General features: G+C 39.8%; 1 protein-coding gene across 1 annotated transcript; it reads left to right on the top strand.

The window, feature by feature from the left end:
- The first annotated feature begins 52,781 nt into the window (after nt 1-52,781).
- On the top strand, nt 52,782-140,607 carry TRPM1 (transient receptor potential cation channel subfamily M member 1). The gene is made up of 28 exons (XM_075714180.1): nt 52,782-52,904; nt 94,606-94,685; nt 95,515-95,710; nt 97,460-97,673; nt 99,411-99,535; nt 100,236-100,407; nt 102,928-103,102; nt 105,304-105,427; nt 108,672-108,744; nt 109,597-109,697; nt 112,479-112,652; nt 113,699-113,833; nt 114,952-115,002; nt 115,853-115,888; nt 116,582-116,722; nt 117,988-118,017; nt 120,349-120,641; nt 121,192-121,420; nt 122,934-123,056; nt 123,372-123,503; nt 125,557-125,685; nt 126,974-127,225; nt 127,913-128,105; nt 131,326-131,346; nt 133,073-133,217; nt 135,957-136,156; nt 137,333-137,465; nt 139,329-140,607. Exons 1-28 carry the CDS (start codon nt 52,782-52,784, stop codon nt 140,605-140,607), a joined length of 5,079 nt encoding a protein of 1,692 aa, XP_075570295.1.
- The last annotated feature ends 3,572 nt before the right edge of the window (nt 140,608-144,179 follow it).

Raw genomic sequence — 144,179 nt, 5'->3', positions numbered from 1 at the left:
TGCATAATACTCAGGTGGAAGTGAGTTCCTAGGACACTCTTTTGTTATGTTTGCTGTTTATTTCCGGTTGGGAATTTCAAACAGAAATGTTCTGAGGCACTGTCACACATTTGCTGTAAGTCCAGTGTTTCTACAAATTACCACATGTGGTTCATGGATCATTCATCTATATATAGCAGATTGGATCCTTTCAGGATGCCTCACACCTACATGTTCCCTTCCCAAGGAAGGCGATTTTTCCAAGATTATTCACCAAATTCAAAGTGAAAAGACAAACTGAGCCCAACCCTTGAAAAAGAATCAGGGCAAAGAGAGATTTTCTTGATTTCTGGCCCTCTCCGCTCCCCTCAAGCCAACACCATGTATCATCCAGCATAACGTCCTAATGGTAAAGGATGCTAACTAGTAGAAGACTTGGTGGTTTTCTCTGAGAAAACATTTAAAAATTCCATGATTTTCATCAGAGTTTTTCAAATTGATTCCAGCTGCCATCCATTTTGGGCCACACGCTTGTGTCTACCAGGCTCATGAACCGAAATATTAGAATAAGCAGTTATTGCTGCTTGGCTCTGATGAGATCATACCCGTATTTTGAGACTCATTGGGTTGGACTAACCTTCTAATTCAACTGCCTAAATATCAGAGTGTAAAATGGGCAGTGATCACTTGGTGACTGTAAATAAATATAGTCTGCACAAGAAGCTCTTTGGTTAGTGTGGAGGTAGCAACTGTAATGGAGAGTACGCTAAACTAACCTGCTTCTTGAAAGAAGCCCGCAAGGTTGGATGCAGCTTCATTCATGAAGGGGGCTAGGAACCAGCCGCATAGTAATTCAGCCTCTTGCATGTATATGTCCTAGTACTTGACACAAACAGGGGCATGAGGAGGAGGACCATCTCTTTCAGTAGGTTTTCTCCTCTCCTTCCTTGCCCAAAATGTCCAAAAAGTTACTCCTTTGCTGGGGGACAAGTAAGTTATGCTGTCCTTAACGTCCACATCAGCCAAGATCATGGCTAAACTTGCAGAGCCAAACTTGCAATACACATAGTAGAAAGTTTTTGAGAGAGTGCATATTTTGTTTTGCCAGTAGCCAGACTTTTTGGAGGGGTGGAGGGTAATGGGGTGGAAATGGTTACTAGACTTTTGAACTGCCAGCTTTATGTAGCTATAAGTAAGTTACTTAAAATACCAGCTAGACCTTCAGGTGACTTTTAGACTTTTTATTTCAGTAGTCAGAGACTAGTGCTGTGGGAGGAAGACACCAGCTGCAGTAACACTTGTTTTTCAGTTCTTGTGGTTACTCTTCAGGGTTAGGCAATGTTTATTTCCCAGCATAACTGCTCAACAGCCTTCCCTTCAGAAGTGTCAACACATGCAAATATGTGTTTGAGGAATTGCTGCTACAGTACCTAATGATTACACTTTTCTTTAAGTTCAGTCACTTGTATGTTGTAGGTTAGAGACCCTGAAGAATTTCACTGCAAGATGTATGCAAACTCAGCTATGTAGTTAGTCTTGCTGTTCTTTGTGTCTAAGCATGCACTGTACTACCTTAGCCCTTAAGCAGTTTGCTGCAGTGTTGCTTTGAGACTAAAGATTTGTAAATGAATAACTTTGTAGTTTCAAACCCAGTGAGGCTTCCTCCAGCCTTGTTTTTCCTTAAAAACACAAGAGCGGGGGAGGTTCATATCCCTGCAGAATAAAAGCATATGTTGTTCTAATGCTTTCATTTAAAAGCTATCAGACTTACTTGCGTAAAGGCAGACTTGAAGCCTGTGTCTTTCAAGGGCCACTGCACTCTGCGCTCCACATAAACAGTGAAATGTTTGTGATTGTCACTGTCTCCCACTACACTGGCTTTTCATTCACTTGACGATCAAATCCAGGTTTGATCTCTCTGGATGAAGTACTGCCTCAGTAAAAGGCCACTGGCAAAACCCACACTGACTTAAATGAGGCAAAGGATTTCAACTTCTGTTTTTTTTTTCAAAGCCCTCCACGGGCTTATTGCAGCCTGTCTGAGAGACCTCTTCCTGTATCTTTGCCTCCTGGATTCCTCATCTATTTTTAAGTCTCATGCTCTTTCCTGTGCCTATTTTAACTCTGTTACTGTACTGTTTAACCCCTGTGGGATATGGAGTTTGTGGGAAAGAAGCGGCATATTACAAAAAAAGTAGTTTGTTAATCTGCATACTCCTCCAAGGGTTTCATGGCACAGGACACTCAGAAACCCTAATTAGGATCACATCTAGGTATTATGCATTTGTTTGTGAGCAGCTGTAATATGAGCTGATTCAGTAAGGGTGTCGTATTGTGTCTGTCTGATCTCTCTACCTGTGCTAATGCCTAGGCAAAATACATAACTTGAGTTAATGCCTATGATTCAGGGTTTGCCCACAACTCTGAAGTGTTTTCTTCACAGGACATGTACTGGTTTGGGCTTGTTATGGGAATTCTTTTCCCTCAGTAGTATCAGTCTGTGCAATGTCCCTGTGCAGTGCAAAAGTAAATGGTTTTCAGGCCTTGGATGTCTTAGCTACAGATCCCCCAGGGATTCCTGTGAACTAAACTGCTTGAACTCATCATGTTACCTTGCATTTCACCTTGATTCACTTTGTTCCAAATTCCAAACAAGGCTGGAGAGGTATTTAGTAAGACTTAAGTCAGACTTTTGAGGTACAAGACTAGAAACAAAAAGTTGCAAGTGAAACAATCCAATTCTATTTTAAATTTAGCAACTAGATAGCTCTCTAGTGGCTTAACCTCTGCTATGCAGAATCCTAACAACACATCTCATCTGTGGGAGCTGGGAATTAGCATTCATGGCAAAAATGTCTTCCAAATGTTTTCAATAGGTCCAAGTGACATTTTACTTTTCTTTGGGATTAAGTTTTGGGGCGCAAGTATTCATTATGTTGATGTGTGGCTTCCTGTGTTGCAAACAGTGATTTCTTCCTCGCCCATACCTATTTAGCGAGGCAGTGTGTTAATACAGTGGGAGGTTTGTTTGTAAGTTGCTCTGCCCAGATACTTCCATGAGGATTAAGTCTTCTGATTCCAGCTGGTAGTTGCTGGAGGTTTGGTTGTGCACATCCTCGCTGCAGGCTCTATCAGCAGCCTGTCTGCAGTATTGTTTGCTTGCTGTTCTGGGGTAGTTCAGGAAAAAGTGGCCAACCCTCCTGCATGGGGTGAAAGCTGCGACAGTACTGTCAAAACAGTAATGAAATTGCAGTTTTGGTTTTGGATGTTCAATTTCCATTTTAAATGACCTTAACATTGGAAGACTAACAGACTGCTTTGGTCCAAAACCGCAGAAGTTAAAAGCTGTGAAACTCTTGCATTCAGCAACATGTCCTTATGGTGCCTCATGGATAATGTTTTCAGAATGGTGAAAATTTCCTTATTAAGAAACATTTTTAGAAGCATGTAAGTTTAAAATATTATTTCCATTCATCTGTTTGCTTATAGACATATCTTGTCCATTATGTTACTTGAATCTAGGAAATGTGCCATTGAAACAATGAAGTCCCACTGAAGATTATACCTGCCATATGTGCTTTTCTGAGCAAGGTGGTAGTAAATCCAGTAGGTGCCAAATCTCCTGTGTGGCCTTTGGCAAGTCATTAATCTCAACTATTTTAAAACTTTCCATTTATTTTTGACTTTCTAGTTTGGGTGCCCAATTGGAGGCTGCTAAATCAAGTGCAAGACTTTCACAGCTTCTAGCTGGACCTGAGGTGGTCTGTATATCCAGTGTTTAACATTCTCAAAATTGCAAAATCTAAACCTAAAGAGCATTCTGGTAAACGTTGGGTTTTTCATCCCTACCCCCACAGTCTCACCTACAACAGGATGTTACCATCACCATTTCTAAGTGTGTTGCCACGTAATGCCATGCCATATTGAGCACTGTTCCTTGTTAGGCAGAGACATATTTAAATTTGGTGTTAATTGCAGTACAGACTACTATGTATAGATATCAAAAACCTGGAGAACAAAGAATGTTGTGCACATTCTTTAATACTCTAAGGAATTACATTCTCTTCCTAGATTTTAGTTCAGTGTCAGCCATTTCTTATCAATTTGACAGGCTCCAAACAGCTCATGTAGCTCATTTTATTTATTTTATTTATATATATGTACACACACCTCTCTTGTCTTTTTTTCTCACTAAACTGCCTTGGCTTTTTTAGTTCTTTTTTTTTTTTTTTTTTTTTTTTCCCCCCCTGTTGACCTCCCATTCAAAGTTGTCTTCCACTGTTCCTATTACCTTTGTCATGGTCTCTTTGTTCAAAAAGATTCTTGCAGAAATGCTGAATGCTTCTTGCCAATCGTAACACCCACTCTCCTATCCTGCCATTTGGTGAAGTTCATCTTGAAGAATACTGTCTTTCTCTTAGTTACATTTTTGCCCATGTTACCTCCCTCTTACAAGCATGGAACTTGCTCTGTTCAGTCTGCTTCATCTTTGAGAATGTATTTGTATGTAACTAGCGTAACTTGTGCGCTCCTTTTTATACTCTCACTCAAATCTGTGGAAGTTGTGTATTGAGAAAGACTCAAAGCCCCACCATAAATCGTGCTGCGTAAGAGCCTTTTTTTCTTTTTTGACTGCTTTTATTTAACCCCTTGCTGTTTGCAATTAATTGCTGAGTATGTTACTGTATGTTTTAGTGAAATTGTCAGAACAGCCACACAAAGACGAATTTTGATTTTCAGTAAGCGTGACTGAACTAAGATTCCTTCTTTAGGACTTAAGCTATGGTTTTGTATCTCGCTTGTCAACTTGTGAGTTTCACTTTTGGCATGTTTTAGAAAATGTCACACAGTTAAATAGATTGCAGACTGTTACCTTAGACACCTGTTGATGGTGTTGGTCTTGGAAGGGACTCCCCATGGACAAGAAAAGCATGGTATGTTGACTTTCTCCATATGCAAATCCATGAACTTAAGAAGTGAAAATAACTCTTGCAATAGAGTAGTGTGTGTCTTTTGCGTGTCCCAAGTCTCACAAGAACAAAATGGTGTGAGACTTGCTTAGATCCAGAGAGTACAATCCTGCCTTCCTCAAATATGTGAAATGCACAGAGATTTGGATGTATGTATCATATGGAATCAAAATGTCACCAGTAATAACAGCTGTAGTTGAGCTAGAGGAAAGGATGGAAGATCCTAAAAGTGTAACGCTTTCTGTCTTGCAAAAGTATAGTGAGGGAGGTTCAGTGCTCTAAAGCTCCCCCTCTGTCTCTCCAACATTTGCATTGATATCCAGGTGAAGAGAAGGAAGACTGCTCATTTTTCTTAGGCATATGTTCTGGCTTTTGTCTTTTCAATCCCATCGTTTTTCATGGTTTAGTCATGGTCAGTGAGTAGATGCTCCTTGGAATAACTTGGCACTACAACAGATGGATTGCCGGGTTGTACAGGTAATCAGGTGAATAAATGCATGCTCCATGGTTCATATGGTCTGCATATACAGTTTCCCATAGGAGTCCCCAAGGCTTCTTTAACAATCTAGCTAAGAATGTCATCTGTATAGGCCAGGGAGGAGGGTGTTCAAGGCTTAGTTTCCTTGCTCTGTATAGGCTAACTGCTGTTGTTGACAGGAGGAGCAGCTGTTTCCAGAAGTACATGGGTTTGCTAGAGTTGTCTGGATCCTAAAGCAAAATGTATGTTACCTCCCAAAGTATCCCAGACCTCAGGTCTGGTCTGGACCTTATCCAGAGATACAGACAATACCTCTGCTTTCCTGAGGCTTGGCTAGAATGATGATCGTGGTGATGCCAGGCACAACCACCAATTTCTGAATGGGACAACAATGAGTATGTATCAACTTCCATGTAAAGAATGAATCCTTCCCACTGTTCAGCATAAAGACTGACTCAGCTTCCTTGTACACAGCCTTGTAATGGTCCAGGTAGCACTGTAATCTGAACAGTTCACATCAGACCCAGACACCTGAGAAGTCTAGTGGTGTGTGGTGGCAACTGGTGATCAGCAGCCATGTAAAAGGACAGGCCCTGGTGTCACCTGTCTTGGTACTGTCCCAATCCTCCTTTGGTCCCACTCCATCTCATGATCTATGAGAATTTAACCCTTTTCTCTTCTGTTTCCTTCCCTTTTAAGGACTCTTCCCCTCTTTTTCTGTTGCCATTACCCATTCATACACACATGACTAAATAAGTTTACTAATCAAAATATCATGTTATCGCAAAGTAGGGACGTTAGTTTATCTCTGAATTTGTTTGGGTTAAGTAACTTCTTTTGGTTTTTTACTTGCTTTAGACTTCCTGTCTCAGTAGTCTGTCTATTCACTGCTGTGTTCACCATGAATACATCATTAATTTGCATGTAACTTTTCACACTGTGAACTTGGGTGCATTATTTTCAGCATGCATGCTGGAGATTAAACTTTGGTGATGCATCTGAAAAGTATGTACATAATTTAAAAAATGGAAGAATCCTATTAATTTAATTAGATGTTCCTCTTGAAACATCTTCATGAAAACAAGGGTGGTCTGTGGCTGGAAAGAATAACAGCATAACCTTTATGGCATATGTTTACATGCTTCGCACAAGACTATGTTTTGATGAAACATTGTTCATAACTTGATGAAGACCTCTTAATGAATGTTGGCCAGAACAAGCTGCTATTTACAAGAAATTCTATGAAATACAACAGTTTTGGATACTTTCAAATTAAATGTGTATGGTTCCAGACAGACCCCATTAACTCTCTTTTTCATAGAATCATAGAATGCTTTGGGTTGGAAGGGACCTTTAGAGGTCATCTAGCCCAACCCCCCTGCAGTGAGCAGGGACAGCTTTAACTAGATCAGGTTGCTCAGAGCCCCGTCCAACCTGACCTGGAATGTTTCTAGCGATGGGGCCTCCACTACCTCTCTGGGCAACCTGTTCCAGTGCCTCACCACCCTCATTGTAAAAAATGTCTTCCTTATATGCAGTCTAAATCTACCCTCCTTTAGTTTAAAACCATTACTCCTTGTCCTGTCACAACAGGCCTTGCTAAAAAGATTCTCCCCATCTTTCCTGTAGGCCCCCTTTAAGTACTGAAAGGCTGCAATAAGGTCTCCCCACAGCCTTCTCTTCTCCAGGCTGAACAACCCCAACTCTCTCAGCCTGTCCTCGTCGGAGAGGTTTTTGTCTGTAGAGGCCTATATAGACTGGCTGCTGTATTTCCACTGGCCTGGCCCCTTGGGGTTTCACTCCATGTTGGTGCAAAGGTACACATTCATTCAAAAACTGGAAATAGAGCATTCCAGCTCAGGTGTATATGGCTGTATGGCATAGAAAAGTGGAAAATCAAAGGTATTGGTTCCAGGTGTTGCTGACTAGATGTTCCATACCTTGTCAGAAAATCACCTGCAGTAAATAGGCTTACCAAAATGTATTGTCTGCCATCAGGGTGTTCTGGGGAGTGTGGGGGGTAGAACATCATGTTTGCTTCTGTAACTTCAAAGTGTGCTTTAACTCTCATTGACTAAAGAGTTTGATCTGTAGAAAGGGGGATTTGGTGTGTGAAGTCAACTAGAACAGGGAAGACAGCATCCGTGGACATAGTGGAAAGAGGTTACAATGTATTAGATGCTGTGAAGGGCAATATCCAATGAGGAATCAATGACTTTTAGTCCAACTATGGTAAAAAAAAGAAAATAAAACAAAAAATTCATGGTATTGGTAAATCTCATATGATTGTGCCACCATGCAGTATAGCTAGTCAGCTAAACACTTAAAAGCCTGTGGAGATAGCAATAATTACAGTAGCAGTTGTAGACTTGTGTGTCTGTGTATACTTACTGTAAGCGCATGGTGAGGTCGTACAATAAAACATAGAAACACAAAGGCTAGCATGACTTAAACGTACACATGAATGTTTGTTTTCTTCCTTCATACTAAATTTCAATGTGTGAAATAATCCCAAGCCCATAAAAAGTGAGGATATATACCTCTGGGGGGCCAAAGAGGTGCAGATATAGAAAAAGAGCTGTTGATCTAGAATTGGGTCTACTCCCTTCAGCTGGGTCAAAAAGGCATGTTTAGATTTCAGTCTGTGAGAAGCATGGTGATACTAGCAAGAAAATGGAGCAAAAGGTAGCATAATTAATATAGACAAATTAGGATATTTGAGGTGAGAGGGCAGGAGGTTTTACTGCTGTTGTGCTTAAGTTAATTTCTCCAAAAATTAATGATAATCCTGCTAGGTATAAGATAGCGAAGCACTCCTGATGCAAGAGCAAGATTTCCAGCTGGTGGGCACGTTGAGTTCATTCTGTTCTGATTTTGGCTTCTACACATGATTGGGCTAGAGTAAGTAGGAAGAAGGGTAGTAGTCAGCAGCTTGTGTCAAAATGCTGTGTCCAGGCCACTAAGCAAGGACTTACAGAAACACAAATATTGCTGACTACATTACAAATTTAGTCATCTGGCAAAGTTCAAGGTTGACTTAATTCAGTTAGGCTGAGGGCAAAGCCAATAATTTCTGCTTAAGCCTTAAAGACTGAATATAGCGTACCAAGTTTTCGTGGCTTGTTGAGAGTGAGGGGGAGGTGGAAATGCGCAGTTGATGTAGGTTCCTGGTAAGCTAGGTGCATAGCTAAGTATGACTCTGTAGTCCTTTTCACAGAATATGGATTCCTCCTCTTAGTGACCCTCTGGTGAAATTCATGCTGAACTGCAAACTGAAAGATGTACATTAAAGGTGTACTGGATCCTTCCTGTTGTACAGATAGTGGCTGATAAGATGGAAGCCCTTCTGTCTGGTACGGTTTTACCTTAGTCAAAGCATGTGTTTTGCACTCAGAAGATACAGGGTACTGTCCTTCTGGTCTTAGCAGAAACTAAGAGACCAGAACACTTACTTAGGGCTTTGAAGGCCTTTGTTTGTGTCATCCCAACCTTCTAAATTACAGTGAGGATTCCATGAGAGAGGAGCAAGCTGTCCTCTTCAGCCACTTTCCTCCTGACAAAATCCACACACACCCAGTCAAGTGGAAATTTCCGCTGCTGATGCACACACCTCACCGCAGGTGGTATTCTATCAGTCAGGCCTAACTCCACGCAAGTTTTTGCAGAAGTAGTGGTATAGAAAAGATCAAACCACAGAAACTTTTGCTTCTTGGTCTTCAGATGCATTTCTCGCTGCTAGACATGAGGGAGTATGTGAAATGTGGGCACTTCTGATATCTGTTTCCAGTGTATCTTTGTTTACTAGGCTCAATCTCAACAGATTGCCTGGAATATATTTAATGCTAATGCATCTAAAGCACGAGGACCCAAAGGAGGAGCAGTGAGAGCCCACGCTCTCGGGCCGGGGGGGACGCGCGGGAGGAAACCCCAGCCAGCAGCAGAGCCAGCGAGGCTCCGGCCGGGCGGGAGCTCGCGGCAGCGAGGCGGCCTCCGCGGCCTGAGGAGAGCGCGGTGGGCCCCACCGCCGCAACGAGAGGGGCCGGCAGTCGGCGTGCGCCTCGGGTGAAGCCCGAAGCGGGCTCGGGCGGCGCCGCGGCCGGCGGGGACTGGCGAGCGGGGGCAGGCGCGAAGGGGAGGCCCGGGGCGGCGAGGGCGCCGTTGCCCCTTTAAGCGGGCGCCGCTGCTGTCCTCGGGTGCCCCGCGCGCGCCTCGCCCGCAGCCGCCACCGCGCTATTAATAGCGGGACGGGGGCGGGGCGCCCTTTGACACGCGATGGGCGCTCCTCGCGCGGGCCGCCCCCCTCCCTCAGCCGGGGCCGCCGGCCTCTCTCGGCGAGAGACTGTGGGGAGGAGCAGGGGAAGAGGGAAGAGCCCGTGTGTCGGGCCGGAGCCTGGGGCCAGGCCTGCGTGCGCCTCGGCCACCTGCGCGCCGCGCGGGTAGCGGGCGTGGGGGCGAGCCCTTCCCCCAGACGGGGAGGGAGAAACGGTCCCTCCTTCCCCGCTGCAGAGCCACGAACGCTTGTGCAGCTCCCGCTGGCGAGGGAAGGGGAGAGGAAACGGTACTGTTCTGCCCTGCAGGCAAGTGAGGCTTTTGTCCTGTCCCCTCTGTCTTGAGGGGAGAACAGTGTCTTCCTCCCTTCCTCCGTGTTTCTCCTCCCACGGGTTTAGGGATGGGCACTGAAATCTCCACCTGCTCTAACTGCAAAGGCAAGATTTTTCCCTTCGTTCTGGTAAATGGGAAACATGCAAGAAAACCGCCGACGTGTGTTCTCTCGGCAGTCCACCCACGCTCTGATCTGGGGAGAAAGGAATGGAATGCTTTCCTTCCACAGAAGGGTATCATTTACTACACAAAACCCGTACTTTGTAAAAGCAGTGAAGAGCCTTTGTCTCACTGTAAAGGCTGCATAACAGTGTAACGTATTTGTATGTCCCCTGTAATCAAAGAGAAAAAGAGGCTGTGCTGCATGAGAAATAGGAATTGCCCTACTGGATGAGAGCCATCTGCTTCAGTATCCTGTGTGAACCTAGCCAGAAGAAGACGTTGCGGAGGAAGGGAATGCTCTTTTCCTTCATTTCCTTCAAATACTGCAGCATGTTACTGCATATTGCAGATGTTACTTCAGTAATTAGCCTGTGCCTTGGAACTTTAATTTCTCTATGCTTTTTATTTCAATACAATGAGAAATTGTATTGAAAATCCAATTTCTGGATTTATCAATCCTGTTAGCCGTAAAAAAAGGACATTCTTTATTTCAGTCCAAGTCCATTGGAGTGTGGCAATAATTCCCCCTCCCCTGAGTTATTTACATATTGTCAGTCCTTTTTAACAAAGGATGAATCTAATAAGCAATGTCCCATCTCTGTCATTAGTAGAGGAGATGGGGAGAGCGGGCGTCCACATCTGATGCTTTCAATTTTGCATCTCTCCTACGGTCTTCATCTGAAAAGAAGCAGGTGGTTTCTACTTTGTAGAACAGCTTCCCTCCTCCTTTACTGTGGAGCACAATTGCATGCACTCTGCCACCCTACCTCTTTTGGCACTAGTGGTATCTCTCTGATCAGCAACTGCCCAAGCGTGACATATGTTGAAAATAAGGCCAGTTGCTTTAATGCCTCTGCCAGCAAAGCTGTGTTGCAGCAAATGAGCATGAGTCACTGAGTTTGAGTGAGTTGGGAGTGTCTTTGAGACATTAATTTTATAGCTTTCTTGGGTATTAGGGGATTTGCTTGCTTTTCAGGACAAATGCTGTGTTCATCCCCATACCCTTTGCTACCAGGTCCTTTGATATATAACAAATCAGCCAGTGGCAGAGAGAGTTTACCTTGGGGGTGTCTGGGGTGAAGAGAGCAAAAGTAATCTCTTAAGTGCAGGAACGCCCTCAGCACTTTAAACCACAGCATTAGAACAGGAGTCTCAAGTGTGCATTAGTAATGCTTTTGCCCTTTGCTCTTTGGAGGGGTGATTTGCTCTACCAATACTTTATGAACCTCTTGAGACTGGGGCCCCATGTTAATCTTCAGAAGTGTCTGCTAGTAAATTCCCACTGCATTACAGCATGGGCTTCTGTCACAACATGTTAAATAATCATAGCCAAATGGTAGCTTGTGACAGGATTTTTTCTGATAAATACAAGTCTCTAGAAACATACACACAAAAAAGGTTGCATAATTCTGACACTAAATAAAAAGATCAACATTGTTGGAAAATGGTGAGAGGGTTGAGTGCCCCATCCATTCTTAAATGAACAGACAAAATGGGGAAGTCATTCAAGGGTAGCCTTGTTTGTATATGCATGTTCTGGATTGTCATCTTTTCTTTGAATAGTTGACAAATTGAACACAGCTGAGCCAAGTAAATTGAAGGCTACGTATCCACAGACCTTTATTTTGCTATGCAGTATCAGTCACTGTACTGAGACTAGTCATCTCCATATGTTGCCAGAGGCGATTTATTTGCTGAAGCTTGTGTTGAAGCATGGGGAATTTTGGTCCGGAGTTTATGGTCTGTCTGTCGTAAAGCTGAAACACAAAATTGTATTTCTGCATGTAAAAAGAGCTTAACTACTTAGTTCAGTGTCATGTGACAATAAGAATACCTGTGCTGCAGGCCTGATTGATCTCCCAGGCTTCAGCTCTTTGCATACCCACATTCTGCCTTTGGTTTGAGCAGAATAACAGTAACTTTATCTTTCACTTAGCCTCCCTAAAAATCATGCCATTGGAGGCTACTAAAGATGACAAATCTTCTGTTTTGCCCTGGCTTTTGCTTACTATTTGCAGCATGTTCTTTTTTTGGGCTTATCCTAGGTATCTGTTGGTGCCTCACTGTAAGGGAAATTTGTAGTATTTTTTGCTCAGGCAGAACGTTTTGGCTGATAGACAAGAATTTTGGCCTTTGTTAGACTTGATTGCTGACTCTTCATGGTGTCAAAGCCTGTTGTGGAGACTGACCTGTTAGTGTGGGCAACTCTGTGTGGATCATCTTGTGGACAGACTTGATGTCATCCTGCCATCACATCAAAACACTGAAGTGCTCAGTGAACTAACAGAACACAGTAAACCCAATTGTAACTTTTCAAAGGACAGCAGTTTTCTGGTACTTTTAGAACTCTTTTTCAGAAGCTTACACTCTCACTTTGTATTCTTTGCTTTTGGACTGTTTGATTGATTATTATTTTGCAGACTATGAAAAGTACTTTAGATGTCACTTACCTAAGTTCCGCACCTCATATAACGGGCGATATAAAGACATCATCGCTCAAACTTTTCTGTGTTGTAGTGGCCCTTATTTAATCAAGCGGTCCCACTGAATTTGATGGGAGTGCACATGTAAGTTCATTTGTGTTGATCAAACTTTTAAGTGAATATTTCACTGCAAATATTTGCTCTTCATAATGTATTGTATTTGAAGTTTACAATCTAGAAGCTTTAGGGACTGCAAAAGTTCCTCGGAGTCATGGCTGAAAATATCCAATGAAAAAACAACATAAAGAGAAGATTATAGCTGGGAGAAAATAAAAGGTTGAAATTTTACAGCTGATGGTTAAATGGGCCATATGTCCTTTCACTTTTAATCCCACTCCGGAGATAGCTGAAGATCTGTCTTAGACCTGTTTTCAGACATGTTTAGTACCACACAAGGAAGGGATACAGTTTAACAATACCTGTCAGAATTTAACCTGTTTTACATAGACAAGAGAGGTATGGTAAAGAATAAATTTTCTCATTAGTTTTTTTTTTTTAAAGATAGTTATACAAGTTTGGAAAGGTTGGCTTCATACTGTGGGTTGTTTTTGGTTTTAGTATATCTGAGACAGTAATTAGATTTGGACAGTTTTCTGAACAAGTGGTTTTGCACCCGTATAATCTTACCTTGACTAGAGGTGTGCTGTTTCATTTGCAGGTTCTCGGTGCTGCTGTAATTAAATAAAGTGGATGTTGCATTCATTTACATATTAGTGAGAGAGTAACAGAATGTGTAAGGTTATCAGTTACATTGGCTTTAAAAAAAACCATAGCAGATGTGCCTGGCATTTATCAGTGTATTGAACAATGCAGCTGTAAGACGTGATGATAATAGGTATAGCTGTGAGTGTAGTTAAAGCTCCTTTTTGTGTTTGGCAAAATTTAGTTCTTAATTTAGGTCTGATTGTAGTCTGTAACTCTTCCTTCAATTTTGCCAATGTAAGTCAGGACTGATTTTGTTTTTTGACTGAGGTCTTACATTGTTGCATGGGTCTGACTAAGGTAACTGTTTTCGGTGGGCAAGAACATGTAGTCATGGGATGAGAAAGTGAAGAATCAAGCTTGCAAGTTGTGACAAAAAGGATTTTTCCAAGGATGAGCTTTAACAATTTAAGGTTCCCATGAAGTCATTAAATAAATGGCTTTTTAAATACCAGATTTGTTCAAGAAAAATGTAAGCAGTTTTATTGAGACCCTTAAGAAAAATAAATAACTGATGAAAGTGAATATGTGGGCTACAAAATATTTGCCCACGTGCACTTCAAATTACCTGTCAAATACGCTTAGTTTTCTGCTCTTGAAGATATAATAATGTTTAGTTCACTCCGGCCACTTGCATGTTCAAAATTCTACAGATAACAAATAGTCTTTGAAAAATACATTGCAGGAAATTATGGTATAAACTATTGCCTCATTTAACAAGGAAATTATGATGGAGAAGTAAAATGATTTTACCCAGGTTTAAAATAATTTAGTAGCAGTACTGGCTTTGTAAGTGGGCATGTCTTGGACAACTGACTGTATGGTCTTTTTGATACTTAAAGCTTATCCTCTTCCTGACTTTTTTTTTTAAGGTCTGGATGGAAACACAGCCAAACAGAACTTGAATTTTGTGAATGCAGAAGGCTCATCAGTCCACTGTGTCTTCCAGTGAAGCAAGTTGCTTTTCTCTATGCTGTGTTGAGGAAGCACAGGCTGCCCCAGTAACTGAGGTCAGAACTGTTAAATATTAACTTTCCAAATAAATGGGTAGGCCTGTTTGTGTTTGGGAGCATAGACTTGGGGACTGTTCTCTGGAATTGACTCAGGCAATGTTCTGTTGGCATTAGGCAGTATTAGATCCAGGGAATCCTATATTTTCCTAGGCTGACTGGAGTTTGGCTTGCAGAAAATAATTTACTCCGATTTCTGTATTCAGAGAGTGAGAGCAGATATGCTCAGAATTTTGAGAATTTTCTTTTCCTGATCTTTCCGCACAGTATAGCAGTTTAACAATACCTGTGCAGAGGATAGATCATTTTTAGAGTAGACTTCTAAATTAGGGAGACGTAATGCAATCTTACTGTTTATCTGTCTACTGTGGATTCCCCTGGCTAATTTTGGCTAGGTTTAACAGCAAAGCAGTGTCTGAAACTAGGCTAAATGGGCTAATAGGATGGAAGAGACCAAGTGATTGTGTGAGAGGGAGACTGTATCATGAGCTCATGTAGTATGCAGCAGTGAGGCCATAAGACAGAAATCCATAGAAGACTGACTTCATTAGTGTCTGTGCTCATGGGATTCATTGATGGGTTTAGATGTTATCTGGTGGCACTCATCTGGAGCACGGTGCTTTCTCGATGCGCTCAGTGCTGCAAGAACTAGGAAGCTCTACTGCCATGGAAAATAGAGATTTTCTTGTGGAGTTTGAAGTGTACTTGAACTACTCGTAGAAAAGCAACATTTTGCATGTACAAGTTAAAATTTAAACTTGACTCTTGGCCTAATTGCCCTCAGTAAGTCCAACAGAAACTGCAGTTGGTGACTAACGACTCATTCCACTTAGTGATAAGGCACATGGGCAGGACTCTGTGTTGCCAGCCCTTGCTGACTGGACAGTACTTGTAGTCTCTGGAAAGTTCCCATACAGGGGGAGTCTCGTTTGGCACTGTGGGGCTTCCAGGAACGTAATTTTTGACAGATTCTGTTTGTTATGTATAGCCTGGCTCTGTGCTGTGATCTATTATATTCCTCTCGCATATGGGAGTTACATTCTAGCATCTGAGTTTTAACACTAATTTATAGCATGGCATGTGCAACCTTAAAGAGTGTTATCAGGATGAGATTCCCTGCTTGTTATATCACAAGGCCTCAGTATACCTTAGCTCCCAGTGGAGCTGGTAAAATCCTCTGGCCCCAACGCAGGGTGAATTTTATGTATGAATGCATTTCTTCTAAGCTATTGAAGCTTGTAGAAATACAGATAATATTTAGCAGGATTTTCAAAGTTGCAAATCTCACTCATCTTCAGCAAAGCAAATGGGATTAAGGTATACAGTGACATTTTTTAAAGTATTGTCTGCTTTGTAAGACATCTGTTGAAAAAATATTTTAACAAGTTCAGCTCCCAGTCTCCATTTATACTTGTCTTGGAAGCTTGCCTTTGGCTTTAGTGGAAATGGCCTGTAAAAAGAGTAAGTAATAGGCATCTGACTTTATTATTGCACAATGTTATTTTGTGATTTATTGAAAAGTTGCCCACAATAAGTGGCCTGTATTGTTTGTTTATTTGGTATTAGGAAAAACATTTGTATCATTCTGTTATGAACTGTGGAACAGTCCTGTTGTGATGTGTTTGTCCCTTCTACAGGCCTTCCTTGTCTGTGGTGTTCAGACTGCATTTTCTGGGAAACTACCATGGGAAGAAAAATTGCATCTCCCCTCTCCTCTTCCTCTTCTATCCCTGGAAAGAATATTCTATTGTTTGTGAAAGGTAAGTGCTTTGGGTAACAACTGCAATTAATAGTGTGATAGACGATGAATATTAACAGTGGTGTTTTAGAGCATAAACCAAATTCTAACCATCTGAAAGTGAAATTAGTGCTCTGTCGGGCCTCACACTGTCCCACTGCTGACCACTGAAGATTTGCTAAGCCATCTTTGGTAGCATGTTTGAGAAGCTTTTGGTGGAGGCAGCAGACTAAACCTCAGGATGATCCCATACAGCAGTTTCCTCCTAGTCCCAGCATGAGCCTTGAGATGTATCTCACTCCTGGGTGAAATAGCTTCTATTTCAGCCAAGGCACCAGGGCTGAGGAGTGCAGCTTTGGGTGTCACTGTGTTTATGTACCAAGATTACTGAGAAGCCAAGTAAGAATGCAGCTGTGAGCCTTTAAGCAGCATGCCATGGAAAAATAAAACACAAAGTGTGTATGTGCGGGAGGGCAATGTACCCACTGTTTTGCACATTCCAGCTGAGGCCTCAGTAAAGACTGGAATTTTAATTCTCATCTGACAACATTCCACAAAGACAACTTACATTCCCTTCCTGCTTTCCCCTCCCAAGAGATTAATTTAAAAAAAATAATTTTGGCTTATTATTTATTCTGCCTTGGCTATCAAATAACTGTTGGAGTGCCAGTACTCAGATTAGCTGGGGTACTTTTGTTTAGTTCCTAATTTGGATTCTCTGGGATTTGTTAGTATTATCGGTTTTCCTTCTTATTGTTGTTATTAGCAATGCAAATTCTTATGTATTGTCATTCTAAATCAAGATTAGAAACATCACCAGCTGTACTAGTGTCTCTACAGGGACTCTTCAAGTTTCTTTTTACTGCACCCATGGTCCCCTCACACACATGCCTGTTGGTATAGTACAAGGACGTTGGAGAGGCAGTGACTCATGTAAACTTCTTAACAGCACAATTGAAGTACAAAACCCCACCTATCCCAGTAGGAACAAAGGTCTTGATCTGCACAACACCTGCTGTACAGTATTTCTGTGTTTATTCCAGTTTTTTAGTTCTGAATACAAATACGGAAAGTAGGCCAGTGTTTAAAGAATTTGAATGAAGGAAATGTTCGTTTTGGAGCTGACATCAGTGTGAGATCAGGAGAACCAGACTTTGCACACAGTCATCTGTTCATTTCTGGATTACAAAAAGGTGCAGAAGTCCATTTCCTCTATGTAAGTGGGCCTGCCAGCATTCATAATATCCCGTTTAAGCCACAGCTGATGGCTAAAATCATCAGTTAGCTAGCTGTGTAGCTGAAATCATAAAACAATGAGACTAACTGCTTCAAATGAGGATGCTTTTTTTCCTCTTGTTCTAATTTTAGTAGTTCCAGTAATAGTCACAGTAAAACTTTTTATTGCAATAGCTTCTGTTTAGCACTGTTGAACAAATGTGTCGGCTTGGGAATCCAACTGCCAGTATTGTATTTCTTTCTTTCTCTCTCTTTTTTTAAGAATCAGCTTGCCTTTTAAGTGATAGTCATGTTTTCTAGAATGTCAATTTTGGCCCATACTGTGGTATAGCTGTAAGAAGCAGAGCACAAGAACTGCAATCAAGCAGGGGAAAGATGACTTAAATTACTTTTCCATTCTCGACAGCTTCAGCAGCTAAGAAGATTTACAGTATATAGACAGTATCTCGTATCTGGTGTAGGTCAGCAACATTGTGCCCTATGGTCCTGTCCCTGGCAGACCTCTTAGACCTGAACTGTCATCAGGGTCCTTAGAAGCTGCCAGCATACTGTGCTCTACCTGACTTCAGGATTCTCAGGCCCCTTTTTCTTGTGTTAATGTGCTAAGGTATGGGTGAGAATCTTTCCTCGTAACTTTAATTAGTTTCTAACATAGATTAGGACCTCTGGAGATGTCAAAACAGATGCACTGCAGAGATTCAAAAGCTAATTGTGTAGGAGGCAGAGCTATTTTTTCCTCTCTGCTTTATATTACTACGATTGAGCTCAGTCATGAGCTGTCTGCTAGAGGGAATGAGTACAAGCATCACATCATACATCCCATATATGACTTACCTGTATCACTGAACTGTGCTCAGGATGGGAGGGAAAGCTGCCCTGCAACAGTGCCACACAGGGTGACTGGGAGGGATCTTCTAGGGAGGAAAAGGAGCAAACAGTGCATTGACTGTGTCCCTGTTTCTTGTGTCAGCCATTTTAGGTGGCCTAGCTGCCTCACTGTAGTAGGGGCCACACTGACACTAAGTGATGAAATGAAATGACTCTCAGAGCTTATGAAAAATGCCTTGGTCATTGTCCGAGCCCCCCTAAACCCTTCAAGACATCTCAGAATCCTCATCCCACCCCATTTCCAGCAAAGGTGTCACATAGTTGAAAATGCCCGTGAGATCAGCTTTCTTTTGATACGTGGTCCCTCTATACCATGTTAGCAGCATAAAAGGGTAGTCAAGTGGAAGCTGTTCCTTAGGAAGACCCTTTCCAGAAGGAAAGCATGTATTTTCCTTTGTCTGATTGTTCCTTGGACCCTTCTAGAAAAGATGATGGCTCTGTGCCAGCGTATCTGCCAGACCACGCTATAACATGGGCCACAGTGGAGGTGTTACGAATGCTGTGTGCTCTGACTGCCTTCTGCTTGGAAGACCAAGAACCTGTGCAGACCGCAGAAGGGTCTGTTTACAGCAGATAGAAGCCAAACTGTTCCTGCAGATGAGGAAGACAGTGACTTAAAAATTCTTGTCCCCTATGCAAGCTTAAGAACAAAAGCACTGAGCAGTAGAGCTGGTGTGTAGGCTAGCTGCCTAAACGGTAGACCTGGGTTTCAGAAATAAGGTCATATGGTTGTGCCAGTAAGGTTTGTTCACAGAGATGTCTTTGGCTTAGGAATTTCCTGATCCCTTCTCAGTCTGCATCCAAATGCAGTGAAGCACCTGCTCCCTTCTGGTAAGGGAGAAGAATAGTTGGGGGGAGATTGATGGGCCAGGGTGGGAACTGGAACATTCTGAATGCCTTACTGGGAATTGGCAAATGCTCTGGGAGAAGTCTGAGGGCCTAACTTATTTAATTACCTTTTTGTCCAGCATCCTGAGCAGTGGCTGGGTGTTCTGTGAATCTTTGAACACTATCAAAACCAGAAATGAATGCCGCCCCTCCCCTTTTTTTTAAAATCCTGCTAGTTAGAAGCAGAACCTCAGTCAAAATCCTGAATTTCTTAGGTTGGTTCTAGTTCAACATTATTTGATGCCTGGGTTTGATACTGCTTAAAATAGCGATTGTCTTTTATGGTAGCTATAAATCTCCTTATGTATTTTCCAGAAGTTATTGTAATAATATTAATAGTTTTAAGAGTCTCTTATTACCAGCTGTAAGTCTAATTTTCTAACAAGATACTGCTAATGGTATTATTCTGGCTTCAGGAGTTTTCTTTGTCTCAGAGCCCCTTAGAGGGCCAGTGGTTTCTTAGCCAGAATTCTTGTTTTGGTCCTGTAAAATGTAGTTTTGTTGCAACAGTAGTGTGTTCTTAATAATACTTATCTGCTTTCTTCATTTATTATTGTCTAGATTTTGCTACATCAGTTACTCTTACATGCTGACAGCCCTAACAGCATACAGTTCAAATAGATCAGTATCCACAATCTGTCTCAACTGATCATAATTACATTAGTCTCATTTCAGTTAGTGCAGCGTTTCCTTCACCAGCTGATAAAATTCTGATTCTAGTAAAAATAAACTTCTCAAAACATTAAATTATGTGAAAATTAATTTGAAAAAAATACCTCCATGAGTCTCTTTCACTGTCTGCTTCTGTGAAAAATAAAATTCTGTGTCAGAATCTGCCTTTACCTGTATGTAGCCGTAAGAGTTATTGTGGCAAGTAATGTGTAGTCTGTTGGCCACATATTCTTGCTCTGGATCTTCCAGCCTTTGTTGGTATAATTGCACTTTGGCAGTTCCTGTCTAGGTGTATGGCCCAATAGATCAAAGAGGGGAGTAAGATTAAACAGTATGAAGAGCAGGGCTATAGTCAGTTCTGTATAAGGAGATGGAAATACATCTTTTTGGATCATGTTATCTGACTGAACCTATTACACAGTCTCAGCTTTCGTTAAGTAGAGGGAAATAGTATTTTTGAATGTTCGCAGCTCCCATTTTCAGAGACTCACTTTAAAGGCCAGTGTTCCAGCAGGAATTTTTCTTTCAGTTTATGATCTTTAATGAAGGCTCTGTGAGCAGATTAGATATTACCATTGCTTTGGGACATACTGCACTGTTAGCCAGCATCCTAAGAAAATTATTACTGTAGCTGAGGATGCAGCCAAGGAACAAGAATTTTCAGAGAACATATCACTTCCTCTTCAGTTTGCAATAGAAAGATCAGGATCCCCTGCAAATTCAGTTTATTAATCCTCTTCTCTCTCCCTTAATCTTCATGTCCTTCTTGAGTTGTGTTCTGGGGTGCCAACAAGATGTGTTCTGACCTGTTTCTTTTTGAGTTGATGCCAGATTGGTCTAAATTAAATATGTCACTTCACCTTCCTTTCAGGTGAAGACAGATCCATGGTTTTGCAGTTTAGTAACATCTGGGACTGGCAATTGCTTAAGTAGGGAATTCATATCCCTGGTAGACTGTGACTTTGACCATGAAAAGAAAAAATGACTGAAGTACAGAGCCACCTTGCCTTCTCTGTGTCTGGCTTTTATCTTCCTTGCTTCTGTGAAGAAGGGATAAGCAAAGTACTGATAAGAGATCAGTGATTTAAAGTAGGAGAGTAGAGATTAAAATGTCCATCATTTTGCTTCAGGAAGAACAAATCGCAGATACTTGATTTGCACAACAGAAGTTCTTACCAGCTAGTAGTGTTAATAGCGGTCTGGTCTAATGACTAGGTGCCCGTTTATCTTTCCCTTGTAGCTAAGCCAAGTAAGTGGCTTGCTAGCTCCATCTGCTGGAGCCTGATGATGTGAATGAGGCAGGGAAGCTTAGAAATAGAATCACAGAATCGTTTAGGTTGGAAAAGACCTTTAAGATCGTCCAGTCCAACCATTAACCTAACATTACCAAGTCCACATTAAACCAATCAAGGGTAGACTAGACTAAACCATCTCCCAAAGTGCCACGTCGACCCGTTTTTTGAATGCCTCCAGGGATAGTGACTCTACCACCTCTCTGGGAAGCCTGTTCCAATGCTTGACTACCCTTTCCGTGAAGAAATTTCTCCTAATATCCAACCTAAACCTCCTCTGGCACAGCTTGAGGCCATTTCCTCTCATCCTATCACTACCTACGTGGGAGAAGAGACCAACACCCACCTCACTACAACCTCCTTTCAGGTAGTTGTAGAGAGCAATAAGGTCTCCCCTCAGCCTCCTCTTCTCCAGGCTAAACCAACCCAGTTCCCTCAGCCGCTCCTCATAAGGCCTGTGCTCCAGACCCTTCACCAGCTTCACTGCCCTTCTCTGGACACGCTCCAGCACCTCAATGTCTTTCTTGTATTGGGGGGCCCAAAACTGCACACAGTATTCCAGGTGCGGCCTCACCTGTACTTGGGTACAGGGGGACAATCACCCCCCCTGCTCCTGCTGGCCACACTATTCCTGCTACAAGCCAGGATGCTGTTGGCCTTCTTGGCCACCTGGGCACACTGCTGGCTCATGTTCAGCCAGCTGTCAACCAGCACCCCCAGGTCCTTTTTGGCCAGGCAGCTTTGCAGCCACTCTTCCCCAAACCTGTAGTGTTGCCTAGGGGTTGTTGTGACCGAGGTGCAGGACCCGGCACTTGGCCTTGTTAAACCTCATCCAGTTGGCCTTGGCCCATCGGTCCAGCCTGTCCAGGTCCCTCTGCAGGGCCATCCTACCCTCGAGCAGATCGACACTGCCACCCAACTTGGTGTCATCTGCAAACTTACTGAGGGCACACTCAATCCCCTCATCCACATCATTGATGAAGATAATAAACAAGTCTGGCCCCAAAACAGAGCCCTGGGGAACACCGCTCGTGACCGGCCGCCAACTGGACTTAACTCCATTCACCACAACTCTCTGGGCTCGGCCACCCAACCAGTTTTTTACCCAGCGAAGAGTACGCCCATCCAAGCCATGAGCTGCCAGCTTCCCAAGGAGAATATTATGGGAGACGGTGTCGAAGGCTTTGCTAAAGTCCAGGTAGATGACGTCCACAGCCTTTCCTTCATCCACCAGGTGGGTCACCAGGTCATAAAAGGAGATCAGGTTGGTCAAGCAGGACGTGCCTTTCATGAACCCATGCTGGCTGGGTCCAATCCCCTGGTTGGCCTGCACATGCCTGTTGAGCACACTCAATATGAACCGCTCCATAATCTTGCCCAGCACCGAGGTCAGGCTGACAGGCCTGTAGTTCCCCAGGTCCTCCTTCCGGCCCTTCTTGTAGATGGGCATCACATTTGCAAGCCTCCAGTCCTCTGGGACCTCCCCAGTTAGCCAGGACTGCTGATAGATGATGGAAAGTGGCTTGGCAAGCTCCTCTGCCAGCTCCCTCAGTACTCTCGGGTGGATCCTATCCGGGCCCATAGACTTGTGAGTGTCCAGGTGGCATAGCAGGTCATTAACTGCTTCCTCCTGGACTATGAGGGCTCCATTCCGGTCCCTGTCCCTGTCTTCCATCTCAGGGGGCTGAGTACCCTGGGGATAACTGGTCTGGCTATTAAAGACCTGAGGCAAAGAAGGTGTTAAGTACCTCAGCCTTTTCCTCATCGTTGTTGACAATGATCCCCCCCACCCCCCACCCCAGCATCCAGCAAAGGATGGAGATTTTCCTTGGCTATCTTTTATTGTTGATGTACGTAGAGAAACATTTTTTATTATCTTCTACAACAGTGGCCAGATTGACTTCTTGCTGGACTTTTGCTTTTCTAATTTCCTCCCTGCATGACCTAACAAGATCCCTGTACTCTTCCTGAGTTGCCCACCCCTTCTTCCAAATGTGGTAGACTGTCCTTTTTCCCTGAGTGCCAGCAAAAGCTTCTTGTTCAGCCAGGGCGGTTGTCTTCCCTGCCGGTTGGTCTTACAGCACAGGGGGACAGCCCACTCCTGCATCCTTAAGACTTCCTTCTTGAAGAAGGCCCAGCCTTCCTGGAATCCCCTTTGCCTTTCAGGACTGCCTCCCAAGGGACTTGCCCAACCAGTGTCCTGAACAGGCCAAAGTCTGCCCTGCGGAAGTCCATGGTAACAGTTTTACTGCCTCTCCTCTTTACATCGCCACGAATTGAGAACTCTGTCATATCATGGTTACTAAGCCCAAGATGGCCTCCGACCACAACATCTCCCACAAGCCCTTCTCTGTTTGTAAACAGCTTGGATGGGCACACAGGAAAACGGCAAAAAAAAGAAATGTGCTTAAACTAGCAGGACTCTGTGTGTGTCATTGAGACTGTGAGAAACCAGATGGGAACATTCATCTCCAGAACGCATAAAATGTAAATAATTAAAGGTTTGTTTGTGATTGCATTAATTATGACTTTTCTCGTTGCTTTAGGACGCACAAAACAACTGAAACCAATTACATTTACAACAGTATACAAATCTGTATAATGCTGTCTTTTACTTTGGCATATGCTGCTGTGCAGAAAATGAGACTCTGAAGGTAGTTTATTCGAGGCTGATAATTACAAAGTAGACTAATTTTAAGTACCTTCCCAGTTAGGGAAACTAAAGAATTGTTTCAGAAGTAGCAGACCACAGGAATTTCAGTTATAGGAAGTGTGCTATTCTGTGCATTTCGGACAAGAGCTCAGTGGCTACTGACAGAGTAGCACCTGATAGGCTTTGAGAACTTTTCCTACAACTGTCTTGTCACCTCTGTGGAAACTCATCTGTCCATTAAATTAATCTTGTTTCTCACAAAAAAAGCAAAAGGAAAGCTTTACTCGCAAGGCAGCTTCTTATCTGATACTCTGTCCTGCAATGGTGGCTTTGTTTAAGTAATCATACCTACAGTTAAGAATGTGATTTTTCTGGCACAGGTGCTCAATATGTTTAAAGAAAGTTCTTGTTCTTAACTAAATTCTTATGAGATCCTTTGGGGGAAAAGAAGCAAGGAAGGGGACTGTGGCTTATGGGCGTGGTGGTGCTTCCGACTGAAAAAAAGCCTTAGCTGCTGTTATGACACAGATGTCTCTGTATCTGAGAGCTCTTTCGTGTTCTAAAACTAGAAAGGAGGAAGTGAGAAGCCATGGAAAGAATAGCTAAGATGAGAACAGATTTTCTTTCCTTTCTCTCTTGTCATGGTTGCACAGATTCCTGCTTGGAACAGCTTGAAGAAAACTTCTAAAGAATTTATTCATGGTTCCAAGTTTCTCTGTGGCGCATATTGTATTCTCTAATGGAACCATAAGGAATTTGAATATCAGGGGAGTGTCTGAAGATTAACATCAATACATACAATTGCTGCACAATCTAATAGTTTTAACTTTGTAGATAGTTGAATGCTACAGACTAACTGAAGGTGGTTAATTGCAAGTTACAGGCTTTGCTGTATGGGCTGTCATAATCTTTTAATTTTCTGGAAAATGTTGATACACCAGACTTACTGAAGTTAATGATAAATGCGAAGTTGATCAAAATGTGATTACTAGTTCATATGTGCGTTTTCTAAATGGAATTCTTTGTCTGCAGTCTGTGATGCAATTATGTCCAATTGCAATATTTTAACTATTATTTCTCATTTGTAATGAGATATTAGCCAAAAGCATCAGGCAGGGACCAAAGTCTCATTAAATAACAAAGACAATCTATCTGGACTAGAAAATGGAAATAGAAACTTACCAGTCTATTAGGAAAGGACAAGGGGAAAAGACCAGAGAACTGTTAAGACTTGGACTAGCTGGAAGCATTGTGATCCCCAAAGAGCCTATTAAGATTTGAACTTAAGCAGGAATGTAAAGCCCTGTAAATGGATGGTTCAAGAAATCATTTTGTAGGAGCTCAAAATTAAAATAGTGAAGTTAGTCATGAAGTGGAAAGCTTTACAGGCTGCTTCTCTCCAGGGCTAGTTTCATGGGTTAATTCATGTCACATTCTGTTCTTGTGGCTTCCAGAAGGCATCCTATCAATTCAGCCAGATGAGATACTATATTATGAGAGATACTTGGCACAGGCCACCAAAGAGAGTAGGTAAATAGGCAGCCAGCTGCACATTCTATAATGAAATGCAGTAGTTCAGGTGAGCACAGATTATTCAACATTACCTGAAGCTAAATGCCACAATATAGTTTGTTTAAACAACATACTCCAGGATGGTAGAAGTCAACCTAAACCAAAAATGCCTCATCTAGATTTTTGCCAAAATTTACATGAAATACAAAATTTCCCTTACAGAAATACAAACAAATTGTGATGCACAAAAGTCGTTAAATTCCATGTCTGTGCTCACATATTCCTTGGAGAATGGCTTACTGAATAATGACATTTTCAGCTGTTTCACGAGAGTTTCATTATGATTACAGCTAGGTTGCTGGGTATTTGTTTCTTTTCAAAGTAGCAAGGAACATCAAACAACATGTCTCCAATCAAAACCATTGTTCTTGTTCCTGCTGTAGATGGCACTTACAGGTGTTAACCCCTCCTAGGTTTTGTTCTATTGTTTGGTAATCAGCCTGGTTCTAAGTTACACAATTAGAAAAGATTAATTGGCCTACACCCAAAACTGAAAAATGAACACAAACACTCCTTTTTCTGACATGGCTTGACCTTCTCTTCTTATAGTTGCTGCCATCTGGGGAGTAGTATCAGCTTGCTCCAATCTGCTGTCATTGATTCTTCGAGTGACAGTTTGGCTTGTAAATGGAAAGGGTATGTGACTTTATTGCATATCCGGTAATACTGGAAAAGTAAAGCAAAACTACCTGCTTGTTTTTTAGGCTTAAAAGGCTACAGACTTAATCTGATCTTTTTACTCAAAGCTAAATTTTTAGAAACCCTTTACCATATTGCTTTCACAATTACCTGTGACACAGCACTGTCACCTTGGGCAACCAATAAGTCTCTAATAGGAATAAAGCCTGTAGTAGTCCATAGCAGCAAGCAGGCTTAGTTGAGGGAATTAGGAATTAGCCTTTTGTAATACCCTGAGTAGACATTTGCACATCCTGTAGCAGAGCTAAAAGAATCTCTGCATGCTAAGGGCTATGGGGAATACTTTGATTTTAAACTAAACATTATTTTACTATATCTAAGTAACATAACATCCCAAGGATATGTTGCTGTCTTCGAGTCTTACAAGGTAGGTGCTTCTCATTTTTCTATTTTAAGGAAAACAGTAAGGTAAAGGAACAGACTGAGTGCAACTGAGAAAAGAAATGTGCTCTTCTTTTCTACCATTGTTTGAGTGGCCATTTGCTTGGGTCAAAGGTCTTCTGCAAAGCAAGATGCTAAAAACGCTCATTCTACCTTTAGTAAGATGAGAGCTGCCTGGGTTTTTCTCCCAAGCAGTAGTTATCTCTTCTGGTATGTCTTCTGACACTTGAACTTGAATTCATCCTAAGCAGTTTAAATCTGAGCTATTCTTTTAATACAATAACATTTTTATATATCTGGAATGTGTTGTCTAATCAAAGACATTCTCTTTCTTGTTTTTAAAAGAAGAGAGGGATTCTTTTTCATATATTCAAAATAAATAATGAAAGTAAATTTTTAGCCATCTGAAACCTGCTTGAGGAAAAAGTACAGAGGTACATACATATCTTTTGATATGTACTAGTTAAATGCTGTAGCAAAGTTCAGGTTTCTTTAATACTCATACTTGTAGAAGAAAACATTGCTGATACATAGAACAGTTAAAAGAAATAGATGATGAATGAAAAATGGCTGATGCTGTAAGCAAGATGCAAGGCAAAGATTTGAAATTAACTAATTTTATCTAATGGGTGTTATTTTTGTTGCACTGTCATGATTATCTCTTCAGTCCTCCTTGACCTGAAGCAAAGGGATAGATTCTGAACACTTGTAGTTCATCTCACTTTACCAGCCACACTGGAATCTAATATGGTCACGCTTATTTTGAGATTAACACATAACAGAAAATCAAATTAGATCAATACAGTAGCTTCCCTTGTATCTGTATTGATTATGTGGCTGCTGAAATGGAGCTTGGCGGGGAGCTTAGTCACCAGCTGGGCCTTGAGGGCTCAGATGAGAAACTGCCTACACCTCATTGTTACTGAGATGTGAGCTTGGGAATTTTGCAGGACTGAATCAGTGCACAGCAGCCAGGAAGCACTAGTGAATATGAATGTAGCGACTCCCTATTTATCAGCCAAACCAAAGAGAGCTCGATGGCAGCAATAAAACCTCAGTCTAGCATGGTTATATCTGTTTTAGTCTGTGAGGACTCACTCTTCTGCTGGGTATTTATGCAACCGTGTGTCATAAGTATAAACACACAGCTCTTTGCAGCCCTAGTTACCGGTTTCATGGGTGTCAATGGGAAATTCTTCAAAGCACCTTGCTGCTTGAAACTTCTTGTTAATTGTGCTGCAGAAATCTTGTTTGATAAACAGCCTTCTGCTGGTAATACCAATTTGAATGATATCAACATGTGCCTTCACCCTTTCCTCAGACCACACAAGTTTGGAAATTAAAAGTTCAAAAGTAAGTTGTGGGCAAACATAGTTCTTCCAAGAATCCATCTTGCAAGGACATCTTGATAAAATGTAGGTTAAGCTAAGGAAGCAAGAGTCACGCATCATCAGGATAAGTGTCTGCAAATGGAGTCAATCAGGGATATAGTCATCAGGAGTAATTGCATATGTATGTATTCACAGCTACAAATGGTTGCTTTCAGTCTTGTTCCCATTTCAAGCTAGTTGTCAGACTTCCATAACAACTGATTTAAAACCTTTTGCATCAAGCTGAGGCTAAGTTTTCATCTTAAAAATACTGACGGTTCAAGTTGCCATATCACCATGTTCCTTCCTTGTTCAGATTGGGATTTTTTTTCATTCACAGTTAAAACTAGATGTGTCCTGATAAAACAGGCCTTTGGTGTTCAGTTTCCTGAATTTTATTAGGGAATAATAATCCTGTTAACGGATGCAGAAATACTACTGCCTTGAATGTGTTTTCTCCTTTTAATACTAATATTTTTAGCAGAATCTTGTGGGAGTAGTGGATAGTGAGAAGGTAATGTACGCTTACTTTCCCAATGGATTTGATTAAAACCAAAAACCTTAAGCACGTGGTGGTACTGATTCAATTATTTTTCGTAGAGAAAGCTAAGGCACGGGCCCTGTTGAGCTAGATACCAGAACAAAGAGGTGATTAATGCCTGCATATGCAAAGAGCTAAATAGAGTCATTTGACTGGATTTACATCACAGGTATACAACCATGTGATAATTGCATTATTTTGTCCTTTTGGTTGATACCTATTGTATCTGCTTATTCCCTACTAAAGTGAATTTCAAAATTCTGATTAAAATGTGTGTATGTTGAGAATTACTTGGCTGCAGTGAAACAATATAACAACAGTTTTCTAATTTAAACAGTAGGCCCAATCCTGCAGATTCTGGAAAAGCCTAGTTCATATCGACTTCATTAAAGGTGGAATTCAGCCTACTGCTGAGGGCCGGCATAAAGCCAGTTTATGCTTAACTCTCCCCTAAGTCCTAAAATATGCACTGCTTTTGTTTCTGAATTATGGTAAATTTTATGTGGAGAATTCAACACCTGTAAGGTATGTAGGATTGGGCCCAGTAAGCTGTAGTGATTGCTAAGGAAAAGAAAAAAAGCAACATGTTCTATTGCACAGCACAAAACACAGTACCTTTTGGTGAACTAAAATTTCTTCTGGTAGTCAAGAAGTTTTCTTCATCTTCTGTTGAATTAGTCGGACTTCATTATTTATGAATTTGCTCTCAAGACACTGTCTACTCACAAAATATTTCTTGAAGACTTCATTTCATTGCACTTCTGTTGTCCTGTAGCACATGAAGATGAAATTTCTTGAGGACATGTGGGGAAAGCTTCTTTGAGTAGTCTAATAAGCAGGAAAATATTGACTGGATGTATGTGTATGTATGTTTGCAAACACTAAGTGGATATGTTCATTTTAGATTTTGCACTTTTATCTCTATTGAGCCAGGACCTCTTTAAAAAATTAGTATCAAAATAGACCAGGCTGGTAAGTTAGACAGCAGCATTATGATGGTGACACAGAGACAGGTGGTTATTCTCCCAGTACAGCAGGGACCTGGCTGTTCTGGTGCTTCTGCAGTGGTGACTATCCAGAGGTCTGCACAGCCTGGTTTTGGTGTCGCTTATACTATGCTTTCAGCAAAACAGTATCTTTGATGTCAGCTCAATATCTTGGCTATTGTGTTTTCACAGGGGCACCTGTTAGCCATGTTATCTGGAGACATTGGGCTGTGGTTGTTTCCATGAGTAGAAAACCAAAGGCATGTGAGGAAACGCTGCCAAAACATGTTTTATTTCTGTGTTAATTCCCCCAGTCCCCCTCTTTCAGTCAGATGTTGATATTTTGATGAAAATTCAAAATAGAGATCCTGAAATACATTTTAATTAATAGAGTGAAGGAGAGAAGGAAGTGTACAGAAGGATTGTGAGCAGCCTGCCCCGAGATGGAAGAATGGACAGCTCCTAAAGATGTGCAGACTGGTAAATACATTTTCTAGAGAATAAGTGTTATGTATGCACTAGAAAGGAACTTCCTATGAGGAATAAAATGCCCCCAGATGCACATGGACAAATGCCATTACTCTTACTGATTGGGCAAGTAGTAGTTTGATGGTACTCAGCAGGGAACAAACACCCATTTTGTAGTGTGGTGCTCTGGTGATCGCTGTGCAAAGGGACTGATGGCAGGACAGAAATGGGCTAGTACGTTTGGAGTTAAGCAGAGTCACCAGCTGCTGTATTCATGGGCAGAGAAGCACAGTGGTTGTGCTGTTCCTTCTCAGAGCTGCCACAGCTCAGAGCTTCCTGTTGCTTGCAGTCTGAATGGAATATTTCTCCGCCAGCCAAAGGAAGGCTGTCCCGCTGCCTGCACGGCATCTTTGTGCTGACGTGCAGAATTTCTCTCTTCTGGAAACTGTCTGTGCTGCTTTGCTCAGACAAAAAGTTGGCTGCCCAAATGTGAATCATCATAGAATCATAGAATGCTTTGAGTTGGAAGGGACCTTTAGAGGTGATCTAGCCCAACCCCCCTGCAGTGAGCAGGGACAGCTTTAACTAGATCAGGTTGCTCAGAGCCCCATCCAACCTGACCTGGAATGTTTCCAGGGATGGGGCCTCCACTACCTCCCTGGGCAACCCTTTCCAGTGCCTCACCACCCTCATTGTAAAAAATGTCTTCCTTATATGCAGTCTAAATCTACCCTCCTTTAGTTTAAAACCATTACTCCTTGTCCTGTCACAACAGGCCTTGCTAAAAAGATTCTCCCCATCTTTCCTGTAGGCCCCCTTTCAGTACTGAAAGGCTGCAATCAGCCTTCTCTTCTCCATGCTGAACAACCCCAACTCCCTCAGCCTGTCCTCGTAGGAGAGGTGCTCCAGCCCTCGGATCATTTTTGTGGCCCTCCTCTGGACCTGCTCCAACAGGTCCATGTCCTTCTTGTGCTGAGGGCCCCAGAGCTGGATGCAGTACTCTAGATGAGGTCTCACCAGAGCAGAGCAGAGGGGCAGAATCACCTCCCTCAACCTGCTGGCCATGCTTCTTTTGATGCAGCCCAGGATACGGTTGGCCTTCTGGGCTGCAAGCGCACATCGTTGGCTCATGTCCAGCCTTTCATCCACCAGTCCTTCTCCGCAGGGCTGCTCTCAATCTCTTCATCCCCCAGCCTGTATTGATATCGAGATTGATTGATATTGGTAGAGTCTGTAAGAGCTGTTTAGTATAACAGTGCTCTGCTGACTTGAATATACTTTTTTCCCATCAATCACACAATAGAGTTTAAAAAGCTGTTTAAAGAGCTTTTCCTTTCTGAGAACACCTTAAGGTCAGTGGTGCAGCAGTAAGTGCGCTAAACATTCAGGTAGCTGCAGTCTAGGTGGTCTATTCCAGCGGATACACGTTTTATACTACTGAGTTTTTCCCAGCTTAGTGAGTAAACATACAGTCTTAGCTGACTGCAGAAAGATTAGTTTACTTCAGTGGGCTTAATCTACGACATAGACTAATCTTCATGTGATCCTATTACTGCAAGGTCAGGTGGGATTGCATTTTTTGATTGTCTCGCTTTGCTCATTTGACTGTAGTATGTGTGTTTTGGAGTAGTGTTTGTCTTTATTGGTGTCTCTGAGACTTTATAGTCAGGAGAGAGAGATGGCTAACTCATGTGATCCCAACTACAAAAATGTTAGGAGATTGGCTATGAAAGAGGAAAAAATAGAAGTCCTTGCCCCATTATGTATCCCCTTATCAATGTTACTTGTTGAAGTTTACGAAGTAGCAAAGAAAATCCACCATCATGTGTCAGATCTCTGGAGACTGGTGTGACATGAGTTGGTCAGCTAGAATGTATTACCATGATAAATGTTCCTAGCAGAAGCAGAGAACCTGTAACTGAAGGAGCTGGTAAAGGTGGGAATTCTCTGTATAATTGCTTCTGGACAGAGACCTGGGTAATGGGTCTGTCACAGGTAACTTTCATTTGCCTCGCACCATAAGAGGGTGTGGCAGGCTGGTGGCTGTTAGGTTTAGGTGTTGGTGGTAGAGTAGTGATTTGTAGCTGCCCAGAAGTGTTTTGTTTCTAATGATTAACTGGGCCCATCTCACCATTGAGCATGAACTGGAGCTAATGTCATAATCAACAGATAAAAGGGATGAGGTGCTCCTGACAGTCTGTGAGTGAGAGTGCGTGGTGTTGTCTTTTCTCTGGCATGAGTATTACAGCAACTCCTGTTGGCAATCCCCAGGAAATCAATAAAAACATTACAGGTTTGCCCTATTCTTCTACATAGATTGTCATCAAAAAGCACAGTTGCGTTTGTATCTAGTGCTTGGTAGGCAGATGAGAGCAATGAATTATTCTCCTAATTGGCTTCTTAAAATCTTCCTCAATTTAATTAGGTTTCACTACTTTGACGCATGTTTCTTAATGAGTATCTGTCAACAGAAGGTAAAACACTACAATCAGAAAACATCCAGCATAACGCTAAAACTCAGTGGAATGTCACAGGACTCAGTGAGTTAAGCAATGAGAATAAATAGGGACCAGCAATACACTGAGAGGTGCTAAGCTCTGCCAGACAAGACCATCTAGGAGATGCTGATTCATAGCTTGCTGGTATGTGCTAGATTACAGAGCTGTGTTTCCTGACTGCATCATCTGTGATAGGTAAATTTAACTGAAATAAAGACACCTTTAAGTGCTAGAGTTATAATGCAGAGAAGGGGGATCAGTGCTATTATATTTGTATTTCTCCTCTGTTTTTCTTACTTCTGGTGATGTGTGAATTCTGAAATGAGATGTTTGGTTTGTGTAGCTGACCCTTTTAAATGAACACCCTTGAAAGTTCAGCTGAAGTTTCCCTTTCTTTCTCTTTTGGTAAGTTTCATTAACATTGGCAAAGTACTTCGAACATCTTGCAGAATTTTTACGCATTACTGTGAAGAACTGTGGGCTTGTTAATACAGTTGAGAATGTTCTTGTGAAAATGTAGGGATTGTTTGCTCAAGCATTTTGCAAACAATAATCATACTTGCATCTGTCCAATGACTCCAAATGATTTGACAAATATCAAGGAATTAAGAGTCTTTGCATAGGTTTATATGATTGCTTCTTTTGATCAGATAGAGAAACCAAGCTATTAAAGATATGGGATGACTTGTGCATGGTCCCATAGAAAATCAGGGCCAGGGCCAGGAAGAGATTGTCTGATTCTCAGTACCTTACTTTGCTTCTAAACCCATTCCACACCTTATGTTTACTTTTATCTTGCAGCTGACTCATACTTCGTATCGTCTTGTTCTTCTTGCATCAAAATGTATTGCATATGCACATTTCTAGGTCTTCTCTAGGTTACAGTTGCCATTATGACTAACAGGTCTGAACTTATTTTATGTATTATTTTTCTCATTTGAAAAGCAATTTTCACAATCAGAGCCAACATGATTATGTACAATACCAGTACATTATGCTTTAGGAAAGGTCACTGGCCAATTAAATTCCTTTTCTTACAGAGAGGTTTCTAAACCTCTCCTGGACAATTAATTGCTAATAAAGATGGACATTTCAGCATATTTGACCTTTTTTGCATGCTAATTTAATGTAAACCAAATTAAATATTAGACATTTTAATGCTTATATTTCTAAAGGCAGGACAAACAAAACTGTATAAGAAAATCCTTTTCTTTTTCTTCAAGAAAATATATGCTGCAGACTATCCACCAGATGGAGCTGGTGATACTAAAAAAAAAAAGTGTCACTTGTGAGAACCTAGTTGCCAAATGATGCAGGTAAGAAGTATTTACCATTGAAGATACCAAATGGATGTGGCAGTAGTAACTATGTATTTGGAATTTCACAATGGAACGCAATGCTATGAATAAAAGAACTGATACCTTAACAAAGCATCTAATGGAAGTCTGTCCTTTGCCCTTTTTAGAACTGATAGCAAATCAGTTATCTCCCAACAAGAAGCAGTTGCTTGCTCTATCTCAGGAATGTTAGAGCACAGTAGGAAGCCTTGTTTCATTATTTAGTATGTTGAATATGAGCAGAGTTCCAGCACACCTGCTGCTCAGACCTTCCTTGTTTACCCAAGCAGGGAGCTGGCTTTTGTCACCAGTCGTAGATGTTGTCTCGTGGTGGGAAGCAGAAATAAGCTACTTCCTTCCAGAGTTACAGGCTCATTCTTACAATTCTGAGATCAGTGGAGTTTTGTGGGCTAGTATCTAGTGGTGCAGGTTCAAGGCTTCAGTGCTTACTTGTATTTAAATTACTCATTTTGTTTATGATTTAATTCTTCAGCTCTCTCTTTTTCTTCACTATCTTTTCAAGTCCTCTGTTATTAGCTAAGTAAGATACATGCTTTTTTTTAAGCTTTTATTTTAGTTGCTGGTAGATGTGGAAATGTTCTGGATTTACTTAACAGTATTACATTGAAAAAAGTGGTGTACTGAATACTGAAATGATGACAATTTTTTTTTCTGCTGAAATGAAGAAGAAAACTCTTGTTACTGTCATGAGACCCTGTCCTCACTGAAATCTATGTCAAAACCCCCTTTGCTTTTAAGATTGTGAGGCTGAAGCTGATTGCTGTCTGTGTTTATACAGTATACATTAAAGTCACCCGGCATAAATCTCATTATCAAGGGGGGGGCCACCACCAGTAGCAATGGTTCTACTTCTGAAATCAGTCTTTTTTGCATTTCGGATCTAGGGTCACCCTGCTCACACCCACAAGGCCCCCAGCATCTTTCCAGTCCGCCCAGCACAATGGGCTCTTGGTGCTCCCCTCTAGCTCCAGTTTGTTGCTGCCATAACAGGGGTAGCATTCCATTTCTATTACAGAGCAAAAGTAACTATTAATGTACAGACAGATTCAGCCATGTTTCAGGCACAGGAGAAAAAACATTTCAAGCTGTATTTAACAGGAAATATTTAAAGGCATTTTATTTACCACATCTAATTTTTTTAGTATAAACAGAGCACTTGGAAAATAATGAAAATACAGCAGAAGTGAAGAAAAATCTTGACCGGATTATTCAGGCAAACTGATTGTAATGGTCATCCAAAGGTGAATACTCTGTTAGTACTTCTTATCATTTGTCAGTCTAGGGTAATAGGTATTTTAACTAACTACAAGGAAGTGCTTTGTCACATAGACAAGTCTGAGTCCAGTGAGAAGTACTTCCTCAGGGTTGATGATGCATAGAAAATGGAGGAGGTTGCAGCAAAGCTGGTCTGTAAAATAATCACGTAAAGTGCAGTGTAATCCTTTCTGTCATCTAATTTATCATATTACTGTGACTGTGAGGACTGGAAAGAGTTGTGCTTTTCTATCTATCTAAAAGGAAAGTAGTCTTTCTTATGTATACTTATATATACATATACTTATAAGAGTACTGAGACTGAATGAATGTCATTGTAATCAATTTGTTGTCATTATCCTTAAAGTAGATGTGAAATCCTAGAATGTTTTTGAAGACTCAGCTTTGTATCCAGAGTAACATAGGAAAATATGACTGAGCTGCTGGCACACTTATGTTGTTCCATAGAAATTTCTGAGGATCTCCAGCTCTGCATGGCCTCTATTCTCTGAACTGCTGGACTGAATTCAGGTTTTTATAATTCTCTTCCAAACTTCTTCTCTTTAATTCTTTGCATACCACTAAGGCAAGGGGACTAGAAATTCACCTCATCCAGGATGACAGGCTGCCTGTGCTTCTTTCAAAGTAACCAGGCAGATACAGGTCCTGAATTCATCAATTCCAGAGCTAAAGTCTACACATAGGAGATGGAGGAGGTTTTTACTCCCGTTACAGCAATTCACTCATTTCCAATTGTAATTCATGCTATATAATTTTGCACGTTAGGTTGCTGTCCAAGATCTGGTGACGTTTTTCATCTGTTTCCATAAGTGTCTGTTATGGACAACTTAATACTGTGTTGAGTTGGGCTTTGAAGACAAATAAAATAAATAGCAAATTGCTTTGTTTCTGCAATGAATGAGACCTCATGAACTATCTACTTGTTGTTCACCTAGGTGAATTTTTAACCCACAAGTTATGCCGTTGGCTAGAGAAATATTGTTTGTAAGTACAACTGCTTTCTCCACAGAAGTAGCTTCCATGTTTTTTGAAGCCTTTTTTGGAAACATTCGTATTTTCCTCAGAAAACTAAAACTCAACAGTTTTACTGAAAATGCTGCTTTTATGGAAATTCAGATTTTGCGTTCTTATTTCTTCTGCAGAATAATAACCAAATATTACATCATAAATCTGGGTTTTTTTAATGGAAAATGGTCAGTCAGTTCCACCAGTGTGTCGTGGTTTAGCCCCAGCCAGCAACTAAGCACCACACAGCCGCTCGCTCACTCCCCCTACCCCGATGGGATGGGGGAGAGAATTGGAGGAGTAAGAGTGAGAAACACTCCTGGGTTGAGATAAGAACAGTTTAATAATTGAAATAAAGTAAAATAGTAATGATAATAATAACAATATAATAATGATAATAATAATAGTAGTATAAAAAGCAAGTGATGCACAATGCAATTGCTCACCACCCGCTGACCGATACCCAGACAGTTCCCCAGCAGCGATCGCTGCTCCCCGGCCAACCCCGCCCCCAATTTATATACTGAGCATGATGTCATATGGTATGGAATAGCCCTTTGGTCAGTTTGGATCAACTGTTCTGGCTGTGCTCCCTCCCAGTTTCTTGTGTACCTGGCAGAGCATGGGAAGCTGAAAAGTCCTTGACTAGCATAAGCAGTACTTAGCAACAACTAAAAACATCAGCGTGTTATCAACATTCTTCTCCTACTAAATCCAAAACACAGCACTATGCCTGCTGCTAGGAAGAAAATTAACTCTATCCCAGCTGAAACCAGGACACAGTGCTACTGCATTCTCAGGTTCATGAGAAACTAATGGGGCCTGGGTTTACTTCTACTAATACTTGCATTAAACCCCCAAACCTTAGATTTCCAATATCTGCCCTGTAAACTTACACAAATTTATTCAAATGAGGATCTATCTCAATTTCTTTCTTCAATGTGGAAATGCTTTGTTTATGTAGCTGATTGGAGAATTGATGAGTGAAAGAGGTTTCTGTCCAAAGGTATTGGTTTAGCAGAACTGAAATATTTCACAATAACTTTTAATAAACTTGAAAATAAATATTGCTATCTTTAGAAAGTTTGCAGGAGAGCGACAAAAAGACAAAATTGTTCTAAACCATAGCTGCCTTTCTGAGATAGGGATTTATTAGCCCAGTTTCCTGATGTGAACTGTCTGTCTGAGATCACATGGATGGAAATGTTTTTTGGGGGGTGGGGGGGGTGGGGCGGAGTTCTAGCTTGGGGAAAGGAACTAGTGCATTTGGGGATGGCATTGGGGAAGGAGAAGGGAGCGAGTTGTGGGAGGAAGGCAGGGGGACAGAGGAGGGTTCAACCCTGAGGTGGGGCAGGGTGCCCTGGGAGGGCAGGGGAGCAAGGTTTGGGAAGTGTAGATGTGTGTTTTGGTTGGAGAGGTTGAGGCAGGGTCAAGATTGAAAGGAAGGCTGAAATGGCCTCAAGTTGCATCGGGGAAGGTTTAGATTGGATATTGGGAGAAACTTCTTTGCTAAAGGAGTGGTCAAGCATTGGAGTGGGGTGCCCGGACGGGTGGTAAAGTCCCCATCCGTGGAGGTGTTCAAAAAACATGTAGACGTGGCACTTTGGGACATGGTTGAGTGGGCATGGTGGTGTTGGGTTGACGGTTGGACTGATGATCTTAGAGGTCCTTTCCAACCCTAGTGATTCTATTCTAGTTTTACCTTCATTAAAAAATAATCCAGCCACCAAGCCAGGAAACATGAAATTAATTATTACTCTATCCTTAATTCGTTTAGACTTGGTAGTGTTAGGTTAATGGTTGGACTTGATGATTTTAAAGGTCTTTTCCAACGATTCTGTGATTCTGTGATTGTGACAGCGGTTCATGGCAAAATATCCATATTCCTTATGCAAATTATTTGGAACCTTGGTACCAGTTTAGTAGCTAAGTGCACAAGCCAGTAGAACCACGTGTTGTGGCAAGTGAGGTTCTTTCCACTGTCTTGGTACTGTTCTGTAGGTATTCATATGAAAGTTGAAGCAATGAATAGACCTGGACAAATAATTTTAGATTATCTTTTCTGCTCCTTTTGCCCACAAAACAATTTGAAAACTCTACAGTAAATTCAATCTTTGGCTTATTAGTGGAGCTGAAACAATAATTAGTTTGCTTTCATAAAAGCCCAGAGCACTGAAACATTGCCATTTTAAACAACAAAACCAGGAGTGAAACATCACAGCCAGTGTTTTAGGCTTTGCACAAGATATATCCTAAGTGAAGGCCTGAAATATCTGTAGTAACTTAGCATCTAAATTCAGTATTCAAACTCAACCACTGCTTTATTTTTAAAGAGCTTTCTTATTCTGTTTTAGTGTCCCTAAAGCAGTTACGAAGTTTAATCTGCATACAATATTTTATTATCTTCGTAGTCCCATTTTTAGAATTCAGGTTGTACCTCCCCATGTTTTAAAGAAACAGAAGTCAACAAATCAATTTTCTTTTCCTTTGCTTAGCTTGGAAGACCTAGCTGTTTGCAGAAACCTAGGATGAGACAAGGAAGTGTTTCGTCAGAGCGCTGCCAAGCTGATTCTAAATGTGCTCCCAGCTCTTTCAGCTTGGTCAGAAATTGAACATGTGATGCAGTAGTGGAGGGATCCACTGTCCTGTTTTCAGTCCAGTCCAACCATTAACCTAACATTACCAAGTCCACATTAAACCAATTAAGGGTAGACTAGACTAAACCATGTCCCAAAGTGCCACATCTACCTGTTGTTTGAACACTTCCAGGGATGGGGACTCCACCACCTCTCTGGGCAGCCTGTTCCAATGCTTGACTACCCTTTCCGTGAAGAAATTTTTCCTAATAACCAATCTACACCTCCTCTGGCACAGCTTGAGGCCATTTCCTCTTGTCCTATTGCTAACGTATTGCTAACTACGTGGGAGAAGAGACCAACACCCACCTCACTACAACCTCCTTTCAGGTAGTTGTAGAGAGCAATAAGGTCTCCCCTCAGCCTCCTCTTCTCCAGACTAAGCAACCCCAGTTCCCTCAGCCGCTCCTCCTAAGGCCAGACCCTTCACCAGCTTCATTGCCCTTCTCTGGACATGCTCCAGCAACTCAGTGTCCTTCTTGTATTGAGGGGCCCAAAACTGGACACAATATTCCAGGTGCGGCCTCACCAGTGCCGAGTACAGGGGGACAGTCACCTCCCTGCTCCTGCTGGCCAAACTATTCCTGCTACAAGCCAGGATGCTGTTGGCCTTCTTGGCCACCTGGGCACACTGCTGGCTCATGTTCAGCCGGCTGTCAACCAGCACCCCCAGGTCCTTTTCGGCCAGGCAGCTTTGCAGCCACTCTTCCCCAAGACCGTAGTGTTGCCTGGGGGTTGTTGTGACCGAGGTGCAGGACCCGGCACTTGGCCTTGTTAAACCTCATCCAGTTGGCCTTGGCCCATCGGTCCAGCCTGTCCAGGTCCCTCTGCAGGGCCATCCTACCCTCCAGCAGATCGACACTGCCACCCAGTTTGGTGTCATCTGCAAACTTACTGAGGGTGCACTCAATCCCCTCATCCAGATCGTTGATAAAGATGTTAAACAAGTCTGGCCCCAAAACAGAGCCCTGGGGAACACCGCTCGTGACCGGCCGCCAACTGGACTTAACTCCATTCACCACAACTCTCTGGGCTCGGCCACCCAACCAGTTTTTTACCCAGCGAAGAGTACGCCTGTCCAAGCCATGAGCTGCCAGCTTCCCAAGGAGAGTGCTCTGGGAGACAGTGTCAAAGGCTTCACTGAAGTCCAGGTAGATGACGTCCACAGCCTTTCCTTCATCCACCAGGTGGGTCACCAGGTCATAAAAGGAGATCAGGTTGGTCAAGCAGGACGTGCCTTTCATGAACCCATGCTGGCTGGGTCCAATCCCCTGGTTGGCCTGCACATGCCTGTTGAGCACACTCAATATGAACCGCTCCATAATCTTGCCCAGCACCGTGGTCAGGCTGACAGGCCTGTAGTTCCCCAGGTCCTCCTTCCGGCCCTTCTTGTAGATGGGCGTCACATTTGCAAGCCTCCAGTCATCAGGGACCTCCCCAGTTAGCCAGGACTGCTGACAGATGATGGAAAGTGGCTTGGCAAGCTCCTCTGCCAGCTCCCTCAGTACTCTCGGGTGGATCCTATCCGGGCCCATAGACTTGTGAGTGTCCAGGTGGCGTAGCAGGTCATTAACTGCTTCCTCCTGGACTATGAGGGCTCCATTCTGGTCCCCGTCCCTGTCTTCCATCTCAGGGGGCTGAGTACCCTGGGGATGACTGGTCTGGCTATTAAAGACCTGAGGCAAAGAAGGTGTTAAGTACCTCAGCCTTTTCCTCATCCTTGGTGACAATGTTCCCCCCCCCCCCATCCAGCAAAGGATGGAGATTCTCCTTGGCTCTCTTTTTATTGTTGATGTACTTGTAAAAACTTTTTTTATTATCTCTTAAAACAGTGGCCAGATTGACTTCTTGCTGGGCTTTTGCTTTTCTAATTTCCTCCCTGCATGACCTAACAAGATCTCTGTACTCTTCCTGAGTTGCCCACCCCTTCTTCCAAATGTGGTAGACTGTCCTTTTTCCCTGAGTGCCAGCAAAAGCTTCTTGTTCAGCCAGGGCGGTTGTCTTCCCTGCCGGTTGGTCTTACAGCACAGGGGGACAGCCCACTCCTGCACCCTTAAGACTTTCTTCTCGAAGAAGGCCCAGCCTTCCTGGACCCCTTTGCCTTTCAGGACTGCCTCCCAAGGGACTTGCCCAACCAGTGTCCTGAACAGGCCAAAGTCTGCCCTGCGGAAGTCCATGATAACAGTTTTGCTGGCCCTCCTTCTTACATCACCAAGAATCGAAAACTCTGTCATATCATGGTTACTAAGCCCAAGATGGCCTCCGACCACAACATCTCCCACAGGTCCTTCTCTGTAAACAGCAAGTGAAGTGAGGCACCTCCCCTGGTAGGCTCACTTAGCAGCTGCGTCAGAATGTTATCTTCCACACACTGTAGGAACTTCCTAGACTGTTTCCTCTCTGCTGTTTTGTATTTCCAGCAGATGTCCGGCACGTTGAAGTCCCCCACAAGAACAACAGCTAGCGATTGCGAGGCTTCTGCCAGCCGCTTGTAGAATGCTTCATCTATCTCTACATCCTGTTTGGGTGGTCTATAGCAGACTGCCAACAGGACATCTGCCTTGTTGGCCTTCCCCCTCATCCTTACCCATAAGCACTCGACCTTATCATCACCACTGTCGAGCTCTACACAGTCAAAACGCTCCCTAACATACAGAGCCACCCCACCGCCTCTCTTTCCATGCCTATCCCTTCTGAAGAGCTTATAGCCATCCAGTGCAGCACTCCAGTCATGAGAGTTGTCCCACCATGTTTCTGTGATGGTGACTTATGTCATAGCTATCCTGCTGCACAAGGGCTTCCAGCTCCTCCTGTTTGTGGCCCATGCTGCATGCATTGGTGTAGATGCACTTGAGCTGGGCTATCGATAACACCCCCAGTGTTGCCATGCCACCCCTGTGCTCCTCCCTAGCGAGCCTGGTTTTATCCCCTTACCCCTTCAAACCTAGTTTAGAGCCCTCTCAGTGAGTCCCGCCAACTCATGAGCAAGAATCCTTTTCCCTTTTGGAGATAACTGATCTCCATCTGCTGCCAGCAGGCCCGGTGTCGTGTAAACCTCTCCACGATCGAAAAAAACAAAATTCCACTGGCGGCACCAGCCTCTGAGCCACTTGTTAATCAGGTGAGTTTTCCCATTCCATTTAGCATTCTTCCCTGCCACTGATGGGATAGAGGAAAACGCTACCTGTGCTCCTGATCCTGCAACCAATCACCCCAGTGCCCTGAAGTCCCTTTTGATCACTTTAGGACTTCTCTCTGCAACCTCATCACTGCCAACCTGTACAACCAGCAGCGGGTAGTAATTGGAGGGCCTTACCAGATCAGGGAGTTTCCTAGTAACATCCCTAACCCAGGCCCCAGGGAGGCAGCAGACTTCCCTGTGGGATGGGTCTGGACGGCAGATTGGGCCCTGAGTTCCCTGCAGGAGGGAATCGCCTATGGCAATTACCCTCCCTTTTTTTCTTAACAGGGGCAGTCGTAATCCATGGGGCTGACTGACTCACCCTCTGCAACCCCCTGGCTGGACCTTCACCTACCTCCCCGCTTGCCTGGCCCTCAACTTCCAGAGCCCTATATCTGTTATGTAAGGGCAGCTGGGAAGGTGCGGGAGACCGGGAGGGGATTCGCCTGCCGCCCCGGGCAGGGACCTGTTTCCATTCCCCCCCATCTCTTAGGTCCTCTCCTTCTTGCTGGCAAGAGGGTAGGGGATCCTCCGCTCCTTGTGGGGCCTCCATCTGCTGCCTTGGCCCCAGGGATGGTAGGGTGTTGCTCCACCAATCTGTCTCCCTCTCACACTCCCTGATACTCCTCAGCCTTTCCACCTCCTCCTTCAGCTCTGCCACCAGGCTGAGCAGATCATCTACCTGGTCACACCAAAGACATCTGCTGTCTCCGCTGCCCTCTGGTACAAGTGACAGGCTCAGGCACTCCCTGCAGCTGGAGACCTGGATGGCTGCATGTTTGTGCGGGAGCTCCGTCCGGATCGCCGCATTCCTTCTGGCAGCGGCTTTCGGGTGAGTGGTAGCCATAGGTGCCACGTATTCTCCTGGGAGGGCGATGAGCACTGCGTGAGTGTCCCTTTGGAGCTAGGAGGGGGACTTGGCCTTCCCTGCACGAACTGCGGTGCAAACTGACGTGCCACGCCCTGTTTGCCCATCCTGGTTGCTGCGCTCCCTGGGGGCTGCTTTTACAGGTGAGGGGGTTTGGCCGCTGTCACTCCTGCCCCCGCCCACGCTGCGTCAGAGCTGCCGCACATCAGCAGCTCGCCCTTTCCCGCTCTTTCCCACTCTAGGCGGGGACTGGGGTGCCCTCTCTCTCCCTGCGCTTTTGCCACCTTAGCAAGGGTGCCCTGGCACAAGCGCCCGCTCCAGAGCCCTTCGCCTCGGTGACTGCGCTCAAGTGGTTGTTACACCAGGTTTTAAACTGCCACCGTCACTCCTGCCCCTGCCCACGCTGCGTCAGAGCTGCCCAACGTCAGCAGCTCGCCCTTTCCCGCTCCAGGTGGGGGGCTGGGGTGCCCTCTCTCTCCCTGCACTTTTGCTGCCTTAGCAAGGGTGCCCCGGCATGAGCGTCTGCTCCGGAGCACTTTGCCTTGGTGACTACTGAGAGCAGTAGTAAGATGTCACTAGGTCTCTAATTATCTTAGTAGGCAATTTCCATGTGAAGCAAATTACTGTACATGGGGACGTGGCATACAATATGCCACTGAGGCCTGAATTTTCAAAAACACCTGTTAACCATGGTCTAGATCCTCACAAACGCCCACTGAGATTAATTTAGATGGTCTTAAACGCTGGGTAATGGCCTTTATCTGCTTCAGTTTTTGAAAAGTCATTTGAGACAGCAAGAATCTGAATTGCAGAAATGTGGCAGCTCCCATTTGCTATTATGGGAGCTGTTGCTTGTTCAGCATTTTTCAGCATTAGGTCAGGAAATGTCTGAGCTTGAGCAATCAAAATTAGTGAGTTTCTTATCAATATTTGAACCTTTAACCAATTATACTGTTCCTTATCTGTAAAATGATGAATTGGATTTCTGTTATTAGTTATCTGTGCAATATTTATTTAAAAAAAAAAAAAAAAGCCCAAGCAGAAAATCATATTGATGTGCAAAGTATGGGTCTGTTATCCTTTTCATGGAAGGCATTATCTAAAGTCTTCCAGACATGTGGTGCATATCCACTACTACCTGTACATGCGTAATTAATGGATAAGGAAATGTGCAATCCAGTCAAGCTAGGAGCTGTGACTGGTTTTCCCTTGGTAATCAACACTGCTATCAGTGATACATGGGTGGGGAAACAAAAACCAAACCAAAAGAAAAGGTGATTTGTCACACCTTTGGGTCCTTCTTATTTTCCATATCACACAGATATAAGCAAGTAATTCAGCTTTCCTGTGCCTCAGCTGCCCCCTTACTTGTTAGAGATGAGAATGCTTCCTTGCTACCCAAGGTTATTGGAGTTTAGGTTTTTAATGTTCAAGTCACTTGAATCTTAAGAGGGGAAGTGCTATAGAAATAACTAGTAAGTTCTAGGCAATACAAGCTAAGTATAATACACTGTATATCAGGCAGGAACAGATGAATGCACTTAATATTTTGTGCTGTCCTCAGCCATCATTTTCTTGTATTGTTATTTCTTCCATCCCAGGTAGTTTCAAACCAGGGAAAGAAATGAAGTAACTTGTTTAGTTTTATTAATCAGATATGAAGTCACTGCTAATAGTTAACTAGAGCTTCTTGTGGTATTGTTTGAAAGTACATGAATGTCAAACATGCAGCGCTGGACAAATTTGCCTGTAAAAATGCTCTCCCGACACTATTTTCTGTGACATAAGGTATTGTTCATGTAGCGCACCTACTCACTTAGAAGGAAGCCGATTGTGTTTTAAATTGCTATGCGTCCCAGTGTGCTTCCAAACCTTCTGAAAACTAGCTCTCTGCTTGTACAAGTAGCCTTTAATGTATTTTGGAGGCTACCTAGGGGAAAGGAGCCACAGAGCTGCAAGAGAAAAACTCATGGTGTTCTGTGATCTAATTAAGCCCATCCAACCACAGGCTGCTCCACTGTTAGTACTAGGGATCATGTAGCCACATGGAAAATTGTTAAACAGCTAGCTGACAACTGGCCCTGTCTGTGCAAGAAGTCTTCAGCTGGCTCAGCCTGCAGTTAAATGGACTTCTGCCTGTTGTAAAACTGTTCTTTTGATGTCTCTAAGGATGCTGTATTAAGATAGCAGGATCTAAGACATGCCCCCATCACAAATTCAGACTCCAAGTTACCCTGCTGTGCTTCAATTCAGTGCAGTAATTCTAAGCTATTGAGATGAACATATTTTTTTAATTTTTAATTTTCAGTTTAAATATGTCTTTGTAGATATTGTGCTGTGATACAGAAGGGGCTGATACAGTGTAACACCTTCAGTGTCCTGGAAAATGGGATAGAGTGCACCTGTAGGAAATTTGCAGCAATACCAAGGAAGGAGGTGTGTGTCCCTCCAACAAGCTGGAGGAATCAACCAGCACAAACTTAATGAAATTTTACTAAGGCAAATGCAAAGCCCACACATTAGTAGGACCTGGAATCCTGGTGAACAGCACATTGAAGATGAGTCAGCAGTGTGCCCTCGTAGTGGTGGAGGCTGTGTATTGTTCTGTATTAGGAGAGGGAAAGGTTTATTTCCTCTGTTTGGCACTCAGGAGATTGCATCTGGAGTCCTGTCTTCATTTTGGGAGCCCTTTAGTACTGGAGAGAGACTGAAAAATGTTTCAGTGGGGGGCCATCAGGATGATTAGGGTATGGAAGCACCTGACATAAAGGTAGGCTAGAAGAGCTGGGTTTGTTCAGCCTGGAGAGGAGAAGGCTCAGGGGGAGTTTAGTTGCAGTCTTCCACTAAGTAAAGGAGTGTTCCAGAGAAGATGGAGCCACATTCTTCTCTGAGGTGCAGAAGGAAGAAACAATGGCTGTAAGTTGCAGCAAGGGAAATTCCAAAGGGACATAAGGAAAAAATTTCTCACAGTGGGAAATGGTTGAGTGCTGGAACAGGTTGCACAGAGGTCTGGGAAACAGTGTCCTTGGAGGTTTTCAGCATTCAGCTGGACAAAGCCTTGAACCGCTTTTAGGTTGGCTCTCCTTTGAACAGGGGGTCAGACTAGGTGAGCTTCAAAAGTCATTCCAACTTAATTTTTTCTATGATTCTATGAATATAGAGAAGCTGAGTCTATCCCCGAGGGTGAGGTGACAGAGAGACCTGGTGGGTTTCTGCAGGTTCTACTCCCTAGGCAGGTTATGGAAATGAGACTACTGGCATGTGTTTTGTTGTTTATATGATCAGTACAGACTGCTTCTAATGTGTGAGGGTGGTAACACAGGCGCCAATTTACAGGCCCACTGGCACAAGCAGAGGTGGTTTCTTTACATTTTCTCTTCTGTCCACATGTCTTCATGATCTGCTTAATTTCACTTTAAACCTGCTTTTTTTCTTGCAGGAGAAGGAGAGAGGGGACAGACAGTTGCTAAATAACAAAGACTCTTGGAATGGGTAAACAATGCTGAAGTAGAAGTACCATAAAGTGGCCTACCGTCTTTGTCTGAGTTCAAGTGTGGAATTGACTAAATGGAACTTCTTTTCTATAGATGTCTCCTGCCAGTTACATGCTGTCTGAGGTCTGTTGTGTAAACTGTTATATTTTTAATCCAAATATGCTTTTGCCTAGGTTACTACAGCATTGCTTTGAGGATATGTAGTTTACAGAGAAAGAAGTCAACTTTCTTCACCCAGCAGACAGCAGTCCCCAGCAACTTACAGTGTGCTCATTCTCATGGTAGGTAACCAGCACTGAACAATATTCTACCTACACTTCATTTCAGGGATAGAAACTAAAGAATCAAGAACTGTTGAAGTACATAATGGCTAAGACCTATAACTGAGATAAAACAATAATGTACTGCAGTGTATAACCAAAGTGTGAACTGTCAAAGGGAGTTGAAGACATGGTGCTCCCACTATCAGTTTTGTTTTGCACAGGAGGTTTTAAATAGAGTTCTGTGAAAATGGTGTGAAATTCTCCAAATGCTCTTCATTATTTAAGTTGCAGCTATTCAGACCTAAGAAAGATGTCAAGTTCTGTATTGCAAAGCTTTTTTTTTTTTCCAAATAAGAAATGCACTTTTCCTGGAAAATTATCATACTGCCAAGGAAAAACATCATGATTTCATGAAGTGTTCAAGCTTCTTCAGAACTTGAAAATGTAGAACTTCTGTATTTTTTCTCTTGTCTTTGAGGGACATAGAGCTTTGGAATTTTTTGTTTGGCTGGTTTGATTTCTGTTTGTCTTTATAACTCCATAAACTTACCCGTCATTTAGGTCTCATTTATGTTAATAGTCAGGCCAGAAATTATAGCCTTGAATATAATGTGTAAAAACAGCTCTTGAATCTGCATCTAATGTCATCAACTGTCCAAAGATAGTTTTTGTTTAAAAAGAAAAGAAAGAAAAAGTAATTTGGAAGCCGAATGGCACAGTTGTAGTAGAGCTTGTGATAAAACCAGTTACTCATTATTTGTGTATTTTGGTCCCCCAGTGTTTGGTACTAAGTCATTGTACCCCACTATGGAGCGTTATCACTGCCTGTTCTGCATGTATGTTGATAAACGTTGTATTTATTATCATTAGATTCTCCCTTCCTTCCTCCATCCCTTCCTATCTTTGTTTTTAGATGTTACAAATTTTAAAGTACTTGTAGCGCAAATGGAGAAGCACTCAGAAAAATAAGAAGGAAAAATTTAAAACCTAATTCTTTAGTTCTTGGTAAAGAGAGGGGGGAAAAACCCTGTAAAAATCTTAGGGAAAGAAAGTGGTGGGTTTTTTCTAAAAGCAATAGACTTTATAATGGACTATGGTGTTTTAGTGGAGCGTTTTGTTTCTTTTGGCTAGTAATGAGACCTAGCAGTTGTTTCATAGCTTTCTGTTCATGACATAAAAGTAATGTACTGCTTCTGTGATCTGCATGATTCATGACATGATCTGCATGATTCAGCGCATCTGAATGTGTAGATGGCGGGGGTGGAGAAGGCTGGAAAATGTTCAGTGTGAGGAAATGAGAAACGGCAAGTGCAATACTGTTAACTAGACCACTGAGAAGCCAGTATAACCAAACAGTAGTAGTTCTTCAAATGTTAAACATTTTTGTTTTTACAGTTGCAAGTACACAACACTCCAGAATGAGGAGCATTTGTACTTACAGTTTTATTTTTGCGGTGTTCTTTCAAAAGTGAATCTACTGCTCCAAAATTGTCTGATTTGGAAAGCAAAGCACTTCATCAGTAGTCAGCAAACTTGTTGCTCCTTTCCTTTATGTTGACTATAAAGTGTTATCCAGTTTCATTCTGCTCCAGCTCATTTCAGATAGGCCCTCCATCATCTGCTTTGGAGGTTATTGTGCACAAATATGAGATGTTAGTCTGATTTCCTGCAGCTTTTTATATGTATTACAATGAGAGAAAAAACAGTTTGGAAGAGGCTGGGGTTTTGAAAGTTAAAAATACTTTAAATAACTGAACTGACTCCCTGAAGCTAGCCAACTTGTAGAGAGTACATAAATGGATCAACAGGATTAAATCATCTTGAAGAGCAATTTTGACATTTCCATTTGTTCTCAGTTTGGGAGAGTAGCAGGTTTATCCTGCCAGTAATAGAATAACAGGTGGGTTTCTGAAGAGTTGAAAAACTTCAAAATGATAATAGTTTGCAGCATAGTGATTTCAGACAATCGTGGCATATGCTCATGTCCTTATGCAGGAAAATTCCTGTTGAACTGGAAGATGGATTTGCTTGTGGGGACACTTGTTTTGGTAGCAAGCACAACATAACTAATTATGACTGTCTTGGAATAAGCCTTTTTGGAAAAGCATTTATGCAGCACCGAGCACAATACCAGCAGTTCCTGTTCTTAGCCTAATTAATGAATACCCTTAACGGAATGTAGGGTTGTTTTAGTTAAACACATGACTGTTTAAATTTTCTTATTGTATCAGACGTTTCAAAGGACACTGACATACTTTTTTTACAGAAAATATTCTTTTGAGATATCCCATTAAAAAGAAGAAAAAGTGCTTTTAGTTTTTGTTTTATAATCCATTATCTGTGTGTCATAGTTTAGCCCCAGCCGGCAACTAAGCACCATGCAGCCGCTCGCTCACTCCCCCTACCCCGATGGGATGGGGGAGAGAATCGGAGGAGTAAGAGTGAGAAACACTCCTGGGTTGAGATAAGAACAGTTTAATAATTGAAATAAAGTAAAATAGTAATGATAATAATAACAATATAATAATGATAACAACAATAATAATATACAAAGCAAATGATGCACATTTGTGGGCTCACCAACCGATACCCAGACAGTTCCCAAGCAGCGATCGCTGCTCCCCGGCCAACCCCCCCCCCAAGTTTATATACTGAGCATGATGTCATATGGTATGGAATAGCCCTTTGGCCAGTTTGGATCACCTATTCTGGCTGTGCCCCCGCCCAGTTTCTTGTGTGCCTGGCAGGGCACTGGGAAGCTGAAAAGTCCTTGACTAGCATAAGCAGTACTTAGCAACAACTAAAACATCAGCGTGTTATCAACATTATTCTCATACTAAATCCGATCCAAAACACAGCACTATGCCAGCTACTAGGAAGAAAATTAACTCTATCCCAGCCGAAACCAGGACACTGTGAAAGAAACTCACATTTAGTTTAATACTCATGTTAAATACAAAGTGAAGGAACATTTACATATACGACTTCACACAGGTATAAGCCTGTATTACCCCAGTCTGTCCATGTAAATAAAGTTCATCGGATTATGCACTACTGCTTTCCATATTTAGTTTGACTACCAAAGTGAATGGAAACATTTCAGCTGACATGATGGACTATAGATTAAGGCTTTAAATCTAGCACTTCTTTTTTAAACTGATATCAGGTGTCTCTGATGTGATGTCATAGAATAGCTCTGGCCATGAACAGTAAGAGCAATTTAGTCCATTTTAGATTTTCTATAGGCTGAAACAACTATAGCTATCGTTAACCACACTATGAACTTTTTTAAAAATACATTGTGATGGGGCCTTTGAGCCATGGAGTTTTCCATGACTGCAGATGTTAAAATTCCATGGTGTGGTATCTATACGATATACAGGTACTTAGGTCTTACATAGTATGTTACTTTTGTGTGCTTTGTAATGGATGCATCCTAGTCTTCCCAGGGAGCAGGCTGTCAAGGACCCTGAAGGTGGTGTTGCAGATGGAGTGTGCCTGCACTCCGCTTGCTCTTTTATGGGGATGTATGGTCTTGGGTTTTTCATAATCTTAAGTTTGACCAATTTGATTTTATAGCAAAACATGGAGGGTGATGGACAAATGTGTCCTTTCATGTCATGGATCATTCATTTTCAGAACCAGTTTAAGGGTCTTTCAGTTTTGTACTGTGCCAGATACTCACTCATCAGCCACATCTTGTTGCAAGAGATTACTACCCTTTCCTCCCACAGTGCTGATTTAAACTAGATGGTTACGTAGATCTGATTTAGACCACACAAACCATTGAATCAGCTCAACTGATAAAGCAGAAAACTCCAGTGAGACAGGAAACTTCAGTAACAAAGTTTGTTTAAAAGGTTCCCTAATGTGAGACTGCACTCCTAAAACCACAAGCTCTTTTGGAAAATCAGTTAAACTTGTGCTTCTGAATCACGGAGCTGTTGAAAGTGCCAGCATGGTGCATGTTTCTGTTCCCCTAGTACAGTGGAAACAGCCCATGAAGTGTTACGTAAACAGAGTGGGGACAAGAACATCAGCAGAACTTAGTTGCTTGATTTTTCAAGTGGGGTTAGCATTCAGCAGCTTCTGTTGCACTGATTGCTGGAAGGCTTTCATCTGGCTCTTGGATGCGAACATCTCCTGGATACTGATGACTTGTGAAAATCCAGTGTGGTCCTTAAAATATACCAAAAACAGTTACAGAGAGCTCAGACAAAAGTCTTAGAATCACAGATCCAAAAGGACCAGGTTAATGAATTCCTTATTCACGTTCTACGTTGTGTCTTGGAGAACAGATTTGTATTCTGAACTGCTTTCTGAAAAGCATGTCCCCATTTTTGTCCTTTACCAAAATACCATTAGTCATCCCTTCTGAGTAATGCATCCCAACATCACTTCAGGGAATTGCACTGTCATAACATGAGGCCTCTTTGTGAGGTGACATCACAAATAGTGACTAAGATGTACCTCTGTTTCATTGCATTCAGATGTGTGTTGTGGCTGAGAAACTGCAAAGAAGCCTTGAATATTTTTTTTGTTCCTTGACAGCATTCACGTTGGATTTGTTTAAACTACAATATAAACAAAAATGTTGAGCATATGCTATTATCTGAATGTCTTTCAGCTTTCTTCATAATTATCAAATAAGATGCTTGATCAGGAGGACATGTTCTCAGCACATTAAATCTGTCAGTGTCGATATAAGTGACTGCTGTAATAGCTACTGCCATTTGAGAACATGTCCCAGAATATAATGATGACTTTTACAGATGAAAAAGGCAGGATTGGATAAATCGAGTTCTGGTATAAATAAAGTAATTTGTTTTGTTTCAAAGATCACAACAGTTTAAACTCACAACAGGATAGTTTTTCGATTTGCCATCTTCTACCTCAGCCTTGTTCACTTAAGCCAAGCTGTATCTTAAAACGTCATACAACAGCTGCTGTCAAAAGTCTTGTCAAAAATGCTAATTTTACCTTCCTTGGTTTTGCCTAGCTTTAATGAATGGTTAGAAGAGAAGACCTGTTTTGTGACCCTTTAGTCTCGATGCCCTCCTCTCTACATTCCATTAACCTGATCCCACAAACTGTTTGCACTAATATAGTAGTGATTCTCCTGCAGAGCATGGAATTTTTACTCTCCCATTTCCCAACACAACTTTAAGTATGTCGTAAGTTGTCAGCTACTTGTCCTTGCCAGCCTGTGAAATTTAAGTTTCTTGGTTATGGCTGTGCTGACCAGAACAACATAATTGGTACATCTCTGTCTATCAGCTCCTTCCACTTTACTTTTGTTTTAGGTTTTCAGCAAAATTTTCTGTGCCTCCTCTAAGCAGCTGCAAGGAGGCACCCACTCCATCTTTACTGTGGGACAAAGGGATGAACCTAAAAAAAGTAAATAAGTAAATAAATAAAAATTATGACTGCATAACTAAATCCTGTGAATTAGTGCTGTTTCTGACTTACCTCACAGCTACAAATCAGGAGTCCCTGTGTATATTTCTGAAATGTATCTCTAGTTTCTCTGTGCTCTCATCCATGTTCTTTTCTAAACCAGGCTCTCTTAACAGATTCCTGGCTCATGTCTGCAAAGGCAAGTCTTCTGGAGCCAACTAGATATTTCCTAGTCAATAATAGTTTCGTTGTTCTTTTAAAACACCTTGTCTCTTCTTCATTTCTCGTTTATTCTTTCCTGTTCCCTTTTGCTTTCACTCTGCATATTTAGGCAGAGTAGTACAAAATAGATGAATTGAGATATTAATAAGAATTCATGAAGATAATACACACCACACCTTATTTGCTACAACCCATATTCCCTAACTGATTAGAATCTAACTTGTGATCTTATGGGTTGTTTGCTTTTAAAACCTTGTTTTTAAAACCTTGTCTCTCTCATCCCGAGACCTGCTGTAGGCACACTCACCATCAGCAGTTACCCCTTAGAATTCCACCAGGCCTCTAACCCACAGTCTGCTGAGGACCATCTGCTCTTTTCATGTGCCTTTCTACTGATACCAAAATAATTTCCATCTGACTGCCCTGTGCTTTGCAGGAATAAAAACCTTTTGGGCTGCTGCTTCTAAAGTAGATTTACCTTCAATCACCATTTATTAAGTCTCTGTCCATTAAAAACCATAGCTTGCAGAAGCTGTGTGCATTAAGCCTGATTATAGAGTCAGTAGAGAAGAAGGAGGGGGGACAGCAGTTTGTATCAGTGCATTGCCTTGTTTTTCTACTTGTCTAGCTGGCTGGTAACACTTGTGACAGGGTGCATATCAAAACAGAAGTCTCATTATTTGGCTTTGATTTTGGTTTATGCATCTGTCTCTATTTAAGCTGTAAGTTAATGATTGTTGGCTTCAGGAAAATACTTCTCAGACTACATGACTAAAATTAGAGTTTTCTTTGGTACTGGGGTACTACGTCCCTTATGGAGGGTAAGGGCCAGGGGATTAAGAAAGGAAGAGGAGGAAAGTTCACAGGTTCCTTACGGAGGATGAGTGGCTCCTTCAAACGCACTTCATTTAAGGGCTCAGCATCTGGATCGCAAAAGGTAAGTCTGCAATTACCCGAATAGTACAATCTGAGGGAAACAGCTGGAGACACTGTTTGTCCCTTTTTTTTTAAAAAAAAAAAAAAAAGCTGGTACCATTATAAATGAGAACACTTCTCTTTCCCTCTGTGCTCTTTTAAGTTTCAGGGGTACCAGCCATGTTCCTTGCACTGGTTCTGGCAATGAATCTTATTCCTATTATGGGAGTTCTTTCACGAGTGCACTGTCTTAAGGATCTTTGGGTTAAATATCACTGAACAGGACTAGCCTGTAATTGTTCCTACCCATAGTCAAAACCATATTTTGATGACTATTGATACTTAGTGTTCATGCCAAATTTAGATGCAATCAATGACAAGACTGAGAGGATGTATAAAGGATTTTGATACAATTCACTGAACATCTGCGGCAGACAGATTCTATGAGAAACACAGTTTGTGGTTAGATCATGTGCTGTGCAGTATATGAATGAAAAGGACAAGGGGGGAGAAAGACGACATGAGGTGATTGCTTTATAATGTATACGCTCACTGTTGTTGTCATAAGCTTGCATGTTGTAAGATGACTATTAAGAATTTGTTTCTTAATTCAGTTTTCAGCTGTAAAGGGAATTTAAATACATCTTTTGTCCATGGATTGCTAGATTCATTTGGAACAAATACAGACTAACTTCAGCTCAGGATTACTTAGATTCCAGTTCAACTGACCTTTTTTGAACTGACTGCATTCAAATAATGAGAAATAGTTTTTGTCTTCTCTTCCAACCCTCTTACCTCTAACTTCTGCTGATCGTCATGGTGTTAGAGTCAGATTCTAATTAAAGGGGTGAAAGGAAGTCTGAAGGAACATAACTGGGAGAAGAACGTCTGGCAGCATCTTGGAGGAAATTAGTCATTGATACACAGGCAACTAAGTATGTATTAAAATGTTTCCTTCTTAAAAAAGATTATTCTAAATGATGTGAAATATTGGTCATGGCCATCTGTGAATGCAAGAAAGAATATTTCTAGGTTTGGGGGACTTCTTCCACAGAGATCGATGTTCATGGGCCATCACCACGTGAATTGCAAGCACTGTCTAGGGATAAAGTAATTTACAGTGATGCTTTTTCTGTACTAACTGGGGACCCTGGCCCTTTTCTCTGCTAAAGAGATTGTCAAGTTTCATGTAATGCCCATATTACAGGCCCTGTTACAGACATTGAGGGCTAGGTGAAAAAAAAAATGAGTACTTCAGCTGTAAAGTTCTTGTCACCAGGGCCAAGCCTAAACACTTAAAAGAAAAATGGAAGGCTCTAAAGCGTTTGCAGTGGGTTCAATTTTTTGTCCTCTGATAGATGCAAAGCAAAGTGGCATATTGAAATGTCAGCTAGTACTTAGCAACAGTGTCACTTTCTGTAACTTTTCCCATTACTTGCACAGTTGCTTCTTAGGTGCCTCATGGCTGTGTCCAAATAGTGTGAAAAACCAGGCTGTCCTCCAACACACTTCTGTTTCATGAACAACTGTATATTGCTTGCTTTGTCAACCGAATGACTTTTCAAAGATAAGCAGTAGTTTCATAAACTCTTAGTATTAATTTTATTTATTGAATAATACAGAGAAACAACGATAAAGGAAATTAAAGAAAGGATTTTCCATTTAAAATGTTGTTTTATATATCTAGGCTCACTTAAATGTGACAAATCAGAATAGTAAATCCATAATGCAGGCATAGTGCCCAAGGTGCAGTCAGCTTTTTTTTGTCTTTTTTTTTTTTTTTTTAACATCCCCAAGCCTATCTTGATACTGCAAAGCACAAAGAATTTTACTTCCTGAATGGAATAAAGTCAGAGTAAAATACCCAGATAAAAATTGTTGAATCTTGTCCCACTAATCCCATAGGAAAGACTAGTCAAGTGAAGGTAGAAGGAACACAGTGCACATTTTGTTTCTCTTAACAAGGTTTGACTTCTGATTATAAAAAAATGTTGTCTGTTAAAAGGTGTAAATTCCCTTCATGGCTTGCTGCTTTTAGTCTTCCTACTTCTTTTGGTGTTTATTTGCTTTAGTGTTCATTTTGGGAACAAAAACTTTACCCTTCATGAGAAAAATATTATTTCTAGAGTTGATTAAAAAAAAAGATTTTTAGGCTTATGTAGTAGGCTGGGAGTGTTACTTCTGCTGAGAAATTATGTTGGTTGGCTCTGAGGTTAATAGCATGCTGTCAACATATGGGCAAGTGGAAGTGATCGTCTCTGGTAGTCAGGACATCTCGGGGCAGGAAATCTGGGCGCTGTTGTGCTTGAGAATGTTTTGTATTGAATGCACACTTTTGCTAATGATACAGCTGAAAACAGGGATTGAAACTAGTCTTTAATGTGTGTGTTTTGTAGGGGTGTAGTGCTTTGGGATGTATGTGGAAAACGTAGGCGGGAAATGGTTAAAGCCATATGATGTGGTTAAGTGTAGAGATTTATAATGAAATTTCACTAATCATTTTTCTCTTTTACCACTCTCGTGGACCTGTTTTCTGAGGAATGTGTAACAGTGTGTGGTCCTGGTCCATGATTTTGACTCCAAATACTTACTGCAGTAGCGCTGAATAGCAAGAGTAATTAAAATGGCCAAGTATCTCTACTCAGCTCTCTACTGTGCTTAGCCTTCCCACGTATTCCCCTGATTTTGACAGCAGTGTTCTAGGGGAAGATGACATTTTACTTCTTGAGCAGTTTTACAAAAGCAAGCGTTGCTACCTGCTCTGCAATTAAAGGTGTTACTCTCTACCTCAACAGAGAATGCTGTAAATGAAATGTGAAACCCATAGTATTTAAAAAAAGGCGTATGCTTGTGTATGTGGACATTTACATCTGTGTTTTGGTTTTGTTTCTTGTAAACATCACAGTTTATTTAAAAAGGAAGCAGCTTATCTGGATGTACATCAATGGTCTGTCATTCCTGCTAATGGGAATTACTTCAAATTACTTTTGTAGTACTAAACAATGCTTTTGTCTCTGCTTACTGTCTCTGTTGACTTGATCTAAATGTCTTTAAGATGTACCTACTATGACTCATTTTCTGTTCCTCTGAAGAGAAAACCATTTTGTTGAAACAGCTTTTCTCAGCATGTTATTTCTGTTTGCCTATAATGCTTCCATGCTTGTAAATTCTCTGTGATTATCTGTATAAGAATATACTCAGCACAAGCCTTCCAGATGCTCAGACTTAAGCTTTTATAGAGACACTAATATATTTTTAATTGCTTTATTGCTTACATCACTGTCATCTTCCTGGCTATCAAATGTGGTGCAAGAAATAACAGTAATGTCTAAAAAAATATTTTTTAAAAAAATATTTTAAAGAATATTTTATCTAAATATATTAGACAACTTTGAAAATCTCAACAGCACTACTATAGAAATTATATTGGATATTTTTAATTTTTTTTTTTAAGGTAGTTCAGTATTACCGAGTGATTCATTAGAAAAGCTTTTGTGGATTACAAAGGTGGAAAGATTATTAGACCTTCAGGCTAAGGCAAATAACTTGTCCTGTGTTTTGTAAATGACCAGACAAACCAGAGAAAAGATGGGAAAGGATGAATACGTTCTCTTAGATCAGAGAGAATTTATCTTTTAGACAGAAAAACGATTTTGTCTCCCCTTTAAGTCACTGTTTTGATCTGTCTTACCATTTGTTAATGAAGCTTGAAAATAAGTATAAACCTCTTGAAGTTAGTTGCAGCTGTTAATCTTAAATTTTACTCTTTGTGTGCTTGCTTATGGTAATATTAAACTTTGAACAGGAAAATACAGATAAACGGGATGAATTTACTTTCTGCTCCTAAATTATTTGTCAAGAAGCTGTGCTTTCCTTCAAATTACCATGCCTTTTGATAGTTTATAAAAGATTAGCTTATGGGTCTATTTGGAATAGTTATCTGCAGCTGGTTAATATTACAGTTTGCAACTGGTTAATATTACAGTTATGATTAGATAGATCACTTGGTAACAGTGAAATAATTTTCATACACATTCCTTTTGAGAGTTTCAAATATCTTGCCCCCCCGCCCTCCCCCCCCCAATTTCTGCTGTGATTAAGAAATTGTCTTTGTGCAAACATTTTGGCTGTTGTCTCAGTGGTTCCAGAGAGCACTGCTGTGTTGTTTCCAGTTTGGGAAAATAACTTGGGTATAATAATTTATTTCTCTATAAGTACAGCAGAGGAGGTTCTGTACCTTCTTTAATGCTCAAAAAATATTGGGGCAATAATCAAACTGTCATCACAGGTAGACTTTCATGGCCGTAAAGAAAAATAAAGGCAAACCTGTGTCTGGACAATAGGCCAACAGGTTATCAGTTGCCCCTTTTCAAACAAACAAAAACTGTACTTGGCAGCATGTGATCTCTGGTACAGACTCCCGAACTTAGACACAGCAGCACAGCCTGTACTCTTCTGTTTAATGAAAGAAGGGAATTTCAGATTAGAATAATCTACGACTATCACAGCAGAATCAGTACTGTAGCTGCGTTCTTAAAAGATACTGAAAAATGTTATAGATGAGTATATAAATTTGTCCAATTTGACATTTTTACAAAGAGTGTTCTACTGGCTCTTTTACTGAACTGCCTTGCTGAATCAACACTGAATTGGTTTAGTGTTGCTTTGGTATCTTAATGTCCTTCAACAAACTGGATAAGAGCATTGTGAAAAACAGTCTGTAATAGAGTATGTGTTAGACAGTACCAGCTGATTTGAATAGGAATTGGAAATAAATCCTTTAACCCCCTAAGCAGGATGCACAATTGGCCAAGTGAATTGTAAGGCTTTTGTTTTGCTGTGACACGCCATCCAAAGAAAGAATATCAGTATAGTAGAGGATTTATCCAATTCGAAATGTAGAACTCAGTGGTTCTCCTTGGCATGTCCATGACATTTTTCTTGACATCCTGCAAGTTTCTTCTCAAGACAGACATTGTAAGGTACAGTTTTTAGGAATCTCGTCGTCATCAGGAATTGTTCATAAGAAGTTGAGTCTATATTCTGCAGGTATGAGACACCCAGCATAGCTAGGCATGCAGCATTGCACTAAGCCCCTTCTCTACAAGTCAATACACTGCAGCCATCCAACAAGAGCAGATGGTTTGTGCATACGGCAAGTAATATGTGATCTGTAGCATGAAGGAAAGGTTACCACAAAGGCACAGAAGCTTACTGTTCAAGATAGGGTGCAAGCACGGAATCTGAGACAAGACTTCTTGCACTGTATAGCTGTTAAAACATATACCTCTAACCAAAATGCTGCCTATGTACAACTGTTATGTCGTGATGGCTTCCAGCAATGAGCGTGTCATGAGTTTTGCGGGAGCTTTTTGACATTCTTAGTGTGTTTGAGCCCAAATGTTTGGCAAATTTTTAAAAGTGATGATAGCTGTTACTTATAAGGAACATGCATATGTCTTAAAGAACATCTGCATGTCTGGGCAAATACTGCATAAACCCCACCAGTGCAGACTGTCCAGCAGGATAAGTACATGTATTATGAGTTGCAGGTGTCATGGTAGGCTTGGCCAGCACGTAACAATCATGTACATACCTAACACCCTTCATCCCCTTTATAAATTTGAACAGCATACAAATTATGTATACAGAGGTGCTACTCTGAAATGCAGCATCTTAATAACCTCTTAAAGGAGTCTAGGGCTAGAAGGAGAGAGTGGTTTTGTCTAGGTAAAATTGCTGAGCCAGCGCAGGTCGGCAGCTTGTAATTGCAGGGGTAATAGGAAGCATTTCTGGACTCCCATGCTAGCCTGATCTGTGAAAGCATGGATTTAGTACCAAGATTCTGTAGTGTTAGAAAAAGATGAAGCTGACAAAGGGAACAGCTGTCCCTTTTTCATATTGCACGTGAGCAGAGCCTTCAGTTTTAAGGGATGATATATTTGAAATGTTCCCTAGTGCTTGACTTGGACCTGTGATAATGATGAAACCATGAGTGGCACTGCTGCAGACATGGAGAGAACAAAATCCTTGTCCAGAACTCATGTCATGTACTGAATGTCAGAATCACCTTGGGAATTACAGAATAACCTTTTTTTTACTTTTCAGCAATTTGATGTGATTCTGTCCAGCTGTTCATATTCACTCCTGGCAACTGTAGGATTTGCATGCATCAATGTCTTTCATAACTGTGCTTCACTGCCTGTTCCCCAACACAAATTACTCCTAGTCTCATTTGAAAAAACTTGCCATAGATGCTTGGTTCATGCTGCACCTCTTATCAGTTCTTGCTTACCAGCATCTCTCCACTGAAGGTCTGCAAACAAACCTTATGCAGTTCTGAGAAAGGAAAAATCAGAGCAGAAAGCCTTGAGCAATTTTCACTTGAATGTAGTTTTATAGAAGGAATCTGTCAAGGGTGCTACCTGTTAAAAACTGAAGTAAATGTTCATGGATACTGCAAAGCTCTCTCTGACTTTCAAACATAAAGAGCAACAAGTAGTCATACAAGAGTGCTTCTGAGGCAGTTGAGGATTTTACAGTAGCAGGAGACATACAGAATGTGACCGTAAGTGAATGTGACTGTAATGCTCCACTCCAAATGGTTGCCCCTTTGTTTTGCCTAGAAGGCACAAGTGTGGATAAACATAGGAAAACCAATTTTGCTGGAAAGCGGTATTAGTTCATGTCTCACATAGTGATAGTAGGTTAGTTGATCTTGCAATGAAGGATATAGATTGGGGTACTTAATGCTCTCCACGCCTAAGTTTGAAGAACCAACCATTGCCTTAATGAAGAGAACCTTTCTGGTGCTTTTTAATTTCAGACTCTGCATTTGTAGAATCTATCACAAGCAATGAAGATTCTTTTAATTTAGTCAGTCCTTATAAATGAGGTGAAAAATGTAGGTGGCAGAGTAAAGGAAGAGTCAGCATTGAAAAACAGCCGTTTCATAGGCAATGTGGGGGATGGCATTAGCAGTTTAACTTCACAGTTTTGTAACCAGCTGTGCCATCCACTCTACTTTGTGAATTTGGGCAACTCACTTTCCCTCTGTTGCCCTTTCTGTTACGTGTCTTGTCCACTTCACAGAAATAGTTTTCTGTTGTATGCGGGCCCCAATCTCTAGTGCAACTTCTCCAATCTACACTAATGGAAAAGTTAGAAAAGCTGGTGCTGGTTAAAATTAACTTTTCTTTTTTTTTTTTTTTTCAGAAAACTGATTTATTGTTCTCCTGATCATATATCCCCCCTTCAAGCCTCCAATTAACCAATCTGTGATGTAGGAATTGCTCATGCAAACCCTCCTCGGGATTGCCAGACATCAATTTTCTCTTGGTGTAGATGCCTGCAATAAAGATACTCACTTTGAAAAATGGAAATTAAGCAAAACCTTGGCTATCCAAAGGACTGGAAGTGGAGAGTCAAAATCTATGAGAGGCAGACAAGCAGTGAAAGGGAAAATGGACAAACATCAGCAAAGAGCAAGGAGAAGCAAGCCATTCATTCCTAGAATGCAGCTTGCAAAACAGCGAACTTCCACTTGTTGAGTAGGTGCAAGGGCATATTTTACTCCTATTCTTATAGCTTTTCCACGTTTTCAGGAAAATTGAGTAAATATTGTCCAAAATTTTAAATAGATTTGAATTACCCAAGAAGAGATGAACTGATGTTTTTCAAAGTCATTCACTAGTACATAAAGAGAAATGTAATTGAGGATTGTTAAAGTACATTCACAATGTATATAACTCAAGGATTCACTGCAACAGCCTTTCACATCTCGGTGACAGAGGTGTATAAAGGCTGAATGGAAGGATTTTACATAGATTCATATCTGTTATAAAACTGGCTAACTGACTGCTAATTAACTGTAAAAATGGTTGATTTTTCTCATATTTTATCCCTTACGATTTCAGAGCTAGCTGGATGGGGGGAAAGAAAGAAACAAGGAAAAAAAAAAAAACCAAACCCTGTTAATTTAAATAAAAAGTAAGCAATGAGATAAACTGCTTAAAGGCTTACATTTGGACCCCAGTTTTACCTCCTAATATGCACATTATCTTACGTGTTGTGAGTACCTCTGTCTGCCCTGTACTTTTGCCAGTTGTTAGCAGACAAATTATTGACATTAAGTAGTGGAAGTGTCATTGTATGGTTGGCCAGCTATCTGGTTTGGAGATGGGAGAAGTCCTGTAGACAGGCATTAGCAGGGTAGAATGGGAAAGCCAGTTTGTCCTGGGAAGTGGCATGAAGAGGAGAGTGAAATAGCAGAATTTTAAGGTACTTATTTGGGAGGAAAGGAAAAGGCATCAAAACCAATGTTATATAAATAACAGCTGGTTCATCAGCAGATGAAGATGAGGGTGGACAGGATTAAAGACAGGTAGCAGAGACTACAGTGAAAGGCAGTTGTACGTGCCAGATTGTCAAAGACAGAGGTGGGTTCAGGCAGTGCTGTGGAGGGAGCAGCTGACCAGCTGAAGTGGATCAGGTTGCCTAGACAGAATATGGGCAGACTGAGAAACGGGAGCCGCTGAAGGACTTTTGCAAACTTGGGGAGAGTGAAAGGGCAGTGGCTGCTGGGGAGGTACTGTGCAAATTGCAAGGAAGAGTGGGAGATCAGTGAGTCATACAACCTTAGACTAAAGAGCTTCTTCCTAACCATTTAGGCTGTGCTATAAAACTAATACACATGTAATCTGTAGGATCAATCTAAAGTCCAAATGAGTAAAAAACAAAGGTACCCTGATGAATAATTGCAACATAATTAGAGAAGAATCTTGCATTTAACAAAACAAGGAGACTGCAGGTATAGAGAATGTAGATTTTCTGTAACTATGACAACTGATTTCCCTAGTGCAGCTGGTACAGTCCCATCCAAAACTCAAGAAACGGATTAGAAGCTTATTTTTAATGATAATCTCATAATCTTTAATGGATAATGCTGGCCTTTTCTGCCAGTAATTTTACTTTTTCAGAACAGTGTGATACTTTTTGTGATTTTATTGGCATTCCACCAACATGTGATCTGATAGGAATTTCTCTAGAGTCTGCAGATGCAGTTGTCTATGAAGCATATCCAACAGTAAAAGCAATTGCTCCTCTAAAAACATGGCTTACCTAACAGGATTGTTACACTTCATTAGAAAATATTATGCTCGCAGTGTTGATTCTGCTTTGTTAAAATTCTGTTACAATCCTAAATATTCCTCATTAAGGCTCCATCAGCTAGATCATATTAGATGTTTTTAACTGGATTCATTCCCTGCTACTGAAGACAGGAAATTACATGGCCTTGAAGTTTCCATAATGAACATTCAGTATCACTAAGAGAATATCCTTTTTCTTCTGATGCAAATAGCAAGCTATAAAAGCAATTTTTTACAGTCACAATAAAAATTAACTAATCAACTGATTACAGTGACAGTGTCTCTTCTAAACATAAGTACCTTAGATTTGAAGGATGAAGTTGAATGTACACCATGTAGTCCTTATCTACTTTCTTCAACCCCTTTATGAAGATGTGTTGTAAAACGGTATCGGCTTGTATGATGTCCTCTTGGAAACGACATGAAAAGGCAGCCTTGTTCTATAAAGATTAATCTCTAATAATAGCACAGTAAAGGATGTAACAGCTGGTATGGATTAATATTCCTTAATATCTACTTTCATGTGATTAATAGCTGAATGGCTTAAGCCTCTACCAGTGGAAAGCAAGCAGTGGTTACTAAGCTCTACTAAATGTACTGTTTGGAATTTTTTTAACAGAATAGACATTTAAATGTTTTTCCTTTTTTATTTCCAGAGTTCCTAGTTGACTTTAATTTCCTTCCTTCCCAATTTTTCTTTTGCAGGTCATGTATTACAAATCTTTTTTCACAAAAAAGGGGAGAAATAAGTTGTTTAGTGGTTCAGGGGTTCATCCTCTCTTGTTTCTGATACACAGTACCCAAGACTATTCCTAATACAATTCAGCAGTAAATCATCAACTTCTATGTTGGTTTATTTGTTAATGTGTTTTACGGAGATTGACAGGTAAAGAGGAATGTATTAGGTTTTTGCCTACTTCTTCACTGTTGGTAGACATTTTTATATTATATTTTTACAAAAGCAAAATCTTTGTCAGTTTGGAACTCAAGAGCAAAGGGTAAATTCCAAAGCTTTTTAAAAGATTTAATCAGCATGTGATTAGCTGGATCAGTGCTTATAGCCCAGGGTGTGCTGTTTTGAAATTAATCACTTAATAATTTACCTAGGTTTTATTGACGTTTGAGTCCTCTAAATATTTTTCAATTATGGAGATGAATTTGCTCATAAAACTGAAGATTGAAAATGCAGGTGGGAATTGGGTGTCCTGCTTATGAGCTGACAAGCTTTTTCCATTTAATGTCCTATGAAATTCAGAGGTAAGGCATGAGAATATAAGAGCAGTTGTGCTGGGTCAGACCAGAAATCTGTGTTGCCCGGTGCTGTAACAGCACAGTCTAGAGAGTACTGTAGGAACAAGGGGAGGATGTAGTTACTCTCCCTCAGAGTTTCCTCCTGTGCAGTGATACTTAAGGTAGGGATTGTCTGGACCAGAGGTAATACTGGAGGGGGTTTATGTGAAATTATGTTGTTGCCTTTTAGTCTCCACAGCATCCTTCACCAAGGACTTCTGCAGCTTAGCTGCAAGTGGTATGAAAGCATGGAAGCCAGCTTGAGCTCATTAGTTTTGGAAAACAGTCTTTTCTATTTGGATAAGATTTCTTTAACCTGATACTTAGTATCCCAAGTTGAGAATCTTTTAATTTTGCTGTTGAATTTTATACATGTTTTGGTATTTGGTTCTAATTTTGCTTCACAATTTTGTTGAGCCTTCCTTACAAAATCCTTATTCTTCTCATTCCCAGAAGTGCATCAGACATATTTTTGTTTGTATTTGTCAGGCGTAGGTTTGAACAGAGGGCTTAAAACACAAAAAGTCAGTGTGCTTTCCTAAGTTACTAGCTCTGAGTATTGAAACACTGACATGACATGCCTTCACCAAACACTAATATGTCTGGCTGTTTAGTAGTGTCTTTCATCCTAGAGAATCCCAAACTCTTGTCTTCAGAATAGTTAATTTACCAGAGTAATGCCTCCACCTTCCCAGAAGGATCCTGACATCAAGTAACACTACTTTTTATTGTTTTAATGGTAGCTCTGCTGTTAACTAGTTGCTGCATGTAGATCTCCTGGTAAACCAAAAGGCTGGGAGAAGGAGGATCCTTGTAGGACGCAGGGGCGGGCAGGCTCTGTACCACACTAATCTCATCTGAAAGTACTTTCTGGTTTTGGTTTCCTGCCACACACACACACAACCACAATGATGATCCCCATGGCCCAGAACACCTTATCTCTGCTTCTTGGCACTTCATCTGGCCCCTTTTTATCTGCTTGACTACGGAGGGATGTGAGCAGCTGAGGCAGGTTCTGAATGGAGATTTAGCCTTAAGTGTATATGGGTCCTGATCTCTTTGGGCCTTTGGAAATATGAACCTATGCTGAGAGCCAGCCTGAGGAGCAGAGCCAGGGGGTGGCTGTCTTCCAGGATCTTTTGATTAGTGTTGCAGTTGTGTATCATATTCAGGAAATAATGGGAAGGGAAATAACTGGCTTGTTGAAAATGGCTAGTCCACTACATTCAACATTAGTGTCCAACTCCAGTCTATGGCCTAGTTAATTTTAATCATTACTTGCCTCCCCCATAATAAATCCTATGGTATTAACATTTTGCTGTTGATAAAGTGTTAGTAGTTGGAATAAATGAAACCAGTAATGCAATCTCTAACCTTTCTGATGTTCACCTACCTGCACTCAGTAGGATTTGTAAATATTTTTTGATTTAAGTTACAATGTTGTGATTTTTCCTAACACTGAGGGAGAGCCATGTTATCTTTATTTTCTGTAACTGTGCATTATTAGGAGGAATGAGCAAGGGCACAATTGAGATACCTGAACTTAAGCAGTTAGTGCCATTTCCCATCCTCTCTGGCCTCTAGCTGCTGAGAAGGTCTTTATTAGAGCCTGTGAGATGCTAGGCTTATGGGATGCTAGTCCTGGAAGGATGTCTTCGATACACCATGCATCTGAATTGGTGCCAGGTACTTGTGTTCAGGCACCTGACTGAGCATTTAGAAAAACGAGCGTTTAGAAAACTGAGCAGTTTCATACTTTATTTGGTAAAAAATAATGTGAAATGGTCCACACTAACCCCTGTTTATCTTATGGGTCTAGTTCATTAGCAAACTATGCTTGAATCAAGAACAAGGGCAAGTCAATAAATCTGGCTGTCATGTTGAATTTTTTCTCTGAAAGGAGAACAGAAGCTATGACATCTTCATGGAATGAAGACTGGGGGATATATTTAGCTTGGTCAAATCACTTTGCTTTGATTTTCAAGTAATTGCTTGTTGATAAGGTAAAGTGTTCTACTAATATTACATTTTCATTAGTTTATGTGTGTCAGCATGAAACTTCTCATTACTGCTCTTCAGAGTGTTGAAGTGGATAAGTGCTTTTGTTTTCTATGCACAGGCACACAAAACATCAAATGCATTTTACTGTTTTGCTAGAATACAAGTTAATTGAGAGCAGATTTGAGTAATTTACAATGAAAATATAGCTAGTAAAACTTTTCTGTGTCATCATTGCAGAAATGCTAGATAAAACATTAATTGAAAAGGGCATGAAAACTGGCCTGTAAACCTATTTAATTCCTGTGCATAAAATAATGAAGCTATGTTCAAGTTGCTTTCTAGAACAATATGTAGAGAAACAGATGCAGAGAAACAGATGCAGCTTGAGTGAGAGAGACTGTTTACAGCTGAAGCTTTCAGTGATCAGAATTACCTAATCCCAGTGCCAGGAGTATTGACAGGCCCCCAGTTCATATGTCCTAATCATTCTAAAGGAGAGGTGATTTCCAGGCTTTCTAGAAAGAAGTTATACCACATTCAAAGCTAATTTCATAGAACTATTTTGTGGGCTTAAGCTTAAGCAGTGTTTAAAATTACACATTATATTTTGGTGTTGGCTATACGCAGCAGACATGACTTTCACCAACTGCAGTGCTTTTACATTGCTATTTTAATTTTGCTACACTGCGATGTGTAGCAGAATTGGTATAGTTTAAATTAAACTATAGTTATTTATACAGTTATTAACCAAAATTATCATTAGAGCATTAATCAAGTAACTGCTATCTGAATGCCCATTATTTCCTTAAGCCTCCATTGGATAAATGGCCCAATGAGCTTGGGAAAACTGTAGGCACACTTTTGTGGAGCTTTTGTAATTACCAGCAAAAACTAGTGACCCTTCCCCTGTGCTGATGAAAACCATTACTCAGTTACACAGAATTTAGCAGCTCTCCCCCTGCTATGTTCGATGAGAAACTGACACAGATTAGTGTCCAATATATCCCCTAGATGGATGATGAGATTGGGAAAAAATGTAGCGGCCATTTGCATTTTCTGAATCAGGCTTCATAGCTTTTTGGATTCAACATGTCATGTTGATCTGGTAGGTCTTCAGTACCAAGTCATTTCTGTCATGGCATGTCTGCTGCAGAGCACAGAGAGTATGGAGAGGTACCCAGCGTAGTCCTGCTAAGGAAGACTGTATTACCCCACAGTATGCTGCAGCCATTGCATGCAGATCATCCTGCTTCCATGGTGAACAAGACGGTGCTTATGCTCTTAGCATTCAGGACACTGCCCATAACCATCCACTGCTGAGGCTGGGGAACAGCTGCAAGCCTTCCTGTCTCCCACAGTGGTGTGGAAGTGGTTAAACAGAAGCTTCCCAGCCACCTCTTCCACATTGCTCAAACACGCCCACAATAATTCTGACAACTTCAAATCCCGATTTAGGGGGAAAAGCATGTATATGAAATTAAGCATGGGAACTGTCCAGCCGACTTTGATGAGTTTCTCTGTCAGGCCAGGCCAGTATTTAGGTACCCTGCTTGAATAAGCATTGGAACCCCTGGTTTGTTGCTGCAGATTGTACTGGAAAAAGTGTTCATTGCAAGATGAACTCTCCATGGAATCACACTCATCAATATATGTAAAGATAGGATTTAGCTAGTAGTACAACCTTTCCTGGTATATTTCCAGACTTACACAAGGTGGATAACAGTAGATCAGAATAGGAAAGTGTCACCTTCCTAAGACCTTCCTGGCCTTCATCAAATTCATGATTTAGTCTTCTTTAAACAGTCAGGTGCACTTGGATTAATCGACCACTAGATAGAGCTGTGCTATATAGAAAGGACCTCACTATGAAGTCTTAACACTAAAATTCATATTTTCCCTAGTAGTGAGCTGAAATAAGGACCAATTGTTGCACAAGACAGATATGACAGGAAGAGTTCTTTCTCCAAGATACAATAAAATCCCCCCCTCCCTCCCTTCATCCCCTACAATGAAGATCATGGATCTCTTTCTGAGTATACCTTATAATAAGACTTCAGTGAATAGTCCAATTTAATTCTCATACATTAATTATTAAATAAGGCATATCTTTAAATTACCACAGCAATTAATTTTTAATCAAACAGTCATCATAGAGCTATTTTATCATGACTGTGGACAGGAACCTTGAAAGCAAAGGTTATATTACCTTTTCTTTTTTCATTCCTCGCACTCCTCCTCTCCCTCCCTCCCCCCTAACTCCCCTGGTGCTGAGAAATGCTCGCATATTGATCAAAGGGTCATAAACATGAGAAAAAGAAATTGCCTATAATATTATGTAATATAACTCTGAACCAGCACAAGATTGCTCTATTTAGTGAATTCTGTAATTTTTTTCCAACTTATGTAATTCATAGTATTAAACTTACTTTTGACTTTTGAGATGTGTTTATTATAAAAGCTCATTAGCAAAACAACTAATGACTGGTTAGTCTTTTGACTGTGTTCAGGATTTTGTTTGCCAAAGTTGTACTGAGCTGGTACAAAAGCTGCACTAAATGCATGAAGCTGCAGAATACAGTATAATTCAGACGGAAAGGTGTGCAAAAGTTGTAGGGGAGTTGAAAATGTGTGGATTTGACAGCTTCTGCTGGCAGTAAATACTACTGTAAGAAAAGGACAAAACAACCTCCCTCCAGCAAAAAAACACCACACCTGCCAAAGCAGGTTAGCTTTCAGCAGGTGCAGGCATAGCACAGACACTGACTGTACAGATTATTCCATGTTTGTTCTGGCAGTGTGCCTCAGCCATGAACAGAAAGAAATACATCTGGATATTTCTTAGTGACATGTTCAGTTCTTGACTCGCATTGAAACAGTTCCAAAGTGCAGGACTTGGGGCCAGTTCCGTGGGTATATGTCTTGCTGCAATGAGGCTATAATAATGAAACAATTTTCTAGAAAATTCCTACATTTAGTTTTTCTATTTCACTTTTTTGTTTTCTGTTGCTGAATTAAGCAAATAGTCCTTAATACATACTTTATCAGAGCCAAGCAAAATTTTTAATAGCCAGTATTATGAGTATGTCTTTGATTCCATTTTGTTCTCGATTCTTGCCAATAAAATGGCACTCAGCCTGCTGGTTGAGTGGATTTGTGATTCTTTCCAAGGATCAGCCATGGATTAGTGAAGTACAGCTGGTATGTTTCTCATGCCAAGTGGTTTTGGTGCGCTTCCCCCCCCCCCATTTTTAATGTCCTTCTTGAAATAAATCCTGCCTCTTTTCTCCCCCTTTTCTGGGGATTTGTTATTGTTCAGTAGCAAACTTCTTTCACCAAACTGTATGTTAATGAGACTGAGCAAACAGGCATTGCTCAAATGACTCTTGACCAAAAAGGGAATTTAAAGAAATGTTCTTAGTTTAGCTTAACAAGTAAAAATTTGTTCTTGTTTAAGGAGTCTAACTCAGTAGTGAGTGAGGCTAGGTTTTTAAGCTACCAGTCTAAAATGCCAATGATCTTTCCATGAGGATGGTATACACTAGTGCGTTCTTGAAATGTAGAATTCATGAGATTTCTGGCTAATAAAGCTGTCTTCATTTACAGTGCCACTCTGGTAGTGACCAGAGCCGTACTACTTTTACTCCAGTTCAAGACCTGTGTTCTGTATCAATCTTTCATTTAAAGTTGCAGACTAGAAAGTTTACTATTTCTACCATCATGTAGAGAGCTATCAGAGTTTCTGAGCATCTTACAACTTTTAAGTATTTAAGGGTTTTTAGTGGTTTTGTTTTGTGTTGTTTTTTACTACGTCCCATAGTTACAGGCTGATCCACCTTCCCCTCTGTCAAAGATGGTACCAACCAGAGTAAACTCTAAAACTTTCCCTCTGGCCTGGCCATTAAAGCTTAACCCAGCAAGCCCTGCTGTGTTTGGTGCATGCCAAATACCCTTTCTCTTCACCTAGCAGTGCAAAGCATTCAAGGTAGATGATTATTAAAATAGAGGTATATATTCAGGGCTTTATTTTCCTTGCAACTTTAGCAGTCCTATTCCGTTCACTCACTTTTATATCTATGGTAGATACAAATTCATTCTGACACATAAATCAATGCTTGCTGATATTGTCAATGGAAGAAGGACATTGAGGTGCTGGAGTGTGTCCAGAGAAGGGCAACGAAGCTGGTGATGGGTCTGGAGCACAGGCCTTATGAGGAGCAGCTGAGGGAACTGGGATTGTTTAGCCTAGAGAACAGGAAGCTGAGGGGAGACCTTATCGCTCTCTACAACTACCTGAAAGGAGGGTGTAGTGAGGTAGGTGTTGGTCTCTTCTCCCAAGTAGTTAGTGACAGAATGAGAGGAAATGGGCTCAAGCTGCGCCAGGGGAGGTGTAGATTGGATATTAGGAAAAATTTCTTCACGGAAAGGGTAGTCAAGCATTGGAACAGGCTTCCCAGAGAGGTGGTGGAGTCACCATCCCTGGAAGTGTCCAAAAAATGTGTAGATGCGGCACTCTGGGACATGGTTTAGTGGGCATGGTGGTGCTGGGTTGATGGTTGGAATGATGATCTTAGAGATCCTTTACAATCTTAATGATTCCTAGTTTTTACTTTCATTATAAACAATCCAGCCACCAAGCCAGGAAACATGAAATTGCTACTCTACCCTTAATTGGTTTAGTGGTGGACTTGGTAATGTTAGGTTAATGGTTGGACCAGATGATCTTAAAGGTATTTCCAAACCTAAACAATTCTATGATTCTATGATTCTATGATTCTTCTTATCCTTGTTGAATATAAGTATACAGATAGGTTGTGCCTTTAATAATTTATAACTTCTAACACCAACATTTTTCAAATTGGATGCTTGCATCTAGGCTTTTAAATCCATGTAGAGGAACCTGTTAAAAAAATGTTTGTTTTAGACGCTGTGAATCCTTCGTATCTCTCACTGAGTAGTGGGGAGTGAGTAGTAGTTTTGAAAGCTCTGCAGGTCTGGAAACCAAGGCATGTTTATTCAGATACTTACAACTTTCTCTATGAAAAAGTATGTCCCACATCTCCTTAGAAATGGTTTGATTTTCTGTCATTTCAAGGTTCATTTTTCTGTGAATCAAAAATTTGTAATAATTAATTTAGGGAAGCATTTTATTTCAGAGCACATGTGTTTAAATACAGTAACTTCTATTTCAGCCTTCTATGTGTGTTAGTTTTGCCTAGTTTCATCACAGCACCAGTCAATGATTAGGGCATCAAATGTTAATTATTTTGCTCCCCATGGAAAAAACATGACTGAAGAATAAAAGCAACCCCTGCGTGTCAGCAAGGAATTGCATTTCAGCTGTCAAAGCACACAAACTCGTCATCTTTATTTGCAGATTTTTCAGTCATGGTACTGTTGTTACAAGTAGAAACTTCTGGAAACAACCTGGTGGACAGATCCATTTTAGAATTCCCTGATCATAGATTCATTCTGTTCAGTCAGTGCTGGTGCTGGCAGAGTCATAGGCTCCATGGTTAGGTTCCTCTTCCAGCTGTGATCTCTGTTAGTGACACTAAAGGAAACCTAATGTCAGTTTTAATGCAGAGTCTGTGCAATTGAAGATGGAATATCTTTCAGTTACTGAGATGATGATTGCTCCATGTACATAAAAGCGGCCCACAGCTGCAGCAGTGAGCACGTTAGCAATTTCTGCTGCAGTAATCATCATCAGCATTCTCTGTTCTCTGAAGGACGAAGATGAGTATTTGTAAGAATGACCTTTTTGCACTTAAAAGCAATAAACAGATTGGGTGGATGATGAAAAATGGTAGTAACTGCTAGCAAGTAACTGCTAAAATATTTAGTAAGCATATTACAAGGTAATCTAAACCTGGTTCTTTGTGTAGATACGTATGTTCCATGAAAATTTCCATATGATGCTTGAGTTAGTTGTTTGAATCTTGGCTCCTGTTTGGATTCATTTACAGTGAAAAGAATATGCATTTACTTTAAAGAAGGTCTCAAGTGAAATTTTTACACTATTGCTGTTTCTTGTACAAAACAGCTCTTTGTTGGAGAAGCACATAGCTTAGAAATTTAAAGCTATTCACAAGAAAAGACTGAAGAGACGTTACAAATCCCGCCTTTCTGTGTTGGAAAAGTGAAAGAGGTGTTTGGTCTCTGTAATTTAGCTGTGCAGTAGAGCATGTTGAATTACAATGCACTTTCATCAGCTCCTGCTTGTAGCTTTGCATTCTGCTTCTGTTTTATTCAGTCTTGCATTTCAGTGCTTGAAAGCATTGATCATAATCCTTTCCTTTTTGAAGGACTCATTTAACCTGCAGCCTGTAACTGTAAATCAAGCATACTGCTTTCTTGTTAAAAAAAAAAAGCAAAGTCCTGAATGTTTCATTGGTCTTTCCCTGACAAAACAAACCCATGCTGTTGTGCATAGGTTTGTTCACTGATAGGTCCAAAATAGCATTATGATAAAATAAAATGAAGATTGCTGGCAGTATTTTAAATAACATGTGTCTATTGCCTATATGACACTTGTTTTAGAATGCTGGTTTCTTTTCCCTGTACCCTTCTTGAATGACTGCCAGGGGAAAAAAAGTAAAATCTCATGCTAATGCTTTATGCCAGTGAGCTGTAATTCTGTAGTAATCAGTTTCATGGAACTGCACATTCAGCAAAGTCGAACAGTGCTGAGAACATGTCCTGAGAGCATCCAGCTTAGCTTGAGCTTTGCAACTAAAAGGCGCAAATCATCTTACCTAATCTTTCATGGGAGCTTCAGCCTGCAAAGCCAATAAAATAAGCACACTAATGCTTTATACTGCTCCCTGAAAAGGCACGTTTTTATCTTTTGGCATAATTTCAGTATACCTATATAATTTATATAGATGCCTCTATCAGAAGCGTGAACAGAGTAATAAATGTAGTAAAGAGAGGTATACACAACACAGGGAAGAATCTGAATTAATCTGTGCAATGAATATTACATGGTCAGTACCATTATGAATTAAAGCAATAGGCAAGCCCCTCTGTGCAAAGCAGATAAGAAGACATGATGAGGGAAGAGTATGTGTTGATTAATTACTATAATGGGATGCTTGGAGTATCTGTAAGGTAGGGGTTTGTTTTCTGTTTTTTAATACTTGTTCCTGAGTGTCTTCTATGTCAGGTCAGATACTGACATAAATAAAAACTTGAGTTATTGAAAATAATGCTGATACAGAAAGCCTAGATTCTGCCTAACTATAGAGCTCCTGATGATGGCTCTACTACATGAACAAAGACTTGACAGTATCTCCGTGTCTTCATTTATACTGACCTTTCTTAAACTCTTCAGTGTGGCTGGATGCCCCTCCACAAGGATCTAGTACTCTTATGGACCTGTTCAGGAACCCATTCAAGAAGAACAGGAGTGCATAATTAAATGATTGTTCAGAATTATGATAATTTGGGGATAGAAGAGGATTCAAGACAAGAAGAGACTCCAGCCTGTATCTCTAAAATCACAGTCTTAATACCAGACGAGCTAGGAAAACAGTGGCAAGCACTGCAGAGGACACTGAGGTAAATGCAGTGGGATGTATAGAAGTACACTTTGAAATCTTGTTTTTCACAGCTGTAAGCTGAGAGCTCTTTTTCAAGCCTACCTGCATTTATCAAGTATAGCAAGAAGTCAGTGTGCAAAACTTCTACATGACTTTCAGTAAAAGAGAAACAGTGTCATACTAGAGAAGAATGTATCTTTTTTTTTTCCTCCTTTTCCCACCCCACCCCCCCAATCCCTCAAAAAAGCGAGGAAAAAATAGCTAAAAGGAATGGTACAAACCTTCAGTGAGTGTACAAATACCATAAGAGTTAATATAACTTCATTAATGAAAACTTGTAAGTATAACGTCCAAACAGAGTGCACCCACAAGCTCCCAAATAAAAGGGAAAGCAAGCAGGAAAGTCATCTAAGAGAAGTTCTCATAGGTGCCAGGCAAAGAATATAGTTATCTGAGAGAAACATACTCCCAAATAACTTGATTAACCAGAGCACTGCAGTTCTGTAAGTGTAACTTGTGTGGTATAGCTTTGATGAAATATGAGAAACATTAACTCTTAAAAGGGAGGCTAAGAAGGTTGATACACACTGTACATTCCAGCAGGATTATTACAGAACAGGTCTTGGAAAGGAGATAATGCCCAAGATTTCAGTCTACCACAGGAAAGCAGTGTAGATGTGATTGCTACATCTAGGTTACCAGAGGACTTCCAAATGTTTTTAGAAGGCATGTATAATATATTGCACATGTACTTTAATTCATAGAGATGAGGTCTGTATCTATGCTTTGTGCTTTACAAACAGAAAAAAATCTGTGTCTGCCTTGGCAAGCTCTCAGTCTCAGTAGCAGTGCATGTTTGGAAGCTCAGATCAATGGTTTTGAGTGTGCATTTTGTGCTTCCACATCTTCGGTGTTCACATCCTCACATTGGATCCAGGAGGGTACCAGACCTTTTGTAAGGAATCTGGATCCCTTATAATCTCTTCAGATGAAATTATAAGAGGCAGCATGGAAATAGACACAGAGATATGGTCAAGTCTTCCTATGTAGCGCCTGTTACAGAGTTTAATTTATTTTAAATTTCAGAACTTCTGCTTTACTCTAAAACTGTGTTCTATGTTTAATGAACTTCCCTCACATGCTAGACAAGTCAGAAAAGCAGTCTTGTGATGGGTATGTCAGTAGCACTGACTAGGAGAATGAACAGAAAAATCTGTTCTTTGAACTTGCTTCTTTTTTTCTTTTGCTAAGGGAAACATCTAAACTAATTAATTAGGGAGAGTCTTCCATTGAGAAGAATTGAATTTATTGCAAACTATACATTTGTTCAATATCAATTTAAGTTAGTAAATGACCATTACAAAATTAGAGCTATATTAGTGTACTAAGCAATTCAAGATGTATCTTTTAGGGCAATAAGAGAAATACCTTTTAACTGGGGGTTCTCTGAGTGTGTTTTTGTGCAAAGTGAATATATCACCTGCAGAAGTACCTGAGTAGAACCCTGTGACTGGATAACAGTATCCTCTTGAAAGAAGTTGTTCTGATTTGACTAAAACCAGCGCAGAAACCAAATAAACACCCCTTAGTGTGAACAATTTTCTTCTATTTTATTAAAAGCATGTTTATCAATTCAGTTTTATAGCACAGAGTTCAAGCTTCATGGAGGCAATACTAATTTGCTTTTACTGCTATCGATGTAATTTAAGTAACATGTATTTAGGCATTTTTTGTGTGTGTAAGAAAACTAAGTAAAATAAGTCAATTGTGTCTTTCATTCTAAAAGAAGAAAAATGTTTCTTTTTTTTTTCTTTTCTTTTTTTTATTTTAACCATGGGAGCAATTTGGGTAGCTGAGTGTGAACATCACACTCAGTTTAGAGCAGGAGGATGTTTGTGAAGCAAATCTCCCACTCATTCCTGCTTCCCTTGCTTTGGTTCACAGCATGGAATGGTCTAGCAGGCATGAACTGGATTCCTTGTAGGTGAAATTAAACCAGAAGGTGCAGCCTGTAACACACCTGGTGCACACCGGTTGCTGCTGGGTATTCAGTGCATAGGGACTAGAGTTAATCAGAGAAGATTCCTCTGAAGTATGTTCAGATAGCCTGAGAGTACTGAGGAGCACAAAAGGCTCATGTAATTAAAAGCATCTCTTCCCTGTTTGAAGGGTATTATTGGGAAGGTAAATTCCCCATAGAGCAATCTCTATTGTGCTAGGCTTGGCTCTAGATAACTGCTTTTCATCCAGTTGTACATTTTGTCCAGGCAGGCTGTTCAATTTGAGAGAGAGATGGGCCCGGGTTTTTTCACTTCTGGTATTCTCCTTTCAGCTTTCCCAGTGGCTTAATTAAACATTCTCCATAATTATGAGTAAAGACTGGTTTTCACTTTGACCTTCATTTCCAGTTGTTTCTCCTGTGGCTTACTGGACCACCACAGGCGTTTCTGCTTCTCAGGTGTATTAAGAACGGCAGAGATACTCAGAAAGGAGGAATATGACTGTCAGTCTCAATATGACTTTTTAATGAGCGATGGGAAAAAGTAAGTACTTACTGTACTCACAGTTGCCTTTCAATGTTGAGTCAAAAGAAGGAGACTTAAAATGGAACTGAGCTGCAGCCCTGTAGTCAGAGAGGTGTGAAACTTATGCGAGTTTTGGTTCTGCAGAAATCACTGTGCAGGAAGAGGCACTTGGTGATGATGAGGAGGGAATAATGAGGTTCTGAGAACCCATATCCAAAGGATGCAACTTCATCAGCTTCCTTTTTCCATGTGTTGGCTCTTGATCATCACAGAACTAACACACAGGTACTACGTATTTTTACGGAAGCTGGACATATTAGCAAGCAGTTGGGGTTTTTTTCTTCTTGGGAGGAAACATATTTGCCCTTCTTCTCCGTCTGCCAATCCATGGCAATTTTTCTTTTAATAGAGGTGTCCTTTGTCATAGTAGGCATCATTTCTGAGGGCTAAAATATTCTATTTCCTATTTAAAAACACCATGCAGGTTCCTGCCACTATTTCTTCTAACCTTAGAAACATGCCTGGTAAGCAGCAGCCAGTGAAAATGTGAGAAATCTGAAAATTACTATATTTGTAATGAAATGGAGCTGGGAGGACACTTACTGTTTCTGGTATTAAAAGATCATCTCTGACATTAGAGAGAGAGATGCTTTACAAGATGAGATCTATTCCTTTGCTGGAAAGCAGTTCAGTTTCCATATCGCTCTCTGTTGTTGTTGTTCCAGTTCCAATTTTTAGATTAGCACCTGTCAAGAAAATGACTACTGCATTGTGCCTATATAGCAGGCAGATCTGTTAGTAGGTGCTGTAATGTTATATAACTATTGAATCAGAAATGAAAAAGTAATTCATAGGTCATATTTTAGAGCATTAGTGAGGCTCAGGTTATTTTCCAACAAACCTCAGTTGATTGGACTCTATCCTTTGTAAGTATTTTGCAGTTAAACCTGTGTGCTGAAGCAGCTTATACTGCTGCTCTGTTGGCCCCCAACTACAGCTCCTCTCCAGCTACTTTTGTGATGGTGCATGGGGCTGCATGTTTCTCCTGCACAGCTCTGTGGCAGACTGGTAGTAAAGCTTAAGCTCAGCATATTAATACACGCCTAGAATGGCATTGAGGGTTAAGCCTAGGTTGTTACTCTGTGCTTAGGTACCTGTTGATGGTGTACAGAATCACCAAGTACATCAGGTTACCAGTGTCTTTCTAGAACGAAGTAATAAAGCTTGCAGCTGCCATGTTTGAAATGTTCTTGCCTCTGTCAAAGAGACCTTGATAAGAATATCTTGAATAGAAAGATAGGAGATTGTCTATATGAATTTTCATTACTTGCAAACTGTGTGACTTTTCAAGGTGAAATAATGGCATTGTAAAACATGTTTCTTCTATCTAAGTGCTAATCTGAGGAGGAGGTTGGAAATGCAAGTTTAAAGGGTGAATTATGCACATATGTCTCATGGCATACAATGAAACTGAGCATTTATTCAGAAACACTTGCATTTGTTCAGCCACTACCACACTTGCTGGCAGAGAAAATATTTGCATAAAAATGTAAAACTAAATACTCTAGGGGGAAAATTCCTAAATTATTTTTTAGCAGTTGTGCAGCTGAAGATTACTGAAACTAAATAAGATTTAGAGATCTCCCCCTCCCCCGCCCCCTCCCCCCCCCGTAATTCTTAAAAGAATTATTAACTTCAGACTCTCTCTAACAAGAGTATTTGCTGCTTGCTGGCATTTCTGTTTTAATTATTGGGGGGAACATAATGCACTTGACAAAGCTGAGAGCTGCAGTGCCTCATACTGTTTCAGCAACTTACTGCGGCTGCGGTTTTCATTTATCTTGACCCGTGTATCGATCAGCAAGACCTGCACTTAACGACAGTAGATTTCTATTCACGTGTTCCATGATTTCAGAACACCTACAAGCTGTTTGGCCTGGGAGTAATACTAACTTCACAAAATTTTATGAGCAGGTAAATAGCTGTTTACTGTAGAAGGCTAAATGGGACAATCCATGTTTGTGCATTAAGCTATTCAGATGAACACTGCTAGCGAAGCACAGATATTCTCTTGATTGTAGAAGACACTGTTTTATGCCATTTTGAAACGCTTGATCCTGTGTCTACTTAGACACAGCCTTAGCTTTAAGCTCCTGAATTGTCCCATTGACTGTGAACAGCTTTCTGTGTAGTTTCATGGAAATCAGGGGGGCTATTCATGGCTATAAAATTAAGCACACGCGTGAGCGCTTACAGAATCAAGAGTTAAGCAAATGCCTTTGTGTTAAAACCTGGATGTGAGGAGTCCAGGTAGGAGAGGAATTCAAGTGCTCAGTCCCCTGTGGAGGGGGGTGGTACTGGTATGTTGCTGCCCTGAGTGATCAGCACTTTTTTTTTCCCTTGTTACAGCTCATCTTTGATGTCAGTTGTGCTGAAGCAGAACACACAGTTCGTTGCTGTTTTTTCTGTACAAAGCCTCTTCAAACACAAAGAAGAGGGGGGAGGGAGAATTGTGAAACATATACAATTGCCACCGTTGCTATGTGAAGTTTAAAAGCGTTTCTATGAGGGAGGAGTAGTACTTAACGGCACTTGACTGTATTACAAAAACACTTATCAGTGGGTGAAATCTTGCCAAAAATAACTCACTTCCCTCGCACTTCTCACAGGATGGAACAGCCTTTCTTGCATTAGCACCAGATTAAAAAATGCTATGTCGATTTTCCTCTGTTCTGCTTTAAAAATACTCTTTCAAATTCTAACCACCTGACAAAACTCTAGAGGAATGCTGCAGACGAGTTCAGAGATGAACCCAGACAGTAAAAAAGGCAGTTATTTTAGTTAGTTATACATGTATGTCATCCATAGAAGAGTTGCAGTGATAATATACCAAAGTTGAAAGAAACCATCAAATTTATTTTACAATCCTGTCCACCTAAAAGCACTCATTCCCTGCATAAGAAGCAGTAGATTTTTTACACAACTCCGTGTTTTCAGTGGATCGCAGATTGGGAATTTACACAAAGGAGGGAGTGAGTGGAGCATACTTTTTACTGCTGCTGCATTGTGTGGTTTCATCAGATCCTACTTAAGGTTATAATAAATTTGCTGGGGATAATAGCCTGTACTCCAAACTAGGCAGATAACTCCATTGCACATCCAAACCCATTTTGTGCGGATATTCTCACATCTCAGTAAATGTAGCTTGCTTTATAGGAATTGGATTGGGAACCAATCCCTTTCTCACCAGTTCTGTTCATGGGTTATACTGTTAATTGGTTGTACCTTAAGGCTTTTGAGTTGTTGTTTGTATTAGCTGTTCAACACCCAGAATGCCTGGGTAATTCTTCACTGGTATTAAGAGGATTTATGATCATTTTGTTATCAAACTATTTCTTCTTTGGGATTGCTTTTTGGCTATTATGAACTCAGGTTTTATTGGAGCCCTGGAGGCTACAGACAGTGCTTTGTTTTAGCCCACGATGCAGTAAGGTAGGTGACAGCCCTACCTTCTCTGTACCACACCCACTTCGTCAGCATGTTCCGTGTTGCAGTGAGACCTGGGGCTCAGAAGGGGAAAAGAGTCAAGTGTTAACTCCTGAGCAAACATTATAGTCACTTTTGGTGAGAATGTTGTTCTGCCTTGGGTGTTTTGTCACTTCAGTGCTTTGTTTGAGCTTACCAGATCATTTCATGTAAGCCTTTCATTTTTGCTCAGGTACTCTGTATCTGGACCAAATGCTAACTGCTGCCTCCAAACAAAAAGGAGAATAACCAGAGCCAGAGACACTTTGAACCTAGTTCACCCATTCAGTCTTGCACAGTGACCATAGCCTAAAACATTGAGATAATCTTCTCTTCCAATGTTTTGTCTTTGAGTTTTTCAAATAGTCCATTTAGTTGCAGATTTGATAGTGGCATCAGGTGTTATGTGTTGTACCAGAATCTGTTGGGACATGCACTTTTAAAAATGATGAAATTTTTGAATAATTATGAGACCTGTAGTTCAAGGCTTGCTTCTGTCTTTTCATATGTGCTGCTCCTTCATGAGTTCTTTGTGGCCAAAGTGTTGCAGTGAATGGTCACAAATTTTGCTACTACAAAACAGTAGTATTAGGATGGTTATGAATAAATAACCCTATTCCATTTGCATGTGAACAAGCTTGTCATGAGCAATCCAGCCTTTCATCTTTGTCCATTCCTGACTGAGTCTCAGCTAGCTTGTTTTTCTTCACAGGTAGATTGCTGTCGCACCATTTCTCATCTATTCTGAAATCCATGTTTGTGACATTGGTATTAATGCTCATTAGAAGTTTCAGTAGTTCAGTAGTGTTGCATTCTGTGAAATCCTTTACTGGTTCAAGATTTAAATTCAGTTATGAAAAAATATGGGATTCTTTGGGCTGCAGTTTGTCTCGGTTATGATAACAGGTTATGATAATGTTTTTTTGTGGTTCCCCCACCACCTCCTTCTTCAACATTTTCTTAATTATGTCACAATGTAACTATTGTTCACTCCTTTATGACTTTGGCATTTATAGTTTACTGGGACATTTCATATTTGGATTTGGTCTGATAATGGCTGTGAGGAAGATTACAGTATATTCCCTAGGCGTTTTGCATGTAGTCTAGCTCAGTTCCTAGTTTTGCAGAAAAAATCTAAAACATTGCATCTTTTTACACTGCATTTTGGCATTTCAAAGTTCGGCTCCCACATCCCACATTTGCTATCCGTAAGTTTTACTTTTGATATATAAATGCACTAGTCTCTACATGACATGGCTTGTTAGGTCTTACAGAACGCTACATAAACAGTGCAGAAGAAAACGAGGGGGAAAATATTTCCTTGGTACTAGGTGAATTAATTTGCTTTTATTAGTTTCAAGAGCAGTAAGTATCTGAAAAGAAATTATATGTTGTCTGTCTTTGCATTGATTTAATTTATATAGATGCATTTGGGAGAGACCAGCAAATGGATCAGATCAGAGAAGAGTGTAATGTACTTTATCTTTTTGTTAAGAAAATGCTATTAGCTGCATTCAGTAAGTGAGCTATCAAACATGCCAGATGAAACTTACCTCTTGGAAAAACAGTTATGTTTACTTGAGTTTTTAATTATTCGTACATAAATATAACTGATTACCCAGGTACTAGATTTGCAGCAGTTGTAATAAAACCATAACAACTTGTTACTTTTTGAAGATAAATAACTCGTTTGCTATCAGTGAAGCAAGCATATTTTATTTTGGCGGTGGGAGTAATTAGGGCATGTGTTGACAGTGAATGATGTAAATAAAGTTTTTTTTTGGCATGGACTAATGCCTCTATATTGTATGTGAAGATACTGGTTAAATAATAAAACCAAATTTATTAGTTCTTCATTCCTGCTTACTCCCTGCAAACATGTGGGTACTGAGTACCATTGGAAACCAAGGGAATTTTTTTCTGAGACAGTCACAGTAAGGGCAGCAGAGAGATGCATATCTTTATCCCTTTCCTTCACAGTGCATTTATATCAAGCCATGTCACAAAACAAACTCCAAGTGCTGTGAGCCTTCCCATAGTATGAGTGCAGGCATCCATGAAAACTATCTTTTGTGTGGTGGCATTTTCTCTGAGAATGTAATTTTTTTCACTCATGTGTGTTATTCCTTTGAACTCTGAATGAGCACTTTGGCTGAACTTGACAGAATTATATATTTGGAATTAAATGCCAGTGATTTCTTCCTCTTACCATGCAGAATTTTGTCATAGACATTTCAGACAGTAAGCACAGCAGACAGTAGGCTGTTTGCCCTTGACAACAGAAGGGCAACAGAAGTGCACATTTATTAGGTTTTTAGCCAACTTGGTTAAGGTTTATTTTACATATACTGTGTATAAGTCCCTGTGCTTTTACATGGCCGTTCCCCACCCCACCCCTGGAACATGGTAGTTAATTTCTATTATATTATATAATTATTATTATTATATTATCATTATATTTTTAAATATATAGAATGATATCTTGTGTTATCTGAACTGCTATTCAGAACATTCTCATTAGAGCGTAGGCATCCTGACAAGCTTTGGCTTTGCTTAAAACACCCAGTCTGAAATTTGTGTTTTTCAAAATTTTCAAAACTTGTTCTTTATTTGCAATAGCAAGTGAGGAAAATGTTCTTATTGCTTGTAGAGGGGGGCTTTGATCTCAGTCACCTTAAACTGAACACTTTAACAGCTACACTTCTTTTCCTTTTGGGTAGATGCACATGGCTTGGTTGTCTTTCATCAGTCTCAACTGAGGTACCAGAGCGCTTACAGTGCTGTAGAAGGAATATGCTGGCAGGCTTGCATGCCTATCAGATTTCTGCTAAGGGAGAAGTCAGCAAAACTTGCATTTGATTTTAAAAAATTCCGTACTTTCTCAGGTGTACATTTCTGTCATTGCAGTTTGAGCTAACAAATGTAAGAATAAAATGCACAGACAAGCATGATATTTCCAATATTGATTCTTAAAATGTGTCCTGTCTTCCAAATGCAGGTACTGTAGATACAACCTGCGTTCTTGCATAATGGCTGGCCAAGGAGAACTCATTCACAAGCAAAAAGGAATTCCTTCCTTTTTAACTTCTGTTGCTATAGAGAACCTAGCCAAAGAAACATACCACCCTGCATGTGTGAGTTCCATTTTCAGAAGGGAGTTAAGTGCCCAAATTGCTTTTTTAAAATAGATTTTCTGGCTTATATATCTTTGATAGTATTTCTTGCAGTTTGTCCAATAGGTCAACTTTTCTAGCTCACAAAGTACACCATGTTCCAGATAGAAGCAGCATCCATAAAGGCCACTATGTCTGAAATCTGGTTTTCACTGGAAAATGAAATATCTGTTGACCTTATTGTATGTCCTCCATTTCTATTCTCAGCTTTCAAGAATGGTGGGTAGTGGCTTTGAGACAATCCCTTTGCTTGAACAGGATATCAGACAGCTTCTGCAGCAGCTGGAACTTAAGCTTGATGTGGTTTCACAGGTCATAACTAGCAACGTGATTTTGAAAGCACAGAAAAAGAAATTCATGCAACTGTGGAGTACACCTGTGATATGCCCTGTTTCAGTGTCTGTTGAATACATTGATGGAAAGTCTTCCATTAAATTTAGTGAACTTTGGATGAAGGCTTCAAGTAAGAAATCCCCTAAATGAAGGAATGCTCTGTATTTCCATTATTAATGCTGTACTCCACAATGGACTTAGTTGCTTACTTTCTTTGACTTCATGCTCTCTTACTAGTGTCTTGCTTTCCTCAAAATTTACCATTTCCTCAAACAGAAATGAACTCCAAAATTTGTTTGGCATTGTAGTTTTCCAGACACATGTCTAATTCTTCCATACCCCATTGCTGTTTCTCATGAAGTAAGCAGGAACTTTGTCTCATTAGGAAGAACAGGGTCTGGTTCTAAAACAAAGCTGTTTCAGCTGTGTGCTTTGGCATTTAGGGCAGAACAGAAGTTGAAATGATGTTTGTGAAATATTTCTTTGCCAGTCACAAATGGGTATGTGTTCAGTACATTGGAGATCAGACACAGGAACAGTGAAACAAGATTGGAGTCTAGCGGGCTACTTGTCTGCACAGTGCAGTGCAGCAGAAGCAGGGAGTTAGACTGGCTTTAGCTCTAGATGGAATGATCCTTAAATGTGATTCTAGATGTCATCCTTATCTGTTGCGTTATGTTGCCACCTGGCACAGCAAGATGAGGTAGATATTTGAAAGCTAGAGCAGAAAAAAGAACTACCTGCAACACACTCTGTCCTTTGCGATTGGTAGTTTTAAAGTATGAGAAGAAGCAAAGAAGCCCTTCACAGCAAAGGAATTAATTAAATTGACAAAAGCAACAGGGTATGAAAATGCATGTGATATGTAAAGTTACAAAATGAATGGCTTATTTACGACTTCAGCTGTTTTAGTACAGCGTTTTGCCCAACTTCAAATTGTTCTAAAAAGGATTAGATATAATTAATGCTGTATGACCTCCTTTTTTCTTCTTTTCAAAGAATGTAGAGCTGTACATCTAATGAGGACCCCTGAAAGGACTATTATGTCCAATTGTCTCAATTATGCAAATAACGTTGATATTTTAGCAGAAGGGAGGGGATACTTCAAATTAAAAGTTTCAGCTCCTGCTTTAGCCTTTCTGCAGTGCCGGCATTTTTACAGCAAGTGCATCCACTGTTTGAAGAGAGGAAAGGAGGTTTAACAAATTGGAGATTTGGGTGCTATCAAAGTAGATTTGTTGTGCCTTGTTCCACCATGAGATGAAAATACCCTCTGGGCAGGGAGATGGGTCATGAGACTTCTAAAGGATTACCTTCAAAGGGAGTCATGAGATTGGTTTGAACAAAGAAGCTGCTCACATGCTTATCATATGAGATTCTCTTCTTAAAGTGGTGGAAACCCATCTCCTTGGGAATTCTCATGAACTTCAGAGAGACTGGAAGTCCTAACAGTAAGATGAATGAGAAGTCTGAACAATAAACAGAAAGATGGGACAGAAGCTCAGAGTTAAATGCAATTTATTTATTCTACATGTAATTCATCTTTCCAAACTCTGAAACACTTCCAGTGACAAGCAGGTAGGACATGATTTTAAATGATTTTTCGTTTCATTCTTGATCATCTTCTGCTTTGCTACCTTTTTTAGCATCGATATGCATAATCGAAATTTGCGCCAAAGAGCTGTATAGTGACCTACAATTGACAGGAGAAAGATAACTCAGTTGAAATGACAGTATTCTGATTAGACTACTTCCTAGATTTTCATTTTGAAAGACGTGAAACCTGAAGTACTAGTTGCAAGAACACAGAATGAGTTTTCAAGTCCAAAAAAGGTGTCTCAAAACATTTCAAAATTAGAAAATTGCTTGGGTGTGCTGTAATAAGATGTAGAAATGCTGACAAAGAGAGATTAGGTGAAAACATATCTTACATATTTCAGTGTTTTGAATGCTAGTTTAGAGCTACCTCTGCAGCAAATGGGGATGGAGTTCTGGGGGTTTTTTTTGTTTTGTAGGTTGGGACTTTGCTTTGTTTTGGGGTTGTTTTCAGTTTTCAAAATTAGCCAGTAATACTTTCTGGTGTTCACTTTTGGCAGTAAGCCTTCTAATAAGCAAGCCTCTTTCTGTGTGTGTTTGCTTCCAATTGAGTTTATCAAGGTCTGGTGGTAGGTCAGGTATTATGGAAGTCTTAAAACAGAAAACGGCATAATTTATGGTGGTTGTCCTTACCCCAGTGAGGGTTGCCAGTAAAGGGGGTTTCCCCAGTGAAAGACTTCTAACAAACATCAGCAGCCCCATCACATTTGTATCAACAATGCTACTGTTGTAATTTGAAGGAATGCATTTCTGCCATAAAGCATATTGAGCTCTAAGGTGAGAAGTCTCTATGAGAACTCCTTCACCACGATCCAACTTACATGTGATCACTGAGTATTCATGTACCAATCTTCCTCGAGGGGCCAAGGAAGCTCAGTTTTGGCCCTTGTTACCCCCTAGCTCTTCAAATCACAACTCCAAAGAATGATGCTCCACTCTTCTGTCATTCCTGCCTCTTCTGCTGTAGTGCACTTGGGGTCTTGAGGAGGGACATCTCAGAGTAACAGTAGCTCCAAGAGCACATATCCTTGCATTCCCCTGTCAAGCCAGAGACAGCCATGAACACAGCTTCTGGCCTGTTTGAATCTCATTTAACTCCCCTAATTCAGGCTTTAAATTTTTTCTTCCCTGTTTTTGATAATGGATTAAATGCAGTAAACTGAAGCCTTTAGCATAATTTTTCCCCACTATCATTTTAATTAAAATGGTAGACTGTGGCTATTATTTTAAAGCCAAATATGTTAATGAGTTATATATAATATTTGACAACTGTAAATGACACTGTATATCAGTACAGGCAGAGTATTTCCTGTGTTGTGTTTCCTGGATGGTATTATGATCTGTTGAGGTAGATGTATTCTTCTCTCTCTTTAGAGAAGAACAATGTGTTGCACACCATGAAAAAAAAGTCCAGGAACATCGCTGGAGGTACTGTTTTCTGGTTCTGTGGTGCCTATTAATTTTCTTCACTCACAGCTTCAAGGGTTTTAGATGCATTAGGACTGAAAAGAAGATTGACCAAATTTTCTGAAAACTGTTTTTATCTATAAACTCATTTGAAATCTCCCATTGCCCTTGCCCTTTGTAATTATTTCAGTCCTGAAGTACTCAAGCTTTCAGAAAGTTCCCAATGAATGTTGGGAACTCTCAGGTATACATAATACAGTATTTTAAACATATGTAGTATCTCCAGGAAATAATGTAACCCTTGAGTTCCAATGCTTTCATAATGATTTCTAAAAGATTATCAGGAATAATTTTGTGCAAACCCTGCAGCCCAAGAGTTAAATTAGCTGGAAATTCTTTGGTTTTTGAAATTGACAGAAAGCAGCAGGGTATAAAATGCAGCTGATTGTGACATATTCTGTTAAAGCTTACGTATTAGCTAAGGCCTGGAAAAGAATTGCTTTACTGAGTGTAAAATTTGGCACAGCAAGTTGCAAATTTTCTACAGCTCAAACTATTGGACAGAATTCTACCTGGAGAATCTTGCTTTCAGGAAAACTGTATGTATTGCAAACTAATATTAATTTCTTAAGGGACAGATTCGCTAAGTAGTATATTACATATATATTTGCAAAAAAAGCGCGTATTTACACAAAGCAGAAGAGAGAAGTAAATATGTTACCTTTTCTCAAAGCATATATTTGTTCAGCATCTCCAGATTTTAGAGACTTCTGAGATAGGCATGTATTGTATTACATTGTAAATACAGGAATTTTACTTTGTAGTAATTTTGAAGTGTGTTTTGTTAACATGCCTAGCAGTATGCCTCAAATAGTGGCTTGCTTTCACCACATTTTGAAAGTGTCAAAATAATAAATTCTCCAAGCCTACCTGTTCAGTGCGCTCTGCATTTCAAGTAGTACTAATTAGAACTGTACATTTAGAATAAATTTTCATAGATAAGTAATATCTCATACAACATGTAGTCATTCTCTTAAAATGTTTTTCATTTGTGGTTTGCCCTATTCCTTAAAGAAAAATTATTATAAGGTCTCAAACCATACTACTACATCATGTATGAAAAATCAGCATGTTTAACTGACTTATCAGAAGTTTTATAGACGTTCTCTTTGAAGTAGTAACTTGTAAACTCTTACATCAAAGAAGCGCTTATATTTTTTACCTCTTTTCCAAACAGCACATTTTTGATCATTTCTACTCTAATAGTCAGTAAGGTGGACTTGAATGACCCAGGACTCTCTCAGATAGAGGCAATACTGTAGTCCAATTCAATGTTTTTTGCATCTGCATCACTAAGTGCAGGTTAGTCTTTGTTTGCATGCATAGTTAACATCTATTGACACAGTTTTCTAAACCACAAATAACCAGGAGAGTTAAGCATGTGGGTAGTTCTAGTTAGAACTATTCCTAGGCTTAGTTTTGTAATGAGGGAAGTACCTCATTATGTTGGTTATGATTTCATAAGTATTGATGAATTTCACAAAGGAAGATCTGCTGCTGAGGGTGTTGAATCACATGGGTTTTCATGATAATAGCATTTTTCTACTTAAGCTCAGAATAGCCTGCGTTAAAGGCTCATAGTTAAGAATAGTTTAAGAGAAATGTCCCACATGCACATACTCTGGAAGCATCCTGACTTCCTTTAAAACCGTATCTAGCAAAGAGTCTTTATGTTAGACAGGGCAGGTAATTGTTACAGTACAAAAATAATTCCTGAGCCTTCTCGGAGCTAGATACCAGGGTAATCTTATATCTTCAAATAAGAATTATTAACAAATTATCTTATAGAAGAAACTAGTAACTCCCAGGCTACTCTGGGTAGCATCATGTTAGAGGCTACTTGCTGTCTGTCCCTGCTCATCCACTCTGCTATATTGGATCTCTTGAGAATGGTTACTTGTAGGCAGGGATGATTCTGCTACCCATAGATAAAGTTGCTCAACACTTCCTGCCCTCGCGTCTTGGTTTGTGTTTGTTATAACTCTGCCACTCATTAAGATCCTGGAGTAAAACTGGCTATATGGAGTGTCTGCAGGCTGAAGGTTTTTTGGGGGAAAAAAATCTGAAACAGATCTCAGAAAGGAGGCTCAGTACAGAAATGTATTTGTGTTCCTCATCTCCCTGGCATCTAGAACAGAAGGGCTAAAGGCATGAGGAGGATTTGGCAACTTAATAACAGAGCTGGAATAGGTAACAAATGGAGATTGCACATTATTGTTAACATTTCTTAGAAAATCTCTTCCCTGAAATTTGGTACAGTAAGAGATGGGGCTGAGCTGTTGCAGGAATGGCTTTTGCTGCCTTAAAAAGTGGGAGGTGTGGGGTGTGACCTGGTCAGTGAGCTGCTTTCTACATTCCACGCAAAAAAGAATTTCTCCATTGCAAAACTACACAAGGTGTGTTCTCTGCAGGCAAACACTGAGCCATGCTGTCCTGTGGTATGCTCTAAATGGTTGTTTAGTTGCTCCATTTTAGTTCCATTAGCTGGATAGTTAACCTTAATGCTGAGCTGTGCCCAAGCAGCTGTGCCTGCTCCTCAGTAGGGTTTCTGAGCTCATCCAGCACACTTTACTAATGTGCCTCCATGGACTTTGTGCTGGAGTTGGATATATCCAACCATGTCAGAGCAAGCCAGGTCTGCTGTGGTGTTGAGGCTATAGCTGTTTTTCACCGGCAGGCCAGGAACAGAAAGCATAATCAAGGCATGAAGGCTCATTGCAGCTCTCTGTGCAGCGTAGCACTACTTACTGGTAGTAAGGTAGGAGTGATTTCTGGCCTCAGTTTGAAATAACAACATTGCTTACTGACACTGCCATCCTGCCTGTTGTGTGTTAGTTTCAAACAAAGAGCAAATGGTTCTCTGACAAGGTTGCTACAAGACCATGGGTTCAAACTGAACCATGTGAAAAATACAGTGGGATGAGAATAAGAATTGTCTTGAGGAAATAGGCTTTTATTTGAAAGAATCTTAACAACTGTTACAAATCCCTATGAAAACCTATTGGCAAACAATATGAGAGATCCTCTTTCTATTGGATATTGTTTGGTACTCCATATTCTAATAATTGCTAAAACTGTTATCAGTTGTACAAATAACTTTTTTATATAACTCATGCAAACTAGGGGTTTGGAAATTTAGTTTATATTCACAGGCTGTCACTGTGTTCTGTAGTTGGGGACATTGTTCGTGGCTCTGGCTCCCTAGTGACATAACACAAATTTAAAATAGCATTATGGCTTTATGCCCTGTATTTCTTAGCAATGAACAACTTTTCAGTAAAATCTTAGCAGTTCGTGAGTGGCTACAAAACTGACTATTAACATTTGTCACATAGTTTGGAGCATTTGTCTCCAAGCAAGAACACTGTTATTGGGAGGACAATTGTTCTGGGTAGAACTAATCACCTGAAAGGTTGATTAGGTGGGCACTTGGGAAAACTATTCCTTCAAAGTGAAGAAGAATGATGGATAGTGCAATTGGTGTGTTGCATTTAAAGGCAGCGCAAAATAGAAATCTTGCTAGTATCAGTTTTTAAGTTCCAGATGACAGGGATTCTGCTGATATAATGATTTCTTTTCTTTTTTCTCCCAGTTGTTTATTGGGCAGAGTTCTTGTTTGTTTTCTCTCAAGTAACAGCAGCTGAATGTGATTACCGACATAGCATTTACAAAAGTCTGTGGACTTGTTTACATGGTGAATGGACTTGTGCACACACCATGCACGTGTTCACGGTATGAATTTCGTTCCACCTCCAGATTACTTTTTTCTCTCACTATCTCATCAAAGCAAACATCTCTTTGCTCAAACCTGGCATGAGTATCCCAGTTTAATTCTGTAGAGCATTCTAACTAAATAATTGGGCAATACAATTGACATTTGACTTCCCTGGTGATAGCACCTTTTGCAGCATACTGCAAGCTAAAGGAGTATTGCCAAGAAATGTTCGTAAGATGGTGTGAACAGGGTTACAGCTGAATGTTTCCAAAATGACAGTAATCAGTCCACACCTTAACAAGATGATGGTGAAAGTAATTTGTATTATTCCACAGATGTGAGCTTTCCTGCCCAGCCAACTCCATTTTTGTATTATTCTGTGCTTGATTTAGCCTGAACAGCTTTGTCAAACCCTGTATTATGCATGACATACATTCATTTGGTCCCCTGCCTACTCCCCCATTGCATCTGCGTGCCAGGCACTGTCTCTGCATCTGATCCCTGTACATGGCTCCATGCACCAAGCACTGCTGTTTGCATGCCCACTTGTCTGCTGACCAGCTGTGCCTGGTACAGGCAAAGCCTCGCTGGAGTGCAGCAGCTGGGGAGCGTGTGCTCTTTAGTAGGGCTCCAGGTGCCAAAGAGCTGTCCTACAGTGGATGCTCTCTAGTTGCAAGGTAAGACCAAAGCCCCGCCAAGCCATCCAGCAGAGACACGTATCCCTGTTGCGTGGAGCATCTCTTTGGGGATCATGGCAGTTGAGAGGGTTGACTACATTTGCTTTAGGTCTTGTTGAGTTTGGGCTTTGGATGTGCTCCAGCGACACTATGACTCTCATCTCCGCCCCCCTTCCACCCCCCCAAATTATTTCACTTCCTTTGGTGGTAGTTTTATCGTTGTGATTATTCAGACACTAAATACCGCTGCTATCCTGCAAAGGTATATGGCAACTGAAATTCACAGCTTCTGGTGGCACAATGGCATGTAAGAGTTTGTAGTATGACGTTTCCAGTGGCTTTGCTCTCCTGTGTTGATTCCACCCTGGATTTTCACCAGAGGTGCATTGGTCCACAGCTCACCTGCTGCTCTTGCATGAAGCTGCAGTGAAACAGAGCTGCGGGCTGTTTTGGTAGAGCCTGAAATTCAGGCCCAGTACTTATTCATTAAATGGTTGGTTATATATGAAGTAAAGTACATAAAATTCAATGTTAATTTAGCAGCAAACCGGAATTGTCTGTGTGTGGTGGTGAGAGAAAATTTTCTCTTCAGTTACTGCATGTCTGCAGCCCTAGATATGCATGTTTCTCAGCAAATAGTGTAGTTTGTTTGTGATAGTCAAAGGACAACTGGTCTTTGTAGAATTAGTTCTTTTGTTTATTAATGGCTATGTTAGAAAAGAGACTATTTGTTTACGGTCTTGATTTTGTTAACTCATTATTTCCAAACCAACAACACTGATTTCCATTCCTTTCTGCAGGAGGATACCTTCTTTTAATGCTAAAGAGAACTAACAAGTCCATGGAGTGTGGAATAATATAAACCCAGTATTAATTAATACTGTTTCTTGGCAACATATTGATTTCTAGGCTGAAGACCAAGAATTAGCAGTGGGGTTTTTTTGGGTTTTTTTAATCACAATTTAGACATCCGTTGTCAGTTTTTGTAAAGGAGAACAAATATGCCACTGAACATCTGAAACGTGTTTTTTCAAAATTAGGTTCTGATTAATACATTCAGGATTTACAGTAATAAGCAGGTTTGAACTTCACTACTCTCAACCAGTTGGGATCTTGCTTTTCTTGTGTTTCTTAGAGGTAAATAGAAAACATGCAGTGTTTTTTAGTGCCATAATGTTGCTGGCAGCAACCATTTGTCTGTCAGCCTAATACTCCCACTGGCTGTTGGTCTGAAAACTGTAGCTGATCTGTCATAGTCCTTTAACAATTCATCCATTCCAAGGCTGTTAAAAAGCACTTATTTTTTTCATGCTCAGCATAGACAGTATGCATGCTTGTATTTTTCCTCAAGAAACCAAATAAATTTCAATCCAGAGAGAGAAGTGTACAGAATCTGTACCAAATAAGTGGGGAAAGTGCCTGTTTTCTGACAGTGAATGTTTCTGCTCAAGTATTTGCACTGGATTATAATGAAGCTTTGGTTAAGCAGATTAAACAGACAAAAGCAGTGAAACTTCAAAGGCTGACCAAATGTGCTGAGGTTTTATTTCTGTAATGCCTGCTTTTGCCTTCCTGTCATTAGCACAGAAAAATAAGCCAGTAGAGCATCATGTGTTGTCCAACTGTAGTGCCTATAGTGACTGATTTCTAACGGTGTTTTTAGGTGTGAGTATGTAAGGTTTTCTTCAATGTAGCAGTAGATAATAGACCTCCTATGAGAGGGGTTTTAAGAATGACTGCACAGCTGAGAGCTAGAGCTCATTTTAGATATCAAGATGCAAAAGCTTCCTTCCAAACACAGATATTAAGTTTGTGACTTAATCCAGTGGTTAATTAACTGTTTTTACAATGAAGCACGCAAAATAGCAAAAGAAACTCTGTTCTTTGGTAAGCTATGAGGAGTAAGGTAAAGCAGTACTCAGTGACATGGTGTAAAAATCCAAGCTGGTTTGATATTTCTAGATTTCATTTTGCAGTATTCTCTACAGAACGGTTAAATGTGCGGCATCTGTTACCATTTATATTTTGAAGAGTGTTCCCTGCACTGTGGGATTGAGTTGGGCATTTTGTGTCAGTCAAGGAGTTATCAGAGACCACACAGAAGTCTAAAATTTTATTTGGGGAAAAAAGTGAATATGTTTAAAATACATAAAATAATTTTAAAACCTAAATTAATTAAAAATGAAAATACATAATTTAAAAAGTAGATAAATGACGTAACCTCTATAACAGGTTACTGGTATACTCATTTTATAACATTGAAGGTCATAAGCTAGTATGGTGTGTATAAGCACAAGTATACAACACTGGACATAGTTGTAAAAAAGCAGTGAATTTGGACACTACGTGGTTTTGGATGAATTTTGAAAAAACAGTGTAATTCCAATCAAATAGACTATTTTTTGCACTCTGAGTATTTTGAACAGACTGCATACTTGCGAATTAGCAAAATCTGGTTCTGAATGGGTAAATGGCATTTGTTTGATGTAACCACCCACCTCTGTATACCACAGAGCCTCATAGGTCTCCCTGTCTTGAGTGTTTTCTTCTGTACTTTTTTAGAACTGCACATCAATAACTAGACTCTGATGCTATAAAACTAAAGCATTTTCTGAGCTCTGTTTCTAATAATACTATTGCTAAAACTTGTCATCTTGTAAAAGCCTTGCCAGAAAGCATATAAAAAGAACCTTTTAAATATTTTTTGGAACAAAGGCTTTTTAGGTTCATTTGAAGAAGGAATGTATGGAGTCAAGACAGGAAAGCTGACCAAGTCACATGGCCTTTAGATATTAAGTGTAATATTCTCTTTCTTCTAAATTTGCTGCATAATCAAGCTTTTTATGCTAAAATGCCCAAAATATATGCCTTGTCATTCAGGAAGCAAGTAAGATTGTAATCTATGTGAATTTTTGTCTAATGAGTTCTTAACTCTTCCTCATGCTGTGGTGCTATGAGCTCCCGAACAACTCCTTTTAAAATGAAATGACGTGGTTCTGCCTTGGTAAATCAGTGAGTATATTAGAGTGGAGGGCAGAAGCGCAGCATGTCCCAGACCACTGACCGTCAAGGCATTCTGGCTCAGAGGCACCTGAAAGAGACAAACATTTATGTACCTGGACAGATTACGGACAGCTTTTGTATGAAGTAGAAGCTTGGTTTGCAGCTTACTTGCAATTATTTGCAATGAGGGAACTTCAAGTAGTCTCCTGTTATTTCAGACATGATGGAGGAAACGAAGAAGCTGGACAGGAACTAACAAGTCAACAAAGGAACTTCAGAGACAGCTCTTGCTTCACACAAGAAAAAAAGATGAACTACCACACCCTCTATTCATCATGCTGTAGACTGTGCAGCACTTAGGGGGCTAGTCCAGTCTCGAAGCTATTACCAGACAGGCTGACAGAGCATTCATCTGACGGAAATCTGCAGTTGACTTTCTTAAGTCAGGAAATCAGCAAGGTTTTTAGTTCTTTTTCTAGGAAAGGCCCATTTTTTTGTTGAAGGCACCCTGAAAGTTCTCATTTTTAGCTTTTGTCTCTGCAAAAATGTCATTTCATTTCCACAGAGGAAACTAAAGCAAAACATACGACATTTGCTTGCTACTTGAAAAATTAATTAAGACACCATTCCGTAATTCAAAATCAGAAGAAGCAGCTTTCATCAGCAAGGCAAAGTTACCGGTGTCATCGAATCGTGAGTGTTTTTTAACATTTTTCATTCCTTAAAATTAAAAGGCTGCTTTTGAGTTCGCTTTTTTAAATTCACCACCAAATGTTGGTTTATTGTTGCAGTCATTGTGATACTTTGCCTTGTTGATGGTTGCAGAGAAGGCCTGGGGTCTGCAAGCAGGAAACTATGGGAAACTTTGGCCTGCAGCTATTTCTGAACTCACTCCGTTCAGTGTTCCCAAATTCAACTGGACTACACTTCTGCAACAGACTTTCTAACCACATTGCACAGATCCATGATTTTGTTCTAGCTTGCCTACACATCCTTGTTTTTAAAATGGCTGTAAGCCTGGTCTAATTTCTGGTTTGCAAACACAGTATGATAGGCCAACACAATTTTATTTTGTCTTAAAGGTTGTTTTCCTCCTCCTGTTTCCCAGATACACCATGCCTGAAGAGTTTGCACTTTTTCTGTCAAATGTTCTTTCAATTTAAGGAATGCCTCCTCCTAAGACACATCTCGTTAAGAGGAAGGTGCCGTAGGAAAGACTGGAACAGTCATTTGATTTACATTTGATTTACAACAGGAAATAATGATTTTGAGAAAATTATTAATCAAGCAAGGAAAGTTTTTGGGAAGCTATTTCTACATACAAAGAACAATACTAAAGTATTATTTGGAGTAAATACTATTAATCTATTTATGTCCCAATTTATGCTGTTTGTTTCTGTACTACTTTGAGTCCATTTACTGTTTACTAAAGTAGGAAGAAGCAGCTGCATTTTTTAGTAGACTTTCGAATAAACATTGTAACTTCAAGACCAGCATCTTAGCGCATAAAGGTTTTCACACACATTTGAGGTATGAATTTTATCCAAGTCATGGAAAATTCGCATCACCTAATTGCTTCATGAGTAGATGTATCTGGTGTTTAAAAGTGATTTAATGAATTCAGTGCTTGTTTTTAAAAACAGTAGCTGAAAATAGAAGGCAAATGTTATTATAGCTGCCACACAGAAGTATTTCAGTACATTTCTTCTTACTTTTCTCCCTTTTAAGGGTCAAAAGGCTTGGATAGAGAAGACCTTTTCAAAAAGAGAATGCATCTATGTAATTGCCAACAACAAAGACATTAGCAGGTAACATTTTAAATTTTTGTTTTGGATGATGGAAATAATACTGTTAATATTTCAGTTAATACTGAAGAAACTGGACGTGATGTGGATTTAGACATGTGAAACTGAGACCCGGTTTACTCACTGCCCTTAAAGGGAGATGACAGGGGAACAAAAGTACAAGACATGCTTGCACTCAAATCTGTACAGAGCCATGGGACATGTCATACAGAGATGATAAGGCTGGGCAACAGGAGAGGCAGTGAGTTGTTAGTTCCTAGCTTTGCAAACCAGAGCATAAGTTCATACTGAATTCTGAAAGCAAAGATGCAATAATGTACACTTTGAAGCAAGTGGTACCATTCTTCACAGTTGGTATGGTACTACCAATAACAATACTTTACAGGGGGACTGGAATTCTTAGTCCAAATATTAATATTACTGCTACTGCATGGGCTAGCTAAATTGTGGTCCGGCTTGTTTGGATAATGTAACAGTTTATGTCACATGCTAGCTGTCACCTCTGAGTAAGAAACAGATGGTCACAACTCCGGTTCTCCATTCTTCCTCCTTCCCTGTCCTTTAGCCTAGAACAGCTTTCAAGTGTATCACAGAAGTGAAGTGAAATTTTTTATCTTCGCTTGTTAAGAAACACCTGTGGGCTGGTAATTCTGGCATATGTGTGTATGCAAATACAACAGATAAGACCTAGAAGAGGTGTTTCTGTGATTCATATAGAGCAAGGCATGGTCAGTTGAAAATCTAATTTCTGATTTTTTTTTTTTCTTTTTTTAAATCACCATCCAATATTGAAGATACTGTAATCAAAGTTGCTCCAAATTTTAACTTACAGGTGCTGCTGTGGCCAGCTCATTAACCAACATATTCCACCTCCTCCAAGTATAACAGCTAATAAAAATGGAGAAGAAACAAAGCAAGTGGAAGCTCAGCCAGAGAAATGGTCCATCAGTAAACACACACAAACATACCCAACTGATGCCTATGGAAACCTCGAATTCCAGGGAGGAGGACATTCAAATAAGGCCATGGTAAGAAGCATGTGCTATTCTAAGGTATTCATCTGGTATGTTAGCTTAATAGATATGTGTCAGGATTCCAGCTCACTGAGTGCATAATCCATTGAAATCAAAGGAGGTCTGTTTGCTGTCTCAGAAAGGTGTGGACAAGATGCTCAAAAAGAGAAGAGAGAGAGAAAAGGCAAGAGAAAAATAATACATACTTAGGTAGCACCTTATAATGTCTTGATGAAACGGTTTCATTAAAGTTACTGTCAGTGAACAACAGCTAAGGAGGCAGCTGTGTGTATCAATGCCCCAAATCCATCTGTTTGTATTAGATTAGTGGGCCAAATAACCCAGCAAGGATACAGATTTTTTTCTAAGGTTTGAAGTCTAATAGAAACTAATCTTGACTTTCTGAAAGACGGACAACTGAAAGCCTGACAGAGCTGGAAAATGGACTGTTAAGGTGTCTTAGCAGTAGAAGTAATAGCAAGTCAGCCTTCTGCAAAAAATCTCTTTCTGTTTTATAGAATCATAGAATCGTTTAGGTTGGAAAAGACCTTTAAGATCATCCAGTCCAACCATTAACCTAACATTACCAAGTCCACCACTAAACCAATTAAGGGTAGAGTAGCAATTTCACATTTCCTGGCTTGGTGGCTGGATTATTTATAATGAAAGTAAAAACTAGGAATCATTAAGATTGGAAAGGACCTCTAAGATCATCAGTCCAACCATCAACCCAGCACCACCATGCCCACTAAACCATGTCCCAAAGTGCCGCATCTACCTGTTTTTTGAACACTTCCAGGGATGGTGACTCCCTCACCTCTCTGGGCAGCTTGTTCCAATGCTTGACCACTTTTTCTGTGAAGAAATTTTTCCTAATATCCAATCTACACCTCCTCTGGCACAGCTTGAGCCCATTTCCTCTCATCCTATCGCTAACTACATGGGAGAAGAGACCAACACCCACCTCACTACAGCCTCCTTTCAGGTAGTTGTAGAGAGCAATAAGGTCTCCCCTCAGCCTCTTCTTCTCTAGGCTAAACAACCCCTCTCTTCTGAACAAATCCAAACCTAGATTTGTGTGTTTGCCCATTTGCTTTCTTACCTCTCTACTGAGACTGCCACTTGAGACAACCACACTGCAAAACCTTGTCCAAAATGTATGGGAGAGGTTGGTGGTTTTTGTTAGTGGTGGTTGGTTTGTTTTTAAAGCAGAAATAAACACGTTTATTTCATAGTTTTCTTTGATAAAGTGGTAGTTTGAAAAGAAAGCACAGTGGTGGAACTAAACTGAGAAGAATGCAAATCATTGCTTCGGAGGCAGAAATATGTACATCAGCAGTGAATGGGATAAAATGTAGCATAAGCCTCCTATTTCTTATGAAGGTCACTGCTTCTCTTTGGCAGTCAAACCAGAGGTTTTAGTAACACAAAACACCTTCCAGTCATTTTAAATAGGTGGCTTCCAACAATGCAGATTTATAATAAGAGCTTAGGATCACTTGATTGCAGTCAGTTTTGCAGGTGAAGAGAGGAAAGTGGTGCTTTTAAAATTTGTGAAGTGAATGGTAAATTCTCAATAGCAAAGTGAAAGGTTTCAACCTGTTTTTTCTAATCATAAGCAGAAGAGAAATTTAATAATGTGTTGCTTAAATATTGTGAAACTCTTTCTTCAAGATGGAAGGCTTAATACAACCATACTTTGCTCAGTCAGTAGACAATTTACAGAGCAGATGGAGTGATAATATTACACATTGCTCTTTGCAGTATATCCGTGTGTCATATGACACTAAACCAGATTCTCTGCTGCATCTCATGGTGAAAGACTGGCAACTGGAACTGCCCAAACTCTTAATCTCTGTCCATGGAGGCCTCCAGAACTTTGAAATGCAACCTAAATTAAAGCAAGTATTTGGAAAAGGTCTGATAAAGGCTGCCATGACCACAGGAGCTTGGATTTTCACTGGAGGTGTTAGTACAGGTAAGCAATTACCAGCACTTTTAGTTTACTTAAGAATTCAGTGATGTTCATTCACTAATCTTTCCCACAGGCAGAAGATTTAAGTCTGCGTGAATGAGTCATTAGCCACTAGAGCAAAAAAGGAGCAGTGTAATAATTTGTGTTAATCTCTTACCCAGCCCAGACCATAAGATTTTCCTGGGTCAATATTGATTTGCATTACGTGGTGTTACCTCTGAAAAAAAAATTTCATCCTTCGTTTCAGTAGCAAGAAATCTACCACTAGTTACAATACTTTTTTTCCAGTGGTTGGTTATCCTTGTCAAGGAATCTCCTACTACAAATTTGCCTAGCTTTAGCTTCTTACTGTTTTTTTGTACCAAGATCTTTCTGTTACTAAAAGTGTATTTCCTGAGCATGTTTTCAGACACGGCACTTTTGTGAAACTGCACAGGCTGGGTTCCATAAAACTCTCACACTAAGCATGTTTTCCAGTCCTTCAGTCATTATCACACCTCTGCTTTGAACTCCCTCCAGTTTTTTAACAGCCTTCCTGAATTTTGGATGCTGCAATTTTTGAGACAGTGCTTGATGAAGCTTTTAATCCTTGAAGTAAAATTCTGCTTCCATTTGACACTTCCCTGTTCATGCAGCGAAGGACTGAGTTAGCCTTTAGGCTGTGTGATCTCTCCGAGAGTTAGTGATCAATTGATAATCCACCTTAAATGCCATGTCCCTGAGTCACTGTCTCCATGGGATCACCCACCACCATGCATGCAAACTCTCTGTCTTGTAATTATATAAGGTATTTGTTCTTAAATGAATGACTGTAAATTAGCACTGAAACACAAACCTGAAGTCAGCTGTAAAAGTCTCTACTTGAAGACACTGCAATCTCCTGTTTGCATTTTCCTCCCATCTTCTTGCCATCTGAAACAGTTTTCTGTTTCTGTGTTTCCTTTTTGACCATATCTAAAATACCAGTTGTACAGCAACTCCGCATAACTGCACCAGGAGGTTTTTGGCACTGTTCCTGGATTCTGTCAAAAAAAAGGTATCTGATATGAAAAATAGCTGTTTGGATGATTCCCTATATATTGTTACATTTTGAGACCGATTAGTTTCTAATTAATTTAATTTAAGTTGATAGCAATTGTGAGTTATCTTCAAAAAACAATCGGATGCAAACTTTCATTATAATAGTTCTATAGTATCTTTATTTAGCTGAAATAAATCTTTATATCAAGTTACTTAGAAAACTGCGTAAGATAAGGAATTCCTTTGACTTTCATTTTACAGCAAAGGTCTAATGTCTTTAAGGGAAGGTGATGATTGCTATTCAGAATAATTTTTAAGTGAAAAAATATTTCTTAGATAACTACAGGGTTCGGTTTTTTTCCTTGCTCAGACCCCAGTGATAGCATTCCATATGTGTTTCACATTGTGTACAATGAATAATATAGTTCCAGACAATGGTACATATTACACTGTGGCAAATTAAGTAACTGGGTGAGTCTTTCAAAGACTTCATTGAATTCAGAACAAGGATGTGAAAAGGCAATAGGATTTACATGCAACTATTACAAAATAAAAGCATGGGTTTGTCTGCATTACACATTCTATTATAAAGTAGAGATACCAGTTTAGTAATGAAAGCAATCCAGAAAAGCAGGTAGCTCCATGAGAGGCAAGAATAATATTCTGTTTTAGTGATCTCTCAAAAGTGCCAAGGATGAATGAAATTAATTGTACCTATAGGTGTCATTCGTCATGTGGGAGATGCCTTGAAAGATCATTCTTCTAAATCCAGAGGACGAATATGTGCCATAGGAATTGCACCGTGGGGCATTGTAGAAAACAAGGAAGATCTGATAGGAAAAGATGTAAGTCCTTAAGGAAACACATGTGTAATTAGCAATGTCAGCTGTGTAACAAAATACACTGTTGATCTTCTTGGAGTATTAATGCTTTCACTGTTTCTGAAGCACACCTAAGAGCTGAAAGTGAACAATTTCTTGAAGAAAAGTCGTTGTTTAAATATATTTGTCAGATTGTCATATATGACCTCAAAGTAAATACGGAGCTAGTGAGGTTTCCATTCCTTTCAATAGCAGAAACCTCTCTGTGGTGACAGATTTTTAGGTCCTAACTTCAGTGTGGCATGCTGAGACTTCTATAAATCATGTAAGGGCCTTTATGTGTATGAGACTGGCATTTATTGTAGATGGGTACTCTGCAGTGGCATATTAATTACTAGGAACTCCAAATGAGAATGTATTTTCTCATGCAGTAAGAGGATTATGTAACACAGCGTGTGATCAAGGGGAGTGCATTAATGAGCTTAGGGGAACATGCAGGAGACTGCACAGATGTGACTGCCATCCTCCAAAGAAAACACTGCTGTGAAGAGTTCAAGTTTTGAATGTAAAAGCAAGCTCCATTTCTAATTTTCCTCTGTCTTTGGTTATAAAGGTCTGGTTGATTTGTTTCCTCATAAGGCATGTGCTTCTGTTGGGTGGTGGTGGGGATTTTCACATTTAGTTCTTAGTTTAATCTAAGTGCATCTATCCTTTTGACACACAGGTAACGCGGGTTTACCAAACAATGTCAAACCCTCTAAGTAAGCTGTCTGTGCTCAACAGTTCCCATACCCACTTTATTCTGGCAGACAATGGTACGCTAGGTAAATACGGAGCTGAAGTAAAGTTACGACGTCAGTTGGAAAAGCACATTTCCCTCCAGAAAATTAACACACGTAAGTACAGTGGAGCAAAATGTAAACATGACATCTTAAAGGAAGGGAGGGAAGAAGGGCATGAAGTACTTCAAGGTATTAAAATTAAATGCTGCTTCCAGCTCTTTCTACCAGGAATTTGATCAGGACTGTGTGACTAAACTAGAACATATGCCGTCTGATAAGTGGTGGAAGAGCCCATATCTAACAGCATGGAAAACCCGGAAAAGTAAGGATTGCATAAAGGGAGAAAGAAAAGTTGACAAATAATAGTAAGGAGAAGCTTCAAAGCCGTAATAGTTTAAGGAAAGGAAAATGTAAAGAATTTGAGCACTTCTAGCTAGAATTCATAAGCATCAGTGAATACAGGGTATGAGGTGATTTTGTACAGTTCCTGTTTACAGGAATCCTGTGCAGCTCTGTGGTTTCTGATTCCAAATGTTCATACTAACATTTTATTTTCTCTTTTATATGATTTTGTTTCGTTCAGAATACCACACTCAAAATTCTTAGATCTTCCAGATAAACTCAGCTGGGAGTTTGATTTTTAATGAAGCCATTGTCAAGATAATTTCACATCAGTGCTTTCATATTTAGAGTTTTGTGCAGTTTTAAAATTTCTGTCAGTTGTTACAGCCTCTCTAAAACAACTTTCTAGAATTCTTGTTGTCATTCCTTAGAAAAAAATTCTTTTACAAAACATTTTTTCATTGACATTTTTTCATTAACATTTTTGTTGGAAAAAAAAAGATTTTTTTTAAAGATTAAATAGAAGTTGAGTAGCTTTGGTTTTCCAGCAGCTCTAGAAAAAAAAAAAACCCACAACAACAACCTAATTAAAAATGGTCCAAAAAAAGTTAATAGTCTTTGAATCAACACTTCAATTAAGAGCTACTGGAGAATAGACATCAGTTCTACCAGTTGCCTTTCTGACTTCTTACAGATGCCATTGTAACCTGTGTAGGCCTGTATAAATAAGAAAAAACAAACATTCAGAATGGCAATTGCATTGAACCCTACAAAAGTTTCTAATAGTGCTTAAGTGCTCTTATGGGTAGAGCAGAAAAATGAAGTAGAGTGCCAGGTAAAGTGAAAAGGTGCAGTCAGAAGTCAGCCACAAGATGTCTTAATGTTCTGGGAAGTCCTTAAGTACTGCTTTTTGCCTACGGTAAGCTCAAGAAACTGAACTCACCAAAATGATGCCCCTTGCCTTTGCTTGTGGAGACAGTATCGTGCACTGTTGCCCACAGACATTAGAAATAGCTAATGTTAGCTATGCTTTTTTCGTCTGTCTTCTGCAGAAGTGCTGGGAGAGTTGTAACATTGTAAAAGGGAGCACTGGCTTGGAAGATAAGAAAGATGGGGCCCAGAGGCAAGATGTTCTGTATCATTTCTTCTAATACCACTGGGACTGGGGATATTGGTTCTGATATAAGTCGTGTTTGGTGATTTTTGTCATGAGAAGGGCAAAGTTGGGAATACACATAGGAATTAAGAGTTCTGTGAAGGGCTGCAGTGCACCTACCAGTAACAACATACAGGGAGTTGTTTTGTTTCTTTTTAATCACTTCAAGCACAGGCGCCTCTTCTGGAAATCTCAGCAGGAATCGCTAAGGATTTCATGGACACACAGGCTGGCCCATGCTCTGTGACTCCTCCTTATCAGAGCCGGGGTATACTGACAGGAGGATGTCAGGAAGCTTCTGCTGTTACTGTGCATGGTGTTCCTGTTCTTCAGAGAGGAATGAAGGTTGAAAATATAAACTCTTTCACGCGTTCTCAGCCATACAAAAAAGTGCATCTTCTTTATGAAGCGCTGGTCATTTTACAGGTTAAGAACTGAATTCAAATGCTTATAATAGTGGGATTAGTCAGCCTTTGGGTAATGTTTTGTCCTTCATTTCCCCAAGTATCTTGTGACCAAGGCTACTGAGACCATGTGACCTGTGGGCTTCCCTTTGTCATCCTATGCCTGGAGATCACAGTGAGGCAGGGACAGCAAAGGGATGCTCAGCTGTCGTCTATTCCATCGGCCAGCCATTTCAGCCTCATGATAAAGACACTAATTTCATATTTTTTATCTTAGGAGAAAGCATAGGTACATGTCACCTTACTGAAGACTTCTTGTAGGTAACAAATGAAGAGTTAAAGCATCAAAGACACAGTAGCTGGGAGCCATCCAAGTAACAGTGAAGCTAATGAAGTAATAGGAGAATCATGTTAGCTGTTTTATCTGTACATGGTGTCTGTCGAAAGAGATTACAAACAGTTCACCAACAGTGAGTGAATAAATGATCAATATGGAGCTGATGCCAAAGCAAGGGCAGAGAGACATCTTACTCTTTTCCTTTTGGGGCTGTGAAACAGCATATGGACATTTTTGCTGGTGCTGGCCATGAAATGGCCATCATTTTTCCTAACTGCTCTGGTTTGAAGTGATGCTGTAACACAGAAATCATATCCACTCATAATATCTCAACCTCTTAAACTAAGTTTCAATGACATTTCTTTTTTTGTTTCTGTTCTTCTGCTTTTTTCAAGGGCTAGGACAAGGTGTTCCTGTAGTTGGGCTCATAGTGGAAGGGGGTCCCAATGTGATCTCCATTGTCTTAGAGTGTCTACGAGAAGAACCCCCTCTCCCTGTTGTGATATGTGATGGTAGCGGACGAGCATCGGATATTCTGTCATTTGCACACAAGTATTCAGAAGAAGGAGGGTAAGATTTTGAGGTCTTCACCAAAGCTGTGTCTTGCTTGGGGGGGACAATATAGGACTATATGCCTATATGCCTTGCTTTCGTTAAAGCTTCATAAAAAAACACCTCAGGGACAAAATGCTACTAACAGAGGCATTCTGCTGTCAGTCAACTTTTGCTGCGTGTTGGATTTTAGCCCTGGTGTTAATGAGTGGAAATTGTTACCGCTTGGGATGTATTTGATGGTCCATTGAAATAAGCTTGCTCTCAGTGCAGCACAATGACATACAAGCTCCATCAAAGTTTGCTGCGCTATACTTGGTGCTGGGTTGGGCGTGTTAGAAGCAAGGAACAAGTGGTTCCCAAGAATTACTCTTTTTCTCAGGCCAGGGCTGAGGTTAATTAGTGCATGTATTTGCAAAATTTGTACTGCCTGGTTCTAGTGTGAATGAGCTTCATTCTCCAAGAGTGCCAGACCAGCTGAAAAAATATTGGGCTTTCTTCCATTCTCTTGCTATTTTTTGCATCTATGATGGTTCTTAAGAGCAGTGCTTCCTGATGTCATGAACAGAGTGGAGGATATTGTCTGGAGCATTCTGCTCCACAGCCCTCCTATCCATTGCACAAATGAATCTGTAAAAATCACTCCGAATCCAAACTTTTCTGGAATCTGTTATTTTTATGGTTGGTTGTCTGCCCCTTTGGTTGATAGAAAGTATGATTAGTTTAAAGAAGATACAAAACCTATACTAGCAGCATAATGTTCATCTGCTCTGCAGAGTAAAAGTTCCTGTCCTGAGAAATACTCCAAGTGGGAGTATTGCATTTTTAATTCAAAATATTGCTTCTCCCAGTCAAGTAACATACATCCTCCATTGTCATTGTTAATATCAGGATTTTATCTTTAGTAGCCAGATTCAGGAAAAAAACTAGTATAGCGTCTTGATTAGGGTATGGCACACCCATCTTACACGGAAGAAATAGCCTATCTCCTTGACTGAAGTTGGACCTTAGCTTGGATTAAATATTAAGCAGACAACTAGTATTGTCAAGCAGTGCAGATGTTATTTGCTGAATTGGCAGAGCAGCTCTGATGTGGGATTTTTTTTATGTTTACACATAGTACATACTTAGTCCTACCAACAGTATTTCTGATTCAGCAGCTTTCTTTTCCTTTCTGTCAACCAAGCCTCCTTAGCTTAGATCAAACATTCTTTTTTTTTTTTTTTTCCCCTTTCTCATTCATCCTTCCTATCAGTAAGGTAGGTACCTCTTCAGTTCCTTCCTAGGTGATTGAAAGGGCTTATCAGGATCAGTCTGTCTGAGATCTGCTCACTGCATGACTTTCTCTCTGCGTTCATATGATGCAGTGTCCAAAGTTCCTCTCCAATAATTATGATGAGATAAATGTGTTCATCTGGTAAGGCAGGTCTGCAATGAGAATTTTTTTGTCAGCCCTGCTGTCTAAAAGAATCATTTTCTCACAATGAACTTTGAAATTTAGTGCAGTTCGCAGGCTCAGCTGTCTCACTGCATTGAATGCCTGCTGGTAATGTTTGCCATCATCTGAAAATACATGTGTTTTATTAGGAAATGGATGAAGATTGAAGGGCTCTGTTTCAGATTGCTTTGAGAGATCAAACATTTCTGACCTTTCTAGAACGTTTTTGATCCAATTTCTTTAATCATCTTCTGGTTTGTTTCTCAGTTGGGTATTATGAGGTTTCAAATACGCTAGCAATTTAAATCCTCTGTTTAAGAGGATAACCAAGATAATGAAGGTGACATATCAGTAGTGTGTTTCTTAGCTATATACAAAGGGGCTTGCAACATTTAGAGGAAAAGGTAGGGGTCCTGTAAGGTGTACTGCTGAAATCCTGAAGACTGAACTTCTTAACGAAAATGTATGTATAATATATAACAGAAGTAAGAGCTACCTGCATTATATCCCAGGATGAAAGGTGAAAGTTCCTTGCCAGTTTTTAAATCAATGTTGAGGTACTGAGATGCATAAGAGCCAGTCTGGGTAAGAATTGCCTGCTTACTGTTAACTCTTCATGAACTCCTTACCTGTACTGGATGCAAAGATGCTGTGTGTTTTTATCTGTTTTCAAAATGAAGTCATTGCACTGGTGAATGAACAACTGTTTCTCAAACAGCAGGCCTTCTGAATATATATTAATTCTGGCAATGTCTTCTTTTATGTCTCATTTTTCGTTTAGGATAATAAGTGAATCCCTTAGGGACCAGCTTCTAGTTACCATCCAGAAAACCTTTAACTACAACAGGAATCAAGCTCATCAGCTGTTCATCATTCTTATGGAGTGCATGAAAAAAAAAGAACTTGTAAGTGTCCTAAAAGTAGTTCATAAAGATAATTTCTGTGGTGAAACTTGATACTTTCAAGTGCCGTTCTCCCAGGGTTACAGTTTAACCTTTTTTTTTCTTCTTTCCATATAGCTCCATAAATGTACACAATCATTCATTCATAAGCATAGGCCAAGAAAGGGACTTTGTCTTCTGGAAAGCCTCTAAAGCCAATTTCAGATTCTTTTCCTGTGTAAGTTGATAGAAGTCTTTTTTCACAGACTTCTGCAAGGCAGACTAAGACACTGAGATAAATGGACTAAAACCAGGATCAGCTGCAGAAGGTAAAGGAAAGATAATTGAAGAAAGGGTTCCTAGGAGCAATAAGCATTCAGAGTGCATCAGGACAGTTTTGGTCTTCTGATACAGATACTTTTTAAGAGCCTTCCATTCCAGTAAAATGGGCTATTCAGGTCTTTCAAAATAAATTGAAATATTAAGTGTTCTTGAAGATCCCAGCCGTGGTTGATCCTGGCTTGTTGCAGGCCTGTTCTATGTACTGTACCACTCAGTCAGGTTCCTGTCTGTCTGCCATATCCCAGCTGCAGAGAAAAGTGTGTTTAGGAAAATAAAATCTTTAACATTCACATCTGTCATCTGTGAACAGTGTCTTGAAATTGTCTTCACTGTGCCTGTGCCTTTGCAGGCAAAATGAGTCTTAGAGTGTTTTCCTTTGACTAATTGTCATAGTGAATTTTTGTTAATATGCCCTCTCCCTTGAGTCCTGGTACAATTCCATTTCATTCTTTCATACAAATCCTAAGCAGCTGTTTTAATAGCAGATGAACAGTCTGATGGATTTTTTTGGTGTTTTTTTAATTACAGCTGGAACTGGTGTGGCTGATATTTTTATCTTTTTTGCTGAAGTTGCATATTTCTGTTAGATAGAAACAAGAGAGAACTACCACAGCCTTCTCCTCAGACTGTGTGTGGGGAATCAGATAACCAAACTGCTGTTGAATTTAAGCGTGAAATGTGGGGGAGTTTCATTCTTCAGGATGCCTAATTGTATCACCAAGGAAGTGACACCTATAATAGGAGCAGCTATAAAGAAACTGTTTGAATGACAGGTGAAACTTTTCTCATGAGGCTGAGAAAAGAGGGAATTTTTTCTAAGTTCTTAGAATAATGGTGTTTCATGTTCCCTTAAAACTAATTGTGTTTTCCTTCCACAGAGCCTACACTTTCTGTCTTTGGTCAGCTTGGAGACAAACTCTAAACTCTGGTTTTCGCAAGTTTAATACTGTCTCCAATAGATGATGTGAAAATTTTTTCTTAAAATGTTAAATAAACAATAAACTGAATGTAGCATTCCTTACAGTTCTTACTCTTTTCAGTATAGAGCATTCTTTTGATTTCTAGAAGTAATTGTTTAGTTGTTTGATGAGAAAGAATAAATCCTGCTCTGGTACCCAGAGAATTATGATGGAAGTGGGGGGCAAAGTCTTTTCCCTGGAGTATTTGCTTGTTACTTGCCATGCCAATACTGCATGTAGTCACTGCCAGTGTTTGCATTTCCAGTGTCAGATTTAGAGCAAAGAAAATGAATACAATATAACTTTTAGTTATCTAAGCGTAAATCCTGACATACTTACTTCAGAATCAGTGCAGTGATAGTCTGAGCATGAGGTCAGGTGCATTGTTGTGAAAAAGGGGAGCAGCCCCTCTATGTTACTTGTGTAAGTGCCATTGATTCTTAAGTAATAGCTTTTGTGCAAGTAAGATCTGAATCAAATTGTCTAACATTTGACCTGATTTACGCACAGAGATCACAGAATATAAACAGTCCACTATTTTTTGCTAGAGCTGTCACTACCATGCAAAGGCATGCTTCCATCTGTTTCTGATGTCTGGTTTCATATTGACTTGATACTATTAGCGAGTGAAGGGCTAACGCAAGAAAGATACCACTTGATCCCCACTTAGAGTAATAGGATATGCTGAACACAGCACAATGGTACTAATCATAATGCAAAGAAACTTCCTCAAATCTGTACATCAAGCTTCGTGCTAGTCCTCTTTTTATACAAGCTGGTCCCAATGATCAAAGTACCAATCAAGGCATTATTTTTACATTACTCTTGAGCAATTAAAGTAAACACTGGAAATGAGGAGATCACTTTTATCAGATGAGAATGTCAAGGAACAAAGAGGGGCACAAAAACCCTCCAGAAATCCAGTTTATCATATCCACCAAATGAACTCAGATTTCCTGAGATGTCCTGTTCTACTTTTCAACACTCTTTAAGTCTCACATGAGTAGAAAGGTGGCTAGCAAAGAATTTAGAACATAAAGGAAGTTTACATTATGATGAAGTTTAATGTTTGTTATTTTTTCTTTCTCCTGCTTTGGCAAGATGGACACTAAAATTGGTTTTGAAATTGAAAAATGTTAAGTAAAATTATTTCCAAAAGTATAATGCCAACTGTACTGTTGTATATTCTCTGCCATAGACATGCCCATAGGAGTGTAGCCTCTCGCAGGTAAAACCTTGTACAAAATACTCAGTGAAGTTAGGGGATTTTGGCTGAGTTAAGGAACACATGAAAAAACATGATCAGTGGCTCTCAGGATCAATCTACAAAGCCATTCTCAATGCCTTTCAGGAAGGTGTCCTATGAGAACTGAAATGACATAGGGTTGGGATGGGAATCCGTGTCAAGCAATCACCAGGTTGTTTGCAGACTTTTTACCAGTTTCCTATTTTCCACACTCTCCAAAAAGCTGGCCTTTTTCCAGAGATGCTGGGCATTGGCTCATGCCTCTGACTTTTCTTTATGATGTTGATCTTGGATGCCAAGGAAGTGCTTGCTTACATATTTATACATTTCAAGATAACAACCAAATACTTAAATGCCAACAAGTAGTTTCCTGCCTCCTATATAGTATCATAGAAGTCTCTTCTAATGTGTTTCCTTTCTTCCTCCATTCTCCCAAGGTTCATTACATTTGATGCTGAATTCCCTTTAGTGTGGGAGGGATTTCTGCAAAAAGAGAAAGCCCATTTTAGTTTTATCTCTGTTCCTTGATTTTTTATCATGTTTTGATACTACTGAGTTCTTGGGTTCCTAAAAGCTGGATTATGCAATTTTGAATTATTTTTAGCAGCATATATTTAAATACCTTTTCCAGAACTAAATTCGCTAAGGATTAATCCACATGTTTAGTCTCTCTCTTTCACGTGTTTTAATTTTGTGTGTTTGGTTTTATGCTATCCTTTAGATTACTGTGTTCCGCATGGGGTCTGAAGGGCAACAGGACATTGAGATGTCTATCTTAACTGCTCTCCTCAAAGGTGGGTTTTGCAAGCAGTTAGGAAGGATGGACAAATTGATCCCAAGAAGACAGTCTTACACATTGTCTGAGGTTCTCTTGATGTTTAAGTCTTTGATTTATTCACTTTGATTCTAACAAGTAACCTGAACATGCTTGGCTTAAGGTTCATATTAGCTTGAAGCATAAAATTTAGATTGAAAGTTTTGTGTGGCTTTCCTCACTTGAAAGCCTGGGATGGGAATGCTGCAACAACTATACTACTGATATTTCAACACATTTTATTGCAGTTCTAGCATGTACTAATGAAGTTAGAAAAAAAGGTGGGAAGATGAAAAGACTATCTCATTTTTTCCAGATCTCAGACTGTGCTCTTTAAGCCTTAGGGCAAAATTTAAGATAGGTTCCATATTTAATTGGAGTTTGTTATGTTTGCTGAAACAACTGTTTTCTGTCTGCATGTATGTAGTAGTTGATACGGGCTCAATGTGGGATCACTGGAGTCCCCAGAGCTAAGAAATAAAGCAGGGAATTACTATACTCATATCTAAAGCATCAGCTGGAGAAGCTGAGAGTGGTCATCTTCAAGAATAGTCTATCTTTAGCATCAGAATATAGAGCCAATGTGGGAGCTTTAAGGAAAAAAGGGAGAGAATCTAGTTAATCCTTTTGAAATTAGGATTATGGGGTTAAATGCAAGATGCTATAAATTGATTTGATTAATCCACTGCTTTGTGGTAGAATTATTCTAGTGGTAGTATCATATGGAGTCAGGCTTGCTGTTTTCTAGTTCTTGGAGAAGTGAATAACAGAAGGTTGTCCAATCTTGTTTCATCATGCGTGAAATACTAAACAACTGTGTGTTTCTCTTTAGGTACCAATGCATCTGCTCCAGACCAGCTCAGCTTGGCTTTGGCTTGGAATCGTGTAGACATTGCACGCAGCCAAATCTTTGTCTTTGGACACCACTGGCCAGTAAGACAAAGTTTTCGTAGTCATATTGTTTGTTAACAATTTAAACTAAGTGGTGGAATATTCACACCATGGATTTTGTTGTCAGGAGAAACAGTATTGAATTCTGGTTTATGCTGAACTGATTTAGGTATCTCATTAATTAAGAATTACATTTGTTCTGAAATTCCTTATACTGCCATTTGCAGATATTTAGCAATAATTTAAAATTTGTGAAAGAAAGAAAAGCAATTTCATGACAAGCAGAAAAATAACCTTATTTAAGATTCCTTGTGGGATTTGAAAGCAAAAAAAAAAAGCATTTACTGGAAACTATCTATGTCCTTACGTACAGCTGGACAATAGCAGTCCTGGTCACCCGCAGTGAACTTGTTTCATGATCTAGTGTTGCCTAGACTTCTGACTGTCTGTGTCATTGACGTGCTAGCAGTTGGCAAGGTCCCCAGCTACCTATTAAAGTACACAGCAAGGAAATTCATGGAGCTGCTTGGAAGGAATTGTGGTGCTCACTTCATTAACAGCTCTGAAAATCTCTGTTTGGATTAATGGAGCAAAATCCTGATGACCAGAAGAAACCATTGCAGAAAACAGGCCTCTGGCGGGCAGAGCTGCGCCAAATGGAGTAGATCTTCAGTAAAGCTTTAGGTCCTGAAATTGGATTTTCTTTCTCAAATTATTGGAGTTTGATGCTGCACTAGTTGAAGTCAGTGGTGAAACATTGCAGTGCCTTTTTTCATCTGTGTAACTAAAATCCCCTATTTAAGCCACTTCCATGTTTCACTGTATTGATGCTTTTTGCTTTACTGTGTGAACCATCTGGTGTTGAATTACTGTAAAGTGTCATGAGGAGACCAGCCTAAAAGAGGCAGTAAGAATGAAGTGCAAGAATTTTTTTTTTTTTTAATTAGTTGTCTTTCCTAAAACTATGAATATAATGACACTCAAAGGAACACAATTCATGGGCATGCTATACATAATGTTGAGATTTATTTCATTTGGAAGCCCATATAATTAAATTTAAACAAATGTTGCTGCATATGCTGTTTTATTCCTTCACTTACAGTAATGTGATGTTTCCAGTATTCAACGTTCATTAAGATACTTATACAGAGGGGATTTAATAGTCCGAAAGATGATGAAGTATTATTACTATAAAACGTTTATGTGGATGGAATGTCGCAATCTCCATATTATTGTGGTTAGATTCAGAGGTACCACCTAGCAACTGAAACCAGTTACTGCTTTGGCCTATTTCATACTCATACTCTGCAACAATTTATGGAAACATTATCAGCCAATTGCGATTCACTGTCATTTCAAATTCATAAAGATTGCTTTCAGACTGGCCTGTTGGCAGTTGCAGTTTTGTCCAGCCTTACGAATGAATTCATGGTAGCTAGGCAGAGAAGATTTTTTTAAGATGAACAAAACCACAGAACACAAGCCTTGTTAAAAGCTTGGTTCTGTAGTTCTCTGTGCAGAGCACAGGTAGTTGTAATTTAGTTTACAAGTTCGTGGAGGTTATATAACCTAAGCATTACTGGAGCAAGTTAAGCCTCCAAATCACAGACAAATAGTGTCAAATTATTTGCATGTGTGCCTGCCTGTCTTGGGTAGGTAAGGTAGGTTGGAAGGGAGAAGGACGTTGCAAAGAGTAAATGTGTCTGAAGAGATACAAACAGAAATATTGTCTGCAGAATGTAAATGAACCAGTTAGTGGCTCTCTCTCCTCTCCTTTCTGCCTCTGCAGCATGGATACTATTTGGCATCATGCAACATTCTTCTTAAGCTCTGTCTGTCCAGCTCTTTATGCTGCTTGTTGCTATTTATTTTGATAACTATTGCTTTCACTCAGAGCAAACAAACTGAAGTGTCACTGTACTGGTTTTGGCTGGGGTAGAGTTAATTTTCTTCATAGTAGCTAGTATGGGGCTATGGTTTGGATTTGTGCTGGAAACAGAGTAGATGACACAGGGATGTTTTCGTTACTGCTGAGCAGTGCTTACACAGAGTCAAGGCCTTTTCTGCTTCTCACCCCACCCCAGCAGCAAGGAGGCTGGGGGTGCACAAGAAGTTGGGAGGGGACACGGCCGGGACAGCTGACCCCAACTGACCAAAGGGATATTTCACCCCATATGACGTCATACCCAGCACAGAAAGCTGGGGGAAGAAGGAAGGGGGAATGTTCAGAGGGATGGCATTTGTCTTCCCAAGTAACTGTTATGCATGATGGAGCCCTGCTTTCCTGGAGATAGCTGAACACCTTCCTGCCAATGGGAAGTAGTGGATGAATTCCTTGTTTTGCTTTACTTGCGTGCACGGCTTTTGCTTTACTTATTAAACTGTCTTTATCTCAACCCATGAGTTGTCTCGCTTTTACTCTTCTCATTCTCTCCCCCATTCCACTGTGGGGGGGAGTGAACAAGTGGCTGTGTGGTGCTTAGTTGTCGGCTGCGGTTAAACCATGACAGTCACAAAATTGAGTAGTGTCTCTTCACAGTCCTCTCACACTGATCTTATTTTGCGAGAGAAATCCTTCACAGTGTACCTACTTCACTACTTTGACTTTCAGTGTTATTGACTACATTAGACATAACAGCTTTAAAAAAAGTGTAAAGCTGTGGCTATGCAAAAAGGTCCTTATACTTAAGGAAATTACCATTTTTAGTTGATTGCATGTGAGAAGTGGTGACTGGGGAGCATGTTCAGTAGGAGTGTATTCAGTGAATAGTCACTGTACAATCAGTTAGATTTCTAATACTGCCAATGCATTATTAAATACAGCCTTTAGGAAGCCTTACAGCTCCTGATGGTACAGCTCCTGAGAAGGAAAAGAAATCTCCAGCAGCTCAGAACAAAGCAGCCAGAGGGAAAGGAAAAGGGAAGAAAAAGGGAGGAAAAGGAAAAGAAGAGCCAGAAGAAGAAACAGACCCAAGAAAGCTTGAACTCCTGAACTGGGTGAGGTGAAAGTATTTGTATTAAAACTGTTCAAGAATTAATTTTTTGGTTTTCATCCTGGGGGGGGAGAAAGAGAAGGAAAATAAACTTTTTCATTCTATAGAATGCTCATTTGCACATTCTTGCAAAGATCAGCAGTAGATTCTGCAGGAGTGCTTTTTGGTCTTTGAGCCAGGAATCCCTTTGTCATCCCATGTGCACCACATACAGCCATACCACAACAGTACAAGTCAGTGCTTATCTGCTGCATCTTCCCTGCACTTGTCAGAAGGAAATAAGAACACCAGTGAACATCTTCATCCTTCCTTGTATATGTGAAGGCACTTTAAACATCTCCTTTTCTAAGTGCTTCATTTTCCAGTTGCAATAGGTTAGATTGTTCTGTTGTCTGGATTAAAGTTCATGTGTTGAGGGGATTGCTGTTCAAGGGGTTTTCCCCTCTCCTGCTGGGTTCTAACCCCTTAGACCGTATTAAGAAAAGAACCATTAGGCTTCCTGACCAGCATTTTCCAAAGGCAAATCTAAGTTGGTGAAGGAAGAGGAGGTGCTTCTTCCCAAATGATTTGAGTCTTTCAACATTATATGTTGTCTTTTCTCTGTGAGGCAGCAGTTTGAGTGGATGATACATATGAAAGTTATCAGGGTGAATTATGTGAACCTCTTCTTAAACGTATGCAGTGCGTTTTTCTTAAATTTTAACTTGTTTATCATGTTGAGCTGGTAAATCTCTTTTTCACATAATGTGTCGAGCATGGTATGCCTGGTTTAGTTAAAAATACTAAGGAAAATGATTGAAAGCCACAGTTACATTGCTAAAGGTTTCTTTCACTGCTCTCCTCTCACCCAAGACCTCATTGGAAAACTCTTACCATCTGTATTGACTTGCACATGGGTAAAATGTAATTTTCTAAATTCCTTTTCACTTACAGATTAATCAAGGTATTTGGGAACTTGGGAATATCCTAAGTAATGAAAATGTTTGTGGTTGTTGGCCACCCAACTCTGCTGTGCTCATGTAGTCTCACGTTCTCCATTCTGCGGTTCAGGTGAACTCCCTGGAGCAGGCTATGCTGGATGCACTGGTTCTGGATCGAGTGGACTTTGTGAAACTACTTATTGAGAATGGAGTGAACATGCAGCACTTCCTCACTATTCCTCGACTGGAAGAACTTTATAATACCGTGAGTGAGCAGAAATTATAAAATGCCCTGTGATACCTTTGCTATTGTATTTAACAGGGGCGTCCTTTTTCTTCTTCTCCATCTGAGATATGTTTGTTTTTCCAAAAAGCTCCATGCCCTGACAATACTCAGATGTTGGATAGTGGTAAAAGGAGCCATTGCTACTACATATAGTGTCCTATTGTGTCCCTACATGTACACAATAATTCCTAATGAATAAACCTACAGCAGCTTTCAGAAGCTATTGCCTTTTGTTATGTAAATATAGTGATGTATTTAAAATGCACATTCAGAACACTTAAAGAACTGATGTAGATAATAAAATTTTAATACCAGTGAGTAGTGGTCATTTAATTTTAATCTCAATTACTTTTCATGTATGTATACTTTAATACTATTGAAATAAGCTTGTAAATTTGGCAAAGTACTTACACAGCAACTTTTATTCTTGTCACATTGCAGAAGTCAGTATCATTTTTCCTTGTGGCCCAGCAAAACAAAATGATTTTCCCAAAACCGTAGAACATCATGCTTTTTTATTCAAATTCACCCCGACCCAACCCACAGCAAATTCATCAGGAACATAACTGTTTCTAGACTGTTTTTCTTCCCATCATTTAAGTGGCAGGTAGTATAGGGCAGCATTCCTGACCAACATTTTCCAAAGGCAAAGCTAAGTTGGTGAAGGAAGAGGAAGTGCTTCTTCCCAAATGATTTGAGTTTGGCATTATATGTTGTCTTTTCTCTGTGAGGCAGCAGTTTGAGTGGATGATACATACACAAGTTATCAGGGTGAATTATGTCAACCTCTTCTGAGGTATATAACCTCAGTCTAGTCCTCCTGTCCCTTTGTGGCTCCTGCAACAAGTACAAGTTTAGACAATACCACAGACTGCTGGGACTTGAATCACCACATAAAGGATTATAAGAAATGGATTACACAGCTCTTGATAGAAATGTGTTTGTCATTGTAGCCCATTCTTTCTGCCCCTGCAGAGTGTGATGGCACACAGTTGCTTAAAGTTCTGCTTACAGTGCCAGACCGTTAATTACATTTGTGTTTGCAAAAAAACTGAAGAATTGAAGCTCTAATGTACCGTGAATTATTTTTGTTTCAGAGACTGGGTCCACCAAATACACTGCATTTGCTAGTCAGAGATGTGAAAAAGGTAAGCTTAACTAACAGTAGCATTACATTTACATGATCACATTAACTATGTGAGCCAACAGTAAAAGCAAGCATAGCATGGGGGAAAGCAGACATTTGAAATTAGATGGTAGCTGTTAAGAAAAGGAAAGTTAAATTACTTCTTGTGACAAACAGTGGTATCAGTCTAAATCGGGTATGGCTGTACTGCACTACTAGTAATTTAAAAACTAAAGAGAGGAAAGTTAAGCTCCTAGTGGTGTAATACATCATTTGAGCTTTAGGTTGATACTGTTTGTTCTCTACAAGAAGCTCCCAATGCAGCATTACAAAGGAGGAGTGGAGGGAAGCGCCTGCTAGGTTAACTGGAAGCCCCATTCACGAGCACAGAATTTGTTCCCTTTTCTTTGTTTCCTTGTGTGTTTTTTAGTTACTTTTCTCCCATCAATCCTCCTTTTACCTCGGAGAAAACCCATTCTGTTTCTCAGAGCTACAAGTCTTAAATTTGTTATTCATTGGTTTCCATTACATGTAAATTCATTCATTATACATGAATAGGATCATTGTAAGATTTGTTGTTGTATTTGCTCTCTTTGAGGTTTTGGAGCTTTTATTCAGTAAAATTCAGCTACAGGAAATAGCCTGTATTCCTTTTCGCAAGGAAAAGGAAAACTTCCATTTATTCCCAGGAGGTTTAGATGTGAGAATTATGCAGTACGGTGTTAATGTATAATTCATATTGATCTGTTTCATAGTTTAACACTTTGCTCATTCAGCATTTGTATTTTTGAGTGTTACTAATGCTCTTCTGCATTCTGCTTTCTGTCTGTCTCTCCTCCTTTTCATTGCATTTTCACGGCTCACTCATTCAGCGGCAGTCTCGGGGATTCGGTTGGGTTAACATGGAGGTGATGTGTTTACTTAGGATATACTTGTTTCATCATAGCGACTGCTCAGTGGTGCTGTAGAATCAGTTATTGTTGTAGGATGTAGCTTGAACAATGAAGCACAGTTTTTAGCTCATGGTTCTAGTAGAGTTAATACCACTATCCAGTTTTTAAGTGTAACAGTGGAAATTACAGTTTGCCTTTTTCTTTGATTCTGGGCTGCACATTAATCTAAATCATGTTCCACATTGTAGTCTTAACTCTGTAGATAATATTATGATGAAACACAAGTTTCCATAAAATGTAAGGTATGCCTGATACTCACCGTGAAATTAAGTCATGCTTTTATACTGGATTAATGATAATCAGTACAAAGTTACTTGATTTCATCAATATAACCCTTGCAAACAACTCAGGCTCATATGGATGCTGATGTATTGTATGAGTAAATCAAATGAAAATTTGTCCTCAACTATAAATACTGCCAACAACAAAACAAAACAAAAAATCTGGCCCCAAAAAATTTTCATTATGTGAATCAGTTATCACTGATTTTGTGCAAATATTCAGAGACCGAAACCGGTGGCTGTAAATAATACCTGTGTGCCAATTTAAACATGACATGATATGTCTAGTCAGGCAATTTAATGTATTTTACATTTTCTTATCCTAAGTCCTTATTTGTTGGTTTTTTATTTTTATATTTTTTGGTAGGGAAATCTTCCACCAGATTATCATATCAGCCTAATAGATATTGGTCTTGTACTTGAATATCTCATGGGTGGAGCTTATCGCTGCAACTATACTCGAAAAAGTTTTCGGACTCTTTATAATAATTTATTTGGACCAAAGAGGGTAAGAATGAGTTCATTCTGGATGTGGCCATCATGGTGATGGTAAAAAATAAGTAATACTCTGTTCCTTTGTCTTTGTGTAACATTACATGTTAAATCCTAAAGAAATGCTGCAAGACTGATGTTGAAACTCCAGTAGTGAAGTTATATAAGGAACCTGTAAAATACCTATGTTACAGGATGGGAGGACCCAAAAGGTGTTAAATACATGGAGCTGGAGGTGAATTTCCTCCTATTTCAGTAGTTCACCACCCAAGCATTTCTAAATGTGGTGTTTGCGTATTTACTTGTTCCTATTTGAAGCTGTAGCTCTCTCTTAACTGTAAATTGTATTGGTCAAGCCAGGCGTATTGATCAAGTTATTATAACCAACAGTAGCCTTAACTCTTGGGTAAGGCAGAGAGTTTAGTCTGAATACAGAAGAGCTATGAACCTGTTACAATCCTGATAAGAACTGCTCTGAGCATGAATCTTACCCTATGGAAGCCACTGCAATCTCAGTAAAGCATTTCATAGTCATGTACCAATCCTCAGACTATCAAGCACAGCCTTTGCTTTGTTAAAAAGTCTGTTCTAAGCAAATAGAATAATTTTCTTCACTAGCTTATTTATTTGGTTGGTTCAGCTTTGAAGGTCAAGTGAAGCTTCCTAGCCTAATTACAGAAAGCTCCACACTAGGAAACACACTAGGAAACTAGCCCCACAAATGATCAGAAGGCTGCTTAAAGCTCAAGTATTCTGTAGTCAATATATAGTACATATATAGTGTAGTACTATCTGATGGAATAAATAAACTTTTTACATAAAATGTAAACCAGAGATTTCACAATAGAACAGAGGGATTTTTTTAATGGGAAATTGTGAGAAGTTTGAAGATCTATTAGATTTTTTACTGTTTCCTATGGGTATCTTTATCCTGTGAGTGCTTAGAAACACTATTTTTTTCGAGCTTTTGTGATGATGTGGTGGTTTTAATTCTCAAAGCAGTATATTATTGAATGATTCATTTAACTTTTCCATCTGAATGAAAATATTTCACTTGAGTGCAGGATGGAAAATATTTTCTAACCCATTGTCTTCCTGCAAATACAATTAAGAGGGAGATTAATTAATTGTGTACCATTATTGGTGCAGTTATTTAGAATAGTAAGTTTAATAATAAATACTGTACATTTGTAAATGAAAATGTGTTTTTCCTTGGTATTGTTTGGTCTTTGAATTTGGCCTCCCATCTAACTTATTTTCTTCTCTATTTTTAATATTCAGCCAAAAGCTCTTAAACTACTAGGGATGGAGGTAAGTTGGATTTATTTTAAAATACTGGTTTTATCAGAGCATTTCTTGGTACAGTTCTGCTCTTGCTCTTAACTTTTTCACTATTACTGTGGCTTAAAGTAAATTTCTACTAGACAGGATCTTCTATTTTGCAAACAGCCTATGAAATACTTCCGACATTTTTTATGGGTAGGGTCTTGAGAGCTGCTTGAAACTGTGTGCAATAGCCTTCAGGCAGTTTTTAGCACTAATGTGTAACAACACATTCCATGTTGGAACATACTGTAGATTTAATCATTCAGATGTGAACATCTATGATACTGAAAAGAGAATGTGATCCAGCAGTGCTACTTACGGTGAAAACCCGTTTAACCATGAAGTGACAATTTATGTGCAAATGAGGTTTTATCATAGAGAAAACATTTAACTGGTGTCAAAACACAAAGTGGTCTGACAACTTAGATGCTGTCCTCCACTATAAAACATCCTTGCTACCATGATGGCACCACGCTTTGTAAATGATGAAGCTGATCCAGAATTTTGAGTCCAACCCCTGCCTCAATTATGTGTCTGCAGAAATTTTGAATTGATCAGAATCAAGTCTGGGATGATGCCTAAAAACTCACTCTGTTTTGGAGGTAGTTGCTTTTGTTTCTAAAAAAAGTATTAATATAGACCAGGAAAGCATTTACACGAAGAGGCTAGGTACATTTCTCTGTGAAGTATGCTCTTATTAATGCTGTGATAGTGTTCGAACACAGTATATGTACATGTTGCTTGTGTTACCTTTGATGTGAACTATACCCACACACAAAAGCCTCCATTTCCCCATGCAGAGAAGCAGTTTTCTTCTCTACAGAGAAAGTCCAGGTTATGTTTAATCTCTCTGATCAGCTTCCTATTTTCTAATAGCTCAAGGCCAAAAGCTCAGCCCCTCAGAGGTGCGGCCCTTTTTAATCAGTATTGCTCACGTGTAGGTTGCTTAGTGCTTCTCCAAAAGCACATTTTTATTTTCCTATTTCTTTCAGTGAGAAATGTTTTTTGTGTCACAAACTGAAGTGTTCTCTCCACTTGACAGTGGGTGTAGCCCACTCCCTTCTTCCAAGAGAAAGAAAAGGTGAAAAGAAAAATGAACATTTCTTTTGCTGAAGTGGTCAGGAAATTGATGCGACTCCAAGTGTTCGGGTTTTTTTCATTTCCAGTGTTAACAGCTCTAAACCAGGAAGTCTAGACTCCTTAGCACTTTTTCTTTCTTACCCAGGGTTTTGTTTTGATTTGATTTTCTTAGTGTAGGGAGGACCTAATTTTTGGTCCTCCATTTGAGATTTTATGTCCTGTGCTTCAGAGATGCTCAACACTTTCTTCATGTGCAGGCAGTTAATGACCCCTGAATTTTCCATAAGAGATGGAGGTCACCAGTTGCAGTTCTTAAAACTGCTGGAAAAGAAATGCATACTTAATTATCGAGCTAAAGAGTCATCTTTGGAAACCTGGGGTATGAGGCTGAACCCTGAATTTGGATTTAAGTTCATATTGTCAAAAGGAGTGCATTATGCTGAGCTTGTTTGAACAGAAACTAATTTTGGAGCAGAGTAATTGCTTTTACTTGCAATCCACTTCTGAGATTGGGGTCAAGGTCTGCAATGATGATGAGCTCTGTCTACACCTATATATGCAATGTTCATCCTACATTATTTAAACCCTAATTTTCCCAATCATGGCTTTTCTCCCTTCAGGATCCTGCTTCATTGTCAGTACTTCCCTTCAGTTACTTCCATGTTGGTTCCTGTAGTAATGGCCTATCCTCCCTATCCCTTTAAGAAATGGGATACTTAAACCTTCCGTTTGCACTGCATACATAAGAGGAGATTGCTTATTCAAAGGTGAAGACTCCCTTTAGTATCTCGCTGTTCTATAAGGATGCTATCTGCCTGTCTTTTCCATTTGCATGTTACCACTCTGTCCACCTGCATGTCAGTCTGAAAACTGTTCATTGCAAATCAACTTGTGCAATTACACATGCAGTAGAGATCTACTTACAATGCAGTGTAAAAGGATGCCTTCAGTGCAATAGGGTTCTACTGTACTTATCAAAGATGGGTGACTGGTAATTAAGTATGCAAGAAAGGGTTCTCTGAATAAAACACTAAGCTGTGTGTGCTAGCCCAGTGCATGCTCTGTCACATGTTCTTCATAGTTTTATCGCTATTGGCATTCATTGTAGCACACAGCAAAAACAAATTAGAACTTTAACTATTAATATGTCCTCTCAGTACTTGTTCTATGCATGGTGCCGTTGTTAGGTAAACTGTTAAAAATTGATAGGAACATTTTTTCTTCTTTTCTTCCCAGGATGATGAACCTCCCACCAAAGGGAAGAAGAAGAAGAAGAAGAAGAAGGAAGAAGAGATCGATATTGATGTGGATGACCCAGAAGTCAGCCGCTTTCAGTATCCATTTCATGAACTGATGGTATGGGCCGTGCTGATGAAAAGGCAAAAGATGGCACTCTTCCTTTGGCAGCGAGGGGAGGAAACCATGGCCAAGGCACTTGTGGCCTGTAAACTGTACAAGTCTATGGCCCATGAGTCTTCTGAGAGTGAGCTGGTGGACGACATCTCTCAGGATCTGGACAACAACTCAAAGTTAGTAGATGCAGAGCAGACTTTATCTCTACTTGATATAGGGGGTTGTCTCACCTGCTGAGGAGCTTTACTTTAATAAAGTACAATTGATTTCTAGAATGTAGGTTCACAGAATGCCATTTGGAGCTGATTTATCAACAGTAAAGAAGCCAAAATGTGGTTTCAGAATCTGAAAGCAACAGTAGCAAGGAGAAGACTTGCATTTTTTCTGACAGAACACATTCTTTCTTCAGCTTCTCTCTGTAAAACTAGCTAGTTCTTTTTTCACAAAGTTATTTTTAGGATTTACTCGCATAAATTAATGGGTATCTGATGATATGTCTAAACTGGCCTTAAGATGTTACCGGTCTAACCTAATTCTCTCTGGTCACTAAAAATTTCTTTGGAACTTTTGTAGACTGTCCCAAATCAAGCTTGAGACTCAGTTGTTCTTGTCATTGTACATGTGTGTGGGAAAACATGACCCTCTGTGAATGGAATTAAAACCCCACATGCAAGCAAACACTGATTTCTAAATCAGACTTCACTGGACTTACCTTGCATTTTCCAGAGATTTTGGCCAGCTGGCTGTTGAACTCTTGGATCAGTCGTATAAACATGATGAGCAGATTGCCATGAAACTACTGACCTACGAACTGAAAAACTGGAGTAATTCTACCTGCCTGAAATTGGCTGTGGCAGCTAAACACAGGGACTTCATTGCTCACACATGCAGCCAGATGCTCTTAACAGATATGTGGATGGGGAGACTACGCATGCGGAAAAACCCAGGCCTTAAGGTATTTCTGTTCTGCAGTTGCTTTCAAAGGTACAGTTTGTTGCATGTAACACTACATTATACATAGTGTATGCATAGAACAAACTGGCTTACTCTAATTATAGATGTTTTAAGAACATACCTGTTCTAAGGCTAATTTTTTTCCAAATTCAGGATATCTAAGGAACATTACCCCATGACAAAGGAAAATATAAATCCATGAATGGCTTAGCATGATTGGAATCTGAGAGCAAAGTTGTGGCTTTCAATGAATGAGGAGATCTGTTTATTGAAAACATACACCTTTGATAAAAATTAGTTGAATACAAGCAAAAAGATCTCCGTTAGGGGTCCATGCAATGGGAATAGAGAGAGAATGAACCAGATGTAGACACATGCTTCTTACATTGCTTAATATTGTACCAGAAGACACAGAGTCGAGACTCAGTGTTGAAAAGAGTAATATCTGTGCAATTGCATTGTGTGAAACTATGTGATTTTTATTTCCATCTTCTGTCGTTTGATGATATGGTCTCTCTTACTGATTTTTTTATTTTCCAATTGTTGGATTTACAAAAAAACAAGTCATGTGAGGAAGCTGGCACAAAAGAGAAACATGAGTGAACCAATGTTAAGGAAGCAGAGCAGTGTTTGCTTGTGTGTGTTTTCACGTGTATATAATCCTTTACTTGTTATATTATGCAGTTGCTGTCACCGTTATGGAGGCCCATCATGATGGTGCCACCTTCAGCCTCCCCTCCTTAATTCCTTAAATCCCCCATTTCTGACAAAGTGCCATGCCTGTCTTCCCAGGTCATACTCCCAAGTTTGCTGACATACACATTGCACTCCCTCTGTCATTCTCAATTTATTTCCACTTTCCCACGCCTCCCTCTTAAACCTGTTTAAAATCTTCAGGCAAGTGTCCTGCCTTTCAGATCTCATCATGGTGCTTTCTAAATCTGTTTATTGATTTTCTTTCTTCTCTCCACAGGATTAATCAACCTGTTAATGTTCTAGTTTCATTACCTGCATTCTTTTCTTTGCTCCTTTTCTGTACTTTGGCAACTCATGCTTGTGTTTCTCTACCTCAGCAATCTCATACAGTAAAAGAACTCTCCCAGTGCTACCTGCAAATATTCTTTTACCTTTCACAAGTTTTTTGACTATTAAAACTAATTATAGTAAGTGACTAAAGTAACTATAAACTCCAGTCACAAACCTGAAGCCCTCTTCCAACTGCCACTATGTCCATTCCATGGAATTTCTCTGCAGAGCTCTAATTCTGGAGCACAATTTCTTAATTGCATTGTATTCATGGAGATGGGAAGCCTTCCAGGGCGCCATCTTTCCATACAAGACCTTATTGCCAATGCTTCATAAGTACTACTTATTCATTTTTGTAGGTTTGATGATAGCAGAGTATCTTGAATACTGTACAAAAGAAAATACTGTTTGTGGGATTTGCCTAGCTGTGAAATCTGCTAATGTAAACAAATATTGCCATCTGAGTTGAATTCTTTCTTGTTGTACAGGTTATAATGGGGATTCTCTTCCCTCCCACCATCCTTTTCCTAGAGTTTCGGAGTTACGATGATTATTCTTACCAGACATCAAGAGAAAATGAGGAAGGCAGAGAAAAGGAGGAGGAAAATGTGGTCAGTAATGGAGATTACTAGGAAGTTCTAGTATCTCAAGAGTGCTCAGTTCTCTAACTTCTCTGATTATGCTATAGGTCACTCAGGTTAAAATCTCAACTGCTTCTGTGGGGTTAAAAATCAGTGAAGAGGTTTGGGAGTGTATAGGCTGGATTCTCAGGGCGTGTAAATTGTGTAGCTGCACAGATTTATGGAATTTCTATTTTTGTATTTTTAAAAAGAGGTCTGTTGCTCAGAGGCTGGGGATGTAGTTGAGGAGAAGCTACTATTTTTACTGTTGTATATTGATGGAAACTGACAACTTCGGTCTTCCAGGATGCAAATGTGGATACAGGCTCCCGAAAAGGAGATGAAGAGAACGGAAATAAAAAACAAAAGAGTCTTCCAATTGGAACAAAGATCTATGAATTCTATAATGCACCTATTGTCAAATTTTGGTTCTACACAGTAAGTCATGATGATTAAACTGATAGTGATAATTTTTCTCACACCTGTGAAACTTAAAGGATTCCAATGTAAAAATAATAACCAAGTAATAAATAAATAAGTAGTACTGACTTCCATGGAATCTGATGAGTAAAGCACTCCCTTTATTCAGAGAAAAATGCATGGACAATGAAACAGAATGAATAACTGAAGCTTATGCTGTCAGCCTCTAAAGCTCCTACACACTTTGAAGGAGGCCCTGTCTGGCTAATCATATGCCAAACTCGGTGCAAGCTCCGCAATCCAGTCACTCAATCCAAACTAGGCTGGATCCTTTTGCTTTCTAAAGTCTGTGGCTCCTGTTCTGCATTGAAATACACTGTAGGACCCAAGAAGTAATGCCATAGTATCAGTGCTTGCCTTTTGCTCTGTTGACAGTTAGGCTTAGATGAGTGCAACCTAGATGGAAGCACAGATCCCAGTCTGCTAAGACTTAATAGGTACTTTTCTCTTATTTAAATAATTAAAACCAATCTAAACTAAAAGATTTATTTTTGACAAGCATCTGATTTTCTCTTTAATGCATCAAGATTAGCTGGTGCTAATCTCTGTTTTAATACAGCAGAAACGTTTTAATACAACAGAAAAAGTATTCATGCTACTGCTCATAAATTTTGCGTGTGCCCTGTAAAGAGGATACTGGTTTCTTTTTTATTCAAAGTTAGGACTTCTGATACCTAGTATGTCATAATACTATGTAGGCTTTTAGTTTTAGCACATCTTAATCACAAAACACTATACTGATCCCTTTCTACTGCCTGTATTAATAATATAAAAGCAAAATTCCTATTTAATTTCAAATAAAAGTATTCAACATGGTTTCACAGTGTAAAGAAATTACATTTTAGTAGATTAAAAAAGCCCCAGGCACAAAGGGCCTGATTTAGAGTGCTTTGGAATTGTTGTTTTGCTGCTTTCAACAAATGAGAGAATTCAGCTGCCTGAATTATCCACAGCATCTGTCACTCCTTCAGCTGCTGGAGGCCTGTGGCCTCTGCCAGTGTGCATCACAGCTATAGGAAGGACATTGCAGCAGGCCCACTTCCTTCAGTGAAGAAAATCTTTTTTCTGTGCAAGTAAGGATCTCCAACACCTGAATCTTTCACGCATAGCTTCAGTGTATGTGTTCATAGATGTTTGCATGAATGTCACAATTAAGGCAGGCTTCGCTTCCATGCGTTATGCAGGCCCCTCAGCTAAGAGGGTTTTACTGCCTCCTGCTTGGTGTTTCTGACATGGTGATGCAGCCTTCTGTGCTCTTATTGAATTAGGCTTCAGCAAGAAACTTGCTTCTAAGACTAGGGGCTATTTAAAGATAAAAATATCTGCAAACCTACTGTTCATGCAGATGGGTGTAACTAACAAGTATAGGAAGAGATGTTGCAGGGACTGATACAGGAAGTCTGTATGCTTCTGGCTTCACATAAGGAGTATATTCTGCCTAGATGGTCTCAACCGCATTATTACAGGGTGGAGAAAAGCAAGTGGCCTGTGTGGCTCTTTATTTCCCTTACACCTCCAAGCAGGTGCTGCTCACAGACCTGCCTCCCCATTCTGCTTTAGATCTGTTTTGAGGTGGTGGGTAAACATTTTGCATTGAATATCTCATTCTTTAGAAAATTCCATTTTCTCCCTGGAAAATCTTTTGTTTTATTACTGCTTTGTTTCCCTTTGTGTTTTCTGCAAAGCCATTGAATCCATTTTGGTTTCTTAACTCTGGACTTCCAGGATCTCTGAAGTTTTTCATTTGGCATGTCACGAAAGACTGCTGTGAGGCATGGAGACACCAGCATCACCAGTTTGACATTTACACCGGTAGTTACAGAAAACTGAGTGATAGCTCTATTGACTTACACTAATAGTCCAGAACTTCCTAATGGAAATTAGTGGAGACTGATTTTTTTTTGTGTGTGGAGGTCATCTCAAGTAATTGAATACTGTCTAACTGTGGAAGGATCCTGGGATCCATCATCTAAAGTCCATAAAGGAATTTTTTTTTTTTTTTTTTTTTAAGATATCATACCTCGGTTACTTGATGCTATTTAATTATATCATCTTGGTGCGGATGGAACGGTGGCCATCAGTCCAGGAATGGATTGTCATCTCCTACATAGTGACGTTGGCTTTAGAGAAAGTAAGAGAGGTAAATTCTGATTATACCAACATCTCTTAATCCTTAAAATGAAGCTCGCTCTTAGAGGTAATAATGACATGGACTTGTGCAGAGGGTTGAGAAGCCATGCACAAGAGAGAAGATTCTCATATCCACAGAGTCCCAAAATGCCCATCACTGGAGTTCCATTCACAACCCATTCCCATACATTAAAACCTTCTCTTACTGGGTAAAAAGGTCAGGCAAAAATGCCCTGATGTCAGCAGTCAAAATGAATGCTGTCATTCTCTTATGTGTATTTCCAAGGAAGGGCAGGGCCATAACCTATGAAGAAAATCTCAGTAGGTACTGTCTTTTTATTACTGCTGCTTGCGATCCTTGACAAGAACTGCAGGCAGAGAGGTGTTTTGGGGGATTAGCCAGGAGTACTATCTGATTGATCTCGTTAACTTTTGTATGAGGGAGATAGCATAAAAACTTCTGCTGTATTCACATGCGGTAGTGTGGTTTGCACTTACCCTATCCTTCTCTGATTCACCATTCCCACATCTCATACTAACTGTATTTAGAGAGAAATACGGATGCCAAGTCAGTAAGCCAGATCTCCTGGTTTAAATGTTATTGATTAAAACCTACAACAAAAAACAAAAGGCTTAATAAAGACAAAATAGAAACAAAGATGAAAAGGGGGTCCAGAGGAGGGCCACGAAAATGATCAGAGGGCTGGAACAGCTCTGCTTTGAAGAGAGTTGAGGTTGTTCAGCCTGGAGAAGAGAAGGCTCTGGGGAGACCTTACTGCACCCTTTCAATATGTAAAAGGGGCTTATAAGAAAGACAGAGAGAGACTTTTTACCAAGGCCTGTAGTGACAGGACAAGGGGCAACCATTTTAAGCTGAAAGAAGGTAGGTTTCAATTGGACATAAGGAAGAATTTTTTTTATGATGAGGGTGGTGAGACACTGGAACAGGTTGCCCAGGGAAGTTGTGGGTGCCCCATACCTGGAAGTATTCAAGGTCAGGTTTGACAGGGCTTTGAGCAACCTGATCTAGTGAAAGATGTCTATGCCCATCACAGGGCAATTGGACTAGATGATGTTTGTAGGTCCCTTCCAACACAAACTATTCTATGTTTCTATGAAAAGGAAGTTTTGCCTGCTAATAACTAAAAATATTGCTGCTTGAGATAAATTTTGCCAGCAATGGAAGGGGTCTCAGATGCCTATTGAATGTGGTCTTTTTTAAGCGACCATTACTTAAAAAATGTAACTTGGAGGTTTTCCTAATGGTTTCCTTGTTGTTTTTTATTTTTTTATTTCAGATTCTGATGTCAGAGCCTGGCAAGCTGAGCCAAAAAGTGAAAGTTTGGCTCCAGGAATACTGGAATATTACTGACCTGGTGGCTATTTCAGTATTTATGATAGGAGCAATTCTTCGCCTACAGAACCAGCCTTACATGGGTTATGGAAGAGTGATTTACTGCGTAGATATCATTTTCTGGTACATTAGAGTACTAGATATCTTTGGTGTGAACAAATATCTGGGACCTTACGTCATGATGATTGGAAAGATGGTTAGTGCCTAAATTGCTGTAAATTACATATTTCAGAACTTCATGGGAAACTAAATTCAGTTCTGATTTTAAAAAATGGTTGTCCATCTGAGTAGGACTGAATAAAGGCTGTGAAAAAGTTGCTGTGTGAATTTCACACGCACACGAGATGCAATACTCTTGCTAATAATTGCTTGAGAGGGAGTATCTTTTTTTTTTTTTCTTTTGAACCAGCCAGTGGAGACTTGTTCACTTTGCCTGCCTTCTGCCTCCCAAAGCCATAGCAATAACAGATTACCGATATACCAGGATCATCCACAAAACCATCAGCTGTGGACAGGAGATGATACAGCAATGATTATATCATCTCTCTGCAACCACAGAAGAGGTCTGTGCTGAAAGCACAGCATAGTGCACTTGATGCAAAAGAGAATAGGGATAGCAAAGATTTTAGCATTTTAAGTCTTTTTAAATATAAATCTAGTATTCCTTTAAATGACTCCTTTTACTGCATTTTTATGAATGCTTAATTCATGAGCAGTAGTTAAAGTCAAAGAATAATATCAAGAAAATTATCCAGGTTGTCCTGGCGAATGTGTTTGTTCTCATGATTCTTTCTTGTTTTCTGTAATGCATGCTGGCAAACAGACATGCTGGTGCTATTGTACTACCTGGTGATAAGAGTCTCTATATGGTCTCTCTGTGCAGATGATTGACATGCTCTACTTTGTGGTCATCATGCTTGTGGTTCTGATGAGTTTTGGAGTAGCCCGCCAGGCTATCCTGCACCCAGATGAGGAGCCTTCTTGGAGACTAGCTCGCAACATCTTCTATATGCCCTACTGGATGATCTATGGAGAAGTGTTCGCAGACCAGATAGACCGTAAGAGTAGAATTCATAGTAAGAATCTGTTTCCTGTTTCTGAGGCAGATGATCAGATCCAAATTAATGATTGTTTTTAATTTGGAAGTAGCGCTTTGTCTTTATGATTATATTTTTGTTGTTGTTTTCTTGTGACAGACTCCACAGACTGAACAATTTTCTGTTCCTCACCTGCATGTCCTGTCTCTCAGTTTATATTCAAATTCATTTAACACTGAGTGTGGTATAGTCTGGAATACTTTCCTGTCCAAGAGTATAAGAGTATTAAGTGTTCTGTTTACTTGCAGGGATCAAAAGAGATCATTCTGAAATGCTCTTTTGAACCAATGTTTTACTAACAGTCAGTTCCAACAAAAGAAGAAAAAAATAAATACCTTGCACAGGAGATGAAAATACAGCTATACTTTCATCTCCAACTCACAGCATAGGCCATGAGCTAATATATTTTTGCTCCCATTGATACATCTGTCTACTTTCCAGAAAAGCTTCCATTTCATGAATCACTGATGTTCTTCTTTCCTACATCTGTGGAAGAACAAAACAAAAAGGGAAAACTCTACTTGATAAGCTTTGGGTGTGGAAATAGCCTTTCTTATATAAAAGCTGCATAGTTTAAAAAAAGTCAGTATTTTAGAGGAGATGGAAACTGTCATACTACTGCTAGTTTTGTGTTAATATTTGAAATTTGTACAGACAGTCAAACATGCAGCTGGCCTCCTCTAGTGAGTATCACATAGTTTGCACTTTATCTGAAATAATATAAGGTCCTATTTCAGCATTGTGTATGTGTTATTTCAACCATCTGCATATATTGGCAAGTAGTAAAGTAGAAGGCTGAAGGAACTGTAAGGTCTAAGTTCAAAAACCATAAAGATCCATCATCATGAGAAACCTTTATACCAAATGTCATTAAAGTGTACTTTAATTGCTTAGAAGGGAATAAAATGTCGTTAGTCTGTTTCTGAACAGTGTATACTGCTGCAAAGATCATATCATCTTCATTTTCCTTACAAATGCTTGTCTCGTTAATGTATCTTACAATACAGTAAATTGCTCTTGACAAATAAAAGATCAAGCCAGTCATTTATTGTCTGATACCGCAGTTCCAGTGCACATGTGAGCCAGGACAAACTCAGGATCTCTCAAGTGGGTTAATTCTCCCATGGGGAGGAATAGGCTGTAACAGGGTATCCCTTTCCTTTATGGCTCATAATGTGCATTCAAATCCTACTTCACTTTGAACAAAGAATGTTTGCCAATTTAGACAGTTTGATTTCTTTATAAATCAAAGCTCACACCTTACCAACAATACTGATCTCTGTAGTGTAAGTAAATTCTCTCATGCTTCCAGTCATTTCTCAGTTACATACTCAGCGTCCTTTGAATTAGAAATCTTTCTTCAGCAATGCAAAAGATTTTGGGGAAGAAAAGTTTGGGCTTTCCAGTTACACAAGTTCAGTCCAGCTACTTGCTCCACTAACCTTCCCAGGTCAGAAGCTTTGCTGTGTCAGTAGCTTAAACATAAACTAACTTGGAAATGTGTGGTTTTGTTGTTGCTGTTTTAATATTGAAATACAAGCGGCTATGCAAGGAGTTCTGCTGGTATAACTAGACTGCATTACAAATATTCTGTAAATTTCTTATGTCTAGAAGTCTATGGACTGACTTCTGAAGATCTTTTTGCTTTCAATAAGAAATTTTCACTCTGATCTTCCCGTGGTTCTCCATAAACACACCACAAAAGCAACCTCAGAAGTCATCGGGGAGTGATTGGTATGGGCAGTCTAACCTGACTCCGTGTCAAGTGCTTATGGGTAGTTTTGCCGAGGTCCATGAGTGTAAACAATTCATGGAAAAAGTATTACATCAAATTTTCCATCTTAAAGAAGGTTGTTGGACTTTTGTCTATAGCTTCACTGAGGATAGGATGTCACCTAAAGATGAAGATCACAAATCACAGAATTGCTGAGGTTGGAAGGCACCTTTGGAGATCTTCTAGTCAAACTTCCCTGCTCAAAGCAGGGTAAGTTAGAGCAGGTTGCTCAGGGACTGTCCAGTCAGGTTTTTAATATCTTGAAGGATGAAGACTGTGCAACCTCTCTGGACAACCTGGTTTAAGTGGAGTTTCCCATATTTCTGTCTTTGTCCACTGCCTCTTCTCCTTTCACTGGATACCACTGAGAAGAGTCTGGCTCTGTCTTCTTTACTCCCACCCGCCATCAAGTATTTATAACATTGGTAAGATCTCCCTTGACCTTTCTCTTCTCCAGGCTAAATTATCCCAGCTCTCTCAGCTTGCCTTATTTGTCAGATGCTCCAGTGACCTTAATAATCTTTGTAGCCCTTTACTGGAGTCTTTCCAGTATGTCCATGTCTGATTTCTATGGGGGAGCCCAGAACTAGACACGCAAGTCCAGATGTGGTTTCACCGTGGCTGAGTAGAGGTGAATAATTACCTCCCTTAACTTGCTGGTAACACTTTTCCTAATGCAACCCAGGATGCTCTTGTTTGGTTCTTGTTCACTCTGTTTAGAAGGTGTCCATGAACAAGAAATTAGTGGCATCTAGTACTCATCAGCAACATATTCTTAAATAATAGAGAAGCCTGGCTGAATTTCTTTCAATAGTGTGATTTTTCTTACAATCACCATTTAGGGGTTGGTGAGCAAGTATCCATACTGGTAGTCAGAATGGGCTTTAATGATATTGTATACTGTAATAACATCAGTATCATGGCTATTAATGGAAACATAACTATTCAATAGAAACGGCTGGCAGACTCAAAGCCAGGGCAGTTCTTAAAAGAGAGGAAAAAACCCAAGGAAATGTTTCCATAATAGCTAAAAGAATGATTTTGTGTGATAATTTTCAGTTGTTCTGTGTTTGTGGTGACCGCCAGTTTTGTTTACTTGCCTGAAATGTCATGTATGTTTAAATGATCATCTGCCAGAAGCATTTTGTGATTTATTATTAATATCATGAATTCGCTGCCATATGTAACATTTGGGGAAAACAACATGAAAAGGAAATTGCAGAATGCAATGCATTTTTTAAAAAGACATTGTTTCTAAGCATATGTCTCTACTGTTCTGAGATTTGAGTTGCTTTTCTTGGCGGCAAAACTGTATTTTCAATCATCTTTTCTTGTTGGGTTGTTTTTCTCCTATATTATTCTATTGTTTTCTTTCTTTCTCTCCCTGCCTCCTTTTTTATTTCGTTCCTTTGGAATGCTGTTCAGTCTATGCCATGGAAATTAATCGTAAGTCTCTGTGGAGAGCTGATTATATAATTTAGCGGAATATGTTCAATAATCTTTTTCTTCACTAAATACTGACATTTTAATTATAGGCCTCATCAACTATTCAGGTGTGAATCTTGTTTTTCTACTGTAATAGTCTCATTTGAAAAGAAGCAGAGGAAAAATATTTTATTTTAATACAGATTGCAGATCAGAAGTTTTAATTGAGCTTATGTGGTTGCTATGACTTGTTTCTAGTACATTGACAGTAAAATAGTCCTTTTTTTAAATTATGATGCATGGGTGGCATGGTATAGCTAATACCCTTTGGTTACCCTGATACAATGTTAGTGTTTCTTTGGCAGTACTTTCATTGGCCTATGTGAATAATACTATGATTCACTTGACTTTCCTGTTATACTTTTCTTACGATAAACAGGAAAAACATAGGTCTGATGTTTGAAAAGCAAGTAAAGTATTTTTTGTTAATCATAGTCTAAATATCTCTTTCAGTCCACAGTAAATAAGATTAGTCTGTTTTCAGGTAATTTGAGATATTTTTCAGGTGAGGTTGAAGCATTGGGTTTTTTGCAAAATGCTTAAAAAACCAGGTTTGTCTATTCACATAAACTAAATCTGTAATGAACTTATTGTCAGATTTAGTGTTTACTAAGATTTCAGCTAAAAAAACCTGTGGTTGATAAACACTTTACCTGCTACTAAATGGTTCCAAAAGTTAGCCTTGTATTTGCAGTGAGGTATGATAGCACTGCACTTAAAGACAGAACAAACTTACTGCATTTACCCAACTCCAAGGCAGCTCTTACCCCAAGACAACCTATGAATTCTTAAGATTACTGCAGGCAATTATTTTATATCCTTTTGATCAATATTCTTGATTTTTGTCTCATTCTCACCAGTCTGTTTTGCTGTTACTATATAATTTTCATTTTATAATTTTATCTCTTTGGTTTAAATTTTTATCTAAAATACAGAATTATTGTGAAAAATAAGGGAAACGGAAACTGGCCCGAAAGTGGTGGCAGGGCCACCTGCTGGTAACATTCACAGCTGCAGACAGGACAAGTAATAGTCCAGGGTCCATATAGGGAGTCCGGTCAGGGGCAAAAGGAGATGGGGCAAGAGACAGAAGAAGGTCCATCCAGGGGACAAACACAGGCCCAAGGTCCATCCAGGAGGCAGGGCTGAGACCTGCACACCTGACATAGCTCAGGCAGAGACAGGTATGCATAGAGGGTGTAGACCCCTGAGGAAGCTGGTCAGGATCATTAAGGCCTCTTTAGTACACTCAGGGCCCCAATAAAAGTTTAATTTATGCTCAGCAATCTGGGACCACTAAGTAAATCCTTTTATATCTTTGGCAAGGTATGCATGCAAGTTTGGTTGGAGAATTTTTCTTACTTCTACTATTAATATGTATGTATGCACATTAAGATCTTGTCCTAGACTATTATTACGAGAAAAAGAAAATCCATATGAATTTGGAGAGCCACGCTGTACAGTAAACTTTGAGCTGCCTCTCTGTCCACTATTATGGGAAATTATTTTTGTATGGTGTAGTTAGAAGCAGAATTTGAAGTAGAAATCATACATACTTGCTACTGGAAATAAACTGACAAAATTTGTTTAGCTTGGCAAATTTTATGCATTTGTCATCATTAAATAAATGTGAATAGTGTTTTTAAGTATCAGGCAATTAAAAATACCTTTCCTGTTTTTTCTTCAGCTCCTTGTGGGGACAATCTTTATGATGATGATGGTAAACGCCTCCCTCCGTGTATACCAGGGGCCTGGCTCACTCCTGCTATTATGGCCTGTTACCTCTTGGTAGCAAATATCCTGTTGGTAAACCTGCTGATTGCTGTCTTCAAGTATGTAAATGATCACGCACTATCTTCTGTTTCTTATTGCTGAGATAAAGTTTCTGTGAGAGCCCATCAACTGATTTTGCAAGGGTTTGCATTCACACTCAGAATCTAATTACTCTGTGAACATGACTCACAAATACTTGGAACAGTGTATACACTGGGAAAGAGTGGAGGAAAGGTTGCTTTGAAATTGTCAGCAATTGCAGTAATTCATATAAGAGAATCCTGCTACTTCCAATTACCATTTAGTGGATAGTGACAGGCCTAAAGATTGCTCTGGAAAGATGAAAAACAATCCATGAAACCTGCTACATACATGATGGAAGCCCATGTAACCGCGTGATTCTGTAGTAGAACTGGAGAATGAAAATCTGAATATCGAAAGCAGGAGGCATTTCCACTATCACTACGTCGTCTGGCTTCTTTTTCTTTTTTCTTCTTGTTTTGCTTTTCATTTAGAAAAAGAAATCAGGGCCTTGCAGAGTTCTTATACGACGCTGTCATGGTTTAGCCCCAGCCAGCAACTAAGCACCATGCAGGCGCTCGCTCACTCCCCCTACCCCGATGGGATGGGGGAGAGAATCGGAGGAGTAAGAGTGAGAAACACTCCTGGGTTGAGATAAGAACAGTTTAATAATTGAAATAAAGTAAAATAGTAATGATAATAATAACAATATAATACTGATAATAACAATAATAATATACAAAGCAAGTGATGCACAATGCAATTGCTCACCACCCGCCGACCGATAACCAGACAATTCCCAAGCAGCAATCGCTGCTCCCTGGCCAACCCCACCCCCCCCCAGCTTATATACTGAGCATGACGTCATATGGTATGGAATAGCCCTTTGGTCAGTTTGCATCAACTATTCTGGCTGTGCCCCCTCCCAGTTTCTTGTGTGCCTGGCAGAGCATGGGAAGCTGAAAAGTCCTTGACTAACATAAGCAGTACTTAGCAACAACTGAAAACATCAGTGTGTTATCAACATTCTTCTCCTAAATCCAAAACACAGCACTATGCCTGCTACTAGGAAGAAAATTAACTCTATCCCAGCCGAAACCAGGACAGACGCAGAAAAGAAATCTGTATTGCCTTGAAGCAAGAGGAAGGATGGCTACATGCTGCCCAGATCTGTGTCCAGTTCAAGCAACATGCACTATGTACATTCTTAGTGTTACTCCACAAATCTGTATTTGGACTTCTCTGGAGTAAAACTAAATAAATTCCTGCTGCTTGTTTTTTCTACCCACAGTTACGTTGCATGCTTTTCCTGTCATGCCCTAGGGGTAAAAAAAAAAAAAAAAAGAATTTAAATATCTGTCGTGCTAGTAAGACTTTCTGAACACACCACCTGAGAAAAGCAGGTGATCCATTTTTGATGCCCATAAACATGTAGTGTTGGAGAGCTTGTTGGCATAGGTAGCTGGTGTCACAACCACAAAAATAGTTCATCGTGCGCCCAGAAATCTACAGCTCACACAGCCTGTCTTTCATTTGATGTATGTAGCTTAAAAGGTCATGAACTTTGAAGTGCTCAAATGCCAGTCACATCGCTAGGGGGAAGGGGAAGCTACAATGGTAGCTATTATTGGCTGAAGGACCAAGGAATCAGCAGTTTGGGAAGTAGGTCATGCTGCTGACTCCTGCCATCCCACCATAGTTGTAAGGGGGTGAGATCTAGCTGGGCAATTCCTGCTATGCAGGAGACACAGAATGAAGGCAGATTCTCATTTATCATTGGTAAATAATCTCATGTATACTTAGCCAAAAGAACCCAAAATCTATGTGTACTCAAGATTTCTGTGGTTTCAAAGAGATGTTTTAACTGTTTTTGTGAATGTCGATATTCTAAAGCACAGAAAGTTAGAAAAGAAGTGGACAGAAAATACAAGAAAGGAAGTGCCAATATCATCATCATAGAAGTGGAGTGAGCTATCTGAGCATACTTCAAAATAGCTTGAAAAGCTTTATCTAAGACATAACACCAAGTCTGCTTTCTCTCAGTTGGTATTTCATAGCCTTGACTGTTGTTATCTCTGGATTGAATACTATCACTTATACTCCTTAATATCCACTGAATTACAAAATAAAACATCTTTATAAGACACCTTACTTTGGTGCAGAAATTATGAGGCCATGCCTTCCAAGAACAAATTCCTTTACAAGAATATGCACCATGTTTTCAAGTCAGAAGTTTGAGTGAATAAAGTTTGAATTTAGGACATTTTGTGAAAACTTGAAAAGTCTTCTATGTAGGTCAAGCTGATTAGCATATTAAAGGCAAACCATGTGAAGCTTCTGGGTTTAGCATACAAAATACCTTTAGTGGATTTAATACTTTGTGTAGTATCAAATACTGGCATGTGTTAAAAGAAATGCTTTATAACCAAGCCCCAAAGTACCAATTACGTGATTGATAAATTGTGCAACTTTCTTTTCACTAACACCTAAAGGACTTTATACAGTAGGAGCAAATAATCTAAGAGGAGGACTGTTCTGGGTGGTACATAAGGGATGAAAAGCACCTCCTGCTTTGCTACCCTCAAAAGGAGTAGTGAAATCATGAGTTCCAGTTAATCGCAAGTTCAGCAAGTTCAGCAGCATCAACGAAGAGCTGAACCAAGCAAGTCGTGTGGCCTCATGTTGTTATTTAGCTGTTACTTTTTTCAACATAGTACTTGCTCAATGATAAGTAAACTTAGGGGCCTAATAGACACTGTACCTATGTTCCCTTTCAGCAATACCTTCTTTGAGGTAAAATCAATATCCAACCAAGTCTGGAAGTTCCAGCGGTACCAGCTGATCATGACATTCCATGACAGACCTGTCCTCCCACCGCCAATGATTATCTTCAGCCACATCTACATAATCATCAAGCGAATCTGCTGTCGCTGCAAGAAGGGTGAAGGAGACCAGGATGAGCGTGACAGGGGACTGAGTATGCAAGAAATAGTCTCTAAATTGAGTTCTTTGCACTGTATTAGCAGAAAGCAGCAGTTTTTCCAATGCTGAACTATTTTGTTCATGTTGACGGTCAAGTGTATTTGCAGAAGACAGTATGGGACAAAATTTATATCGAGTTAACAGCTGTTGACCTCTGTGGGCTCCTGAGAATATGCAATGCTGTGCTGCTAATGAAGACTTTCTTTAACATGCTTTTTTAAAACAGTGAGATGTCATCCACTTAATCCAGTTTTACCAATTTCTAGTGAAGTCTGTATGTTGGAAGGGCAAATCGGAAGTTGAGAAGAAGGGATCACTGTTTCAAATGTCATCTGTAGTGTCAGCTCTGTGATTGTGAGAAATCTGTGTCTAAGAGTATCCCCACTTTCATTTCTCCATGTTAGCAATTAATCTGTCTTTTCACAGAGGAATTGTGAGGATTCTTTTCCTAATATACTCTAATTGTTGATTATTATTTTCATTGTACACCTCATTGAAATAATCAGATGCTCACAATTATCCCTGTATTTCTACATTTCACACAAAACGTATTTTGTAAGTAATTTTATTTCTGCACAATATGCTTCTGATTTAAAAAAGAAAAAAAAGGGGAAAAAGTAAATGTAACCCTTCCTCCAAATACAAAGAGACAAATTCAAATAAAGGATTAAATGTTCCCAAGAGCTTACATTTCCCTTGGATTTTCCTTACATTATTATAAATTTTTGAAGCTCTTATCCAAAGGATGTCTGGGAAACAATCTGTTGTGTTAGATTATCTGTTGCCTATAACTGGCATCCTTTTAAGAACTATATTTGAATGAACAGTCAAACTGGCAGAGATTTCCCTAGTCTTTATCCTGTAAAATCTAGTCAGTTTGTTCAATGTGTAGCACTGCTGTTAAAAAGTGCAAAGGTCATTGAAAAAATAAGAGTCCCCAATGGATGGTCATAAAAGCAGATGATGGTCATAATGCATTACATTGCCTTCAGGGCTGTGGCCATCTTTGACTAAGTGCTCATTCCCTATTTACAAAATCATCTGTTCATTTAATGCAGGAGTAGAATCTGCAGTATCTGTATGTCCAAAATAATCTGCTAAATTTGATTTAAATTGGCTGCCAGAAGTTCAGAAAAAGGAAACTCATGTTTTGTTCTTCTGTTTTGCACAGAGTTATTTCTGAATGATGAAGAGCTAAAAAACTTGTATGAGTTTGAAGAGCAGTGTGTAGAAGAATACTTCCAGGAAAAAGAGGATGAGCAGCAATCATCTAATGATGAACGCATCAGAGTTACCTCTGAAAGGTACCTATTATAAGAAAAAAATCCACACCACTTACCTGGAACAATATTTGCTTTTTTGTGTCTTCATTATAACCAAAGTTGAGTTAAAGTACAAAAGATTTAGATCTTGAAGAAAACCACCACCAGTTCAGAAGCTGATCTGAATCCTGAGTAAATATCTGTGCAGGTGCATCTCTCATGAGAGCAAGCTCTTTGTTGTTCCTACTGGTATGTTACTAAGGCTGCTGTTTTGGGTAGCTTTGGTATAAGAATGTTTATGGTGAATTTTTTCCCTCTCACCCATCTGAAGATCAGAGTTACGCTTTTTATCCATTTGAGCAAATTACTACTTCTTCAGCTTCCGACAGCTCATCCAACCATGAGAAACATGGTTTGGAGCTTAATGACAAAAGCACTGAGGATTCTTCCCTTGGACCTACGATTTACACTAGAGTCCAGCACTCATAACTGCTGAATTTTAATCTCTGCCACAGACTCTCTTGGAAGCTTTGAACAAGGCGTTTAGCTTTTCAATATGAACTTCACCATTTAAAAGACAGGGAATATTCATGTTAAATAAATTAAATGATTAAGCTATTCGGAGGACTAGGTAACATTTGCGTATTGCTATGTAAGCACACAGCGATAATGGCAGCAGCGCTTTTTTACCAGGTCACTTGGTAGGACTGTTCCCAAAGGCACTGCCTATTCTGTTAGTAGTTCTAAGTCAGTCAGAGGATGGGGTCTTTTGTCACTTCCTTGAAATGATGAAAAATTCACCCTGTCATGAAAACGATACACAGTTTAAACACTTTCACCTTAATCTACCTCATGGTATTTTGATGATGAACTATTCCTTGTCTGTCTGTCTGTCTATCTATCTATCTATCTTCCTTTCAACATTTCTTATGAAGTAGCTCTCAGCCATATAATTCTTTAACAGATAAACATCTTTCTCTTGAAGGGAGGTCCTGAACATCTTGCATTATTATATGTGAAGTTTGAGAATAGAGAAGTAAATGAAATGTGCTATGTGTATTCGAGTAGTTTCTATCGCACTATTTATCAAATCGCAATTTGTCAAAAATCCTAGGTATTGTGGCAGAGAATAAAGCAGGGCTGGTAAGCCTCACTGATTCACTATGGTCTTGTTCACAAAGCAGATTTGCTTATTTCTCATGGCTTCTTGCTCCAGATGCTTTGTCATCTTTTGTGTGTGAGAGGAAAAGAATGTTAATTTAATTTCCACAGTAGATTTACTAGCATATGATCCCTAAGTCACATTCTAATGCATTACTTTTATATGCATTCTTCTGATACCATAATTTCCATTATGATATAAATGATAAAAGAAATTGGGAAAAACTATTACTTTAATTGAACTAGACAATAATTCCAGTCCCGTCAGCTGATACATAATGGAAAGGTATTTCAAGAGCTAAAGTAATCCCATACACACCAGCATATGTTCTCTCTCATACAGCTACAAAACCTGTTTTACAACATACCTGGATGCTATTTTAAGCATGTCATTAGAAAGTATTTTTCATAAAATTAATTGATGCTTCACAGTGAAAGAGGACAACTGAATGTGTCACACTCAGAAATATTAATTAGTAGGCTGTCCCTAAGGGCTGCAACTCTTGTACTCTTCTGGCATGTAAATAAGGGCAAAGTTCAAATAGCCGTCTAATGTGGTGTATAGAAAGCATAGGTTACAGGAAAATGCACATGCTTTTGGTGCTACACATAGGAAAAAAGAATGATGCATGATACGTAGCACAAAATTCTGCCTTATGAAGCAATCAGTAGCTGGGTGCCTGTAAAGGGTTGCTGCACCATTCCACAGCTTCTGTTCTATGCTTCCTCTTTTATATCCAACAGGGTTGAAAATATGTCTATGAGGCTAGAAGAAGTGAATGAAAGAGAACATTTTATGAAAGCTTCTCTTCAAACAGTTGACCTTCGACTCTCTCAATTGGAAGAACTATCTGGTCGGATGGTGAATGCTCTTGAGAAGCTGGCAGGTATTGACAAATCTGAGCTGACATGTACACGTTCACGGGCTTCATCTGAGTGTGATGCTGCATATCTCCTAAGGCAAAGCAGTGTTAACAGCTCTGATGGCTACAGCATGTACAGATACCATGTCGGTGGTGATGAGTTAACATACGATGACAGTACCACTCCTATGTCACCAGCTACGGGATTGCGTAAAAAAGCCCATTCTATTGGTATGAAAGAAGATGGACCAGACCCAAGGATGCTGGTTCCAGAACACCACACCAGTCTCCATTTTGCGTCTAGTGCTAATGCAGTCACCACAGCAGATTACAGTAAATCCACATTAGAAATTGCACAGAATGTTTCCAGGCCCCATTCTGGATCAAGTGGTTTTGGGGATGAAAAGCAGGGGATTTTTAAGAGTGATGGAATGGTTCCTCAAAGTATAAACCAGATGGATGCTGTTACGAACAGTCAGTCAGTATCAAGATCAGATTTTCAGAACACTCAGTTAAAAGTAGAACGTACCAAGTTAGAAGCAACCATCTCTTATCCCTTGGACAAATCTAAAGCAATGCGCTATTTTCCTCCTGACACATTCAGTGCTTGTCAAACCACTATGATGAAGTCAAGGAGCTTTATATTTGCACAGGGTGGGAAGCTGGTTGGAGGAGTTAACAACTGGACCACAGAGTATAGTACCATCGTGGATCAGGTGTGCCCTTCTACAATTGAACAATGGGCCACGGAGTGGAAATACGAAGTTCAGCAGCAACTTTCTCAAGAACGTCCTCCAGAATACCCTGGTTTTATCTCTGAAGCAGAAAGGCAAGCAGAGCAGAAACAGTTACAGATGGACACAGATGATGACAGTGATGTTGGTGAAGCAGGTATGAGTGCCTCTTACACCTCTATGCCTGCCACTGTCAAGGCTGAGAAAGAGAATTTACTATCAGTAAAGCCAGAAAGGACTTCTGGGTTCCCATCAGTACGGTCAAAGAGTTTGCACAGCCATTCTCGGAAAGCCAAGTCCGTAAAGGACAAATTAAATAGACCAGGACATGCCAGCAGCGTAACTAATCTGGTGGTAGCATTTGGTAGTGCAACTGAAGAACAGAAAGCTAGGCAAGAAAATGCATCCACAGAAACTGAATGTTGAAGTGGCTTATGGCCCCTGTTTTATCAACCGTGAAGAAAGCGGCATGATTAATTGAACAAATTACAGATTCTTAAATTAATTTCTAAAGAAGAATTTTGCATATATTTGTTTCTTTTAATTTTAAACTTAATAGTTATATATTCTGTTCTTAAATAAATGCTTGCTGGGTCAGGTGAAAGGGAGATGTTATCTCAGGGCCAGATGAAAAGTAGGCACAGTCCACAGATGCCAACAGTATAGATCTTTCTTTGTTCCATTTCGACCTTCCTCATAAGCTCGTTTACTGACAAGCTCTTTGTAAAAGCTCTTGAAAGGAGGACAATACTATCATGTAAAAATTTCGAAAATGTTTTTTTCTTCTTTTTTATCTGAACAGATTTTTAACCAGCCTTAGTTTTTATCCTTACTTACGCAGCTGGTTTCTTTGTGGCCATTGTGTTTTTCAGATCAAAACAAAATTGTTGGAGGCAAGGAAAGATTATGCAGTCCCCTCTTTCACTTCTGATTTCATGCATGCTTCTTAGCTCCTCTTTCAGAAAGGCACAATGAAGTGGTTTTCATCCACTAAAATAGGTGTGAGCGGCAAAATACAGTTGTGTTTGGAGAAACCTGACCTGGAAAACCATGTGTAGACATATTCTTGACCTGTCCTTGAACTTCAATGACATAATCTTGCTTTCAGGATCATATCCATCCCCACCCCGAAGCATGCTGACAGCCTTAAACTGTTGAAAAACAGTGATCATTGTTTCAAAATGTTTAGGGAGAATTTAAGTATATGAAGTATACAAAGATTTTAATAATATGAATCCAAGATCTGCATTAGTGTTTTGTATAAATAGGGATTACAGTAGTCTGTGTAGAGTAAGAATCTGACTTTTTTTAAATGCCTGCAAGGGAAAACAAAACAAAACAAAACAGGAAAGGTGTTCTGATCGGGTGAAATCAAAATGTGGCCAATCTGTGTTTGAAGCAAATTTACTGCAACAAATTAATCTTTCATTTTGCAATTTCATTATGATGACACATGAGGAACAAGGAACAGTTTCTAGGAGTCAGTCTAAACAAAAAGTAAATTTTCCAGATGAGAATAGAAATTCCCAACATTTTCCTGAGTAAATTTCAAAAACAAATGTTGTGACAAAAGGGAAAAGAAGTCTCTACAGTGAAAGTGTTTTCTATCCCTCAATGATTAAGACTGGAAATTCACATCTATAGTTACAGCTTCCCAGCACACTTGTCTCAACAGTGGCATTCGAAGTACTAGGTTTTGATAGTTTTATTCATAACAGTATGATGTTATTTGCCTCATTCTTCTCTATTACCTTTTAGGAATTTTGTTTCTCCAAATATTCAGCACCTCCCTTTGCAGGGGAAGCATACCATTGAGCAGACAAGAAAGAAAATGAGTTAAAGGCATGTTACTTGTTCACAGAATACTGGTCAAAAGTTTTTGCTTAACTCATTAACCATCAAGACTTATTCATACACTATTTTGAAAAGACAGAATTTCTTTTTTTCCCCCACCATCAGCTCCACAGTATGTAGGTCTCAGTATGCCCCTTGATAATGCTGCTTACAGCATTTTTAAATGCAGAGATTGATGGAAGACTCTACAAATGCATTGATGGAATCAGCTTTTTATTGTTTGTATTATATTTTCATACTCTGTCCATACTTATTCCTTGAAGTACTGTTACCATACTGAAGGATCATGGTAACTGCATAGATATTTCTGAAAGTTCAGTCATCATTTTCTATGGATTTTTCCTAGCTTGGTCTTATTAGCAGGTTTACTGGTTTCACAGTTGTCAGAACAGTGTTGATATTTTGCTTTTCATGTGGGCTTCTCTTTTATTCAACTTTTGGGAACTTGCCATTTTGTAAAAACAGAATGACATTTGAAATTGTTTCACATCCATGTTTACTTCTGTGTAACCATTCTATGCAACTACATAGCCATTTTGTTTGTGTGGTTAAAATAGCCTCCAATTTGCCAATGCCTTTTTATTGTTTGCCTGCATGCTCACCAGAAACTGATTCATTAACAAACACAAAGGGATGCAGCTTTTCAGCACTTTGCTAAACAAGCAGTATGCACTGTGGAACAAAATACAGTGTGTTGCATACCTCTTGTTACATTGTCTTTATAACGTGTGTTAAACCATGTGCTGTTTGACCAGTTATTTTTTGAGCATTTACATTACACATTTATCAGCTAGCATGTAGATTTCAAACAAAACATTTTACCTTTGTATTTATTTACTCCCTTTGTGTAAAAATATTTATAAAGAAACACATTAAAAAGATGTGAAATTAATTCAGTATAACGAATTTTTCACTATAATGATATCAAAACACTTCACTTACCTGTTTCTTCTTACGCAGTGCATGGGCTGAACACTTTCTAAGCAAAGTTTCTTTTTTAACATTTGCCAGTAGTTTTCCACAAAGTTCTCTATACAGGGATGACTTTATAAGGCTTAGATGTTTTCTGTGCTCTTGCATAGCATGAACTAAAATGATAACCTCTCTGCCATTAAATGTGGAGTAACTACACTGACTTTGGCAGAGTTATTTTAGACATACAGCCATTTTAATAAGATTTAAATATGGCTCTGTATGTGCATAGACCGACAGTAGATTTGGAGAACACTAAACAGATTAACAATCAACGCATTTGCATGTCTGCCTACATGCTTTCTTGAATACGGGCTGAAAAGATGCAAGCACAGAATTTGCATTTCTGAAGAGGCATGTTTAATACTGCTTTTCAGGAAGATGCATCCCTCCTGTTGCTAAGTATGTGGTGACTCCACAGCAGTGTCACTGTGAATTCCACTTACCATTTTTTATTATGTGCTTGACCTGTACTAAACCAGGTCAAGCCTAAAGAGGATGAACTCTTAAGGCTATGTCTATGCAGAAATACTACACTGAGGTAATTTAAGTTTGTTCACCTTACAGTATCTTGCAATACAGACATGTCCCTCTCCCTCAAGGCAAATGTTTTAAACACAGTGACTAACTGTAATATTCACATGGGCAGGTTCTTAACTATACCAGCTGATTCCACAAATTACCCCTTTTTACATTGCATCATTCTGGGACTAGCTTGAGTTTGCTCTTGTAAGCCTCTTGCTGTAAGCAGCACGCTTGCACTGATCCTCTGGGTCTAATGGTCAGTGGCTGCAGTGGGGTAGTGAGGAAATATTGCCAGCTGTCAGCATCCCAGGTCCTTCGCTAGGATGAGCATGGTGTTGATGATGTTCGTTACTTTTTCCTTATTTTTTGCTTACTTAGGGGCATTTTTATGTTTGCTACCAACTTTACATCTTGTTTTTCTTCATTGGCCTTCAAATCCCACAATTACACCTGAATTTCCTAGTCATTAGAAAAATGGCTTTCACAACTAAACAAATGAAGGGACAGCTCGAGGCAGGTTAAGGCAAGTTCAGACAAAGCAATCCTGACAAGCCCGAGTCCTGAAGGCCTTACAAAGTCAGCATAAAGCCTGTGGCCTGTTACTAGTAATGATAATACTCTTACCTACTGGGCTACAAGGCTATATT

This window comes from Pelecanus crispus, chromosome 7 (assembly GCF_030463565.1).
Source record: "Pelecanus crispus isolate bPelCri1 chromosome 7, bPelCri1.pri, whole genome shotgun sequence".
NCBI classification, from domain to species: Eukaryota; Metazoa; Chordata; class Aves; order Pelecaniformes; family Pelecanidae; genus Pelecanus; species Pelecanus crispus.
This window is presented reverse-complemented; position numbering and strand designations above follow the sequence as displayed.

Excerpts from the sequence above, each read along its gene's own strand:
- TRPM1 (XM_075714180.1), top strand. The coding sequence starts at position 52,782 with ATGGAGGGTAAGGGCCAGGGGATTAAGAAAGGAAGAGGAGGAAAGTTC. Across the intron at positions 100,408-102,927 it reads CCTCCAGAAAATTAACACAC|GGCTAGGACAAGGTGTTCCT; the intron begins GTAAGTACAGTG and ends GCTTTTTTCAAG. Across the intron at positions 118,018-120,348 it reads TTAAACTACTAGGGATGGAG|GATGATGAACCTCCCACCAA; the intron begins GTAAGTTGGATT and ends TTTTCTTCCCAG.